The following is a 144,179-nucleotide window of genomic DNA, read 5'->3' on the forward strand; positions in this document are numbered from 1 at the left end:
ATCTTACACAGCAAAAAGACTGGCAGCAGATTTCTCAGCTGCAATAGAAACTAGAAGATAACAGAGTAATATGCTCAATATTCTGAGAGGGAAAATACTTTTAGACCTAGAATTATGTATTCAGTAGAATTATGAAACAACAGGGAAAAATCAAAATATTTTAGGTAGAAAAAAACCCAAGGGTTTACCACATCACACTGTCACACAAGGAAATTATAAGGAATTTGCTACAGGCATAAGGAAAATGATTCAGAAGGCAGATCTGACATATGCAAAGGAATGGTAAGCAAAATGTTATTACATATGTGGATGCGTCTAAAAAACGATGTCTAATTTATATGACGAAACCAGGATAGAGCTAAAATAGTGAATAACATATAAACTGAGAGAGGGGAGGGTGTCTAGAGCTAAAACATCCTGAAAGCCTTTGTATTATTCAAGAGGAGAGTAAAGCTATGTATTAGCTTTATATTTTAAGTTTACATTTTAAAATAGTACAACAGTCACTTAAAAATATAGACTGCATTACTCCAAATAAGTTGAGGAAAAAAACAACGTGAGAAAAAGAAAACAAAAAAAACACACCAAAAAAACGCGTACACACGTGAGCATATTACTGTTATCTTCTAGTTTCTATTGCTACTGAGAAGCTTCTTCTGTAAGTTTTAACTTTCTTGTTTGTATGCCATTCTTATTCAAGGTAAGTAGTGTTCTACAAATTTTTACTGTGAGCGTGTCCTTAAAGGATCACTTTCTTTCAGCCTAGGTTGTAGAAGGATTCATCCAAGTCGGCTTTACGTTTGCTTCTGCCAGGCATTCTAGATGCCCCATGTCTAGGACCTCTTTAGGCAGGAGAGAGGGTGATGGTGTAGGAGGACCCATTTCTTGGCTTGCAGATTCCAATAACACGTTATAGATTTAAACCCCAAACTTTGATGAAATGCAGGTCTAGGGTTTCAAAATTTAATGAGAGTTAAATACGTATTTTCTTCATCCAGAGATGGGGCAGGCTTCCTCATCTGCTCGTTCATGGGTGATGATTTACATTTTCCCCACTCTATCCTTTTCCTAAGGATTTTAGGGACAACGGCTTTTCGCAGAGTACTCAGCTCCAGCTCCCACCTTGAGCCCTTAACCTCCTGCCCCTAAACATCCAGAACTCAAGTTAGAGAGAGTAACATTTTGCCCACACCTAGGAGGACCAATCCTTCTGGTTTCCTTAGGGACGCAGGAATTTCTCAGTGCTAAAACCAGTAAGTCCTGGGCAAACCAGTATGACCGGCTGCCCTACAACCCAGCCCCCATATCCAGGGCAGGAGAAGAATCAGTTGAACAATTCATTGCTCTAGTTTTCAGTTTATTTTTGGTACTTGGAATTTCCCTCCTTTTTTTATGGGTTTATCTGCCTATTGGAAACAAAACGTTATTATTTTTTTTTATCCCGCATTACTAGATGTCAGTAGTGAGACACTTCCCACGTTATAGAAGTCCAGCATTTTGCCAGTTCAAAACGTCACGTTTTAATTCTTTCCGTCAGTACAGAAGTGAAGTTTGAGGATAAAGGTCATAGCCACTTAGCCCTGTGTGTATAACAGGGTGCTGGAGTGGTCCCCAAAGTTATGTGATTGGCTCCACCACCTGCCCCACAGCTTGCTCCCGCTCTAGGCCCTTGCTCTGATCTTGAGAATGTTCTATAAGTCTCTAGGCAGGCCTAGCGTCTTCCTGTAAGTCCTAGAAGGTGAATTCTCCCATCAAAATGTAAAATCCCTGAGCAAAGAGACACTATTTTATTCTGTTCACTCCTGCATCTGCAGTAGCTGGTAATCACAAGCACTCAGTAACTACTTCTTGAAAGAACGAACACCCTGAATGTCAAAACTGGCATTTCCTCCCATCCAATCCCTTGTATCTCAAACTTGACAGAAAGGAGTCCAAGTTTCTGGCCTGTTGATGTCTCCCTCCCTTTTCCACAGACTTGCTACTATTTATTTCTGTAGGTACTTTAAAAGATTTTGGGGTGGGTGTGACGCTAACAGTGATTGTGCTAAACCTGTGCATTCCAGAAGCCATTTTGAAACTACAGCCCAGACACATTCTCGTTTTTTAAAACTACACCATATATTTCAGTATGCATACTTATTTCAAGGGTGTTTTGGAGGCGATGCGTGTGCCTGTCGGTCTACGTGAGGGCGGTGCCTGCCTGGGACCAGCACACACGCACTGCGTACCCTGCGTCCTCTACCCACCCACAGCGTGGGGGACGCCGTCATCCCCCGCAGGCCTCCACCCTCCAGGGGGCGTGAGCGCTGCCACCCATTGGCTGAGGCCGATACCACGCGCCCCGATACCCGGCACAGGAGCCACCTCCCAGAGGCCCCCGGTCCACGCCTCAGTCGGCCTGCGCGCCTCAGCCTGGCGGTTCTACCTCCGAGGGTTCACCCGCCCTTGGTTTTCCTTACACCTTCGCCTTTGGCTCCTTTGACCACTCGAAGCCCCACAGCGGGTTCCAGCGGACTTCACCAGCGGACCCAGAAGTGGTGGGTGAAACACAGCCTCTGTTCCTCCTTGAGCCTGTGGGGAGCTGCTGCCTGCCGCCATCATGGTGAGTTGAAGGAAAGACCTGAGGGGCGAGGCCTGTGGGGTTTTCACCGGTGGGTGAAACCAGGCTGCGCCTTATCCTCGGTTTTCCTGTTTCGGGGCCACCCGCCTGGACGCATTAGGAGCCGTGACCCGCAGGGTGGGGCGAGGCGGCCTGGCAGCAGTGCGGCCCACACACACAGAGAGAGGCAGGCACAGAAGTGGCGGGACAGCGAGCATGGCGTGGGTCCCCAGGACGCGCTGCCTCACAGTTCGCTTGCAAGGGCCACAGCCTTCGTGCAGAACCCATTTCCTGCCCCAGGTTCTCTCCTGGTAGCGATTTGGGGTGTGGGTTCCCCACCCCCACGCGTCCCCACCTCCACTCCTAGGCGCCCTTTCCCCCTCCCCCACTCCCATGCGCCCCCACCCCGCCAACTTCATTTCTGACGCTCTCCCGGTGGCTCTGCAAGATGGCCGCGGGCCTGCTGAGGGACTTGGCTCCCTTCAATTGGGAGGGCCGGAACTTCTTCAGGAAGTGGTTCCCTCCTGGTGCTTGTACTGGGTGGGGTGGGTTGGTGGGGTTTGTGGGGGCCTGAGTGTGCTTGTACTGGGTGGGGTGGGTTGGTGGGGTTTGTGGCGGCCTGAAGGCATGGCCCACTAGCTGAGGGGGCTGGGTGGGAAGTGCCTCTGGTCCTTTCGCGGCTAGCGGCTGCTGGGGACTTGCTGATGGCGGCTCCCTCCTGCGGCGGCGACAGGCACAAAAGCTCACTCGACGCTATCTTTGTGGCAAGAGGTTGGCTTCAGTAGTTACCGTTGAGAATTTTAGAATTTTTAAACTCCAGGCACAATTTTTCCCTTCTAGATAAACCAGGAATCTTTGACAAAATGTCCAATTGGTAGATAATGTTGGGTGTGCATTCCTGCGAGTTTGGTAAATGCCCAGCGTTCGTTGAGCGCCGTCACAGATGTGGCTCTGAATACGCTGACCAAACACTGAGTCAAACACACGTGTTACATGCTCTGTGTGTGTGTGTCTGCATTGATAATTCTGTCTTTTCATTTTTAGAGATAAAAGGAGTTTTACACACGGTTTATATTACCATGTATAAACATTAAGTATATATAAGCAACTATTATGTGTCATAAGTGTGCAACATGTTATCCATGCTAATAAAAAGTCACCTTGATTTATAAGTTACAATTATTTACAATAATACTTTTCATTTTTAGAGGTAAAGGGAAGAAATGCTTACAGTTTCATTAGGTTTTTTTCCTGATTATAAAAGTAGTATATTTACTCATTTGAAAACAATCACAGTAAGAAAATAGCAGTCCATCTTAATACCAACACATAAAACCACAGTTAAATTTTGATGCATGAATGCCCTTCCAGCTTATTTTTGTGCGTGTATTGCGATTGCATATAGATAGGCCAACTTTTACAAAAGTCACATAGTACTGCTTAATACTATTTTACAACTTGCAGCTTTCAGTTAATGTGGGTATTATTCTGAAGATAACTTTCAGTATATCATGTTAAAAATTATGCTGTTGTTTTACTGAATTCCCTTATGATGAATACTTTTTCAGTATTGAAACTATCATGGGCTGGGCGCCGTGGCTCACGCCTGTATTCCCAACACTTTGGGAGACTGAGGTGGGCAGATCACTGGAGGTCAGGATTTCGAAAACAGCCTGACTAACATGGTGAAACCCCATCTGTACTAAAAATACGAAAAATTAGCCAGGCATGGTGGCGTGCACTTGTAATCCCAGCTACTCGGGAGGCTGAGGCAGGAGAATCATTTGAACCTGGGAAGCAGGTTGCAGTGAGCTGAGATGGTGCCACTGCATTCCAGCCTAGGCAAGAAAGGGAGACTCAGTCTCAAAAAAAAAAAAAAAAAAAAAATGCTGTGCATGTCCTTGTGTAAATATCTTGGCACACTTGTACTATTAATTCCTTGAGATGAATTGCTGTAAGTGGCATTGCTGGGTGGAAGTGCTTTGCCATTTCATAACAATTTTAAGTTATGCTCCTCATTAGTATAGTGGTGAGTATCCCCCTATCAAATTATGATACACCTTTTCCAAGGTACTCTTGGTAAAGCATGTGTCAGTATTTTCCCACTGATGGTGGGTAGAGTGATCTCTGTTCCACACCCTTTCTAATGAACGGTATTAGGATTTTTTACATTGTCAACCTAATAGCTGGATAATATTACACTATGTTGATGTGCACTTTTTTAAATCATCAATGAAGTTGATCATTGATCATTAGCTTTTTAAATTTCCTTTTTAATTTTATTTCCCTTATTGACTCATAAAAACTCTGTATTAATATTCGCAGTTGTCATACATAGTGGGAAAATACATATAGTAGTAACGATGAGGAGCCGTGGTGCCCTTACCTTATTCCTATTTTCAGTGGAGATGGCTGTAGTATTTCACTGTAAGCTTAACGATAGGGTAGAATTAGATTGATAGAAAATAAGAATCCTCTATTTCTATTTTACTTAGGTTTTTAAAAAATTGAAAAATGAATGCTGTATTTTATTAAATACTTTTTCAATGATGAATTAAAGTAGCGTATCCTGCGAATGGAGTATTCTTGCATTGCCAATATAAACTGTATTCTTTACTACTGGAGTTTTGCATTTGTGTTGAGGAGAGGGTTGGACCATCTTGATGAGGCTTTGTTGCTTATATGCTGTTGACCTTTGTAAAATGCATTGAGAAGTACTTTTTTCCTCTTTGAAAATTGAAGAAAAGAGTTTAAATTTCTTAATCTCTTCTTCTGTGTCTTCTGTCTTTACTTCAGGTTTCTGGTATCTGTGTGCACCTCTCTCTGAAACACCACATACACCCAAGTTGCCTGTTTCTTCACAAGTTGAAAAAACTCCCAGGGAAACTAAGCCAAATACCATTGGGTGTTCTTTTTCAAGATTGTTTGGGAAAAATTAAAATTTCTGTAGAAGTTGACCATGTCGTTGATTTCAAAATTTATCCCTATAGAGTTTGTGCCTAACATTCTTTAATGACCACGGGCCACAACCCATTTTTCAGGTCTCAATATATATTTTTGCTTTTTCTTGCTTAGTTTTGCAAGGATTGTTTATTGCTTGAATTTCATCCTTCCCACCCAGCACTCCCTGAGAATCTGCTCTTGGATTAACTTCTGATTTTCACGTCGTATTTTCTTAATTTTAGCATTCTCTTTATTTGTTCCTCTTCCTGTTGTTGTGAATGTAACTTTGATGACTGCAAATGATGGGCTTTTTCCTGGCCGGTTTATGTAAATATCAGTTTGCTTACATGTTCACATAGTAATTGCATTAGGTAATACTGGCAAAGGAGCTGACGTCGCAGGAGTTTAATGATAATTTTTTCCAGCTTTTAGCTGTCTTTGTCACTTGATTGTCCGTCCGCATATAACAAGAAATGTGCTTGCTAGAAATTTGCAATGAGAGTTGTGTATATGATGGTCTTGAAGCTTACCCCTGTTTACTATTCCAACATTTCTCATTTCAAAATTCACCAACTCACTTGAAGATATGATTAAGAAAATTACTTCTTTAAAGCAGTTTGTTGGCAGGATGCTATTGACGGTTATGATGGTACTTTCTTTAAAATTAAACTTTAGCTTATCCTAAGCATTCCTTTATATTTTTGACCATAGTTTAGAAATAACCAAAGGCTATCTATTGATTGTGTGTTTTTTTATATATATATATATGTACATTATATAATTATGTATAAATACACACAGAGTCGGAATTGAACAATCCCTGCCAGTCAAGCCATGGTAAAAATGAGGTACATTGCCAAAAATGAAGTACGTGGCTTACTTTGTTATCTTTGAGCGCCACGTGCTCGCTGAGGACTAGGACGTGATGGTGACTTGCTTAATTTAAAGTGTTACCACGCTGTTAAAGAGATTCAGTGAATTTTATATGTACGATTCCAGTTAAGCAGGCAGCCAGTTTGTAAGATCCAAGCTAAAGTCAAACTTCTTATAAAATCAAATGCCTTTTTTCCTCTTTACCAAACTAAGTATCCATTTTACTATTTGTGTATAGAGTATGAGAATCAGAAGAGACACCCGAGGTCTTTTCCGGCCATTTCGTTTTCAAGCAAGGAAACTGAAACTGAGGTCATGAAAAGATTCACTTTCGTGAGCAATGGAAATCAGGTTCTTCCCAAACAAGAATTTTCCTCTTCAATTCTTGTGGCACTGTCACAAGGTTTCTTAACCAGACCCTTTGCAAATTTGGCACCAAATAATTCCTTATTGTAGGAGGCTGTCTTTGCATTGTAGGATGTGCAGTAGTATGCCTGGCCTTCAGCCCACCAGATTCCAGGAATACATCTCAGTTGTGACAGCCAATCTCTGAACGTCGCTGAATGCCCCTGGGGCTCACAAATCTTGCCCAGTTGAGAATCAGTGCATTTCCATAACCCCTCATGATCTGACGCAGGTTTCTGCCAGATGTTACATTTCTAAATTAAAATGCATCCAAACACTGTGGTGCAGAGACAATACCGTAATATAGCTTGCTTATCAAGGAAAAGCATATCCAAAGTTCATCCACAAATCAAGGGGGAGTTGAAAAGGAGAGAAAGAAACTACAAGAATTTCAGAATTTCTTTTGTTTTGTTTTGTTTTATTCTGTTTGGGATTTCTGAATGAAGTGAGAAGGAATCGGTAAATTGTCTATAGGGAAGGGCAATCTAAGCAGGTTCCCAGTAGTTCAAGATAATGCAGCTTAATGTCATTTGGAAAAAACAATAATGGAAGACATTTTTAGAAAGGAAAAACTTTAAAAATAGTGTTGTAAATTTTTCTTCCACATCATTGTCATGAAATAACACTGTTAAAGGAAAGAATTAGGAATTAGCTGCAAACCCAAAATAGCAGGTACAAGCACGAAAGAATAGAGAAATGCAGTAACCTCGGCTTTAGTTGATGTGACAATTTAGATTTCATGTGTAGTAAAGCTGTGTAGACTCAGTAACTTCTAGCATCTAATTAGCAAAGCAGGAACCCACCTTTTTTATTAACTTCTATAACGTTACTGGGTTGTTCAAAAAGATGTACAGTTTCTTTCGTCTTTTGTTTTCTTTCAGACAGGTGTATGTGTAATAGTTTTGTCTTTTGCAGCTTTTTGTACTTACCTTTTAAAGTCAACAGCACTTCATCAATGATTTTTAAGTTATTGATGTGTCATAGTTTCCTGATGTTTCAATTAGTTCTTAATTAAAATTTTTTTCAAAATAAGTCAGCTAAATAGTGAAGCCAAAAAAGAAACTTGAAAACAAATCGGCTGAAAAGAAATTCAAATAACAGGACACTAGCTTACATTGGCATTACCACTTTTACCACTTTATACGTACAAAATGAATTCACAGATGTTATCTCGTTTCATTCTCAAAGCAGTTTGCCCACAGATACGTAGTTGGCAAATGGGTGGCTTATAACCACTTACCTGTAAGGGACATAAACCTGGATCTCCTGACTAAGTTAATTTTTGTTTCACTGTGCTATATTGTTTGTCCAACATATATATTACTTACGAATACTACTTCAGAAAATTTTACCTTAACCTTAGAGTCAACAGTGGAAAGAATAAAGACAGTTCTGATCAGAATCTAGAAAATTAATGAGTTATATGTATGTGTTTTTTTATCTGAAAATAAGGATGGCATGATTTATATCTATCAGCCCACTGTGAAAATTAGAATTATCAGATGGACTGGTTTCGTGTTACTCAGGAAGAAAAATGTTATTTCAAAAGACGCTTTGAACACCCTAGCGTTAGGGAAGAGGATTATAAGAAATTGGTTTAAAACATTGAGGCTTATTTTCTTTCTGGTGGGGCTTTTTGTTTGTTTGTTTGTTTGTTTGTTTTTTTAAGGTTTATCTTTAGTCTACTCAGTAAAGTGAAAAGTTATTTATGAATATAGAACAGGATGATTTTAATAACTTTTACAAATCTAAACTTTCTAGTTTTGGGTGTCTTTTTTAACTACTTCACAGAGTATTTTCACAAATACTGGATGAGTATTCTTCCACAGCATTATACAAGACTCGGTGATGAGCGGCAGTAGGTTTAAGAAAGTACTATATCCTTTGGTTAAAATTCCATGCTGATGTCCTCTGATTAGTTTAAATCCTGAGCCTGAACTGAGCTGCACTGGTGACTAATTTACAATGAAAATAACTTATATAAAATATATTATACTTAAAATACAAAAATGATATTTCACATTGTGTATGGGTTTTGCCTGCATACGTAATTACGATGTCTACTTTCCAAATTACAGTCTGCTGCAAATCCTGAGACTCCCAACGCAACCATCTGCAGAGAGGCCAGCACCCAGTCTTCATCAGCTGCGGCTAGCCAAGGCTGGGTCTTACCAGAAGGCAAAATCATGCCAAACACTGTTTTTGTTGGTGCAATTGATGATAGGGTATTGTATTCATACCTCATTTTTACCTTAAAATACATTATGAACAATGGGATTTGGGCCCTGATACAAACTTAATGTGTTTTTGTACTTCATGGAGGTTTAGAAATGCTTTTAGGTTTGACCCATAGGTACTAAAAATATCTTTGACAAAGAGCTACTGGTCATTTTGGGGATAAATGGGGAAGAAATCTCCCCCTCATGGTAGTAAAATTGTAGTAAAGTTGAAATTTTTGAATGCCGAATTTTTACTCTGACGTTCCATTCTGTTCCATAGACGGATGAAGCTGAGATCAGAAGCTGCTTTGGTAGATACGGTTCAGTGAAAGAAGTGAAGATAATCACAAATCGAAGTGGTGTGTCCAAAGGGTGAGTAATTTTATCAAAAATATCTGAACTCTAGTCCACTGTTCTATAGGTATCAGACAAGACTTCAAAACTGATATTCTGACCCTTGTATAAATGAAATTGTTTGCGATGTTAATTTCTTTCACGTAGGGGATAAAAGGTTATTACCGGTTCTTTTATTTAGTCATTTTTCTAATGTTTGTTTTGAAATGTCTGCAATTTTTATTTCATACAGATGAGTTAATCAGTTTTCTCAAATAATTGTTTTCTTCATACGCTGCACCGCATCTTAAATTTTAACCACCTTGTCTTAGATAGTAAGTTAAATTCAGGTTCACAGATGTGAACCCTTTGTTAATCAATGAAGTTTTCACAGTGCCCTAATCTAGCACATTTTGACATAGTTCTGCTTAAGAAAAAGTAGTATTTGTAGAGGATCTGTCATGTGCATGTTAGCAAATACTTTTCATGGTATATTATTCATCTTTGGTCATGATCACTTCTGTATATAGAATAGTAGAAGTTCTGAACCATGTACTGTATGATGGTGATTTTATGCTTCATTTATCTGCCTTTATAGCTATGGATTTGTTTCATTTGTTGATGATGTGGATGTCCAGAAGATAGTAGAAGTAAGTAGTCTAATAGAAAAATCTCTTATTTATCTTACTGCTACGACGTTGAGTGTTAGTGATATACTCAGACTTGTGTAAAATTTGGAGAAAGCTAGACTTCCTGTTCACAATCCAAACTCAGAGTAACCTCCCATAACTTGATAGATGCTGTTTATTTTTGACTGGACACCTAGGTTCACGAACTACAGACAGGAGGGGTTGGAGTCAGGGTGATGAAAAGTTTTTGATCAACTTTCACTTGATGCCTCTTGACACTGGTTAGAGTGGCAAGGGTAATAAGTAAGGTAGCTTCATGATGACAAATTTTAATTTGGTGCGTAGTTGTCACTGATCGTCTATGATGGTTGGCACTTTAGAAGACTTTAGGTGTTTACCCAAGTCTTGGAAGCTAAGACTTGAAAATGGATTCTAGTTTTGTTACTGTTCTCTTTTCAGTCACAGATACATCTCCAGGGTAAAAAGCTGAAGTTGGGCCCTGCACTCAGGAAACAAAAGTTCTGTGAGTAGGAAAAGAAATTGTTCTTTTTTGACCCGTGTAGCTTTTCAAATAACTAAAAGTAGGCTTTTTTCTTCTTGGTCTTCAAAAAGGTGCTTGTCATGTGCAGCCACGTCCTTTGGTATTTAATCCTCCTCCTCCACCACAGTTTCAGAACGTCTGGAGGAATCCAAACACTGAAACTCGCCTGCAGCCCCTAATCACGCTGAATCCTGTAACTCAGTACGTTCAGGTAAAAACTGCTTACGTTCCTGATCTCTTGTTAATTGTAGTCATCCTTGCGTCTGTGGGATTGTATCTACACTTTTCATAGTAAGTGGCAATGGAGTCCCTGTTTGAACAGTGTGAGTAACGGGACGTTTGTTACTTTTGTTAGAAATTTCTTACTCTTAGTGTTGGTTATTTGAGCTAAAAATCTTCTATATACTTTGCAAGGCTTTCTCTCAGAAATGACCTCTTTAGACACATGAACAAATCTCTTCCTATCTCTTCTTTTTTCACCCCATATAACTAGTTCCTAAAGTATTTGGAAGCAGCTCTCCTTATGTGTCTGCCTAATTTATTGTTCTCTAAGGTTAGCAGTTAACCTAGCTATTCTTTGCTTGCAATGCTTTCCAGATGCCTCGTCATATAAATTGCTGACTTTCTGGATATATTCTGGTTCTGGGATGGGTAGATTTCTGATCTCTTTTACTCTATCCGTAAATCCCGTGAGTTTCTGGCATGTCATTTCTCTGATGCTGGTTGCTTTGATATATAAAGTAGGATTTGACATCCTCTGTCACTTACTGGTGATAAATAAGGTTTATTTTGTTCTTCGTTCCTTTCATTTCTGTGTGTTTAAAAGACCTTTTCTTTGATGGAAAATAAAGTAACAAAATAGTAGTGAAATAGTTCTTCAGTGTCTCTCATTTGTTGACATTTTCCATGTACTTGAAACGTGTAGGGTACACGTCTTCTTCTTTTTCCTTCTCTGAGCAATGGCTAGAAGAAAAGCCCTACTTGTTTCTAGCATTTACGGTGAGCCATTACTGAATGTGGGTGTATTCATGAATGCTGCTACCTGTATATTTTTAATTAGTAAGTATTTATTGAAACGTCGAAGACATTATAGTGTCTCTTTTCCATTTGTGGCGTGTGTACTGCCCTTACTTTTAGGAAATGAAGTACAGAGAAAGCCATAACATCTGTCGAAGAACTACAGTATTACCCTATAATATTGTCAAATACAAAACAGTCTGGAAGTATTTTGCCAAAGAAGTAGCAAATGTATTAACTTAGGTTGAAATCTGTCTTAATAGAGCCTTATCACCAGTGTAAGAAATAACTTCTGGGTGGGCATAAGTACGCAGTATAAATAAAGTAAACTTTGGCTGGTGCAATAGTCACTTTTTTTGTCATTTGTCTCTTCCTCCTCCCCACCCAAAGGGTAGCGCTTGACAGAGAATGTTTGTTTCTTCATGAAGTCAGTCATTCTTTTAGAATTCTACATTGCTGTGTATAGAAAAGTAATTACTATTTCAAAGTTTTTCATATTTTTCTTATATTGGGAATAATTCTTTCTAATTAAAAAAAAATGTTTTACTGTATTAATCCATTCTTTCTGTAAACTTTATTTTCAGGCTTATCCTACTTACCCAAATTCAGCAGGTCAGGTCATCACTGGGTATCAGTTGCTTGTATATAATTATCAGGTAATTGAAGAGGGAGTAAAACGATTTACTTTCAGCTACTATTGAGGCCTTCCACTTGTTTATACAAATTTCCTGAATAGTTTGTCATTTTAAACTAGTGAAATGTACCTAAAATTTAAGAAAACACTTAGAATTAGCGTAATGAAGCCCTCTGTATCGTTTAGAAGTGATGAAAGAGTATTGTGACAGGAGGGTACTTAGCAATAACTTTTCTGTAGAACAATTTCTGAGATTTGTGTTTCCGTCTTTGTTTCAGCATGTATTTTGTTATGTTTGCTGTTGAGGGTACCTAGCGATAACTTTTCTGTAGAACAATTTCTGAGATTTGTGTTTCCGTCTTTGTCTCAGCATGTATTTTGTTCTGTTTGCTGTCTAAGAGCTGAAACATCCAGACTGACTTTGCTGAATTTTATAGAGATACAGAGTGAAATAAAAGCTTTACCCAATTCTTAGAGCACAGAATTCCAGTTGTATTTTTATTTTAGCTTGCTGCTTCATGTTAGTAGTTCTCTGGGTGTCGTTTCAACGACACGACTATATCTGTGACCCGTAATCATATGTGTGGTAACAAATTCAAAGAATTAATATCTTTGGGAGTTCCACAATGCCATTTCCAGAAAATTGGGAAAAAGGTGAGGTTTTGTGTGTGGAAGTAACAACAAGAAACTTCAGGGATTAGAAACCTAAAGTACTTCTTTTTTGTATTCTGTTTCTTTTGTTCTATTATCCAAGGAGCCAGCATGAGAAGTACTTCAATATTGTGTATCTCATGTGTTTTTGAAAATGTACAGGAATATTTGAATAATTTTGGTTTCTTTTTTTTTTTCCAAGATGCCACCACAGTGGCCTGTTGGGGAGCAAAGGAGTTATGCTGTACCTCAGGTAAAGTGAATGCGCCAAACATATACTCCCTGTTCTTCCTTGATTTTTTTCTATGTCATATATGCCTGTAAATTTTTTAAATCATTCTTTGTATTAAAGTGGCACGTTTTGTTGCTTTCTTTTAACCCAATTACAAACTCCTATGGGAGCAACAGTGCCTTTTTCTCCCCCAGGTTTTTGCATGCTTAAGCAGTGGCTGGTCCACATAATAAGAATTCAGTTACTTTTTGATAGACTATACAATCCATGAAAGGTAGTATTAATGTGGCTTTAGAATGAGCATGTATCTGCCTGGAATCTGCCTCTGGCTTTACCCTCCGTAAGAAAAATCTGTTGAAGAGAAACAGAAATGTTTTGCTATTAATTACTCTTAAATAAGAATAGGAAGAGAAAAGAGTATTACCTCTAAAACAGCCGAACTGCTTTCCCCCCATATAACTAGTTCCGAAAATATTTGAAAGCAGCTGTCTTCATGTGTCTGCCTAGTTTATTCTTCTCTAAGGTTAGCAGTTCATCCAGCTATTCTTTACTTGCAATGATATCCAGATGCCTCCTCATGGAGATTGCTGACTTCTGGATATATTCTGGTTCTGGAATGGGTAAATTTCTGATGTGTTTTACTATATTTATAAATCCCGTGAGTGTATGGCATGTAATTTCTCTGATCCTGGTTACCTTGATATGTAAAGTAGGAATTGACATACTCTGTCACTTAATGGTGATAAGTAACGTTTATTTTCTTTTTAGTTTGTTTTATTTATGTCTTAGTTTAAAAGACATTTTCTTTGATGGAAAATAAAGCAAGAAAATAGTGGTGAAATAGTTCTTCAGTGTCTCTCGTTTGTTGACATTTTCCATGTACTTGAAACAGGTAGGGTATATCTCTGCCTCTTTTTCGTCCTCTGAGCGATGGCTAGAAAAAAAGCCCTGTTTCTCACATTTACTGTGAGCCATTCTGTAATCTGGGTGTATTCATGTGTCATGCTACTATGTGTTTTCAATCAGTAAGTATTTATTGAAAGGTAGAAGACATTATACTGTCTCTTTTCCAGTTGCGGACTATATACTCCCCTTAGTTTTTTGAAATGAAGTACAGAAAAAGCCATAACGTTTGTAGGAGAACTTCATAATTCCCTATAATATTGTCAAATACAAAACCCTTTAGAAGTATTTTAACAAAGAAACAGCAAATGCATTAATTTAACTTACACTGAAGTCTGTCTTAATAGAGCCTTATCAGCAGCGTAAAAAATAACTTCTGGGTGGGCATAAGTACACGGTATAAATAAGGTAAACCTGTCTGGGGAAATAGTCACTTGTTTTGTCATTTGTCTGTTCCCCCTCCCCACCCAAAGGGCAGCACTTGACAGACTCTTTCTTTCTTTCATAAAATCAGTCACTCATTTAGAATGCTGCAACGCTGTATGTAGAAAAATAATGTTTTAAAACTTTTTCATAGTTTTTTATATTGGGAATAGTATTTCTAATTAACAAAATGTTTTATCATATTCGTTCATTCTTACTGTAAACTTTATTTTTAGGCACATCCTACTTACCCAAATTCAGCAGTTCACATCATCACTGGATATCATTTGCCTGTATATGATTATCAGGTAATTTAAGAGGGAGCAAAATGATTTACTTTCAGATACTATTGAGCCCTTTTTTTATACAAATTGCTTGAATAGTTTGCCATTTTAAAGTAGTGAAATGTACCTAAAATTTACAACAACACTTAGAATTAGTCTAGAATGAAGGCCTCTGTATTATTTAGAAGTAATTGCGTTACATTTTGACAGGAATGTACTTAGCAAAAACTTTACTGTAGAACAGGTTTTTGAGATGTGGTGTCCCTTTCTTTATTGTAGCATGTTTATTTTCATCCTGCTGTCAAATAGCTGAAACATCCAGACTGACTTTCATCAATTTTTTAGAAAGACAGAGTGAAATAAGATTACTACCCACCTTTTAGAGCACAGAATTTGAATTATATTTGTATTTTAGCTGGCTGCTTCACATTAGTTGTCCTCTGGGTCTCTTTTCATAGCTGTGACTGTATATATGACCCATAATCATATCTATGGTAATAAATTCCAAGAACTAATATCCTTGAGATTTCCACAATACCAACCCCAGAAAATTGGGAAAAAGTTGAGGTTTTACATACAGAGGTAACATCAAAAACGTCAGGGATTAGAAACCTAAAGTAATTCTTTTTTCCATTCTGTTTCTTTTATTAGAAGAACAAATTAAAGGAGCCAGCATATGTTCTTCAATATTGTGTATCTTATGTGTTTTTGAAAATGTGAAGGAATATTTGAATGATTTTTGTTTCCTGTCTCTACTAAAAGTACAAAAAAATTAGCCAGGCGTGGTGGCGCACACTTGTAATCCCAGCTACTCGGGAGGCTGAGGCAGCAGAATCACTTGATCCTGGGATGCAGATTGTTGTGAGGTGGGATTGTGCCACTGCACTCCAGCCTAGGCTGCAAAGAGAGACTCAGTCTCAAAAAAAAAAAAAAAAAAAAAAAAAAAGATGCTATGAATATCTTTGTGTAAATATCTTGGCACGCTTGTACTATTAATTTCTTGAGATGAATTGCTATCAGTGGAATTGCTAGGTGAAAGCACTTTGCCCCTTTTATAACAATTTTATAACTACTTCTCCTTTTTAGTATACTGGTGAGTATCCCCGCTTATCAAATTATGATACACCTTTTCCAAAGTACTCTTGGTAAGTCACGTATTAGTATTTTCTCAGTGACGGTGTATAGAATGCTGTCTTTTCCACACCCATTCCAGTGAAAGTTATTAGTATTTTTTAAATTGTCAGCCTAATAGCCGGAAAATACTACCTTATGTTGATGGGCACTTTTTAAAATCATCGTTGAAGTTGATCATTGATGTTTAGCTTTTTAAATTACCTTCTTAATTTTATTTTTCTTACTGATTCATAAAAAGCTTTTTATTAGTATTCACTATTCTAATACTAATAGTATTCACTATTAGTTATACATAGTGGAAAAAACATACAGGAGTGATAGGAGGTGACCTGGTGCTCTTACCTTATCCCTAATTTCAATTGAGTTGACTCAACTAGTTCACTTGTAAGCTTGATGGTAGGGTAGAATGAGATTGATCGAAAAGAAGATTCCTCTTTCTCTATTTGACTTGGGGTTTTACAAAATTTAAAAATGAGTGCTGTATTTTATCAGTTGATTTTCAGTGATGAATTAAAGTAATGTATCCTGCAAATGGAGTATTCTTGCATTCCCAGTATAAACTTAGACTCTATATACGGCTGGAATTTCCCATTTGTGTTGAGGGCAGGGATGGATCATCTGGATGAGGCTTTGTTACTTACGTGCTTTTAGCTTTGTAAAATGCATTGAGAAATACTTTCTTCCTCTTTGAAAACAGAGTTTCTGCATAGCACTCTTTTATTATCTGTGGCCACAACCCATTTTTCAGGTCTCATATATACTTTTGCTTTCTTGTGTTTTCTTGCTTTGTTTTGCCAGGATTGTTTGTTGCTTGAATTTCATCCTCCCCACGCACCACTCCCCGAGAATCTGCTCTTGGATTTACTTAAGGTTTTCATTCTGAGTTTCACATCATATTTTCTTAATTTTATCGCTCTCTTTATTTGCTCCTCTTCCTATTGCTGTGAATGTAACTTTGCTGACTACAGATGATAGGCTTTTTCCTGATCAGTTTATGTAAATATTTATTCCTATAGAAAAATAGTATATGTAATATAAATTTATTCCTATAGAGATTGCGCGTAGCATTCTATTGTAACCGCTGGCCACGACTCATTTTTCAGGTCTCGTATATATTTTTGCTTTTTCTTGCATAGTTTTGCAAGGATCGCGTATTGCTTGAATTTCATCCTTCCCACGCAGCACTCCCCAAGAATCTGCTGCTGCATTAACTTCTGATTTTCCCATCATATTTTCTTAATTTTAGCATTGTCTTTATTTGCTCCTCTTCCTGTTGCTGTGAATGTAACTTTGATGACTACAAATTCTAGCCTTTTTCCTGGCCAGTTTATGTAAATATCAATTTGCTTACGTGTTCATTTAGTAATTGCATTAGATAATACTGGCAAAGGAGCTGACATCGCTGGAATTTAATGATAGTTTTCTCCAGCTTTTAGCTGTCTTTGTCACTTGATTGTCTGCATATAACAAGGAATACGCTTGCTAGAAATCACAGTGAGAGTTGTGTATATGATGGTCTTGAAGCTCACCCGTTTACTATTCCAACATTTCTCACTTCAAAATTCACCAACTCACTTGAAGGTATGATTAAGAAAATTACTTCTTTAATGCAGTTGGTTTGCGGGATGCTATTGACAGTTACGATGGTATTTTGTTTAAAATTAAACTTTAGCTTATCCTAAGCATTCCTTTATATTTTTGGCCATAGTTTAGAAATAACCAAAGGCTATCTATTGATTGTGGATTTATATATATATATATATGTATTTATATATATATAAAAAAATATATATATAATATATGTTATATATATAGATATATATAATGTTTTTATAGATACATAGATATATTTATATAGATATGTAATATTTATATAGATATATATGTATACATACCTTACATAATTATGTATAAATACACACAGAGTCGGAATTGAACAATCCCTGCTAGTCAAGCCATGGTAAAAATGAGGTACATTGCAAAAAATGAAGTACATGGCTTACTTTGTTAGCTTTGCGCGCCACCTGCTGGCTGAGGACTAGGACGTGATGGTGACTTGCTTAATTTAAAATGTTACCACGCTGTTAAAGAGATTCAGTGAATTTTATATGTACGATTCCAGTTAAGCAGGCAGCCAGTTTGTAAGATCCAAGCTAAAGTCAAACTTCTTATAAAATCAAATGCCTTTTTTCCTCTTTACCAAACTAAGTATCCATTTTACTATTTGTGTATAGAGTATGAGAATCAGAAGAGACACCCGAGGTCTTTTCCGGCCATTCGTTTTCAAGCAAGGAAACTGAAACTGAGGTCATGAAAAGATTCACTTTCGGGAGCAATGGAAATCAGGTTCTTCCCAAACAAGAATTTTCCTCTTCCATTCTTGTGTCACTGTCACAAGGCTTCTTAACCAGACCCTTTGCAAATTTGGCACCAAAATAATTCCTTATTGTAGGAGGCTGTCTTTGCATTGTAGGATGTGCAGTAGTATGCCTGGCCTTCAGCCCACCAGATTCCAGGAATACATCTCGGTTGTGACAGCCAATCTCTAAATGTTGCTGAATGCCCCTGGGGCTCAAAAATCTTGCCCAGTTGAGAATCAGTGCATTTCCATAACCTGTCATGATCTGACGCAGGTTTCTGCCAGATGTTACATTTCTAAATTAAAATACATCCAAACACTGTGGTGCAGAGACAATACCGTAATATAGCTTGCTTATCAAAGAAAAACATATCCAAAGTTCATCCACAAATCAAGGGGGAGTTGAAAAGGAGAGAAACTACAAGAGTTTCAGAATTTCTTTTGTTTTGTTTTGTTTTATTCTGTTTGGGATTTCTGAATGAAGTGAGAAGGAATCGGTAAAATGTCTATAGGGAAGGGCAATCTAAGCAGGTTCCCAGTAGTTGAAGATAATGCAGCTTAATGTCATTTGGAAAAAAAACAATAATGGAAGACATTTTTAGAAAGGAAAAACTTTAAAAATAGTGTTGTAAATTTTTCTTCCACATCATTGTCATGAAATAACGCTGTTAAAGGAAAGAATTAGGAATTAGTTGCAAAGCCAAAATAGCAGGTACAAGCACGAAGGAATAGAGAAATGCAGTAACCTCGGCTTTAGTTGATGTGACGATTTAGATTTCATGTGTAGTAAAGCTGTGTAGAATCAGTAACTTCTAGCATCTAATTAGACTCGGTAACTTCTAGCATCTAATTAGCAAAGCAGGAACCCACCTTTCTTATTAACTTCTATAACATTACTGTGTTGTTCGAAAAGATACACAATTTCTTTCGTCTTTTGTTTTCTTTCAGACAGGTGTATGTGTAATAGTTTTGTCTTTTGCAGCTTTTTGTACTTACCTTTTAAAGTCAACAGCACTTCATCAATGATTTTTAAGTTAATGATGCGTCATAGTTTCCTGATGTTTCAATTAGTTCTTAATTAAAATTTTTTTCAAAATAAGTCAGCTAAATAGTGAAGCCAAAAAAGAAACTTGAAAACAAATCGGCTGAAAATAAATTCAAATAACAGGACACTAACTTACATTGGCATTACCACTTTTACCACTTTATACGTACAAAATGAATTCACAGAGGTTATCTCATTTCATTCTCAAAGCAATTTGCCCACAGATACATAGCTGGTAAGTAAGTAGGTGGCTTATAACCACTTAGCTGTAAGGGACATAAACCTAGATCTCCTGACTAAATTAATTTTTGTTTCACTGTGCTATATTGTTTGTCCAACATATATATTAGTTATGAATACTACTTCAGAAAAATTTACATTAACCTTAGAGTCAACAGTGGAAAGAATAAAGACAGTTCTGATCAGAATCTAGAAAATTAATGAGTTATATGTCTGTGTTTTTTTAATTTGAAAATAAAGATGGTAATTTGAAAATAAAGATGGTATGATTTATATCTATCAGCCCACTTTGAAAACTAGAATTATCAGTCGGACTGATTCCGTGTTACTCAGGAAGAAAAATATTATTTCAAAAGATGCTTTGAACACCCTAGCGTTAGGGAAGAGGATTATAAGAAATTGATGTAACACATTGAGGCTTATTTTGTTTTTGGTGCGGCTTTTTTTTTTTTTTTAAGGTTTATCTTCAGTATACTCAGTAAAGTGAAAAGTTGTTTATGAATGTAGAATAGGATGTTTTTTTTAAATTTATTTATTCATTTACTTATTATTATTATACTTTAGGTTTTAGGGTACATGTGCGCAATGTGCAGGTTAGTTACATATGTATACTTGTGCCATGCTGGTGCGCTGCACCCACTAACTCGTCATCTAGCATTAGGTATATCTCCCAATGCTATCCCTCCCCTCTCCCCCCACCCCACAACAGTCCCCAGAGTGTGATGTTCCCCTTCCTGTTTCCATGTGTTCTCATTGTTCAATTCCCACCTATGAGTGAGAATATGCGGATTTTGGGTTTTTGTTCTGGGCGATAGTTTACTGAGAATGATGATTTCCAATTTTATCCATGTCCCTACAAAGGACATGAACTCATCATTTTTTATGGCTGCATAGTATTCCATGGTGTATATGTGCCACATTTTCTTAATCCAGTCTATCCTTGTTGGACATTTGGGTTGGTTCCAAGTCTTTGCTATTGTGAATAATGCCGCCATAAACATACGTGTGCTTGTGTCTTTATAGCAGCATGATTTATAGTCCTTTGGGTGTATACCCAGTAATGGGATGGCTGGGTCAAATGGAATTTCTAGTTCTAGATCCCTGAGGAATCGCCACACTGACTTCCACAAGGGTTGAACTAGTTTACAGTCCCACCAGCAGTGGAAAAGTGTTCCTATTTCTCCACATCCTCTCCAGCACCTGTTGTTTCCTGACTTCTTAATGATTGCCATTCTAACTGGTGTGAGATGGTATCTCATTGTGGTTTTGATTTGCATTTCTCTGATGGCCAGTGATGGTGAGCATTTTTTCATGTGTTTTTTGGCTGCATAAATGTCTTCTTTTGAGAAGTGTCTGTTCATGTCCTTCGCCCGCTTTTTGATGGGGTGGTTTGTTTTTTTTCTTGTAAATTTGTTTGAGTTCACTGTAGATTCTGGATATTAGCCCTTTGTCAGATGAGTAGGTTGCGAAAATTTTCTCCCATTTTGTAGGTTGTCTGTTCACTCTGATGGTAGTTTCTTTTGCTGTGCAGAAGCTGTTTAGTTTAATTAGATCCCGTTTGTCAATTTTGGCTTTTTTTTTTTTTCTTTTATTATCATTATTATTAGTATTATTATTATACTTTAGGTTTTATGGTACATTATTATTATACTTTAGGTTTTATGGTACATGTGCACAATGTGCAGGTAAGTTACATATGTATACATGTGCCATGCTGGTGCGCTGCACCCACCAACTCGTCATCTAGCATTAGGTATATCTCCCAATGCTATCCCTCCCCTCTCCCCCCACCCCACAACAGTCCCCAGAGTGTAATGTTCCCCTTCCTGTGTCCATGTGTTCTCATTGTTCAATTCCCACCTATGAGTGAGAATATGCGGTGTTTGGTTTTTTGTTCTTGCGATAGTTTACTGAGAATGATGATTTCCAGTTTCATCCATGTCCCTACAAAGGACGTGAACTCATCATTTTTTATGGCTGCATAGTATTCCATGGTGTATATGTGCCACATTTTCTTAATCCAGTCTATCATTGTTGGACATTTGGGTTGGTTCCAAGTCTTTGCTATTGTGAATAATGCCGCAATAAACATACGTGTGCGTGTGTCTTGGGTAGGAAGAATCAATATCATGAAAATGGCCATCCTTCCCAAGGTAATTTACAGATTCAATGCCATCCCCATCAAGCTACCAATGACTTTCTTCTCAGAATTGGAAAAAACTACTTTAAAGTTCATATGGAACCAAAAAAGAGCCCGCATCGCCAAGTCAGTCCTAAGCCAAAAGAACAAAGCTGGAGGCATCACGCTACCTGACTTCAAACTATACTACAAGGCTACAGTAACCAAAACAGCATGGTACTGGTACCAAAACAGAGATATAGATCAATGGAACAGAACAGAGCCGTCAGAAATAATGCCACATATCTACAAGTATCTGATCTTTGACAAACCTGACAAAAACAGGAAATGGGGAAAGGATTCCCTATTTAATAAATGGTGCTGGGAAAACTGGCTAGCCATATGTAGAAAGCTGAAACTGGATCCCTTCCTTACACCTTATACAAAAATCAATTCAAGATGGATTAAAGACTTAAATGTTAGACCTAAAACCATAAAAACCCTAGAAGAAAACCTAGGCATTACCATTCAGGACATAGGCATGGGCAAGGACTTCATGTCTAAAACACCAAAAGCAATGGCAACAAAAGCCAAAATTGACAAATGGGATCTAATTAAACTCAAGAGCTTCTGCACAGCAAAAGAAACCACCATCAGAGTGAACAGGCAACCTACAAAATGGGAGAAAATTTTCGCAACCTACTCATCTGACAAAGGGCTAATATCCAGAATCTACAATGAACTCCAACAAATTTACAAGAAAAAAACAAACAACCCCATCAAAAAGTGGGCGAAGGACATGAACAGACACTTCTCAAAAGAAGACATTTATGCAGTCAAAAAACACATGAAAAAATGCTCACCATCACTGGCCATCAGAGAAATGCAAATCAAAACCACAATGAGATACCATCTCACACCAGTTAGAATGGCAATCATTAAGAAGTCAGGAAACAACAGGTGCTGGAGAGGATGTGGAGAAATAGGAACACTTTTACACTGTTGGTGGGACTGTAAACTAGTTCAACCCTTGTGGAAGTCAGTGTGGCGATTCCTCAGGGATCTAGAACTAGAAATTCCATTCGACCCAGCCATCCCATTACTGGGTATATACCCAAAGGACTATAAATCATGCTGCTATAAAGACACAATTTTGGCTTTTGTTGCCATTGCTTTTGGTGTTTTAGACATGGAGTCCTTGCCCGTGCCTATGTCCTGAATGGTAATGCCTAGGTTTTCTTCTATGGTTTTGATGGTTTTAGGTCTAATGTTTAAGTCTTTAATCCATCTTGAATTGATTTTTGTATAAGGTGTAAGGAAGGGATCCAGTTTCAGCTTTCTACATATGGCTAGCCAGTTTTCCCAGCACCATTTATTAAATAGGGAATCCTTTCCCCATTGCTTGTTTTTCTCAGGTTTGTCAAAGATCAGATAGTTGTAGATATGCGGCGTTATTTCTGAGGGCTCTGTTCTGTTCCATTGATCTATCTCTCTGTTTTGGTACCAGTACCATGCTGTTTTGGTTACTGTAGCCTTGTAGTATAGTTTGAAGTCAGGTAGTGTGATGCCTCCAGCTTTGTTGTTTTGACTTGGCGATGCGGGCTCTTTTTTGGTTCCATATGAACTTTAAAGTAGTTTTTTCCAGTTCTGTGAGGAAAGTCATTGGTAGCTTGATGGGGATGGCATTGAATCTGTAAATTACCTTGGGCAGTATGGCCATTTTCATGATATTGATTCTTCCTACCCATGAGCATGGAATGTTCTTTCATTTGTTTGTATCCTCTTTTATTTCCTTGAACAGTGGTTTGTAGTTCTCCTTGAAGAGGTCCTTCACGTCCCTTGTAAGTTGGATTCCTAGGTATTTTATTCTCTTTGAAGCAATTGTGAATGGGAGTTCACTCATGATTTGGTTCTCTGTTTGTCTGTTGTTGGTGTATAAGAATGCTTGTGATTTTTGTACATTGATTTTGTGTCCTGAGACTTTGCTGAAGTTGCTTATCAGCTTAAGGAGATTTTGGGCTGAGACAATGGGGTTTTCTAGATATACAATCATGTCGTCTGCAGACAGGCACAATTTGGCTTCCTCTTTTCCTAATTGAATATCCTTTATTTCCTTCTCCTGCCTAATTGCCCTGGCCAGAACTTCCAACACTATGTTGAATAGGAGTGGTGAGAGAGGGCATCCCTGTCTTGTGCCAGTTTTCAAAGGGAATGCTTCCAGTTTTTGCCCATTCAGTATGATATTGGCTGTGGGTTTGTCATAGATAGCTCTTATGATTTTGAGATACGTCCCATCAATACCTAATTTACTGGGAGTTTTTAGCATGAAGGGTTGTTGAATTTTGTCAGAGGCCTTTTGTGCATCTGTTGAGATAATCATGTGGTTTTTGTCTTTGGTTCTGTTTGTATGCTGGATTACGTTTATTGATTTGCGTATATTGAACCAGCCTTGCATCCCAGGGATGAAGCCCACTTGATCATGGTGGATAAGCTTTTTGATGTGCTGCTGGATTCGGTTTGCCAGTATTTTATTGAGGATTTTTGCATCAATGTTCATCAAGGGTATTGGTCTAAAATTCTCTTTTTTGGTTGTGTCTCTGCCCGGCTTTGGTATCAGGATGATGCTGGCCTCATAAAATGAGTTAGGGAGGATTCCCTCTTTTTCTATTGATTGGAATAGTTTCAGAAGGAATGGTACCAGTTCCTCCTTGTACCTCTGGTAGAATTCGGCTGTGAATCCGTCTGGTCCTGGACTCTTTTTGGTTGGTAAGGTATTGATTATTGCCACAATTTCAGATCCTGTTATTGGTCTATTCAGAGATTCAACTTCTTCCTGGTTTAGTCTTGGCACAGTGTATGTGTCGAGGAATTTATCCATTTCTTCTAGATTTTCTAGTTTATTTGTGTAGAGCTGTTTGTAGTATTCTCTGATGGTAGTTTGTATTTCTGTGGGATCGGTGGTGATATCCCCTTTATCATTTTTTATTGCATCTATTTGATTCTTCTCTGTCAATTTTGTTGATCCTTTCAAATTTCTTTTGAAATTTCTAGGAATTGAAATACAAATTCCTTTTGTATTGCTGTGGGATCGGTGGTGATATCCCCTTTATCATTTTTTATTGCATCTATTTGATTCTTCTCTGTCAATTTGGTTGATCCTTTCAAAAAACCAGCTCCTGCATTCATTAATTTTTTGAAGGGTTTTTTTGTGTCTCTATTTCCTTCAGTTCTGCTCTGATGTTAGTTATTTCTTGCCTTCTGCTAGCTTTTGAATGTGTTTGCTCTTGCTTTTCTAGTTCTTTTTTAATTGTGATGTTAGGGTGTCAATTTTGGATCTTTCCTGCTTTCTTTTGGGGGCATTTAGTGCTATAAATTTGCCTCTACACACTGCTTTGAATGCATCCCAGAGATTCTGGTATGTTGTGTCTTGGTTCTCGTTGGTTTCAAAGAACATCTTTATTTCTGCCTTCATTTCGTTATGTACCCAGTAGTCATTCAGGAGCAGGTTGTTCAGTTTCCATGTAGTTGAGCGGTTTTGAGTGAGATTCTTAATCCTGAGTTCTAGCTTGATTGCACTGTGATCTGAGAGATAGTTTGTTATAATTTCTGTTCTTTTACATTTACTGAGGTGAGCTTTACTTCCAAGTATGTGGTCAATTTTGGAATAGGTGTGGTGTGGTGCTGAAAAAAAGGTATATGCTGTTGATTTGGGGTGGAGAGTTCTGTAGATGTCTAATAGGTCCGCTTGGTGCAGAGCTGAGTTCAATTCCTGGGTATCCTTGTTGACTTTTCTGTCTCGTTGATCTGTCTAATGTTGACAGTGGGGTGTTAAAGTCTCCCATTATTAATGTGTGGGAGTCTGAGTCTCTTTGTAGGTCACTCAGGACTTGCTTTATGAATCTGGGTGCTCCTGTATTGGGTGCATATATATTTAGGATAGTTAGCTCTTCTTGTTGAATGGATCCCTTTACCATTATGTAATGGCCTTCGTTGTCTCCTTTGATCTTTGTTGGTTTAAAGTCTGTTTTATCAGAGGCTAGGATTGCAACCCCTGCCTTCTTTTGTTTTCCATTTGCTTGGTAGATCTTCCTCCATCCTTTTATTTTGAGCCTATGTGTGTCTCTGCACGTGAGATGGGTTTCCTGAATACAGCACACTGATGGGTCTTGACTCTTTATCCAATTTGCCAGTCTTGTGTCTTTTAATTGGAGCATTTAGTCCATTTACATTTAAAGTTCATATTGTTATGTGTGAATTTGATCCTGTCATTATGATGTTAGCTGGTTATTTTGCTCATTAGTTGATGCAGTCTCTTCCTAGTCTCGATGGTCTTACATTTTGGCATGATTTTGCAGCGGCTGGTACCGGTTGTTCCTTTCCACATTTAGCACTTCCTTCAGGAGCTCTTTTAGGGCAGGCCTGGTGGTGACAAAATCTCTCAGCATTTGCTTGACTGGAAAGTGTTTTATTTCTCCTTCACTTACGAAGCTTAGTTTGGCTGGATATGAAATTCTGCGTTGAAAATTCTTTTCTTTAAGAATGTTGAATATTGGCCCCCACTCTCTTCTGGCTTGTAGAGTTTCTGCCGAGAGATCCGCTGTTAGTCTAATGGGCCTCCCTTTGAGGGTAACCCGACCTTTCTCTCTGGCTGCCCTTAACATTTTTTCCTTCATTTCAACTTTGGTGAATCTGACAATTATGTGTCTTGGAGTTAGTTGCTCTTCTCGAGGAGTATCTTTGTGGCGTTCTCTGTATTTCCTGAATCTGAATGTTGGCCTGCCTTGCTAGATTAGGGAAGTTCTCCTGGATAATATCCTGCAGAGTGTTTTCCAACTTGGTTGCATTCTCCCCGTCACTTTCAGGTACACCAATCAGACGTAGATTTGGTCTTTTCACATAGTCCCATATTTCTTGGAGGCTTTGCTCGTTTCTTTTTATTCTTTTTTCTCTAAACTTCCCTTCTCGCTTCATTTCATTCATTTCATCTTCCATCGCTGATACCCTTTCTTCCATTTGATCGCATCGGCTCCTGAGGCTTCTGCATTCTTCACGTAGTTCTCGAGCCTTGGTTTTCAGCTCCATCATCTCCTTTAAGCACTTCTCTGTATTGGTTATTCTAGTTATACATTCTTCTAAATTTTTTTCAAAGTTTCCAACTTCTTTGCCTTTGGTTTGAATATCCTCCCGTAGCTCAGAGTAATTTGATCGTCTGAAGCCGCCTTCTCTCAGCTCGTCAAAGTCATTCTCCATCCAGCTTTGTTCCGTTGCTGGTGAGCAACTGCGTTCCTTTGGAGGAGGAGGAGGAGAGGCGCTCTGCTTTTTAAGAGTTTCCAGTTTTTCTGCTCTGTTTTTTCCCCATCTTTATGGTTTTATCTACTTTTGGTCTTTGATGATGGTGATGTTCAGATGGGTTTTTGGTGTGGATGTCCTTTCTGTTTGTTAGTTTTCCTTCTAAAAGACAGGACCCTCAGCTGCAGGTCTGTTGGAGTACCCAGCCGTGTGAGGTGTCAGTCTGCCCCTGCTGTGGGGTTCCTCCCAGTTAGGCTGATCAGGGGCCAGGGGTCAGGGACCCACTTGAGGAGGCAGTGTGCCCGTTCTCAGATCTCCAGCTGCATGCTGGGAGGAACCACTGCTCTCTTCAAAGCTGTCAGACAGGGACATTTAGGTCTGCAGAGGTTACTGCTGTCTTTTTGTCTGTCTGTGCCCTGCCCCGCAGAGGTGGAGTCTACAGAGGCAGGCAGGCCTCCTTGAGCTGTGGTGGGCTCCACCCAGTTCGAGCTTCCCAGCTGCTTTGTTTACCTAAGCAAGCCTGGGCAATGGTGGGCGCCCCTCCCCCAGCCTCGCTGCCGCTTTGCAGTTTGATCTCAGACTGCCGTGCTAGCAATCAGCGAGACTCTGTGGGCGTAGGACCCTCTGAGCCAGGCGCAGGATGTAAACTCCTGGTGCGCGGTTTTTTAAGCCCGCCGGAAAAGCGCAGTATTCGGGTGGGAGCGACCCAATTTTCCCGGTGCCGTCTGTCACCCCTTTCTTTGACTAGGAAAGGGAACTCCCTGACCCCTTGCGCTTCCGGAGTGAGGCAATGCCTCGCCCTTCTTCAGCTCGCGCATGGCGTGCGCACCCACTGACCTGCGCCCACTGTCTGGCACTCCCTAGTGAGATGAACCCAGTACCTTAGATGGAAATGCAGAAATCACCCGTCTTCTGCGTCACTCACGCTGGGAGCCGTAGACCAGAGCTCTTCCTATTCGGCCATCTTGGCTCCTCCCCTAAACATTCAACTCAGGATGATTTTAATAACTTTAATTTTTACAAATCGAAACTTTCTAGTTTTGGGTGTCTTTTTTAACTACTTCACAGAGTATTTTCACAAATACTAAATGAGTATTCTTCCACAGCATTATACAAGACTCGGTGATGAGCGGCAGTAGGTTTAAGAAAGTACTATATCCTTTGGTTAAAATTCCATGCTGATGTCCTCTGATTAGTTTAAAATCTTGAGCCTGAACTGAGCTGCACTGGTGACTAATTTACAGTGAAAGTAATTTATATAAAATATACTTAAAATACAAAATGATATTCACATTGTGTATGGATTTTGCCTGCATACGTAATTATGATGTCTACTTCCCAAATTACAGTCTGCTGCAAATCCTGAGACTCCCAACTCAACCATCTGCAGAGAGGCCAGCACCCAGTCTTCATCAGCTGCGGCTAGCCAAGGCTGGGTTTTACCAGAAGGCAAAATCATGCCAAACACTGTTTTTGTTGGTGGAATTGATGATAGGGTATTGTATTCATACCTCATTTTTACCTTAAAGTACATCATGAACAATGGGATTTGGGCCCTGTTACAAACTTAATGTGTTTTTGTACTTCATGGAGGTTTAGAATTGCTTTCAGGTTTGACCCATAGGTACTAAAAATATCTTTGACAAAGAGCTACTGGTCATTTGGGGATAAATGGGGAAAAAATTTCCCCCTCATGGTAGTAAAATTGTAGTAAAGTTGAAATTTTTGAATGCCGAATTTTTACTCTGACGTTCAATTCTGTTCCATAGACGGATGAAACTGAGATGAGAAGCTGCTTTGGTAGATACAGTTCTGTGAAGGAAGTGAAGATAATCACGAATCGAAGTGGTGTGTCCAAAGGGTGAGTAATTTTTTCAAAAATATCTGAACTCTAGTCCCCTGTTCTATAGGTATGAGACAAGACTTCAAAACTGATATTCTGACCCTTGTATAAATGAAATTGTTTGCGGTGTTAATTTCTTTCACGTAGGGGATAAAAGGTTATTACCAGTTCTTTTATTTAGTCACTTTTCTAATGTTTGTTTTGAAATGTCTGCAATTTTTATTTCATACAGATGAGTTAATCAGTTTTCTCAAATAATTGTTTTCTTCGTACACTGCACCGCATCTTAAATTTTAACCACCTTGTCTTAGATAGTAAGTTAAATTCAGGTTCACAGATGTGAATTCTTTGTTAATCAATGAAGTTTTCACAGTGCCCTAATCCTAGCACATTTTGACGTAGTTCTGCTTAAGAAAAAGTAGTGTTTGTAGAGGATCTGTCATGTGCATGTTAGCAAATACTTATCATGGTATATTATCCATCTTTGGTCATGATCACTTCTGTATATAGAACAGTAGAAGTTCTGAACCATGTACTGTATGATGGTGATTTTATGCTTCATTTATCTGCCTTTATAGCTATGGATTTGTTTCATTTGTTGATGATGTGGATGTCCAGAAGATAGTAGAGGTAAGTAATAGAAAAATCTCTTACTTATCTTACTGCTACAACGTTTAGTGTTAGTGAGATACTCAGACCTGTGTAAAATTTGGAGGACGTTAGACTTCCTGTTCAAAATGCAAAGTCAGAGTAACCTCCCATAACTTGATAGATCCTGTTTATTTCTGAGTGGACACCTAGGTTCATGAACTACAGACCGGAAAGGTTGGAGACCGGGTGATGAAAAGTTTTTGATCAACTTTTCACTTGATGCCTCTTGACACTGATTAGAGTGACAAGGGTAAGTAAGGTAGCTTCATGATGACAAATTTTAATTTGGTGCGTAGTTGTCACTGATCGTCTATGATGATAGGCACTTTAGAAGACTTTAGGTGTTTACCCAAGTCTTGGAAGCTAAGACTTGAAAATGGATTCTAGTTTTGTTACTGTTCTCTTTTCAGTCACAGATACATCTCCAGGGTAAAAAGCTGAAGCTGGGCCCTGCAATCAGGAAACAAAAGTTCTGTGAGTAGGAAAAGAAATTGTTCTTTTTTGACCCGTGTAGCTTTTCAAATAACTAAAAGTAGGCTTTTTTCTTCTTGCTTTTCAAAAAGGTGCTTGTCATGTGCAGCCACGTCCTTTGGTATTTAATCCTCCTCCTCCACCACAGTTTCAGAACGTCTGGAGGAATCCAAACACTGAAACTTGCCTGCAGCCCCTAATCACGCTGAATCCTGTAACTCAGTATGTTCAGGTAAGAACTGCTTATGTTCCTATTCTCTTGTTAATTGTAGTCATCCTTGCGTCTGTGGAATTGTATCTACACTTTCCATAGTAAGTGGCAATGGAATCCCTGTTTGAACAGTGTGAGTAATGGGAAATTTGTTACTTCTATTAGAAATTTCTTACTCTTAGTGTTGGTTATTTGAGCTAAAAATCTTCTATATACTTTTTGAGGCTTTCTCTCAGAAATGATCTCTGTAGACATATGAACAAATCTCTTCCTATCTCTTCCTTTTTCACCCCATATAACTAGTTCCTAAAGTATTTGGAAGCAGCTCTCCTTATGTGTCTGCCTAGGTTATTGTTCTCTGAGGTTAGCAGTTAACCTAGCTATTCTTTGCTTGCAGTGATTTCCAGATGCCTCCTCATATAAATTGCTGACCTCTAGATATATTCTGGTTCTTGGATGGGTAGATTTCTGTAGCTCTTCTTTACTTGCAGTGCTTTCCAGATGCTTCCTCATATAAATTACTGACTTCTGGATATATTCTGGTTCTGGGATGGGTAGATTTCTGATCTCTTTTACTCTGTCTATAAATCCCATGAGTTTCTGGCATGTCATTTCTCTGATGCTGGTTGCTTTGATATTTAAAGTAGGATTTGACATCCTCTGTCACTTACTGGTGATAAATAAGGTTTATTTTGTTCTTCGTTCCTTTCATTTCTGTGTGTGTTTAAAAGACCTTTTCTTTGATGGAATATAAAGTAACAAAATAGTAGTGAAATAGTTCTTCAGTGTCTCTCATTTGTTCACATTTTCCGTGTCCTTGAAACGTGTAGGGTACACCTCTTCTTCTTTTTCCTTCTCTGCGCAATGGCTAGAAGAAAAGCCCTGCTTGTTTCTAGCATTTATGGTGAGCCATTACTGAATGTGGGTGTATTCATGAATGCTGCTACCTGTATGTTTTTAATTAGTAAGTATTCATTGAAACGTCGAAGACATTATACTGTCTCTTTTCCATTTGTGGCTTATATACTGCCCTTAATTTGTGGAAATGAAGTACCGAGAAAGCCGTAACATCTGTCGAAGAACTACAGTATTACCCAAAATATTGTCAAGTATAAAACAGTCTGGAAGTGTTTTGCCAAAGAAATAGCAAATGTGTTAATTTAACTTAGGTTGAAATCTGTCTTAATAGAGCCTTATCACCAGTGTCAGAAATTACTTCTGGGTGGGCATAGGTAGACAGTGTAAATAAGGTAAACTTTGGCTGGTGCAATAGGCACTTCTTTTGTCATTTGTCTCTTCCCCTTTCCCACCCAAAGGGTAGCACTTGACAGAGAATATTTGTTTCTTCATAATGTCTGTCATTCATTTAGAAATCTGCATTGCTGTAGGTAGAAAAACAATTACTATTTCAATGTTCTTTCTATTTTTGTCACGTTGGGAATGATACTTCCTTCTAATTAAAAACAATGTTTTGCCGTATTAATCCATTCTTTCTGTCAACTTTATTTTCAGGCTTATTCTACTTATCCAGATTCACCAGGTCAGGTCATCACTCGATATCAGTTGCCTTTATATAATAATCAGGTAATTGAAGAGGGAGTAAAATGATTTACTTTCAGCTACCATTGAGGCCTTCAACTTGTTTATACAAATTGCCTGAATAGGTTGTCATTTTAAACTAGTGAAGTGTACCTAAAATTTTAGAAAACACTTAGAATTAGTGTAATGAAGGCCTCTGTAGTATTTAGAAGTGATGAAATAATATTTTGACAGGAGGGTACTTGGCAATAACTTTTCTGTAGAACAATTTCTGAGATTTGGTGTTCCCATCTTTGATTCAGCATGCATTTTGTTATGTTTGCTGTCAAAGAGCTGAAACATGCAGACTGTCTTTCATGAATTTAGAGATACAGAGTGAAATAAAAGCTTTATCCAATTCTTAGAGCACAGAATTCCAATTGTGTTTTTAGTTTAGCTTGCTGCTTCATGATAGTAGTTCTCTGGGTCTCTTTTCAATGATACAACTATATCTATGACCTATAATCATATGTGTGGTACCAAATTCAAAGAATTAGTATCTTTGAGAGTTTCACAATGCCATTTGCAGAAACTTGGGAAAAAGGTGAGGTTTTCTATGTAGAAGGAAGAGCAAGAAGTTGAGGGATTAGAAACCTAAAGTACTTATTTTTTCTATTCTGTTTCTTTTGTTCTGTTAACCAAGGAGCCAGCATGAGAAGTACTTCGATATTGTGTCTCACGTGTTCTTGAAAATGTGTAGTAATATTTGAATAATTTTGGTTTCCTTTTTTTTTTTTCCCCCCAAGATGCCACCACAGCGGCCTGTTGGGGAGCAAAGGAGTTACGCTGTACCTCAGGTAAAGTGAATGCGCCAAACGTACACTCCCTGTTCTTTCTTGATTTTTTTCTATTTCATACGTGCCTATAAATGTTTTAAATCGTTCTTTGTATTAATGTGGCACATTTTGTTACTTTCTTTTTAACCCAATTTTAAACTCCTGTGGGAGCAACAGTGCCTTTTTCTCTCCCAGGTTTTTGCATGCTTAAGCAATGGCTGGTCCACATAATGATAAGAATTCGGTTACTTTTTGATTGACTATACAGTCCATGAAAGGTAATATTAATGTGGCCTTAGAATGAGCGTGTATCTGCCTGGAATCTGCCTCTGGCCTTACCCTCCGTAAAAAAAAAAAAAAAAAAAAAATGTGTTCAAGAGAAACAGAAATGTTTTGCTATTAATTACTCTTAAATAAGAATGGGAAGAAAAAAGAGTACTACCTCTAAAACACCCGAACTGCTTTCCCGCCACATAACTAGTTCCAAAAATATTTGAAAGCAGCTGTCTTCATGTGTCTGCCTAGTTTATTCTTCTCTAAGGTTAGCAATTCATCCAGCTATTCTTTACTTGCAGTGTTTTCCAGATGCCTCCTTATATAGATTCCTGACTTCTGGGTATATTCTGGTTCTGGAATGGGGAGGTTTCTGATGTGTTTTACTATATTTATAAATCCCGTGAGTGTCTGGCATGTAATTTCTCCGATCCTGGTTACCTTGATATGTAAAGTAGGATTTGACATACTCTGTCACTTACTGGTGATAAGTAACGTTTATTTTCTTTTTAGTTTATTTATGTCTTAGTTTAAAAGACATTTTCTTAGATGGAAAATAAAGCAAGAAAATAGTGGTGAAATAGTTCTTCAGTGTCTCTCATTTGTTGACATTTTCCGTGTACTTGAAACAGGTAGGGTATACCTCTGCTGCTTTTTCGTCCTCCGAGCGATGGCTAGAAAAAAAGCCCTGTTTCTCACATTTACTGTGAGCCATTACGTAATCTGGGTGTATTCATGTGTGATGCTATGTATATGTTTTCAATCACTAAGTATTTATTGAATCGTAGAAGACATTATACTGTCTCTTTTCCAGTTGCGGATTATATACTGCCCTTAGTTTTTTGAAATGAAGTACAGAAAAAGCCGTAACATTTGTAGGAGAACTTCATATTACCCTGTGGTCTTGTCAAATACAAAACCCTTTGGAAGTATTTTAAGAAAGAAAGAAAGCAAATACATTAATTTAACTTACATTGAAGTCTGTCTTAATAGAGCCTTATCACCAGAATAAGAAATAACTTCTGGGTGGGCATAAGTACACAGTATAAATAAGGTCAACTTGTCTGGTGAAATAGTCACTTCTTTTGTCATTAGTCTGTTCCTCTTCCCCAGCCAAAGGGCCTCACTTGACAGAATATTTCTTTCTTCATAAAATCAGTCACTCATTTAGAATCTGCGGTGCTGTATATAGAAAAGTAATGTTTTAAAACTTTTTCATAGTTTTTTATATTGGGAATAGTATTTCTAATTAACAAAATGTTTTACCGTATTCATTCATTCTTGCTGTAAACTTTATTTATAGGCATATCCTACTTATCCAAATTCAGCAGTTCACATCGTCACTGGATGTCATTTGCTTGTATATAATTATCAGGTAATTTAAGAGGGAGTAAAATGATTTACTTTCAGATATTATTGAGCCCTTTGTTATACAAATTGCTTGAATGGTTTGCCATTTTAAAATAGTGAAATGTACCTAAAATTTAAGACAACACTTAGAATTAGTCTAGAATGAAGGCCTCTGTATTATTTAGAAGTAATTGCATAATATTTTGACAGGAATGTACTTAGCAAAAACTTCACTGTAGAACAGTTTTTTGAGACGTGGTGTCCCCTTCTGTATTGTAGCATGTTTTTTTTTTTCATCTTTGCCGTCAAATAGCTGAAACATCCAGACTGGCTTTTATCAATTTTTTAGAAAGACAGAGTGAAATAAAATTACTACCCACCTTTTAGAGCACAGAATTTGAATTATATTTGTATTTTAGCTCGCTGCTTCATAATAGTAGTCCTCTGCGTCTGTTTTCATAGATATGACTGTATATATGACCCATAATCATATCTATGGTAATAAATTCCAAGAACTAATATCCTTGAGATTTCCACAGTACCAACCCCAGAAAATTGGGAAAAAGTTGAGGTTTTACATAATAGAGTTAACAACAAGAATGTCAGAGATTAGAAACCTAAAGTAATTCTTTTTTCTGTTCCGTTTCTTTTATTATAATAACAAATTAAAGGAGCCAGCATATGTACTTCAATATTGTGTTATCTCATGTATTTTTGAAAATGTGAAGGAACATTTGAATGATTTTTGTTTCCTGTCTCTACTAAAAACACAAAAAAATTAGCCAGGCGTGGTGGCGCACACTTGTAATCCCAACTAGTCGGGAGGCTGAGGCAGCAGAATCACTTGATCCTGGGATGCAGGTTGCTGTGAGCTGAGATTGTGCCACTGCACTCCAGCCTAGGCAGCAAAGAGAGACTCAGTCTTTAAAAAAACAATGCCATGAATATCTTTGTGTAAATATCTTGGCACGCGTCTGCTGTTAATTTCTTGAGATGAATTGCTATCAGTGAAATAGCTAGGTGAAAGCACTTTGCCCCTTTTATAACAATTTTATAACTAATTCTCCTTTTTAGTATACTGGTGAGTATCCCCGCTTATCAAATTATGATACACCTTTTCCACAGTACTCTTGGTAAATCACGTATTGGTATTTTCTCATGGACGGTGTGTAGAGTGCTGTCTTTTCCACACCCATTCCAGTGAAAGTTACTAGTATTTTTTAAATTGTCAGCCTAATAGCTGGAAAATATTACATTATGTTGATGCCCACTTTTTAAAATCATCATTGAAGTTGATCATTGGTCTTTAGCTTTTTAAATTAGGTTTTTAATTTTATTTTTCTTACTGATTCATACAAGACTTTGTATTGGTATTCACTTTTGTCATACATCGTGGAAAAAATATATAGGAGTAATAAGGAGGTGCCCTGGTGCCCTAACCTTATTCCTATTTTCAGTTCAGTTGACTCAACTAGTTCACTTGTAAGTTTGATGATAGGGTAGAATGAGATTGATCGAAAATAAGATTCCTCTATCTCTTTTTTACTTGGGTTTTAAAAAAATTTAAAAATGAGTGCTGTATTTTATCAAATGATTTTCAGTGATGAATTAAAGTAATGTGTCCTGCAAATTGAGTATTCTTGCATTCCCCATATAAACTTAGACTCTTTATATACTGCTGGAATTTCCCATTTGTGTTGAGGGCAGGGATGGATCATCTGGGTGAGGCTTTGTTGCTTATATGCTTTTAGCTTTGTAAAATGCGTTGAGAAATACTTTCTTCCTCTTTGAAAACAGAGTTTCGGCATAGCACTCTTTTGTTATCTGTGGCCACAACCAATTTTTCAGGTCTCATATATACTTTTGCTTTCTTGTGTTTTCTTGCTTTGTTTTGCCAGGATTGTTTATTGCTCGAATTTCATCCTCCCCACGTACCACTCCCCGAGAATCTGCGCTTTGATTTACTTAAGTTTTCATTCTGATTTTCACGTCCTATTTTCTAAATTTTATCACTCTCTTTATTTGCTTCTCCTCTTTTGCTGCGAATGTAACTTTGCTGACTACAAATGATAGGCTTTTTCCTGGTCAGTTTATATAAATACCAGTTTGCTTACATGTTGACACAGTAATTGAATTAGATAATACTGGCAAAGGAGCTGACCTCCCAGGAGTCTAAATAACGATAATTTTTTTGCAGCTTTTAGCTGTCGTCGTCACTTGGTTGTCCACATGTAACAAGGAATGTATTTGCTCTATGTGGCAATGAGAGTTGTGTATATGATGGTCTTGAAGCTCACTCCTGTTTACTATTCCAACATTTCTCATTTCAAAATTCAACAACTCACTTGAAGATATGGTTAAGAAAATTACTTCTTTAATGCAGTTTGTTTGCAGGATGCCATTGACGGTTACGTTGGTACTTTCTTTAAACTTAAACTCTTCTTATCCTAAGCATTCATTTATATTTTTGGCCATAGTTTAGAAGTAACCAAAGGTTGTCTGTTGATTGTGGATTTTTATATATACATTATATAATTATGTATAAATACACACACAGTGGGAATTGAACAATCCCTGCTAATCGAGCCATGGCAAAAATGAAGTACATTGCAAAAAATGAAGTACATTGCTTACTGCAAAGTACAAAAAAAAGCTTACAAAAGCTTTGATCGCCACCTGCTGGCCGAGGACTAGGACATGATCATTACTTCCTTAATTTAAAATATGATGAGTCCATTAAAGAGATTCGGTGAATTTTATATGTACGATTCCAGTTAAGCAGGCAGCCAGTTTGTAAGATCCAAGGTAAAGTCAAACTTCTTACAAAACCAAATGCCTTTTTTTTCTTCTTTACCAAACTACGGTTGTTTCGGGTATCCAAATGAGTACGAGAATCAGAAGAGACAACCAGAGATCTTTTCCAGCCATTTGTTTTGAAGCAAGGAAACTGAAACTGAGGTCATGAAAAGATTCACTTTCGTGAGCAATGGAAATCAGGTTCTTCCCAAACAAGAATTTTCCTCTTCAATTCTTGTGGCACTGTCACAAGGCTTCTTAACCAGACCCTTTGCAAATTTGGCACCAAATAATTCCTTATTGTAGGAGGCTGTCTTTGCATTGTAGGATGTGCAGTAGCATGCCTGGCCTTCAGCCCATCAGATTCCAGGAATACATCTCAGTTGTGACAGCCAATCTCTGAACGTCGCTAAATGCCCCTGGGGCTCAAAAATCTTGCCCAGTTGAGAATCAGTGCATTTCCATAACCTCTCATAATCTGACACAGGTTTCTGCCAGATGTTAGATTTCTAAATTAAAATGCATCCAAACACTATGGTGCAGAGACAATACTGTAGTGTAGCTTGTTTATCAAAGAAAAACATAGCCAAAGTTCATCCACAAATCAAGGGGGAATTGAAAAAGAAGGACTACAAGAATTTCAGAATTTCTTATGTTTTATTCTGTTTGGGATTTCTGAATGAACTGAGAAGGAATTGGTGAATTGTGTATAGGGAAGGGAAATCTAATCAGGTTCCTAATAGTTCAAGATAATGCAGCTTAATGTCATTTGGAAAAAACAATAATGGAAGACATTTTTAGAAAGGAAAAACTTAAAAATAGTGTTTTAAATTTTTCTTCCACAACACTGTCATGAAATAAAGCTGTTAAAGGAAAGAATTAGGCATTACTTACAAACCCCAAATAGCAAGTACAGGCAGGAAAGAAAAGAGAAGTGCAGTAACCTCAGCTTCAGTTGATTTCACAATTTAGATTTCATGTGTAGTAAAGCTGTGTAGAATAAGTAACTTCTAGCATCTAATTAACAAAGTAGGAACTCCTTTCTTACTACTATAACATTGTGTTGTTCAAAAAGATACACAGTTTCTTTCGTCTTTTGTTTTCTTTCAGACAGCTGTATGTGTAATAGCTTTCTCTTAGGCAGCTTTTTGTGCTTTCCTAGTCAACAGCACTTCACCAGTGATTTTTAAATTAATGATGTGTCATCGTTTCCTGATGTTTTGATTAGTTCTTAATTAAATTTTTTTTCAAAATAAGTCAGCTAAATAGTGGAGCCAAAAAAGAAACTTGAAAACAAATCTGCTGAAAATAAATTCAAATAACAGGACACTAACTTACATTAGCATACCACTTTTCCACTTTTACCACTTTATACGTGCAAAATGAATTCACTCATTTATATCTATCAGGCCACTGTGAAAATTAGAATTATCAGTTGGACTGATTTCATGTTACTCAGGAAGAAAAATGTTATTTCAGAAGATGCTTTGAACACCCTAGCGTTAAGGAAGAAGATTATAAGAAATTGGTTTAAAACATTGAGGTTTATTTTGTTTTTGGTGCGGCTTTTTCTTTTTTTTTTTTTTTTTAAGGTTTATCTTTAGTCTACTCAGTAAAGTGAAAAGTTGTTTATGAATGTAGAACAGGATGATTTTAAAACTTTAATTTTTCCAAATCTAAACCTTCTAGTTTTGGGTGTCTTTTATAACTACTTCACAGAGTATTTTCACAATTACTGAATGAGTATTCTTCCACAGCATTATACAAGACTCGGTGATGAGCGACATTAGGTTTAAGAAAGTACTATATCCTTTGGTTAAAATTCCATGCTGATGTCCTCTGATTAGTTTAAATCCTGAGCCTGAACTGAGCTGCACTGGTGACTAATTTACAATGAATATAACTTATATAGAATATATTATACTTAAAATACAAAAATTATATTTCACATTGTGTATGGGTTTTGCCTGCATACATAATTATCATGTCTGCTTTCCAAATTACAGTCTGCTGCAAATCCTGAGACTCCCAACTCAACCACCTGCAGAGAGGCCAGCACCCAGTCTTCATCAGCTGCGGCTAGCCAAGGCTGGGTCTTACCAGAAGGCAAAATCATGCCAAACACTGTTTTCGTTGGTGGAATTGATGATAGGGTATTGTATTCATACCTCATTTTTACCTTAAAGTACATCATGAACAATGGGATTTGGGCCCTGTTACAAACTTAATGTGTTTTTGTACTTCATGGAGGTTTAGATTTGCTTTCAGGTTTGACCCATAGGTACTAAAAATATCTTTGACAAAGAGCTGCTGGTCATTTGGGGATAAATGGGGAAGAAATTTCCCTCTCATGGTAGTAAAATTGTAGTAAAGTTGAAATTTTTGAATGCTGAATTTTTACTCTGACGTTCCATTCTCTTCCATAGACGGATGAAACTGAGTTTAGAAGCTGCTTTGGTAGATACGGTTCAGTGAAAGAAGTGAAGATAATCACAAATCGAAGTGGTGTGTCCAAAGGGTGAGTAATTTTATCAAAAATATCTGAACTCTAGTCCCCTGTTCTATAGGTATGAGACAAGACTTCAAAACTGATATTCTGACCCTTGTATAAATGAAATTGTTTGCGGTGTTAATTTCTTTCACGTAGGGGATAAAAGGTTATTACCAGTTCTTTTATTTAATCATTTTTCTAATGTTTGTTTTGAAATGTCTGCAATTTTTATTTCATACAGATGAGTTAATCAGTTTTCTCAAATAGTTGTTTTCTTCATACACTGCACAGCATCTTTAATTTTAACCACCTTGTCTTAGATAGTAAGTTAAATTCAGGTTCACAGATGTGAACCCTTTGTTAATCAATGAAGTTTTCACAGTGCCCTAATCTAGCACATTTTGACATAGTTCTGCTTAAGAAAAAGTAGTGTTTGTAGAGGATCTGTCATGTGCATGTTAGCAAATACTTATCATGGTATATTATTCATCTTTGGTCATGATCACGTCTGTATATAGGATAGTAGAAGTTCTGAACCATGTACTGTATGATGGTGATTTTATGCTTCATTTGTCTGCCTTTATAGCTATGGATTTGTTTCATTTGTTGATGATGTGGATGTCCAGAAGATAGTAGAGGTAAGTAATCCAATAGAAAAGTCTCTTATTTATCTTACTGCTACGACGTTTAGTGTTAGTGATATACTCAGACTTGTGTAAAATTTGGAGAAAGTTAGACTTCCTTTTGAAAATCCAAACTCAGAGTAACCTCCCATAACTTGATAGATCCTGTTTATTTTTGAGTGGACACCTAGGTTCATGAACTACAGACAGGAAAGGTTGGAGACCGGGTGAGGAAAAGTTTTTGATCAACTTTCACTTGATGCCTCTTGACACTGATTAGAGTGGCAAGGGTAAATAAGGTAGCTTCATGATGACAAAATTTAATTTGGTGCGTAGTTGTCACTGATCGTCTATGATGATAGGAACCTTAGAAAGCTTTAGGTGTTTACCCAAGTCTTGGAAGCTAAGACTTGAAAATGGATTCTAGTTTTGTTACTGTTCTCTTTTCAGGCACAGATACATCTCCAGGGTAAAAAGCTGAAGCTGGGCCCTGCAATCAGGAAACAAAAGTTCTGTGAGTAGGAAAAGAAATTGTTCTTTTTTGACCCGGGTAGCTTTTCAAATAACTAAAAATAGGCTTTTTTCTTCTTGCTTTTCAAAAAGGCGCTCGTCTTGTGCAGCCACGTCCTTTGGTATTAAATCCTCCTCCTCCACCACAGTTTCAGAACATCTGGAGGAATCCGAACACTGAAACTTGCCTGCGGCCCCTAATCACGCTGAATCCTATAACTCAGTACGTTCAGGTAAGAAGTGCTTATGTTCCTGTTCTCTTGTTTATTGTAGTCATCCTTGGGTCTGTGGAATTGTATCTACACTTTCCATAGTAAGTGGCAATGGAATCCCTGTTTGAACAGTGAGAGTAATGGGAAATTTGTTACTTTTGTTAGAAATTTCTTACTCTTAGTGTTGGTTATTTGAGCTAAAAATCTTCTATATACTTTTTGAGACTTTCTCTCAGAAATGACCTCTTTAGACACATGAACAAATCTCTTCCTGTCTCTTCCTTTTTCACCCTATGTAACTAGTTCCTAAAGTATTTGGAAGCAGCTCTCCTTATGTGTCTGCCTAGTTTATTGTTCTCTAAGGTTAGCGGTTAACCTAGCTATTCTTTACTTGCAGTGCTTTCCAGATGCCTCGTCATATAAATTGCTGACTTCTGGATATATTCTGGTTCTGGGATGGGTAGATTTCTGATCTCCTTTACTCTATCTATAAATCCCGTGAGTTTCTGGCATGTCATTTCTCTGATGCTGGTTGCTTTGATATTTAAAGTGAGATTTGACATCCTCTGTCACTTACTGGTGATAAATAACATTTATTTTGTTCTTCATTCCTCTTATTTCAGTGTGTGTTTAAAACACTTTTCTTTGATGGAAAATAAAGTAACAAAATAGTAGTGAAATAGTTCTTCAGTGTCTCTCATATGTTGACATTTTCCATGTACTTGAAACGTGTAGGGTACACCTCTTCTTCTTTTTTCCTTCTCTGAGCAATGACTAGAAGAAAAGCCCTACGTGTTTCTAGCATTTACGGTGAGCCATTACTGAATCTGGGTATATTCATGAATGCTGCTACCTGTATGTTTTTAATCAGCAAGAATTTACTGAAACGTAGAAGACGTTATACTGTCTCTTTTCCAGTTATGGCTATATACTGCCCTTAATTTGTGGAAATGAAGTACCGAGAAAGCCGTAACATCTGTCGAAGAACTACAGTATTACCCTATAATGTTGTCAAATACCAAACAATCTAGAAGTATTTTGCCAAAGAAACAGCAAGTGTATGAATTTAATTTACGTTGAAATCTATCCTAATGGAGCCTTATCACCAGTGTAAGAAATAACTTCTGGGTGGGCATAAGTACCCGGTATATATAAGGTAAACTTTGGCTGGTGAAATAGTCACTTCTTTTGTCATTTGTCTCTTCCCCCTCCCCACCCAAAGGGTAGCACTTGACAGAGAATTTTTATTTCTTCATAAAGTCAGTCATTTAGAAATCTGCATTGCTGTACGTAGAAAAACAATTACTGTTTCAAAGCTTTTCATATTTTTGTTATATTGAGTATGATATTTCTTTCTATTTAAAAAAAATGTTTTACTGTATTAATCCATTCTTTCTGTCAACTTTATTTTCAGGCTTATTCTACTTATCCAGATTCACCAGGTCAATTTATATCTATAAATTCCGTCATCCCTGGATATCAGTTGCCTGTATATAATTATCAGGTAATTGAAGAGGGAGTAAAATGTTTTACCTTCAGCTACTATTGAGGCCTTCAACTTGTTTATACAAATTGCTTGAATAGTTTGTCATTTTAAAGTAGTGAAATGTACCTAAAATTTAAGAAATCACTTAGAATTCGTGTAATGAGGACCTCTGTGTTACTTAGAAGTGATGAAATAAGATTTTGACAGGAGTGTACTCAGCAATAACTTTTGTGTAGAACAATTTCTGAGATTTGTGTTTCCGTCTTTGTTTCAGCATGTATTTTGTTATCTTTGCTGTCAAAGAGCTGAAATATCCAGGCTGACTTTCATGAATCTTGCAGAGATATAAAGTGAAATAAAAGCTTTACCCAATTCTTAGAGCACAGAATTCCAATTGTATTTTTATTTTAGCTTACTGCTTCATGGTAGTAGTTCTCTGGGTCTGTTTTCAACGATACAGCTATTATCTATGACCCGTAGTCATATGTGTGGTAAAAAATTCAAAGAATTAATATCTTTGAGGATGCTACAATTCTATTTCCAGAAAATTGGGAAGATTGAGGTTTTCCATGTAGAAGTAACAACAAGAACTTCAGGGATTAGAAACCTAAAGTACTTCTTTTTTTCTATTCTGTTTCTTTCATTATAACAAAGGAGCCATCATGATAAATACTTCAATATTATGTAACTCACGGGTTTTTGAAAATGTGTAGGAGTATTTACATAATTTTGGTTACTTTTTTTTTTTAAAAAAAAAAAAAAAAAGATTCCACTGCACTGGTCTGTTCGGGCGCAAAGGAGTTAGGTTGTTCCTGTGGTAAAGCGAATTAGTGAAACATATACTTCCTCTTCTTTCTTGATTTTTTGTGTGTCATATATGCCTATAAATATTTTAAATCATCCTTCATATTAATGTGTTACGTTTTGTTACTTTCTTTTTAACCTCTCATGGCAGCAACAGTGCCTTTTTCTCTCTCAGGTTTTGTATGCTTAAGCAATGGCTTATCCACGTAATGACAAGTGTTCAGTTACTTGTTGGTAGATTATTTAATGTAAGAAAGGTAGTCCTAATGTGGCTTTACCTAAGAACGGTAGTATTAATTTGGCTTTAGAAGAGCATGTATCTGATTAGAATCTGCGTCTGGATTTACCAAGCATAAAAAATTTGATAAAGAGAAACAGAAATGTTTTTCTGTTAATTACTCTTAAATAAGAATAGGATTAAAAAGAGCATTACCTCTATAACACCTGAGCTGCTTTCCCCCATGTAACTAAAATATTTGAAAGCAGTTCTTCTCATGTGTCTGCCTACTTTATTCTTCTCTAAGTTTAGCAATTAATCCAGCTATTCTTTATTTGAAATGATTTCCAGATGCCTCTGCATATAAATTGCTGACTTCTGGATATATTCTGATTCTGGAATGGGTAGATTTCTGATAGTTTTAAATATCTGTAAATCCCATCAGTTTCTAGCGTGTAGTGTCTCCGACCCTTGTTACTTTGCTATTTAAAGTAGATTTGACATATTCTGTCACTTATTGGTGATAAATAACGTTTATTTCCTTCTTAGTTCATTTTATTTATATCTTAGTTGAAAAGACATTTTCTTTGATGGAAAATAAAGTAACAGAATAGTAGTGAAATAGTTATTCAGTGTTTCTCATTTGTTGACGTTTTCCCTGTGCTTGAAACACGTACAGTATACCTCATCAATGGCTAAAATAAAAGCCCTATTTCTAACATTTACTGTGAGCCATTACCGAATCTGGGTGTATTCATGCCTGCTGTGTACCTATATGTGTTCAAAGAATAAGTATTTATTGAAACATATGAGACTTTATACTGTCTCTTTTCCAGTATTGGATTATATATTGCACTTAGGTTTTCAACGTAAAGTACAGAAAATGCCATAAATTCTGTAGAACTACATATTACCTTATAATATTGTCAAATACAAATCAGTCCGGAAGCATTTTTACAGGGAAATAGCAAATGTATTAATTTAACTTACATTGAACTCTGTCTTAATGTAGCCTTATCACCAGTGTAAGAAATAACTTCTGGGTGGGCATAAGTACACAATATAAGTAAGGTTAACTTTGCCTGGTGAAATAGCCAATTCTTTTGTCATTTGTCTGTTCCCCCTCCACGCCCAACCGTAGGACTCGACCGAGAATAATACATTCTTCGTAAATCAGTCAGTCATTTACAATTCTGCATTGTTGTATATAGAAAAATAATTAGTATTTCAATGTTTTTCATATTTTTGTTCTACTGTGAATATTTCTTTCTAATTAAAAAAAAGTTTTACCTTATTAATTCATTCTTTCTGTATAATTTATTTTCAGGCATATCGTACTTATCCAAATGCACCAGTTCAGGTCATCACTAGATATCAGTTGCCTGTATATAATTATCAGGTAATGTAAGAGGAAGTAAAATGATTTGCTTTCCAATATTATAGAGGCCTTTAACTTGTTTATACAAATTTCCTGAATAGTTTGTCATTTTAAACTAGTGAAGTGTACCTAAAATTTAAGGCAACACTTAGAGTTAGTGTAGAATGAAGACCTCTGTCTTATTTAGAAGTAATGAAGTAATATTTTGACGGGAATATACTTGGCAATAACTTTTCTGTAGAACAGATTTCTGAGATTTGGTGTCCCCTTCTTCATTTCTGGATTGTAGTTTTCATCTTTGCTGTCAAATAACTGAATGAAACATCCAAACTTGACTTTGCTGAATTTTGTTAGGGAGATAGAGTGAAGTAAAATTATGATCCACTTTTTTTATGGATCATAAATTATGATCCATTTTTTTTAGAGCACAGAATTCCAATTATATTTTCATTTTAGCTGGCTGTTTCACGGTAGTAATTCTCTGGATCTCTCTTCATAGATACGACTATGTCTGTGACCCATAATTATATCTATGGTGATAAACTGAAAGAGCTACTATCTTTGAGGTTTCCACATTGCCAACTCCAGAAAATTTGGAGAAAGGTGAAGTTTCATATATAAAAGTAACAAGAATGTCATGGACTAAAAACATAAAGTACTTAAGTTTTCCATTCTGTTACTTTTATTATAATGACAAAGGAGACAGCAGGATAAGTACTTCAATATTGTGTTTCTCATGTGTTTTTGAAAATGTGTAGGAATATTTTAATAGTTTTGGTGTCCGTTTTTTCTTTTTTTTTCTTTTTTTTTTTTAAAGGTGCCACCATAGTGGCCTGTTGGAGAGCAAAGGGATTATGTTGTACTTGACGTTAAGTGAATTAGCCAAACGTACACTTCCTGTTCATTCTTGATTTTTTTCCATGTCGTATGTGCCTATAAATATGTTTAAATGATTCTTTATAGTAATGTTTTATTTATTTATTTATTTACTTTCTTGTTAACCCGATTATAAACTCCAATGAGAGCAACAGTGCCTTTTTTGCTCTCAGGTTTTTATGTGCTTAAGCAATGGCAGGTCCACATAATGATAGACTATATAATCAAAGAAAGGTAGTATTCACGTGGCTTTAGAATTAGTATGTATCTGCGTAGAATCTGCCTCTGGCTTTACCAGCAATAGAACGTTTGTAGAAGAGAAACAGAAATGCTTTGCTGTTAATTACTCTTAAATAAGAATAGGAATAAACAAGAGTATTACCTCTAAACCACCTGAGCTGCTTTCCCCCCTTATAACCAGTTCCTAAAGTGCATGAAAGCAGCTCTCCTTACGTGTCTGCCCACTTTATTCTTCTGTAAGTTTAGCAGTTCATCTAGCTACTCTTTATTTGAAATGATTTCCAGATGCCTCCTCATGTAAATTGCTGACTTCTGGATATATTCTGGTTCTGGAATGGGTAGATTTCCGATGTGGTTTGGTATATATATATATAAATCGCGTGAGCTTCTGGCATCTGATTTCTCTGATCCTGCTTACATTGATATTTAAAGTAGGATTTGACATACTCTATCACTTACTGTTGATAAATAACGTTTGTATTCTTCTTAGTCTATTTTATTTATGTGTTAGTTTAAAAGACATATTCTTTGATGGAAAATAAAGTAACAAAATAATAGTGAACCAGTTGTGCAGTGTCTCTAATTTGTTGACATTTTCCACGTGCTTGAAACATGTATGGTATACCTCTTCTTTTTCCTTCTCTGAACAGTGGCTAGAAAAAAAAAACCTACTTGTTTGTGTCATTTACTGTGAGCCATTACTGAATCTGGGTGTATTCATGTATGCTGCTGCCTGTATGTTTTCAAACAATAAGAATTTATTGAAACATACGAGACATGCTTTCTCTTCTCCACTATTGGATTATAGACTGCACTTAGTTTTTCAGAACGAAGTACAGAAAAAGCCATAACATCTATAGAACTGCATGTTACCCTATATTATTGTCTAATACAAAACAGTCTAGAAATATTTTTACAGGGAGATAGCAAATGTGTTAATTTAACTTACATTGCAATCTGTCTTAATGGAGCCTTATCACCAGTGTAAGAAATAACTTCTGGGTGGGCATAAGTACCCGATATATATAAGGTAAACTTTGGCTGGTGAAATAGTCACTTCTTTTGTCATTTGTCTCTTCCCCCTCCCCACCCAAAGGGTAGCACTTGACGAGAATTTTTATTTCTTCATAAAGTCAGTCATTTAGAAATCTGCATTGCTGTACGTAGAAAAACAATTACTGTTTCAAAGTTTTTCGTATTTTTGTTATATTGGGAATTGTATTTCTTTCTATTTAAAAAAACGTTTTACCGTATTAATTCATTCTTTCTGTCAACTTTATTTTCAGGCTTATTCTACTTATCCAGATTCACCAGGTCAATTTACATCTATAAATTCTGTCATCCCTGGATATCAGTTGCCTGTATATAATTATCAGGTAATTGAAGAGGGAGTAAAATGTTTTACTTTCAGCTACTATTGAGGCCTTCAACTTGTTTATACAAATTGCTTGAATAGTTTGTCATTTTAAAGTAGTGAAATGTACCTAAAATTTAAGAAATCACTTAGAATTCGTGTAATGAGGACCTCTGTGTTACTTAGAAGTGATGAAATAAGATTTTGACAGGAGTGTACTCAGCAATAACTTTTCTGTAGAACAATTTCTGAGATTTGTGTTTCCGTCTTTGTTTCAGCATGTATTTTGTTATCTTTGCTGTCAAAGAGCTGAAACATCCCGGCTGACTTTCATGAATCTTGCAGAGATATAAAGTGAAATAAAAGCTTAACCCAATTCTTAGAGCACAGAATTCCGATTGTATTTTTATTTTAGCTTGCTGCTTCATGGTAGTAGTTCTCTGGGTCTGTTTTCAACGATACAACTATTATCTATGACCCGTAATCATATGTGTGGTTACAAATTCAAAGAATTAATATCTTTGAGGATGCTACAATTCTATTTCCAGAAAATTGGGAAGATTGAGGTTTTCCATGTAGAAGTAACAACAAGAACTTCAGGGATTAGAAACCTAAAGTACTTCTTTTTTTCTATTCTGTTTCTTTCATTATAACAAAGGAGCCATCATGATAAATACTTCAATATTATGTAACTCACGGGTTTTTGAAAATATGTAGGAATATTTACATAATTGTGGTTACTTTTTTTTTTTTTTTTTAAATAAAAAGATTCCACTGCACTGGTCTGTTGGGGCGCAAAGGAGTTAGGTTGTTCCTGTGGTAAAGCGAATTAGTGAAACATATACTTCCTCTTCTTCCTTGATTTTTTGTGTGTCATATGTGCCTATAAATACTTTAAATCATCCTTTATATTAATGTGTTACGTTTTGTTACTTTCTTTTTAACCTCTCATGGCAGCAACAGTGCCTTTTTCTCTCTCAGGTTTTGTATGCTTAAGCAATGGCTTATCCACGTAATGACAAGTGTTCAGTTACTTGTTGGTAGATTATTTAATGTAAGAAAGGTAGTCCTAATGTGGCTTTACCTAAGAACGGTAGTATTAATTTGGCTTTAGAAGAGCATGTATCTGATTAGAATCTGCGTCTGGATTTACCAAGCATAAAAAATTTGATAAAGAGAAACAGAAATGTTTTTCTGTTAATTACTCTTAAATAAGAATAGGATTAAAAAGAGCATTACCTCTATAACACCTGAGCTGCTTTCCCCCATGTAACTAAAATATTTGAAAGCAGTTCTTCTCATGTGTCTGCCTACTTTATTCTTCTCTAAGTTTAGCAATTAATCCAGCTATTCTTTATTTGAAATGATTTCCAGATGCCTCTGCGTGTAAATTGCTGACTTCTGGATATATTCTGATTCTGGAATGGGTAGATTTCTGATAGTTTTAGATATCTGTAAATCCCATCAGTTTCTAGCGTGTAGTGTCTCCGACCCTTGTTACTTTGCTATTTAAAGTAGATTTGACATATTCTGTCACTTATTGGTGATAAATAACGTTTATTTCCTTCTTAGTTCATTTTATTTATATCTTAGTTGAAAAGACATTTTCTTTGATGGAAAATAAAGTAACAGAATAGTAGTGAAATAGTTATTCAGTGTTTCTCATTTGTTGACGTTTTCCCTGTGCTTGAAACACGTACAGTATACCTCATCAATGGCTAAAATAAAAGCCCTATTTCTAACATTTACTGTGAGCCATTACCGAATCTGGGTGTATTCATGCCTGCTGCGTACCTATATGTGTTCAAAGAATAAGTATTTATTGAAACATATGAGACTTTATACTGTCTCTTTTCCAGTATTGGATTATATATTGCACTTAGGTTTTCAACGTAAAGTACAGAAAATGCCATAAATTCTGTAGAACTACATATTACCTTATAATATTGTCAAATACAAATCAGTCCGGAAGCATTTTTACAGGGAAATAGCAAATGTATTAATTTAACTTACATTGAACTCTGTCTTAATGTAGCCTTATCACCAGTGTAAGAAATAACTTCTGGGTGGGCATAAGTACACAATATAAGTAAGGTTAACTTTGCCTGGTGAAATAGCCAATTCTTTTGTCATTTGTCTGTTCCCCCTCCACGCCCAACCGTAGGACTCGACCGAGAATAATACATTCTTCGTAAATCAGTCAGTCATTTACAATTCTGCATTGTTGTATATAGAAAAATAATTAGTATTTCAATGTTTTTCATATTTTTGTTCTACTGTGAATATTTCTTTCTAATTAAAAAAAAGTTTTACCTTATTAATTCATTCTTTCTGTATAATTTATTTTCAGGCATATCGTACTTATCCAAATGCACCAGTTCAGGTCATCACTAGATATCAGTTGCCTGTATATAATTATCAGGTAATGTAAGAGGAAGTAAAATGATTTGCTTTCCAATATTATAGAGGCCTTTAACTTGTTTATACAAATTTCCTGAATAGTTTGTCATTTTAAACTAGTGAAGTGTACCTAAAATTTAAGGCAACACTTAGAGTTAGTGTAGAATGAAGACCTCTGTCTTATTTAGAAGTAATGAAGTAATATTTTGACGGGAATATACTTGGCAATAACTTTTCTGTAGAACAGATTTCTGAGATTTGGTGTCCCCTTCTTCATTTCTGGATTGTAGTTTTCATCTTTGCTGTCAAATAACTGAATGAAACATCCAAACTTGACTTTGCTGAATTTTGTTAGGGAGATAGAGTGAAGTAAAATTATGATCCACTTTTTTTATGGATCATAAATTATGATCCATTTTTTTTAGAGCACAGAATTCCAATTATATTTTCATTTTAGCTGGCTGTTTCACGGTAGTAATTCTCTGGATCTCTCTTCATAGATACGACTATGTCTGTGACCCATAATTATATCTATGGTGATAAACTGAAAGAGCTACTATCTTTGAGGTTTCCACATTGCCAACTCCAGAAAATTTGGAGAAAGGTGAAGTTTCATATATAAAAGTAACAAGAATGTCATGGACTAAAAACATAAAGTACTTAAGTTTTCCATTCTGTTACTTTTATTATAATGACAAAGGAGACAGCAGGATAAGTACTTCAATATTGTGTTTCTCATGTGTTTTTGAAAATGTGTAGGAATATTTTAATAGTTTTGGTGTCCGTTTTTTCTTTTTTTTTCTTTTTTTTTTTTTTTTTTTTTTTAAAGGTGCCACCATAGTGGCCTGTTGGAGAGCAAAGGGATTATGTTGTACTTGACGTTAAGTGAATTAGCCAAACGTACACTTCCTGTTCATTCTTGATTTTTTTCCATGTCGTATGTGCCTATAAATATGTTTAAATGATTCTTTATAGTAATGTTTTATTTATTTATTTATTTACTTTCTTGTTAACCCGATTATAAACTCCAATGAGAGCAACAGTGCCTTTTTTGCTCTCAGGTTTTTATGTGCTTAAGCAATGGCAGGTCCACATAATGATAGACTATATAATCAAAGAAAGGTAGTATTCACGTGGCTTTAGAATTAGTATGTATCTGCGTAGAATCTGCCTCTGGCTTTACCAGCAATAGAACGTTTGTAGAAGAGAAACAGAAATGCTTTGCTGTTAATTACTCTTAAATAAGAATAGGAATAAACAAGAGTATTACCTCTAAACCACCTGAGCTGCTTTCCCCCCTTATAACCAGTTCCTAAAGTGCATGAAAGCAGCTCTCCTTACGTGTCTGCCCACTTTATTCTTCTGTAAGTTTAGCAGTTCATCTAGCTACTCTTTATTTGAAATGATTTCCAGATGCCTCCTCATGTAAATTGCTGACTTCTGGATATATTCTGGTTCTGGAATGGGTAGATTTCCGATGTGGTTTGGTATATATATATATAAATCGCGTGAGCTTCTGGCATCTGATTTCTCTGATCCTGCTTACATTGATATTTAAAGTAGGATTTGACATACTCTATCACTTACTGTTGATAAATAACGTTTGTATTCTTCTTAGTCTATTTTATTTATGTGTTAGTTTAAAAGACATATTCTTTGATGGAAAATAAAGTAACAAAATAATAGTGAACCAGTTGTGCAGTGTCTCTAATTTGTTGACATTTTCCACGTGCTTGAAACATGTATGGTATACCTCTTCTTTTTCCTTCTCTGAACAGTGGCTAGAAAAAAAAAACCTACTTGTTTGTGTCATTTACTGTGAGCCATTACTGAATCTGGGTGTATTCATGTATGCTGCTGCCTGTATGTTTTCAAACAATAAGAATTTATTGAAACATACGAGACATGCTTTCTCTTCTCCACTATTGGATTATAGACTGCACTTAGTTTTTCAGAACGAAGTACAGAAAAAGCCATAACATCTATAGAACTGCATGTTACCCTATATTATTGTCTAATACAAAACAGTCTAGAAATATTTTTACAGGGAGATAGCAAATGTGTTAATTTAACTTACATTGCAATCTGTCTTAATGGAGCCTTATCACCAGTGTAAGAAATAACTTCTGGGTGGGCATAAGTACCCGATATATATAAGGTAAACTTTGGCTGGTGAAATAGTCACTTCTTTTGTCATTTGTCTCTTCCCCCTCCCCACCCAAAGGGTAGCACTTGACAAGAGAATTTTTATTTCTTCATAAAGTCAGTCATTTAGAAATCTGCATTGCTGTACGTAGAAAAACAATTACTGTTTCAAAGTTTTTCGTATTTTTGTTATATTGGGAATTGTATTTCTTTCTATTTAAAAAAACGTTTTACCGTATTAATTCATTCTTTCTGTCAACTTTATTTTCAGGCTTATTCTACTTATCCAGATTCACCAGGTCAATTTACATCTATAAATTCTGTCATCCCTGGATATCAGTTGCCTGTATATAATTATCAGGTAATTGAAGAGGGAGTAAAATGTTTTACTTTCAGCTACTATTGAGGCCTTCAACTTGTTTATACAAATTGCTTGAATAGTTTGTCATTTTAAAGTAGTGAAATGTACCTAAAATTTAAGAAATCACTTAGAATTCGTGTAATGAGGACCTCTGTGTTACTTAGAAGTGATGAAATAAGATTTTGACAGGAGTGTACTCAGCAATAACTTTTCTGTAGAACAATTTCTGAGATTTGTGTTTCCGTCTTTGTTTCAGCATGTATTTTGTTATCTTTGCTGTCAAAGAGCTGAAACATCCCGGCTGACTTTCATGAATCTTGCAGAGATATAAAGTGAAATAAAAGCTTAACCCAATTCTTAGAGCACAGAATTCCGATTGTATTTTTATTTTAGCTTGCTGCTTCATGGTAGTAGTTCTCTGGGTCTGTTTTCAACGATACAACTATTATCTATGACCCGTAATCATATGTGTGGTTACAAATTCAAAGAATTAATATCTTTGAGGATGCTACAATTCTATTTCCAGAAAATTGGGAAGATTGAGGTTTTCCATGTAGAAGTAACAACAAGAACTTCAGGGATTAGAAACCTAAAGTACTTCTTTTTTCCTATTCTGTTTCTTTCATTATAACAAAGGAGCCATCATGATAAATACTTCAATATTATGTAACTCACGGGTTTTTGAAAATATGTAGGAATATTTACATAATTGTGGTTACTTTTTTTTTTTTTTTTTTTAAATAAAAAGATTCCACTGCACTGGTCTGTTGGGGCGCAAAGGAGTTAGGTTGTTCCTGTGGTAAAGCGAATTAGTGAAACATATACTTCCTCTTCTTCCTTGATTTTTTGTGTGTCATATGTGCCTATAAATACTTTAAATCATCCTTTATATTAATGTGTTACGTTTTGTTACTTTCTTTTTAACCTCTCATGGCAGCAACAGTGCCTTTTTCTCTCTCAGGTTTTGTATGCTTAAGCAATGGCTTATCCACGTAATGACAAGTGTTCAGTTACTTGTTGGTAGATTATTTAATGTAAGAAAGGTAGTCCTAATGTGGCTTTACCTAAGAACGGTAGTATTAATTTGGCTTTAGAAGAGCATGTATCTGATTAGAATCTGCGTCTGGATTTACCAAGCATAAAAAATTTGATAAAGAGAAACAGAAATGTTTTTCTGTTAATTACTCTTAAATAAGAATAGGATTAAAAAGAGCATTACCTCTATAACACCTGAGCTGCTTTCCCCCATGTAACTAAAATATTTGAAAGCAGTTCTTCTCATGTGTCTGCCTACTTTATTCTTCTCTAAGTTTAGCAATTAATCCAGCTATTCTTTATTTGAAATGATTTCCAGATGCCTCTGCGTGTAAATTGCTGACTTCTGGATATATTCTGATTCTGGAATGGGTAGATTTCTGATAGTTTTAGATATCTGTAAATCCCATCAGTTTCTAGCGTGTAGTGTCTCCGACCCTTGTTACTTTGCTATTTAAAGTAGATTTGACATATTCTGTCACTTATTGGTGATAAATAACGTTTATTTCCTTCTTAGTTCATTTTATTTATATCTTAGTTGAAAAGACATTTTCTTTGATGGAAAATAAAGTAACAGAATAGTAGTGAAATAGTTATTCAGTGTTTCTCATTTGTTGACGTTTTCCCTGTGCTTGAAACACGTACAGTATACCTCATCAATGGCTAAAATAAAAGCCCTATTTCTAACATTTACTGTGAGCCATTACCGAATCTGGGTGTATTCATGCCTGCTGCGTACCTATATGTGTTCAAAGAATAAGTATTTATTGAAACATATGAGACTTTATACTGTCTCTTTTCCAGTATTGGATTATATATTGCACTTAGGTTTTCAACGTAAAGTACAGAAAATGCCATAAATTCTGTAGAACTACATATTACCTTATAATATTGTCAAATACAAATCAGTCCGGAAGCATTTTTACAGGGAAATAGCAAATGTATTAATTTAACTTACATTGAACTCTGTCTTAATGTAGCCTTATCACCAGTGTAAGAAATAACTTCTGGGTGGGCATAAGTACACAATATAAGTAAGGTTAACTTTGCCTGGTGAAATAGCCAATTCTTTTGTCATTTGTCTGTTCCCCCTCCACGCCCAACCGTAGGACTCGACCGAGAATAATACATTCTTCGTAAATCAGTCAGTCATTTACAATTCTGCATTGTTGTATATAGAAAAATAATTAGTATTTCAATGTTTTTCATATTTTTGTTCTACTGTGAATATTTCTTTCTAATTAAAAAAAAGTTTTACCTTATTAATTCATTCTTTCTGTATAATTTATTTTCAGGCATATCGTACTTATCCAAATGCACCAGTTCAGGTCATCACTAGATATCAGTTGCCTGTATATAATTATCAGGTAATGTAAGAGGAAGTAAAATGATTTGCTTTCCAATATTATAGAGGCCTTTAACTTGTTTATACAAATTTCCTGAATAGTTTGTCATTTTAAACTAGTGAAGTGTACCTAAAATTTAAGGCAACACTTAGAGTTAGTGTAGAATGAAGACCTCTGTCTTATTTAGAAGTAATGAAGTAATATTTTGACGGGAATATACTTGGCAATAACTTTTCTGTAGAACAGATTTCTGAGATTTGGTGTCCCCTTCTTCATTTCTGGATTGTAGTTTTCATCTTTGCTGTCAAATAACTGAATGAAACATCCAAACTTGACTTTGCTGAATTTTGTTAGGGAGATAGAGTGAAGTAAAATTATGATCCACTTTTTTTATGGATCATAAATTATGATCCATTTTTTTTAGAGCACAGAATTCCAATTATATTTTCATTTTAGCTGGCTGTTTCACGGTAGTAATTCTCTGGATCTCTCTTCATAGATACGACTATGTCTGTGACCCATAATTATATCTATGGTGATAAACTGAAAGAGCTACTATCTTTGAGGTTTCCACATTGCCAACTCCAGAAAATTTGGAGAAAGGTGAAGTTTCATATATAAAAGTAACAAGAATGTCATGGACTAAAAACATAAAGTACTTAAGTTTTCCATTCTGTTACTTTTATTATAATGACAAAGGAGACAGCAGGATAAGTACTTCAATATTGTGTTTCTCATGTGTTTTTGAAAATGTGTAGGAATATTTTAATAGTTTTGGTGTCCGTTTTTTCTTTTTTTTTCTTTTTTTTTTTTAAAGGTGCCACCATAGTGGCCTGTTGGAGAGCAAAGGGATTATGTTGTACTTGACGTTAAGTGAATTAGCCAAACGTACACTTCCTGTTCATTCTTGATTTTTTTCCATGTCGTATGTGCCTATAAATATGTTTAAATGATTCTTTATAGTAATGTTTTATTTATTTATTTATTTACTTTCTTGTTAACCCGATTATAAACTCCAATGAGAGCAACAGTGCCTTTTTTGCTCTCAGGTTTTTATGTGCTTAAGCAATGGCAGGTCCACATAATGATAGACTATATAATCAAAGAAAGGTAGTATTCACGTGGCTTTAGAATTAGTATGTATCTGCGTAGAATCTGCCTCTGGCTTTACCAGCAATAGAACGTTTGTAGAAGAGAAACAGAAATGCTTTGCTGTTAATTACTCTTAAATAAGAATAGGAATAAACAAGAGTATTACCTCTAAACCACCTGAGCTGCTTTCCCCCCTTATAACCAGTTCCTAAAGTGCATGAAAGCAGCTCTCCTTACGTGTCTGCCCACTTTATTCTTCTGTAAGTTTAGCAGTTCATCTAGCTACTCTTTATTTGAAATGATTTCCAGATGCCTCCTCATGTAAATTGCTGACTTCTGGATATATTCTGGTTCTGGAATGGGTAGATTTCCGATGTGGTTTGGTATATATATATATAAATCGCGTGAGCTTCTGGCATCTGATTTCTCTGATCCTGCTTACATTGATATTTAAAGTAGGATTTGACATACTCTATCACTTACTGTTGATAAATAACGTTTGTATTCTTCTTAGTCTATTTTATTTATGTGTTAGTTTAAAAGACATATTCTTTGATGGAAAATAAAGTAACAAAATAATAGTGAACCAGTTGTGCAGTGTCTCTAATTTGTTGACATTTTCCACGTGCTTGAAACATGTATGGTATACCTCTTCTTTTTCCTTCTCTGAACAGTGGCTAGAAAAAAAAAACCTACTTGTTTGTGTCATTTACTGTGAGCCATTACTGAATCTGGGTGTATTCATGTATGCTGCTGCCTGTATGTTTTCAAACAATAAGAATTTATTGAAACATACGAGACATGCTTTCTCTTCTCCACTATTGGATTATAGACTGCACTTAGTTTTTCAGAACGAAGTACAGAAAAAGCCATAACATCTATAGAACTGCATGTTACCCTATATTATTGTCTAATACAAAACAGTCTAGAAATATTTTTACAGGGAGATAGCAAATGTGTTAATTTAACTTACATTGCAATCTGTCTTAATGGAGCCTTATCACCAGTGTAAGAAATAACTTCTGGGTGGGCATAAGTACCCGATATATATAAGGTAAACTTTGGCTGGTGAAATAGTCACTTCTTTTGTCATTTGTCTCTTCCCCCTCCCCACCCAAAGGGTAGCACTTGACAAGAGAATTTTTATTTCTTCATAAAGTCAGTCATTTAGAAATCTGCATTGCTGTACGTAGAAAAACAATTACTGTTTCAAAGTTTTTCGTATTTTTGTTATATTGGGAATTGTATTTCTTTCTATTTAAAAAAACGTTTTACCGTATTAATTCATTCTTTCTGTCAACTTTATTTTCAGGCTTATTCTACTTATCCAGATTCACCAGGTCAATTTACATCTATAAATTCTGTCATCCCTGGATATCAGTTGCCTGTATATAATTATCAGGTAATTGAAGAGGGAGTAAAATGTTTTACTTTCAGCTACTATTGAGGCCTTCAACTTGTTTATACAAATTGCTTGAATAGTTTGTCATTTTAAAGTAGTGAAATGTACCTAAAATTTAAGAAATCACTTAGAATTCGTGTAATGAGGACCTCTGTGTTACTTAGAAGTGATGAAATAAGATTTTGACAGGAGTGTACTCAGCAATAACTTTTCTGTAGAACAATTTCTGAGATTTGTGTTTCCGTCTTTGTTTCAGCATGTATTTTGTTATCTTTGCTGTCAAAGAGCTGAAACATCCCGGCTGACTTTCATGAATCTTGCAGAGATATAAAGTGAAATAAAAGCTTAACCCAATTCTTAGAGCACAGAATTCCGATTGTATTTTTATTTTAGCTTGCTGCTTCATGGTAGTAGTTCTCTGGGTCTGTTTTCAACGATACAACTATTATCTATGACCCGTAATCATATGTGTGGTTACAAATTCAAAGAATTAATATCTTTGAGGATGCTACAATTCTATTTCCAGAAAATTGGGAAGATTGAGGTTTTCCATGTAGAAGTAACAACAAGAACTTCAGGGATTAGAAACCTAAAGTACTTCTTTTTTCCTATTCTGTTTCTTTCATTATAACAAAGGAGCCATCATGATAAATACTTCAATATTATGTAACTCACGGGTTTTTGAAAATATGTAGGAATATTTACATAATTGTGGTTACTTTTTTTTTTTTTTTTTTTAAATAAAAAGATTCCACTGCACTGGTCTGTTGGGGCGCAAAGGAGTTAGGTTGTTCCTGTGGTAAAGCGAATTAGTGAAACATATACTTCCTCTTCTTCCTTGATTTTTTGTGTGTCATATGTGCCTATAAATACTTTAAATCATCCTTTATATTAATGTGTTACGTTTTGTTACTTTCTTTTTAACCTCTCATGGCAGCAACAGTGCCTTTTTCTCTCTCAGGTTTTGTATGCTTAAGCAATGGCTTATCCACGTAATGACAAGTGTTCAGTTACTTGTTGGTAGATTATTTAATGTAAGAAAGGTAGTCCTAATGTGGCTTTACCTAAGAACGGTAGTATTAATTTGGCTTTAGAAGAGCATGTATCTGATTAGAATCTGCGTCTGGATTTACCAAGCATAAAAAATTTGATAAAGAGAAACAGAAATGTTTTTCTGTTAATTACTCTTAAATAAGAATAGGATTAAAAAGAGCATTACCTCTATAACACCTGAGCTGCTTTCCCCCATGTAACTAAAATATTTGAAAGCAGTTCTTCTCATGTGTCTGCCTACTTTATTCTTCTCTAAGTTTAGCAATTAATCCAGCTATTCTTTATTTGAAATGATTTCCAGATGCCTCTGCGTGTAAATTGCTGACTTCTGGATATATTCTGATTCTGGAATGGGTAGATTTCTGATAGTTTTAGATATCTGTAAATCCCATCAGTTTCTAGCGTGTAGTGTCTCCGACCCTTGTTACTTTGCTATTTAAAGTAGATTTGACATATTCTGTCACTTATTGGTGATAAATAACGTTTATTTCCTTCTTAGTTCATTTTATTTATATCTTAGTTGAAAAGACATTTTCTTTGATGGAAAATAAAGTAACAGAATAGTAGTGAAATAGTTATTCAGTGTTTCTCATTTGTTGACGTTTTCCCTGTGCTTGAAACACGTACAGTATACCTCATCAATGGCTAAAATAAAAGCCCTATTTCTAACATTTACTGTGAGCCATTACCGAATCTGGGTGTATTCATGCCTGCTGCGTACCTATATGTGTTCAAAGAATAAGTATTTATTGAAACATATGAGACTTTATACTGTCTCTTTTCCAGTATTGGATTATATATTGCACTTAGGTTTTCAACGTAAAGTACAGAAAATGCCATAAATTCTGTAGAACTACATATTACCTTATAATATTGTCAAATACAAATCAGTCCGGAAGCATTTTTACAGGGAAATAGCAAATGTATTAATTTAACTTACATTGAACTCTGTCTTAATGTAGCCTTATCACCAGTGTAAGAAATAACTTCTGGGTGGGCATAAGTACACAATATAAGTAAGGTTAACTTTGCCTGGTGAAATAGCCAATTCTTTTGTCATTTGTCTGTTCCCCCTCCACGCCCAACCGTAGGACTCGACCGAGAATAATACATTCTTCGTAAATCAGTCAGTCATTTACAATTCTGCATTGTTGTATATAGAAAAATAATTAGTATTTCAATGTTTTTCATATTTTTGTTCTACTGTGAATATTTCTTTCTAATTAAAAAAAAGTTTTACCTTATTAATTCATTCTTTCTGTATAATTTATTTTCAGGCATATCGTACTTATCCAAATGCACCAGTTCAGGTCATCACTAGATATCAGTTGCCTGTATATAATTATCAGGTAATGTAAGAGGAAGTAAAATGATTTGCTTTCCAATATTATAGAGGCCTTTAACTTGTTTATACAAATTTCCTGAATAGTTTGTCATTTTAAACTAGTGAAGTGTACCTAAAATTTAAGGCAACACTTAGAGTTAGTGTAGAATGAAGACCTCTGTCTTATTTAGAAGTAATGAAGTAATATTTTGACGGGAATATACTTGGCAATAACTTTTCTGTAGAACAGATTTCTGAGATTTGGTGTCCCCTTCTTCATTTCTGGATTGTAGTTTTCATCTTTGCTGTCAAATAACTGAATGAAACATCCAAACTTGACTTTGCTGAATTTTGTTAGGGAGATAGAGTGAAGTAAAATTATGATCCACTTTTTTTATGGATCATAAATTATGATCCATTTTTTTTAGAGCACAGAATTCCAATTATATTTTCATTTTAGCTGGCTGTTTCACGGTAGTAATTCTCTGGATCTCTCTTCATAGATACGACTATGTCTGTGACCCATAATTATATCTATGGTGATAAACTGAAAGAGCTACTATCTTTGAGGTTTCCACATTGCCAACTCCAGAAAATTTGGAGAAAGGTGAAGTTTCATATATAAAAGTAACAAGAATGTCATGGACTAAAAACATAAAGTACTTAAGTTTTCCATTCTGTTACTTTTATTATAATGACAAAGGAGACAGCAGGATAAGTACTTCAATATTGTGTTTCTCATGTGTTTTTGAAAATGTGTAGGAATATTTTAATAGTTTTGGTGTCCGTTTTTTCTTTTTTTTTCTTTTTTTTTTTTAAAGGTGCCACCATAGTGGCCTGTTGGAGAGCAAAGGGATTATGTTGTACTTGACGTTAAGTGAATTAGCCAAACGTACACTTCCTGTTCATTCTTGATTTTTTTCCATGTCGTATGTGCCTATAAATATGTTTAAATGATTCTTTATAGTAATGTTTTATTTATTTATTTATTTACTTTCTTGTTAACCCGATTATAAACTCCAATGAGAGCAACAGTGCCTTTTTTGCTCTCAGGTTTTTATGTGCTTAAGCAATGGCAGGTCCACATAATGATAGACTATATAATCAAAGAAAGGTAGTATTCACGTGGCTTTAGAATTAGTATGTATCTGCGTAGAATCTGCCTCTGGCTTTACCAGCAATAGAACGTTTGTAGAAGAGAAACAGAAATGCTTTGCTGTTAATTACTCTTAAATAAGAATAGGAATAAACAAGAGTATTACCTCTAAACCACCTGAGCTGCTTTCCCCCCTTATAACCAGTTCCTAAAGTGCATGAAAGCAGCTCTCCTTACGTGTCTGCCCACTTTATTCTTCTGTAAGTTTAGCAGTTCATCTAGCTACTCTTTATTTGAAATGATTTCCAGATGCCTCCTCATGTAAATTGCTGACTTCTGGATATATTCTGGTTCTGGAATGGGTAGATTTCCGATGTGGTTTGGTATATATATATATAAATCGCGTGAGCTTCTGGCATCTGATTTCTCTGATCCTGCTTACATTGATATTTAAAGTAGGATTTGACATACTCTATCACTTACTGTTGATAAATAACGTTTGTATTCTTCTTAGTCTATTTTATTTATGTGTTAGTTTAAAAGACATATTCTTTGATGGAAAATAAAGTAACAAAATAATAGTGAACCAGTTGTGCAGTGTCTCTAATTTGTTGACATTTTCCACGTGCTTGAAACATGTATGGTATACCTCTTCTTTTTCCTTCTCTGAACAGTGGCTAGAAAAAAAAAACCTACTTGTTTGTGTCATTTACTGTGAGCCATTACTGAATCTGGGTGTATTCATGTATGCTGCTGCCTGTATGTTTTCAAACAATAAGAATTTATTGAAACATACGAGACATGCTTTCTCTTCTCCACTATTGGATTATAGACTGCACTTAGTTTTTCAGAACGAAGTACAGAAAAAGCCATAACATCTATAGAACTGCATGTTACCCTATATTATTGTCTAATACAAAACAGTCTAGAAATATTTTTACAGGGAGATAGCAAATGTGTTAATTTAACTTACATTGCAATCTGTCTTAATGGAGCCTTATCACCAGTGTAAGAAATAACTTCTGGGTGGGCATAAGTACCCGATATATATAAGGTAAACTTTGGCTGGTGAAATAGTCACTTCTTTTGTCATTTGTCTCTTCCCCCTCCCCACCCAAAGGGTAGCACTTGACAAGAGAATTTTTATTTCTTCATAAAGTCAGTCATTTAGAAATCTGCATTGCTGTACGTAGAAAAACAATTACTGTTTCAAAGTTTTTCGTATTTTTGTTATATTGGGAATTGTATTTCTTTCTATTTAAAAAAACGTTTTACCGTATTAATTCATTCTTTCTGTCAACTTTATTTTCAGGCTTATTCTACTTATCCAGATTCACCAGGTCAATTTACATCTATAAATTCTGTCATCCCTGGATATCAGTTGCCTGTATATAATTATCAGGTAATTGAAGAGGGAGTAAAATGTTTTACTTTCAGCTACTATTGAGGCCTTCAACTTGTTTATACAAATTGCTTGAATAGTTTGTCATTTTAAAGTAGTGAAATGTACCTAAAATTTAAGAAATCACTTAGAATTCGTGTAATGAGGACCTCTGTGTTACTTAGAAGTGATGAAATAAGATTTTGACAGGAGTGTACTCAGCAATAACTTTTCTGTAGAACAATTTCTGAGATTTGTGTTTCCGTCTTTGTTTCAGCATGTATTTTGTTATCTTTGCTGTCAAAGAGCTGAAACATCCCGGCTGACTTTCATGAATCTTGCAGAGATATAAAGTGAAATAAAAGCTTAACCCAATTCTTAGAGCACAGAATTCCGATTGTATTTTTATTTTAGCTTGCTGCTTCATGGTAGTAGTTCTCTGGGTCTGTTTTCAACGATACAACTATTATCTATGACCCGTAATCATATGTGTGGTTACAAATTCAAAGAATTAATATCTTTGAGGATGCTACAATTCTATTTCCAGAAAATTGGGAAGATTGAGGTTTTCCATGTAGAAGTAACAACAAGAACTTCAGGGATTAGAAACCTAAAGTACTTCTTTTTTCCTATTCTGTTTCTTTCATTATAACAAAGGAGCCATCATGATAAATACTTCAATATTATGTAACTCACGGGTTTTTGAAAATATGTAGGAATATTTACATAATTGTGGTTACTTTTTTTTTTTTTTTTTTTAAATAAAAAGATTCCACTGCACTGGTCTGTTGGGGCGCAAAGGAGTTAGGTTGTTCCTGTGGTAAAGCGAATTAGTGAAACATATACTTCCTCTTCTTCCTTGATTTTTTGTGTGTCATATGTGCCTATAAATACTTTAAATCATCCTTTATATTAATGTGTTACGTTTTGTTACTTTCTTTTTAACCTCTCATGGCAGCAACAGTGCCTTTTTCTCTCTCAGGTTTTGTATGCTTAAGCAATGGCTTATCCACGTAATGACAAGTGTTCAGTTACTTGTTGGTAGATTATTTAATGTAAGAAAGGTAGTCCTAATGTGGCTTTACCTAAGAACGGTAGTATTAATTTGGCTTTAGAAGAGCATGTATCTGATTAGAATCTGCGTCTGGATTTACCAAGCATAAAAAATTTGATAAAGAGAAACAGAAATGTTTTTCTGTTAATTACTCTTAAATAAGAATAGGATTAAAAAGAGCATTACCTCTATAACACCTGAGCTGCTTTCCCCCATGTAACTAAAATATTTGAAAGCAGTTCTTCTCATGTGTCTGCCTACTTTATTCTTCTCTAAGTTTAGCAATTAATCCAGCTATTCTTTATTTGAAATGATTTCCAGATGCCTCTGCGTGTAAATTGCTGACTTCTGGATATATTCTGATTCTGGAATGGGTAGATTTCTGATAGTTTTAGATATCTGTAAATCCCATCAGTTTCTAGCGTGTAGTGTCTCCGACCCTTGTTACTTTGCTATTTAAAGTAGATTTGACATATTCTGTCACTTATTGGTGATAAATAACGTTTATTTCCTTCTTAGTTCATTTTATTTATATCTTAGTTGAAAAGACATTTTCTTTGATGGAAAATAAAGTAACAGAATAGTAGTGAAATAGTTATTCAGTGTTTCTCATTTGTTGACGTTTTCCCTGTGCTTGAAACACGTACAGTATACCTCATCAATGGCTAAAATAAAAGCCCTATTTCTAACATTTACTGTGAGCCATTACCGAATCTGGGTGTATTCATGCCTGCTGCGTACCTATATGTGTTCAAAGAATAAGTATTTATTGAAACATATGAGACTTTATACTGTCTCTTTTCCAGTATTGGATTATATATTGCACTTAGGTTTTCAACGTAAAGTACAGAAAATGCCATAAATTCTGTAGAACTACATATTACCTTATAATATTGTCAAATACAAATCAGTCCGGAAGCATTTTTACAGGGAAATAGCAAATGTATTAATTTAACTTACATTGAACTCTGTCTTAATGTAGCCTTATCACCAGTGTAAGAAATAACTTCTGGGTGGGCATAAGTACACAATATAAGTAAGGTTAACTTTGCCTGGTGAAATAGCCAATTCTTTTGTCATTTGTCTGTTCCCCCTCCACGCCCAACCGTAGGACTCGACCGAGAATAATACATTCTTCGTAAATCAGTCAGTCATTTACAATTCTGCATTGTTGTATATAGAAAAATAATTAGTATTTCAATGTTTTTCATATTTTTGTTCTACTGTGAATATTTCTTTCTAATTAAAAAAAAGTTTTACCTTATTAATTCATTCTTTCTGTATAATTTATTTTCAGGCATATCGTACTTATCCAAATGCACCAGTTCAGGTCATCACTAGATATCAGTTGCCTGTATATAATTATCAGGTAATGTAAGAGGAAGTAAAATGATTTGCTTTCCAATATTATAGAGGCCTTTAACTTGTTTATACAAATTTCCTGAATAGTTTGTCATTTTAAACTAGTGAAGTGTACCTAAAATTTAAGGCAACACTTAGAGTTAGTGTAGAATGAAGACCTCTGTCTTATTTAGAAGTAATGAAGTAATATTTTGACGGGAATATACTTGGCAATAACTTTTCTGTAGAACAGATTTCTGAGATTTGGTGTCCCCTTCTTCATTTCTGGATTGTAGTTTTCATCTTTGCTGTCAAATAACTGAATGAAACATCCAAACTTGACTTTGCTGAATTTTGTTAGGGAGATAGAGTGAAGTAAAATTATGATCCACTTTTTTTATGGATCATAAATTATGATCCATTTTTTTTAGAGCACAGAATTCCAATTATATTTTCATTTTAGCTGGCTGTTTCACGGTAGTAATTCTCTGGATCTCTCTTCATAGATACGACTATGTCTGTGACCCATAATTATATCTATGGTGATAAACTGAAAGAGCTACTATCTTTGAGGTTTCCACATTGCCAACTCCAGAAAATTTGGAGAAAGGTGAAGTTTCATATATAAAAGTAACAAGAATGTCATGGACTAAAAACATAAAGTACTTAAGTTTTCCATTCTGTTACTTTTATTATAATGACAAAGGAGACAGCAGGATAAGTACTTCAATATTGTGTTTCTCATGTGTTTTTGAAAATGTGTAGGAATATTTTAATAGTTTTGGTGTCCGTTTTTTCTTTTTTTTTCTTTTTTTTTTTTAAAGGTGCCACCATAGTGGCCTGTTGGAGAGCAAAGGGATTATGTTGTACTTGACGTTAAGTGAATTAGCCAAACGTACACTTCCTGTTCATTCTTGATTTTTTTCCATGTCGTATGTGCCTATAAATATGTTTAAATGATTCTTTATAGTAATGTTTTATTTATTTATTTATTTACTTTCTTGTTAACCCGATTATAAACTCCAATGAGAGCAACAGTGCCTTTTTTGCTCTCAGGTTTTTATGTGCTTAAGCAATGGCAGGTCCACATAATGATAGACTATATAATCAAAGAAAGGTAGTATTCACGTGGCTTTAGAATTAGTATGTATCTGCGTAGAATCTGCCTCTGGCTTTACCAGCAATAGAACGTTTGTAGAAGAGAAACAGAAATGCTTTGCTGTTAATTACTCTTAAATAAGAATAGGAATAAACAAGAGTATTACCTCTAAACCACCTGAGCTGCTTTCCCCCCTTATAACCAGTTCCTAAAGTGCATGAAAGCAGCTCTCCTTACGTGTCTGCCCACTTTATTCTTCTGTAAGTTTAGCAGTTCATCTAGCTACTCTTTATTTGAAATGATTTCCAGATGCCTCCTCATGTAAATTGCTGACTTCTGGATATATTCTGGTTCTGGAATGGGTAGATTTCCGATGTGGTTTGGTATATATATATATAAATCGCGTGAGCTTCTGGCATCTGATTTCTCTGATCCTGCTTACATTGATATTTAAAGTAGGATTTGACATACTCTATCACTTACTGTTGATAAATAACGTTTGTATTCTTCTTAGTCTATTTTATTTATGTGTTAGTTTAAAAGACATATTCTTTGATGGAAAATAAAGTAACAAAATAATAGTGAACCAGTTGTGCAGTGTCTCTAATTTGTTGACATTTTCCACGTGCTTGAAACATGTATGGTATACCTCTTCTTTTTCCTTCTCTGAACAGTGGCTAGAAAAAAAAAACCTACTTGTTTGTGTCATTTACTGTGAGCCATTACTGAATCTGGGTGTATTCATGTATGCTGCTGCCTGTATGTTTTCAAACAATAAGAATTTATTGAAACATACGAGACATGCTTTCTCTTCTCCACTATTGGATTATAGACTGCACTTAGTTTTTCAGAACGAAGTACAGAAAAAGCCATAACATCTATAGAACTGCATGTTACCCTATATTATTGTCTAATACAAAACAGTCTAGAAATATTTTTACAGGGAGATAGCAAATGTGTTAATTTAACTTACATTGCAATCTGTCTTAATGGAGCCTTATCACCAGTGTAAGAAATAACTTCTGGGTGGGCATAAGTACCCGATATATATAAGGTAAACTTTGGCTGGTGAAATAGTCACTTCTTTTGTCATTTGTCTCTTCCCCCTCCCCACCCAAAGGGTAGCACTTGACAAGAGAATTTTTATTTCTTCATAAAGTCAGTCATTTAGAAATCTGCATTGCTGTACGTAGAAAAACAATTACTGTTTCAAAGTTTTTCGTATTTTTGTTATATTGGGAATTGTATTTCTTTCTATTTAAAAAAACGTTTTACCGTATTAATTCATTCTTTCTGTCAACTTTATTTTCAGGCTTATTCTACTTATCCAGATTCACCAGGTCAATTTACATCTATAAATTCTGTCATCCCTGGATATCAGTTGCCTGTATATAATTATCAGGTAATTGAAGAGGGAGTAAAATGTTTTACTTTCAGCTACTATTGAGGCCTTCAACTTGTTTATACAAATTGCTTGAATAGTTTGTCATTTTAAAGTAGTGAAATGTACCTAAAATTTAAGAAATCACTTAGAATTCGTGTAATGAGGACCTCTGTGTTACTTAGAAGTGATGAAATAAGATTTTGACAGGAGTGTACTCAGCAATAACTTTTCTGTAGAACAATTTCTGAGATTTGTGTTTCCGTCTTTGTTTCAGCATGTATTTTGTTATCTTTGCTGTCAAAGAGCTGAAACATCCCGGCTGACTTTCATGAATCTTGCAGAGATATAAAGTGAAATAAAAGCTTAACCCAATTCTTAGAGCACAGAATTCCGATTGTATTTTTATTTTAGCTTGCTGCTTCATGGTAGTAGTTCTCTGGGTCTGTTTTCAACGATACAACTATTATCTATGACCCGTAATCATATGTGTGGTTACAAATTCAAAGAATTAATATCTTTGAGGATGCTACAATTCTATTTCCAGAAAATTGGGAAGATTGAGGTTTTCCATGTAGAAGTAACAACAAGAACTTCAGGGATTAGAAACCTAAAGTACTTCTTTTTTCCTATTCTGTTTCTTTCATTATAACAAAGGAGCCATCATGATAAATACTTCAATATTATGTAACTCACGGGTTTTTGAAAATATGTAGGAATATTTACATAATTGTGGTTACTTTTTTTTTTTTTTTTTTTAAATAAAAAGATTCCACTGCACTGGTCTGTTGGGGCGCAAAGGAGTTAGGTTGTTCCTGTGGTAAAGCGAATTAGTGAAACATATACTTCCTCTTCTTCCTTGATTTTTTGTGTGTCATATGTGCCTATAAATACTTTAAATCATCCTTTATATTAATGTGTTACGTTTTGTTACTTTCTTTTTAACCTCTCATGGCAGCAACAGTGCCTTTTTCTCTCTCAGGTTTTGTATGCTTAAGCAATGGCTTATCCACGTAATGACAAGTGTTCAGTTACTTGTTGGTAGATTATTTAATGTAAGAAAGGTAGTCCTAATGTGGCTTTACCTAAGAACGGTAGTATTAATTTGGCTTTAGAAGAGCATGTATCTGATTAGAATCTGCGTCTGGATTTACCAAGCATAAAAAATTTGATAAAGAGAAACAGAAATGTTTTTCTGTTAATTACTCTTAAATAAGAATAGGATTAAAAAGAGCATTACCTCTATAACACCTGAGCTGCTTTCCCCCATGTAACTAAAATATTTGAAAGCAGTTCTTCTCATGTGTCTGCCTACTTTATTCTTCTCTAAGTTTAGCAATTAATCCAGCTATTCTTTATTTGAAATGATTTCCAGATGCCTCTGCGTGTAAATTGCTGACTTCTGGATATATTCTGATTCTGGAATGGGTAGATTTCTGATAGTTTTAGATATCTGTAAATCCCATCAGTTTCTAGCGTGTAGTGTCTCCGACCCTTGTTACTTTGCTATTTAAAGTAGATTTGACATATTCTGTCACTTATTGGTGATAAATAACGTTTATTTCCTTCTTAGTTCATTTTATTTATATCTTAGTTGAAAAGACATTTTCTTTGATGGAAAATAAAGTAACAGAATAGTAGTGAAATAGTTATTCAGTGTTTCTCATTTGTTGACGTTTTCCCTGTGCTTGAAACACGTACAGTATACCTCATCAATGGCTAAAATAAAAGCCCTATTTCTAACATTTACTGTGAGCCATTACCGAATCTGGGTGTATTCATGCCTGCTGCGTACCTATATGTGTTCAAAGAATAAGTATTTATTGAAACATATGAGACTTTATACTGTCTCTTTTCCAGTATTGGATTATATATTGCACTTAGGTTTTCAACGTAAAGTACAGAAAATGCCATAAATTCTGTAGAACTACATATTACCTTATAATATTGTCAAATACAAATCAGTCCGGAAGCATTTTTACAGGGAAATAGCAAATGTATTAATTTAACTTACATTGAACTCTGTCTTAATGTAGCCTTATCACCAGTGTAAGAAATAACTTCTGGGTGGGCATAAGTACACAATATAAGTAAGGTTAACTTTGCCTGGTGAAATAGCCAATTCTTTTGTCATTTGTCTGTTCCCCCTCCACGCCCAACCGTAGGACTCGACCGAGAATAATACATTCTTCGTAAATCAGTCAGTCATTTACAATTCTGCATTGTTGTATATAGAAAAATAATTAGTATTTCAATGTTTTTCATATTTTTGTTCTACTGTGAATATTTCTTTCTAATTAAAAAAAAGTTTTACCTTATTAATTCATTCTTTCTGTATAATTTATTTTCAGGCATATCGTACTTATCCAAATGCACCAGTTCAGGTCATCACTAGATATCAGTTGCCTGTATATAATTATCAGGTAATGTAAGAGGAAGTAAAATGATTTGCTTTCCAATATTATAGAGGCCTTTAACTTGTTTATACAAATTTCCTGAATAGTTTGTCATTTTAAACTAGTGAAGTGTACCTAAAATTTAAGGCAACACTTAGAGTTAGTGTAGAATGAAGACCTCTGTCTTATTTAGAAGTAATGAAGTAATATTTTGACGGGAATATACTTGGCAATAACTTTTCTGTAGAACAGATTTCTGAGATTTGGTGTCCCCTTCTTCATTTCTGGATTGTAGTTTTCATCTTTGCTGTCAAATAACTGAATGAAACATCCAAACTTGACTTTGCTGAATTTTGTTAGGGAGATAGAGTGAAGTAAAATTATGATCCACTTTTTTTATGGATCATAAATTATGATCCATTTTTTTTAGAGCACAGAATTCCAATTATATTTTCATTTTAGCTGGCTGTTTCACGGTAGTAATTCTCTGGATCTCTCTTCATAGATACGACTATGTCTGTGACCCATAATTATATCTATGGTGATAAACTGAAAGAGCTACTATCTTTGAGGTTTCCACATTGCCAACTCCAGAAAATTTGGAGAAAGGTGAAGTTTCATATATAAAAGTAACAAGAATGTCATGGACTAAAAACATAAAGTACTTAAGTTTTCCATTCTGTTACTTTTATTATAATGACAAAGGAGACAGCAGGATAAGTACTTCAATATTGTGTTTCTCATGTGTTTTTGAAAATGTGTAGGAATATTTTAATAGTTTTGGTGTCCGTTTTTTCTTTTTTTTTCTTTTTTTTTTTTAAAGGTGCCACCATAGTGGCCTGTTGGAGAGCAAAGGGATTATGTTGTACTTGACGTTAAGTGAATTAGCCAAACGTACACTTCCTGTTCATTCTTGATTTTTTTCCATGTCGTATGTGCCTATAAATATGTTTAAATGATTCTTTATAGTAATGTTTTATTTATTTATTTATTTACTTTCTTGTTAACCCGATTATAAACTCCAATGAGAGCAACAGTGCCTTTTTTGCTCTCAGGTTTTTATGTGCTTAAGCAATGGCAGGTCCACATAATGATAGACTATATAATCAAAGAAAGGTAGTATTCACGTGGCTTTAGAATTAGTATGTATCTGCGTAGAATCTGCCTCTGGCTTTACCAGCAATAGAACGTTTGTAGAAGAGAAACAGAAATGCTTTGCTGTTAATTACTCTTAAATAAGAATAGGAATAAACAAGAGTATTACCTCTAAACCACCTGAGCTGCTTTCCCCCCTTATAACCAGTTCCTAAAGTGCATGAAAGCAGCTCTCCTTACGTGTCTGCCCACTTTATTCTTCTGTAAGTTTAGCAGTTCATCTAGCTACTCTTTATTTGAAATGATTTCCAGATGCCTCCTCATGTAAATTGCTGACTTCTGGATATATTCTGGTTCTGGAATGGGTAGATTTCCGATGTGGTTTGGTATATATATATATAAATCGCGTGAGCTTCTGGCATCTGATTTCTCTGATCCTGCTTACATTGATATTTAAAGTAGGATTTGACATACTCTATCACTTACTGTTGATAAATAACGTTTGTATTCTTCTTAGTCTATTTTATTTATGTGTTAGTTTAAAAGACATATTCTTTGATGGAAAATAAAGTAACAAAATAATAGTGAACCAGTTGTGCAGTGTCTCTAATTTGTTGACATTTTCCACGTGCTTGAAACATGTATGGTATACCTCTTCTTTTTCCTTCTCTGAACAGTGGCTAGAAAAAAAAAACCTACTTGTTTGTGTCATTTACTGTGAGCCATTACTGAATCTGGGTGTATTCATGTATGCTGCTGCCTGTATGTTTTCAAACAATAAGAATTTATTGAAACATACGAGACATGCTTTCTCTTCTCCACTATTGGATTATAGACTGCACTTAGTTTTTCAGAACGAAGTACAGAAAAAGCCATAACATCTATAGAACTGCATGTTACCCTATATTATTGTCTAATACAAAACAGTCTAGAAATATTTTTACAGGGAGATAGCAAATGTGTTAATTTAACTTACATTGCAATCTGTCTTAATGGAGCCTTATCACCAGTGTAAGAAATAACTTCTGGGTGGGCATAAGTACCCGATATATATAAGGTAAACTTTGGCTGGTGAAATAGTCACTTCTTTTGTCATTTGTCTCTTCCCCCTCCCCACCCAAAGGGTAGCACTTGACAAGAGAATTTTTATTTCTTCATAAAGTCAGTCATTTAGAAATCTGCATTGCTGTACGTAGAAAAACAATTACTGTTTCAAAGTTTTTCGTATTTTTGTTATATTGGGAATTGTATTTCTTTCTATTTAAAAAAACGTTTTACCGTATTAATTCATTCTTTCTGTCAACTTTATTTTCAGGCTTATTCTACTTATCCAGATTCACCAGGTCAATTTACATCTATAAATTCTGTCATCCCTGGATATCAGTTGCCTGTATATAATTATCAGGTAATTGAAGAGGGAGTAAAATGTTTTACTTTCAGCTACTATTGAGGCCTTCAACTTGTTTATACAAATTGCTTGAATAGTTTGTCATTTTAAAGTAGTGAAATGTACCTAAAATTTAAGAAATCACTTAGAATTCGTGTAATGAGGACCTCTGTGTTACTTAGAAGTGATGAAATAAGATTTTGACAGGAGTGTACTCAGCAATAACTTTTCTGTAGAACAATTTCTGAGATTTGTGTTTCCGTCTTTGTTTCAGCATGTATTTTGTTATCTTTGCTGTCAAAGAGCTGAAACATCCCGGCTGACTTTCATGAATCTTGCAGAGATATAAAGTGAAATAAAAGCTTAACCCAATTCTTAGAGCACAGAATTCCGATTGTATTTTTATTTTAGCTTGCTGCTTCATGGTAGTAGTTCTCTGGGTCTGTTTTCAACGATACAACTATTATCTATGACCCGTAATCATATGTGTGGTTACAAATTCAAAGAATTAATATCTTTGAGGATGCTACAATTCTATTTCCAGAAAATTGGGAAGATTGAGGTTTTCCATGTAGAAGTAACAACAAGAACTTCAGGGATTAGAAACCTAAAGTACTTCTTTTTTCCTATTCTGTTTCTTTCATTATAACAAAGGAGCCATCATGATAAATACTTCAATATTATGTAACTCACGGGTTTTTGAAAATATGTAGGAATATTTACATAATTGTGGTTACTTTTTTTTTTTTTTTTTTTAAATAAAAAGATTCCACTGCACTGGTCTGTTGGGGCGCAAAGGAGTTAGGTTGTTCCTGTGGTAAAGCGAATTAGTGAAACATATACTTCCTCTTCTTCCTTGATTTTTTGTGTGTCATATGTGCCTATAAATACTTTAAATCATCCTTTATATTAATGTGTTACGTTTTGTTACTTTCTTTTTAACCTCTCATGGCAGCAACAGTGCCTTTTTCTCTCTCAGGTTTTGTATGCTTAAGCAATGGCTTATCCACGTAATGACAAGTGTTCAGTTACTTGTTGGTAGATTATTTAATGTAAGAAAGGTAGTCCTAATGTGGCTTTACCTAAGAACGGTAGTATTAATTTGGCTTTAGAAGAGCATGTATCTGATTAGAATCTGCGTCTGGATTTACCAAGCATAAAAAATTTGATAAAGAGAAACAGAAATGTTTTTCTGTTAATTACTCTTAAATAAGAATAGGATTAAAAAGAGCATTACCTCTATAACACCTGAGCTGCTTTCCCCCATGTAACTAAAATATTTGAAAGCAGTTCTTCTCATGTGTCTGCCTACTTTATTCTTCTCTAAGTTTAGCAATTAATCCAGCTATTCTTTATTTGAAATGATTTCCAGATGCCTCTGCGTGTAAATTGCTGACTTCTGGATATATTCTGATTCTGGAATGGGTAGATTTCTGATAGTTTTAGATATCTGTAAATCCCATCAGTTTCTAGCGTGTAGTGTCTCCGACCCTTGTTACTTTGCTATTTAAAGTAGATTTGACATATTCTGTCACTTATTGGTGATAAATAACGTTTATTTCCTTCTTAGTTCATTTTATTTATATCTTAGTTGAAAAGACATTTTCTTTGATGGAAAATAAAGTAACAGAATAGTAGTGAAATAGTTATTCAGTGTTTCTCATTTGTTGACGTTTTCCCTGTGCTTGAAACACGTACAGTATACCTCATCAATGGCTAAAATAAAAGCCCTATTTCTAACATTTACTGTGAGCCATTACCGAATCTGGGTGTATTCATGCCTGCTGCGTACCTATATGTGTTCAAAGAATAAGTATTTATTGAAACATATGAGACTTTATACTGTCTCTTTTCCAGTATTGGATTATATATTGCACTTAGGTTTTCAACGTAAAGTACAGAAAATGCCATAAATTCTGTAGAACTACATATTACCTTATAATATTGTCAAATACAAATCAGTCCGGAAGCATTTTTACAGGGAAATAGCAAATGTATTAATTTAACTTACATTGAACTCTGTCTTAATGTAGCCTTATCACCAGTGTAAGAAATAACTTCTGGGTGGGCATAAGTACACAATATAAGTAAGGTTAACTTTGCCTGGTGAAATAGCCAATTCTTTTGTCATTTGTCTGTTCCCCCTCCACGCCCAACCGTAGGACTCGACCGAGAATAATACATTCTTCGTAAATCAGTCAGTCATTTACAATTCTGCATTGTTGTATATAGAAAAATAATTAGTATTTCAATGTTTTTCATATTTTTGTTCTACTGTGAATATTTCTTTCTAATTAAAAAAAAGTTTTACCTTATTAATTCATTCTTTCTGTATAATTTATTTTCAGGCATATCGTACTTATCCAAATGCACCAGTTCAGGTCATCACTAGATATCAGTTGCCTGTATATAATTATCAGGTAATGTAAGAGGAAGTAAAATGATTTGCTTTCCAATATTATAGAGGCCTTTAACTTGTTTATACAAATTTCCTGAATAGTTTGTCATTTTAAACTAGTGAAGTGTACCTAAAATTTAAGGCAACACTTAGAGTTAGTGTAGAATGAAGACCTCTGTCTTATTTAGAAGTAATGAAGTAATATTTTGACGGGAATATACTTGGCAATAACTTTTCTGTAGAACAGATTTCTGAGATTTGGTGTCCCCTTCTTCATTTCTGGATTGTAGTTTTCATCTTTGCTGTCAAATAACTGAATGAAACATCCAAACTTGACTTTGCTGAATTTTGTTAGGGAGATAGAGTGAAGTAAAATTATGATCCACTTTTTTTATGGATCATAAATTATGATCCATTTTTTTTAGAGCACAGAATTCCAATTATATTTTCATTTTAGCTGGCTGTTTCACGGTAGTAATTCTCTGGATCTCTCTTCATAGATACGACTATGTCTGTGACCCATAATTATATCTATGGTGATAAACTGAAAGAGCTACTATCTTTGAGGTTTCCACATTGCCAACTCCAGAAAATTTGGAGAAAGGTGAAGTTTCATATATAAAAGTAACAAGAATGTCATGGACTAAAAACATAAAGTACTTAAGTTTTCCATTCTGTTACTTTTATTATAATGACAAAGGAGACAGCAGGATAAGTACTTCAATATTGTGTTTCTCATGTGTTTTTGAAAATGTGTAGGAATATTTTAATAGTTTTGGTGTCCGTTTTTTCTTTTTTTTTCTTTTTTTTTTTTTTTTTTTTTTTAAAGGTGCCACCATAGTGGCCTGTTGGAGAGCAAAGGGATTATGTTGTACTTGACGTTAAGTGAATTAGCCAAACGTACACTTCCTGTTCATTCTTGATTTTTTTCCATGTCGTATGTGCCTATAAATATGTTTAAATGATTCTTTATAGTAATGTTTTATTTATTTATTTATTTACTTTCTTGTTAACCCGATTATAAACTCCAATGAGAGCAACAGTGCCTTTTTTGCTCTCAGGTTTTTATGTGCTTAAGCAATGGCAGGTCCACATAATGATAGACTATATAATCAAAGAAAGGTAGTATTCACGTGGCTTTAGAATTAGTATGTATCTGCGTAGAATCTGCCTCTGGCTTTACCAGCAATAGAACGTTTGTAGAAGAGAAACAGAAATGCTTTGCTGTTAATTACTCTTAAATAAGAATAGGAATAAACAAGAGTATTACCTCTAAACCACCTGAGCTGCTTTCCCCCCTTATAACCAGTTCCTAAAGTGCATGAAAGCAGCTCTCCTTACGTGTCTGCCCACTTTATTCTTCTGTAAGTTTAGCAGTTCATCTAGCTACTCTTTATTTGAAATGATTTCCAGATGCCTCCTCATGTAAATTGCTGACTTCTGGATATATTCTGGTTCTGGAATGGGTAGATTTCCGATGTGGTTTGGTATATATATATATAAATCGCGTGAGCTTCTGGCATCTGATTTCTCTGATCCTGCTTACATTGATATTTAAAGTAGGATTTGACATACTCTATCACTTACTGTTGATAAATAACGTTTGTATTCTTCTTAGTCTATTTTATTTATGTGTTAGTTTAAAAGACATATTCTTTGATGGAAAATAAAGTAACAAAATAATAGTGAACCAGTTGTGCAGTGTCTCTAATTTGTTGACATTTTCCACGTGCTTGAAACATGTATGGTATACCTCTTCTTTTTCCTTCTCTGAACAGTGGCTAGAAAAAAAAAACCTACTTGTTTGTGTCATTTACTGTGAGCCATTACTGAATCTGGGTGTATTCATGTATGCTGCTGCCTGTATGTTTTCAAACAATAAGAATTTATTGAAACATACGAGACATGCTTTCTCTTCTCCACTATTGGATTATAGACTGCACTTAGTTTTTCAGAACGAAGTACAGAAAAAGCCATAACATCTATAGAACTGCATGTTACCCTATATTATTGTCTAATACAAAACAGTCTAGAAATATTTTTACAGGGAGATAGCAAATGTGTTAATTTAACTTACATTGCAATCTGTCTTAATGGAGCCTTATCACCAGTGTAAGAAATAACTTCTGGGTGGGCATAAGTACCCGATATATATAAGGTAAACTTTGGCTGGTGAAATAGTCACTTCTTTTGTCATTTGTCTCTTCCCCCTCCCCACCCAAAGGGTAGCACTTGACAAGAGAATTTTTATTTCTTCATAAAGTCAGTCATTTAGAAATCTGCATTGCTGTACGTAGAAAAACAATTACTGTTTCAAAGTTTTTCGTATTTTTGTTATATTGGGAATTGTATTTCTTTCTATTTAAAAAAACGTTTTACCGTATTAATTCATTCTTTCTGTCAACTTTATTTTCAGGCTTATTCTACTTATCCAGATTCACCAGGTCAATTTACATCTATAAATTCTGTCATCCCTGGATATCAGTTGCCTGTATATAATTATCAGGTAATTGAAGAGGGAGTAAAATGTTTTACTTTCAGCTACTATTGAGGCCTTCAACTTGTTTATACAAATTGCTTGAATAGTTTGTCATTTTAAAGTAGTGAAATGTACCTAAAATTTAAGAAATCACTTAGAATTCGTGTAATGAGGACCTCTGTGTTACTTAGAAGTGATGAAATAAGATTTTGACAGGAGTGTACTCAGCAATAACTTTTCTGTAGAACAATTTCTGAGATTTGTGTTTCCGTCTTTGTTTCAGCATGTATTTTGTTATCTTTGCTGTCAAAGAGCTGAAACATCCCGGCTGACTTTCATGAATCTTGCAGAGATATAAAGTGAAATAAAAGCTTAACCCAATTCTTAGAGCACAGAATTCCGATTGTATTTTTATTTTAGCTTGCTGCTTCATGGTAGTAGTTCTCTGGGTCTGTTTTCAACGATACAACTATTATCTATGACCCGTAATCATATGTGTGGTTACAAATTCAAAGAATTAATATCTTTGAGGATGCTACAATTCTATTTCCAGAAAATTGGGAAGATTGAGGTTTTCCATGTAGAAGTAACAACAAGAACTTCAGGGATTAGAAACCTAAAGTACTTCTTTTTTCCTATTCTGTTTCTTTCATTATAACAAAGGAGCCATCATGATAAATACTTCAATATTATGTAACTCACGGGTTTTTGAAAATATGTAGGAATATTTACATAATTGTGGTTACTTTTTTTTTTTTTTTTTTTAAATAAAAAGATTCCACTGCACTGGTCTGTTGGGGCGCAAAGGAGTTAGGTTGTTCCTGTGGTAAAGCGAATTAGTGAAACATATACTTCCTCTTCTTCCTTGATTTTTTGTGTGTCATATGTGCCTATAAATACTTTAAATCATCCTTTATATTAATGTGTTACGTTTTGTTACTTTCTTTTTAACCTCTCATGGCAGCAACAGTGCCTTTTTCTCTCTCAGGTTTTGTATGCTTAAGCAATGGCTTATCCACGTAATGACAAGTGTTCAGTTACTTGTTGGTAGATTATTTAATGTAAGAAAGGTAGTCCTAATGTGGCTTTACCTAAGAACGGTAGTATTAATTTGGCTTTAGAAGAGCATGTATCTGATTAGAATCTGCGTCTGGATTTACCAAGCATAAAAAATTTGATAAAGAGAAACAGAAATGTTTTTCTGTTAATTACTCTTAAATAAGAATAGGATTAAAAAGAGCATTACCTCTATAACACCTGAGCTGCTTTCCCCCATGTAACTAAAATATTTGAAAGCAGTTCTTCTCATGTGTCTGCCTACTTTATTCTTCTCTAAGTTTAGCAATTAATCCAGCTATTCTTTATTTGAAATGATTTCCAGATGCCTCTGCGTGTAAATTGCTGACTTCTGGATATATTCTGATTCTGGAATGGGTAGATTTCTGATAGTTTTAGATATCTGTAAATCCCATCAGTTTCTAGCGTGTAGTGTCTCCGACCCTTGTTACTTTGCTATTTAAAGTAGATTTGACATATTCTGTCACTTATTGGTGATAAATAACGTTTATTTCCTTCTTAGTTCATTTTATTTATATCTTAGTTGAAAAGACATTTTCTTTGATGGAAAATAAAGTAACAGAATAGTAGTGAAATAGTTATTCAGTGTTTCTCATTTGTTGACGTTTTCCCTGTGCTTGAAACACGTACAGTATACCTCATCAATGGCTAAAATAAAAGCCCTATTTCTAACATTTACTGTGAGCCATTACCGAATCTGGGTGTATTCATGCCTGCTGCGTACCTATATGTGTTCAAAGAATAAGTATTTATTGAAACATATGAGACTTTATACTGTCTCTTTTCCAGTATTGGATTATATATTGCACTTAGGTTTTCAACGTAAAGTACAGAAAATGCCATAAATTCTGTAGAACTACATATTACCTTATAATATTGTCAAATACAAATCAGTCCGGAAGCATTTTTACAGGGAAATAGCAAATGTATTAATTTAACTTACATTGAACTCTGTCTTAATGTAGCCTTATCACCAGTGTAAGAAATAACTTCTGGGTGGGCATAAGTACACAATATAAGTAAGGTTAACTTTGCCTGGTGAAATAGCCAATTCTTTTGTCATTTGTCTGTTCCCCCTCCACGCCCAACCGTAGGACTCGACCGAGAATAATACATTCTTCGTAAATCAGTCAGTCATTTACAATTCTGCATTGTTGTATATAGAAAAATAATTAGTATTTCAATGTTTTTCATATTTTTGTTCTACTGTGAATATTTCTTTCTAATTAAAAAAAAGTTTTACCTTATTAATTCATTCTTTCTGTATAATTTATTTTCAGGCATATCGTACTTATCCAAATGCACCAGTTCAGGTCATCACTAGATATCAGTTGCCTGTATATAATTATCAGGTAATGTAAGAGGAAGTAAAATGATTTGCTTTCCAATATTATAGAGGCCTTTAACTTGTTTATACAAATTTCCTGAATAGTTTGTCATTTTAAACTAGTGAAGTGTACCTAAAATTTAAGGCAACACTTAGAGTTAGTGTAGAATGAAGACCTCTGTCTTATTTAGAAGTAATGAAGTAATATTTTGACGGGAATATACTTGGCAATAACTTTTCTGTAGAACAGATTTCTGAGATTTGGTGTCCCCTTCTTCATTTCTGGATTGTAGTTTTCATCTTTGCTGTCAAATAACTGAATGAAACATCCAAACTTGACTTTGCTGAATTTTGTTAGGGAGATAGAGTGAAGTAAAATTATGATCCACTTTTTTTATGGATCATAAATTATGATCCATTTTTTTTAGAGCACAGAATTCCAATTATATTTTCATTTTAGCTGGCTGTTTCACGGTAGTAATTCTCTGGATCTCTCTTCATAGATACGACTATGTCTGTGACCCATAATTATATCTATGGTGATAAACTGAAAGAGCTACTATCTTTGAGGTTTCCACATTGCCAACTCCAGAAAATTTGGAGAAAGGTGAAGTTTCATATATAAAAGTAACAAGAATGTCATGGACTAAAAACATAAAGTACTTAAGTTTTCCATTCTGTTACTTTTATTATAATGACAAAGGAGACAGCAGGATAAGTACTTCAATATTGTGTTTCTCATGTGTTTTTGAAAATGTGTAGGAATATTTTAATAGTTTTGGTGTCCGTTTTTTCTTTTTTTTTCTTTTTTTTTTTTTTTTTTTTTTTTAAAGGTGCCACCATAGTGGCCTGTTGGAGAGCAAAGGGATTATGTTGTACTTGACGTTAAGTGAATTAGCCAAACGTACACTTCCTGTTCATTCTTGATTTTTTTCCATGTCGTATGTGCCTATAAATATGTTTAAATGATTCTTTATAGTAATGTTTTATTTATTTATTTATTTACTTTCTTGTTAACCCGATTATAAACTCCAATGAGAGCAACAGTGCCTTTTTTGCTCTCAGGTTTTTATGTGCTTAAGCAATGGCAGGTCCACATAATGATAGACTATATAATCAAAGAAAGGTAGTATTCACGTGGCTTTAGAATTAGTATGTATCTGCGTAGAATCTGCCTCTGGCTTTACCAGCAATAGAACGTTTGTAGAAGAGAAACAGAAATGCTTTGCTGTTAATTACTCTTAAATAAGAATAGGAATAAACAAGAGTATTACCTCTAAACCACCTGAGCTGCTTTCCCCCCTTATAACCAGTTCCTAAAGTGCATGAAAGCAGCTCTCCTTACGTGTCTGCCCACTTTATTCTTCTGTAAGTTTAGCAGTTCATCTAGCTACTCTTTATTTGAAATGATTTCCAGATGCCTCCTCATGTAAATTGCTGACTTCTGGATATATTCTGGTTCTGGAATGGGTAGATTTCCGATGTGGTTTGGTATATATATATATAAATCGCGTGAGCTTCTGGCATCTGATTTCTCTGATCCTGCTTACATTGATATTTAAAGTAGGATTTGACATACTCTATCACTTACTGTTGATAAATAACGTTTGTATTCTTCTTAGTCTATTTTATTTATGTGTTAGTTTAAAAGACATATTCTTTGATGGAAAATAAAGTAACAAAATAATAGTGAACCAGTTGTGCAGTGTCTCTAATTTGTTGACATTTTCCACGTGCTTGAAACATGTATGGTATACCTCTTCTTTTTCCTTCTCTGAACAGTGGCTAGAAAAAAAAAACCTACTTGTTTGTGTCATTTACTGTGAGCCATTACTGAATCTGGGTGTATTCATGTATGCTGCTGCCTGTATGTTTTCAAACAATAAGAATTTATTGAAACATACGAGACATGCTTTCTCTTCTCCACTATTGGATTATAGACTGCACTTAGTTTTTCAGAACGAAGTACAGAAAAAGCCATAACATCTATAGAACTGCATGTTACCCTATATTATTGTCTAATACAAAACAGTCTAGAAATATTTTTACAGGGAGATAGCAAATGTGTTAATTTAACTTACATTGCAATCTGTCTTAATGGAGCCTTATCACCAGTGTAAGAAATAACTTCTGGGTGGGCATAAGTACCCGATATATATAAGGTAAACTTTGGCTGGTGAAATAGTCACTTCTTTTGTCATTTGTCTCTTCCCCCTCCCCACCCAAAGGGTAGCACTTGACAAGAGAATTTTTATTTCTTCATAAAGTCAGTCATTTAGAAATCTGCATTGCTGTACGTAGAAAAACAATTACTGTTTCAAAGTTTTTCGTATTTTTGTTATATTGGGAATTGTATTTCTTTCTATTTAAAAAAACGTTTTACCGTATTAATTCATTCTTTCTGTCAACTTTATTTTCAGGCTTATTCTACTTATCCAGATTCACCAGGTCAATTTACATCTATAAATTCTGTCATCCCTGGATATCAGTTGCCTGTATATAATTATCAGGTAATTGAAGAGGGAGTAAAATGTTTTACTTTCAGCTACTATTGAGGCCTTCAACTTGTTTATACAAATTGCTTGAATAGTTTGTCATTTTAAAGTAGTGAAATGTACCTAAAATTTAAGAAATCACTTAGAATTCGTGTAATGAGGACCTCTGTGTTACTTAGAAGTGATGAAATAAGATTTTGACAGGAGTGTACTCAGCAATAACTTTTCTGTAGAACAATTTCTGAGATTTGTGTTTCCGTCTTTGTTTCAGCATGTATTTTGTTATCTTTGCTGTCAAAGAGCTGAAACATCCCGGCTGACTTTCATGAATCTTGCAGAGATATAAAGTGAAATAAAAGCTTAACCCAATTCTTAGAGCACAGAATTCCGATTGTATTTTTATTTTAGCTTGCTGCTTCATGGTAGTAGTTCTCTGGGTCTGTTTTCAACGATACAACTATTATCTATGACCCGTAATCATATGTGTGGTTACAAATTCAAAGAATTAATATCTTTGAGGATGCTACAATTCTATTTCCAGAAAATTGGGAAGATTGAGGTTTTCCATGTAGAAGTAACAACAAGAACTTCAGGGATTAGAAACCTAAAGTACTTCTTTTTTTCTATTCTGTTTCTTTCATTATAACAAAGGAGCCATCATGATAAATACTTCAATATTATGTAACTCACGGGTTTTTGAAAATATGTAGGAATATTTACATAATTGTGGTTACTTTTTTTTTTTTTTTTTTTAAATAAAAAGATTCCACTGCACTGGTCTGTTGGGGCGCAAAGGAGTTAGGTTGTTCCTGTGGTAAAGCGAATTAGTGAAACATATACTTCCTCTTCTTCCTTGATTTTTTGTGTGTCATATGTGCCTATAAATACTTTAAATCATCCTTTATATTAATGTGTTACGTTTTGTTACTTTCTTTTTAACCTCTCATGGCAGCAACAGTGCCTTTTTCTCTCTCAGGTTTTGTATGCTTAAGCAATGGCTTATCCACGTAATGACAAGTGTTCAGTTACTTGTTGGTAGATTATTTAATGTAAGAAAGGTAGTCCTAATGTGGCTTTACCTAAGAACGGTAGTATTAATTTGGCTTTAGAAGAGCATGTATCTGATTAGAATCTGCGTCTGGATTTACCAAGCATAAAAAATTTGATAAAGAGAAACAGAAATGTTTTTCTGTTAATTACTCTTAAATAAGAATAGGATTAAAAAGAGCATTACCTCTATAACACCTGAGCTGCTTTCCCCCATGTAACTAAAATATTTGAAAGCAGTTCTTCTCATGTGTCTGCCTACTTTATTCTTCTCTAAGTTTAGCAATTAATCCAGCTATTCTTTATTTGAAATGATTTCCAGATGCCTCTGCGTGTAAATTGCTGACTTCTGGATATATTCTGATTCTGGAATGGGTAGATTTCTGATAGTTTTAGATATCTGTAAATCCCATCAGTTTCTAGCGTGTAGTGTCTCCGACCCTTGTTACTTTGCTATTTAAAGTAGATTTGACATATTCTGTCACTTATTGGTGATAAATAACGTTTATTTCCTTCTTAGTTCATTTTATTTATATCTTAGTTGAAAAGACATTTTCTTTGATGGAAAATAAAGTAACAGAATAGTAGTGAAATAGTTATTCAGTGTTTCTCATTTGTTGACGTTTTCCCTGTGCTTGAAACACGTACAGTATACCTCATCAATGGCTAAAATAAAAGCCCTATTTCTAACATTTACTGTGAGCCATTACCGAATCTGGGTGTATTCATGCCTGCTGCGTACCTATATGTGTTCAAAGAATAAGTATTTATTGAAACATATGAGACTTTATACTGTCTCTTTTCCAGTATTGGATTATATATTGCACTTAGGTTTTCAACGTAAAGTACAGAAAATGCCATAAATTCTGTAGAACTACATATTACCTTATAATATTGTCAAATACAAATCAGTCCGGAAGCATTTTTACAGGGAAATAGCAAATGTATTAATTTAACTTACATTGAACTCTGTCTTAATGTAGCCTTATCACCAGTGTAAGAAATAACTTCTGGGTGGGCATAAGTACACAATATAAGTAAGGTTAACTTTGCCTGGTGAAATAGCCAATTCTTTTGTCATTTGTCTGTTCCCCCTCCACGCCCAACCGTAGGACTCGACCGAGAATAATACATTCTTCGTAAATCAGTCAGTCATTTACAATTCTGCATTGTTGTATATAGAAAAATAATTAGTATTTCAATGTTTTTCATATTTTTGTTCTACTGTGAATATTTCTTTCTAATTAAAAAAAAGTTTTACCTTATTAATTCATTCTTTCTGTATAATTTATTTTCAGGCATATCGTACTTATCCAAATGCACCAGTTCAGGTCATCACTAGATATCAGTTGCCTGTATATAATTATCAGGTAATGTAAGAGGAAGTAAAATGATTTGCTTTCCAATATTATAGAGGCCTTTAACTTGTTTATACAAATTTCCTGAATAGTTTGTCATTTTAAACTAGTGAAGTGTACCTAAAATTTAAGGCAACACTTAGAGTTAGTGTAGAATGAAGACCTCTGTCTTATTTAGAAGTAATGAAGTAATATTTTGACGGGAATATACTTGGCAATAACTTTTCTGTAGAACAGATTTCTGAGATTTGGTGTCCCCTTCTTCATTTCTGGATTGTAGTTTTCATCTTTGCTGTCAAATAACTGAATGAAACATCCAAACTTGACTTTGCTGAATTTTGTTAGGGAGATAGAGTGAAGTAAAATTATGATCCACTTTTTTTATGGATCATAAATTATGATCCATTTTTTTTAGAGCACAGAATTCCAATTATATTTTCATTTTAGCTGGCTGTTTCACGGTAGTAATTCTCTGGATCTCTCTTCATAGATACGACTATGTCTGTGACCCATAATTATATCTATGGTGATAAACTGAAAGAGCTACTATCTTTGAGGTTTCCACATTGCCAACTCCAGAAAATTTGGAGAAAGGTGAAGTTTCATATATAAAAGTAACAAGAATGTCATGGACTAAAAACATAAAGTACTTAAGTTTTCCATTCTGTTACTTTTATTATAATGACAAAGGAGACAGCAGGATAAGTACTTCAATATTGTGTTTCTCATGTGTTTTTGAAAATGTGTAGGAATATTTTAATAGTTTTGGTGTCCGTTTTTTCTTTTTTTTTCTTTTTTTTTTTTTTTTTTTTTTTAAAGGTGCCACCATAGTGGCCTGTTGGAGAGCAAAGGGATTATGTTGTACTTGACGTTAAGTGAATTAGCCAAACGTACACTTCCTGTTCATTCTTGATTTTTTTCCATGTCGTATGTGCCTATAAATATGTTTAAATGATTCTTTATAGTAATGTTTTATTTATTTATTTATTTACTTTCTTGTTAACCCGATTATAAACTCCAATGAGAGCAACAGTGCCTTTTTTGCTCTCAGGTTTTTATGTGCTTAAGCAATGGCAGGTCCACATAATGATAGACTATATAATCAAAGAAAGGTAGTATTCACGTGGCTTTAGAATTAGTATGTATCTGCGTAGAATCTGCCTCTGGCTTTACCAGCAATAGAACGTTTGTAGAAGAGAAACAGAAATGCTTTGCTGTTAATTACTCTTAAATAAGAATAGGAATAAACAAGAGTATTACCTCTAAACCACCTGAGCTGCTTTCCCCCCTTATAACCAGTTCCTAAAGTGCATGAAAGCAGCTCTCCTTACGTGTCTGCCCACTTTATTCTTCTGTAAGTTTAGCAGTTCATCTAGCTACTCTTTATTTGAAATGATTTCCAGATGCCTCCTCATGTAAATTGCTGACTTCTGGATATATTCTGGTTCTGGAATGGGTAGATTTCCGATGTGGTTTGTTATATATATATATAAATCGCGTGAGCTTCTGGCATCTGATTTCTCTGATCCTGCTTACATTGATATTTAAAGTAGGATTTGACATACTCTATCACTTACTGTTGATAAATAACGTTTGTATTCTTCTTAGTCTATTTTATTTATGTGTTAGTTTAAAAGACATATTCTTTGATGGAAAATAAAGTAACAAAATAATAGTGAACCAGTTGTGCAGTGTCTCTAATTTGTTGACATTTTCCACGTGCTTGAAACATGTATGGTATACCTCTTCTTTTTCCTTCTCTGAACAGTGGCTAGAAAAAAAAAACCTACTTGTTTGTGTCATTTACTGTGAGCCATTACTGAATCTGGGTGTATTCATGTATGCTGCTGCCTGTATGTTTTCAAACAATAAGAATTTATTGAAACATACGAGACATGCTTTCTCTTCTCCACTATTGGATTATAGACTGCACTTAGTTTTTCAGAACGAAGTACAGAAAAAGCCATAACATCTATAGAACTGCATGTTACCCTATATTATTGTCTAATACAAAACAGTCTAGAAATATTTTTACAGGGAGATAGCAAATGTGTTAATTTAACTTACATTGCAATCTGTCTTAATGGAGCCTTATCACCAGTGTAAGAAATAACTTCTGGGTGGGCATAAGTACCCGATATATATAAGGTAAACTTTGGCTGGTGAAATAGTCACTTCTTTTGTCATTTGTCTCTTCCCCCTCCCCACCCAAAGGGTAGCACTTGACAAGAGAATTTTTATTTCTTCATAAAGTCAGTCATTTAGAAATCTGCATTGCTGTACGTAGAAAAACAATTACTGTTTCAAAGTTTTTCGTGTTTTTGTTATATTGGGAATTGTATTTCTTTCTATTTAAAAAAACGTTTTACCGTATTAATTCATTCTTTCTGTCAACTTTATTTTCAGGCTTATTCTACTTATCCAGATTCACCAGGTCAATTTACATCTATAAATTCTGTCATCCCTGGATATCAGTTGCCTGTATATAATTATCAGGTAATTGAAGAGGGAGTAAAATGTTTTACTTTCAGCTACTATTGAGGCCTTCAACTTGTTTATACAAATTGCTTGAATAGTTTGTCATTTTAAAGTAGTGAAATGTACCTAAAATTTAAGAAATCACTTAGAATTCGTGTAATGAGGACCTCTGTGTTACTTAGAAGTGATGAAATAAGATTTTGACAGGAGTGTACTCAGCAATAACTTTTCTGTAGAACAATTTCTGAGATTTGTGTTTCCGTCTTTGTTTCAGCATGTATTTTGTTATCTTTGCTGTCAAAGAGCTGAAACATCCCGGCTGACTTTCATGAATCTTGCAGAGATATAAAGTGAAATAAAAGCTTAACCCAATTCTTAGAGCACAGAATTCCGATTGTATTTTTATTTTAGCTTGCTGCTTCATGGTAGTAGTTCTCTGGGTCTGTTTTCAACGATACAACTATTATCTATGACCCGTAATCATATGTGTGGTTACAAATTCAAAGAATTAATATCTTTGAGGATGCTACAATTCTATTTCCAGAAAATTGGGAAGATTGAGGTTTTCCATGTAGAAGTAACAACAAGAACTTCAGGGATTAGAAACCTAAAGTACTTCTTTTTTTCTATTCTGTTTCTTTCATTATAACAAAGGAGCCATCATGATAAATACTTCAATATTATGTAACTCACGGGTTTTTGAAAATATGTAGGAATATTTACATAATTGTGGTTACTTTTTTTTTTTTTTTTTTAAATAAAAAGATTCCACTGCACTGGTCTGTTGGGGCGCAAAGGAGTTAGGTTGTTCCTGTGGTAAAGCGAATTAGTGAAACATATACTTCCTCTTCTTCCTTGATTTTTTGTGTGTCATATGTGCCTATAAATACTTTAAATCATCCTTTATATTAATGTGTTACGTTTTGTTACTTTCTTTTTAACCTCTCATGGCAGCAACAGTGCCTTTTTCTCTCTCAGGTTTTGTATGCTTAAGCAATGGCTTATCCACGTAATGACAAGTGTTCAGTTACTTGTTGGTAGATTATTTAATGTAAGAAAGGTAGTCCTAATGTGGCTTTACCTAAGAACGGTAGTATTAATTTGGCTTTAGAAGAGCATGTATCTGATTAGAATCTGCGTCTGGATTTACCAAGCATAAAAAATTTGATAAAGAGAAACAGAAATGTTTTTCTGTTAATTACTCTTAAATAAGAATAGGATTAAAAAGAGCATTACCTCTATAACACCTGAGCTGCTTTCCCCCATGTAACTAAAATATTTGAAAGCAGTTCTTCTCATGTGTCTGCCTACTTTATTCTTCTCTAAGTTTAGCAATTAATCCAGCTATTCTTTATTTGAAATGATTTCCAGATGCCTCTGCGTGTAAATTGCTGACTTCTGGATATATTCTGATTCTGGAATGGGTAGATTTCTGATAGTTTTAGATATCTGTAAATCCCATCAGTTTCTAGCGTGTAGTGTCTCCGACCCTTGTTACTTTGCTATTTAAAGTAGATTTGACATATTCTGTCACTTATTGGTGATAAATAACGTTTATTTCCTTCTTAGTTCATTTTATTTATATCTTAGTTGAAAAGACATTTTCTTTGATGGAAAATAAAGTAACAGAATAGTAGTGAAATAGTTATTCAGTGTTTCTCATTTGTTGACGTTTTCCCTGTGCTTGAAACACGTACAGTATACCTCATCAATGGCTAAAATAAAAGCCCTATTTCTAACATTTACTGTGAGCCATTACCGAATCTGGGTGTATTCATGCCTGCTGCGTACCTATATGTGTTCAAAGAATAAGTATTTATTGAAACATATGAGACTTTATACTGTCTCTTTTCCAGTATTGGATTATATATTGCACTTAGGTTTTCAACGTAAAGTACAGAAAATGCCATAAATTCTGTAGAACTACATATTACCTTATAATATTGTCAAATACAAATCAGTCCGGAAGCATTTTTACAGGGAAATAGCAAATGTATTAATTTAACTTACATTGAACTCTGTCTTAATGTAGCCTTATCACCAGTGTAAGAAATAACTTCTGGGTGGGCATAAGTACACAATATAAGTAAGGTTAACTTTGCCTGGTGAAATAGCCAATTCTTTTGTCATTTGTCTGTTCCCCCTCCACGCCCAACCGTAGGACTCGACCGAGAATAATACATTCTTCGTAAATCAGTCAGTCATTTACAATTCTGCATTGTTGTATATAGAAAAATAATTAGTATTTCAATGTTTTTCATATTTTTGTTCTACTGTGAATATTTCTTTCTAATTAAAAAAAAGTTTTACCTTATTAATTCATTCTTTCTGTATAATTTATTTTCAGGCATATCGTACTTATCCAAATGCACCAGTTCAGGTCATCACTAGATATCAGTTGCCTGTATATAATTATCAGGTAATGTAAGAGGAAGTAAAATGATTTGCTTTCCAATATTATAGAGGCCTTTAACTTGTTTATACAAATTTCCTGAATAGTTTGTCATTTTAAACTAGTGAAGTGTACCTAAAATTTAAGGCAACACTTAGAGTTAGTGTAGAATGAAGACCTCTGTCTTATTTAGAAGTAATGAAGTAATATTTTGACGGGAATATACTTGGCAATAACTTTTCTGTAGAACAGATTTCTGAGATTTGGTGTCCCCTTCTTCATTTCTGGATTGTAGTTTTCATCTTTGCTGTCAAATAACTGAATGAAACATCCAAACTTGACTTTGCTGAATTTTGTTAGGGAGATAGAGTGAAGTAAAATTATGATCCACTTTTTTTATGGATCATAAATTATGATCCATTTTTTTTAGAGCACAGAATTCCAATTATATTTTCATTTTAGCTGGCTGTTTCACGGTAGTAATTCTCTGGATCTCTCTTCATAGATACGACTATGTCTGTGACCCATAATTATATCTATGGTGATAAACTGAAAGAGCTACTATCTTTGAGGTTTCCACATTGCCAACTCCAGAAAATTTGGAGAAAGGTGAAGTTTCATATATAAAAGTAACAAGAATGTCATGGACTAAAAACATAAAGTACTTAAGTTTTCCATTCTGTTACTTTTATTATAATGACAAAGGAGACAGCAGGATAAGTACTTCAATATTGTGTTTCTCATGTGTTTTTGAAAATGTGTAGGAATATTTTAATAGTTTTGGTGTCCGTTTTTTCTTTTTTTTTCTTTTTTTTTTTTTTTTTTTTTTTAAAGGTGCCACCATAGTGGCCTGTTGGAGAGCAAAGGGATTATGTTGTACTTGACGTTAAGTGAATTAGCCAAACGTACACTTCCTGTTCATTCTTGATTTTTTTCCATGTCGTATGTGCCTATAAATATGTTTAAATGATTCTTTATAGTAATGTTTTATTTATTTATTTATTTACTTTCTTGTTAACCCGATTATAAACTCCAATGAGAGCAACAGTGCCTTTTTTGCTCTCAGGTTTTTATGTGCTTAAGCAATGGCAGGTCCACATAATGATAGACTATATAATCAAAGAAAGGTAGTATTCACGTGGCTTTAGAATTAGTATGTATCTGCGTAGAATCTGCCTCTGGCTTTACCAGCAATAGAACGTTTGTAGAAGAGAAACAGAAATGCTTTGCTGTTAATTACTCTTAAATAAGAATAGGAATAAACAAGAGTATTACCTCTAAACCACCTGAGCTGCTTTCCCCCCTTATAACCAGTTCCTAAAGTGCATGAAAGCAGCTCTCCTTACGTGTCTGCCCACTTTATTCTTCTGTAAGTTTAGCAGTTCATCTAGCTACTCTTTATTTGAAATGATTTCCAGATGCCTCCTCATGTAAATTGCTGACTTCTGGATATATTCTGATTCTGGAATGGGTAGATTTCCGATGTGGTTTGGTATATATATATATAAATCGCGTGAGCTTCTGGCATCTGATTTCTCTGATCCTGCTTACATTGATATTTAAAGTAGGATTTGACATACTCTATCACTTACTGTTGATAAATAACGTTTGTATTCTTCTTAGTCTATTTTATTTATGTGTTAGTTTAAAAGACATATTCTTTGATGGAAAATAAAGTAACAAAATAATAGTGAACCAGTTGTGCAGTGTCTCTAATTTGTTGACATTTTCCACGTGCTTGAAACATGTATGGTATACCTCTTCTTTTTCCTTCTCTGAACAGTGGCTAGAAAAAAAAAACCTACTTGTTTGTGTCATTTACTGTGAGCCATTACTGAATCTGGGTGTATTCATGTATGCTGCTGCCTGTATGTTTTCAAACAATAAGAATTTATTGAAACATACGAGACATGCTTTCTCTTCTCCACTATTGGATTATAGACTGCACTTAGTTTTTCAGAACGAAGTACAGAAAAAGCCATAACATCTATAGAACTGCATGTTACCCTATATTATTGTCTAATACAAAACAGTCTAGAAATATTTTTACAGGGAGATAGCAAATGTGTTAATTTAACTTACATTGCAATCTGTCTTAATGGAGCCTTATCACCAGTGTAAGAAATAACTTCTGGGTGGGCATAAGTACCCGATATATATAAGGTAAACTTTGGCTGGTGAAATAGTCACTTCTTTTGTCATTTGTCTCTTCCCCCTCCCCACCCAAAGGGTAGCACTTGACAAGAGAATTTTTATTTCTTCATAAAGTCAGTCATTTAGAAATCTGCATTGCTGTACGTAGAAAAACAATTACTGTTTCAAAGTTTTTCGTATTTTTGTTATATTGGGAATTGTATTTCTTTCTATTTAAAAAAACGTTTTACCGTATTAATTCATTCTTTCTGTCAACTTTATTTTCAGGCTTATTCTACTTATCCAGATTCACCAGGTCAATTTACATCTATAAATTCTGTCATCCCTGGATATCAGTTGCCTGTATATAATTATCAGGTAATTGAAGAGGGAGTAAAATGTTTTACTTTCAGCTACTATTGAGGCCTTCAACTTGTTTATACAAATTGCTTGAATAGTTTGTCATTTTAAAGTAGTGAAATGTACCTAAAATTTAAGAAATCACTTAGAATTCGTGTAATGAGGACCTCTGTGTTACTTAGAAGTGATGAAATAAGATTTTGACAGGAGTGTACTCAGCAATAACTTTTCTGTAGAACAATTTCTGAGATTTGTGTTTCCGTCTTTGTTTCAGCATGTATTTTGTTATCTTTGCTGTCAAAGAGCTGAAACATCCCGGCTGACTTTCATGAATCTTGCAGAGATATAAAGTGAAATAAAAGCTTAACCCAATTCTTAGAGCACAGAATTCCGATTGTATTTTTATTTTAGCTTGCTGCTTCATGGTAGTAGTTCTCTGGGTCTGTTTTCAACGATACAACTATTATCTATGACCCGTAATCATATGTGTGGTTACAAATTCAAAGAATTAATATCTTTGAGGATGCTACAATTCTATTTCCAGAAAATTGGGAAGATTGAGGTTTTCCATGTAGAAGTAACAACAAGAACTTCAGGGATTAGAAACCTAAAGTACTTCTTTTTTTCTATTCTGTTTCTTTCATTATAACAAAGGAGCCATCATGATAAATACTTCAATATTATGTAACTCACGGGTTTTTGAAAATATGTAGGAATATTTACATAATTGTGGTTACTTTTTTTTTTTTTTTTTTTAAATAAAAAGATTCCACTGCACTGGTCTGTTGGGGCGCAAAGGAGTTAGGTTGTTCCTGTGGTAAAGCGAATTAGTGAAACATATACTTCCTCTTCTTCCTTGATTTTTTGTGTGTCATATGTGCCTATAAATACTTTAAATCATCCTTTATATTAATGTGTTACGTTTTGTTACTTTCTTTTTAACCTCTCATGGCAGCAACAGTGCCTTTTTCTCTCTCAGGTTTTGTATGCTTAAGCAATGGCTTATCCACGTAATGACAAGTGTTCAGTTACTTGTTGGTAGATTATTTAATGTAAGAAAGGTAGTCCTAATGTGGCTTTACCTAAGAACGGTAGTATTAATTTGGCTTTAGAAGAGCATGTATCTGATTAGAATCTGCGTCTGGATTTACCAAGCATAAAAAATTTGATAAAGAGAAACAGAAATGTTTTTCTGTTAATTACTCTTAAATAAGAATAGGATTAAAAAGAGCATTACCTCTATAACACCTGAGCTGCTTTCCCCCATGTAACTAAAATATTTGAAAGCAGTTCTTCTCATGTGTCTGCCTACTTTATTCTTCTCTAAGTTTAGCAATTAATCCAGCTATTCTTTATTTGAAATGATTTCCAGATGCCTCTGCGTGTAAATTGCTGACTTCTGGATATATTCTGATTCTGGAATGGGTAGATTTCTGATAGTTTTAGATATCTGTAAATCCCATCAGTTTCTAGCGTGTAGTGTCTCCGACCCTTGTTACTTTGCTATTTAAAGTAGATTTGACATATTCTGTCACTTATTGGTGATAAATAACGTTTATTTCCTTCTTAGTTCATTTTATTTATATCTTAGTTGAAAAGACATTTTCTTTGATGGAAAATAAAGTAACAGAATAGTAGTGAAATAGTTATTCAGTGTTTCTCATTTGTTGACGTTTTCCCTGTGCTTGAAACACGTACAGTATACCTCATCAATGGCTAAAATAAAAGCCCTATTTCTAACATTTACTGTGAGCCATTACCGAATCTGGGTGTATTCATGCCTGCTGCGTACCTATATGTGTTCAAAGAATAAGTATTTATTGAAACATATGAGACTTTATACTGTCTCTTTTCCAGTATTGGATTATATATTGCACTTAGGTTTTCAACGTAAAGTACAGAAAATGCCATAAATTCTGTAGAACTACATATTACCTTATAATATTGTCAAATACAAATCAGTCCGGAAGCATTTTTACAGGGAAATAGCAAATGTATTAATTTAACTTACATTGAACTCTGTCTTAATGTAGCCTTATCACCAGTGTAAGAAATAACTTCTGGGTGGGCATAAGTACACAATATAAGTAAGGTTAACTTTGCCTGGTGAAATAGCCAATTCTTTTGTCATTTGTCTGTTCCCCCTCCACGCCCAACCGTAGGACTCGACCGAGAATAATACATTCTTCGTAAATCAGTCAGTCATTTACAATTCTGCATTGTTGTATATAGAAAAATAATTAGTATTTCAATGTTTTTCATATTTTTGTTCTACTGTGAATATTTCTTTCTAATTAAAAAAAAGTTTTACCTTATTAATTCATTCTTTCTGTATAATTTATTTTCAGGCATATCGTACTTATCCAAATGCACCAGTTCAGGTCATCACTAGATATCAGTTGCCTGTATATAATTATCAGGTAATGTAAGAGGAAGTAAAATGATTTGCTTTCCAATATTATAGAGGCCTTTAACTTGTTTATACAAATTTCCTGAATAGTTTGTCATTTTAAACTAGTGAAGTGTACCTAAAATTTAAGGCAACACTTAGAGTTAGTGTAGAATGAAGACCTCTGTCTTATTTAGAAGTAATGAAGTAATATTTTGACGGGAATATACTTGGCAATAACTTTTCTGTAGAACAGATTTCTGAGATTTGGTGTCCCCTTCTTCATTTCTGGATTGTAGTTTTCATCTTTGCTGTCAAATAACTGAATGAAACATCCAAACTTGACTTTGCTGAATTTTGTTAGGGAGATAGAGTGAAGTAAAATTATGATCCACTTTTTTTATGGATCATAAATTATGATCCATTTTTTTTAGAGCACAGAATTCCAATTATATTTTCATTTTAGCTGGCTGTTTCACGGTAGTAATTCTCTGGATCTCTCTTCATAGATACGACTATGTCTGTGACCCATAATTATATCTATGGTGATAAACTGAAAGAGCTACTATCTTTGAGGTTTCCACATTGCCAACTCCAGAAAATTTGGAGAAAGGTGAAGTTTCATATATAAAAGTAACAAGAATGTCATGGACTAAAAACATAAAGTACTTAAGTTTTCCATTCTGTTACTTTTATTATAATGACAAAGGAGACAGCAGGATAAGTACTTCAATATTGTGTTTCTCATGTGTTTTTGAAAATGTGTAGGAATATTTTAATAGTTTTGGTGTCCGTTTTTTCTTTTTTTTTTTTTTTTTTTTTTTTAAAGGTGCCACCATAGTGGCCTGTTGGAGAGGAAAGGGATTATGTTGTACTTGACGTTAAGTGAATTAGCCAAACGTACACTTCCTGTTCATTCTTGATTTTTTTCCATGTCGTATGTGCCTATAAATATGTTTAAATGATTCTTTATAGTAATGTTTTATTTATTTATTTATTTACTTTCTTGTTAACCCGATTATAAACTCCAATGAGAGCAACAGTGCCTTTTTTGCTCTCAGGTTTTTATGTGCTTAAGCAATGGCAGGTCCACATAATGATAGACTATATAATCAAAGAAAGGTAGTATTCACGTGGCTTTAGAATTAGTATGTATCTGCGTAGAATCTGCCTCTGGCTTTACCAGCAATAGAACGTTTGTAGAAGAGAAACAGAAATGCTTTGCTGTTAATTACTCTTAAATAAGAATAGGAATAAACAAGAGTATTACCTCTAAACCACCTGAGCTGCTTTCCCCCCTTATAACCAGTTCCTAAAGTGCATGAAAGCAGCTCTCCTTACGTGTCTGCCCACTTTATTCTTCTGTAAGTTTAGCAGTTCATCTAGCTACTCTTTATTTGAAATGCTTTCCAGATGCCTCCTCATGTAAATTGCTGACTTCTGGATATATTCTGGTTCTGGAATGGGTAGATTTCCGATGTGGTTTGATATATATATATATAAATCGCGTGAGCTTCTGGCATCTGATTTCTCTGATCCTGCTTACATTGATATTTAAAGTAGGATTTGACATACTCTATCACTTACTGTTGATAAATAACGTTTGTATTCTTCTTAGTCTATTTTATTTATGTGTTAGTTTAAAAGACATATTCTTTGATGGAAAATAAAGTAACAAAATAATAGTGAACCAGTTGTGCAGTGTCTCTAATTTGTTGACATTTTCCACGTGCTTGAAACATGTATGGTATACCTCTTCTTTTTCCTTCTCTGAACAGTGGCTAGAAAAAAAACCCTACTTGTTTGTGTCATTTACTGTGAGCCATTACTGAATCTGGGTGTATTCATGTATGCTGCTGCCTGTATGTTTTCAAACAATAAGAATTTATTGAAACATACGAGACATGCTTTCTCTTCTCCACTATTGGATTATAGACTGCACTTAGTTTTTCAGAACGAAGTACAGAAAAAGCCATAACATCTATAGAAGTACATGTTACCCTATATTATTGTCTAATGCAAAACAGTCTAGAAATATTTTTACAGGGAGATAGCAAATGTGTTAATTTAACTTACATTTCAATCTGTCTTAATGGAGCCTTACCACCAGTGTAAGAAATAACTTCTGGGTGGGCATAAGTACCCGATATATATAAGGTAAACTTTGGCTGGTGAAATAGTCACTTCTTTTGTCATTTGTCTCTTCCCCCTCCCCACCCAAAGGGTAGCACTTGACAAGAGAATTTTTATTTCTTCATAAAGTCAGTCATTTAGAAATCTGCATTGCTGTACGTAGAAAAACAATTACTGTTTCAAAGTTTTTCGTGTTTTTGTTATATTGGGAATTGTATTTCTTTCTAATTTTAAAAAACCGTTTACCGTATTCATTTTTTTCTGTAACCTTTATTTTCAGGCATTTCCTGCTTATCCAAATTCACCAGTTCAGGTCACCACTGGTTATCAGTTGCCTGTATATAATTATCAGGTAATGTAAGGAGTAAAATGTTTGCTTTCAGATATTATTGAGGCCTTAAAGTTGTTGATACAAGTTTCATGAATAGTTTGTCATTTTAAGCTAGTGAAGTATAGGTAAAATTTAAGAAAACACTTAGAGTAAGTCTAGAATGAAGACCTCTGTATTACTTAGAAGTAATGGAATAATATTTTGACAGGACTATACTTGGCAATAACTTTTCTGTAGAAGAGTTTTCTGAGATTTGGCCCTTCTATATTTCAGGGTATAGTTTTCATCTTTGCTCTCAAATAGCTGAATGAAACATCCAGAATGACTTTCATGAATTTTTTACGGATATAGAGTGAATAAAATTATTACCCAATTCTTAGAGCACGTAATTCAAATTATAGTTTCATTTTAGCAGGCTGCTTCACCACAGTTGTTGTCTGGTTCTCTTTTCATAGTAGATAGGACTCTTATCTATGACCAATTATTATATCTGTCATAATAAATTGAAAGTAGTAACATCTTTGAGATTTCCACAATGCCAAATCCAAAAAATTGGGGAAAAGGTGAGGTTTTATATTTATATGTGGAAGTAACAAGAATGTCAGGCATTAGAACCATAAAGCACTTCTTTTTTCCATTCCGTTTCTTTTATTATAATAACAAAGGAGCCAGTATGAGTACTTCAATATTATATATATCATGTGTTTTTGAAAATGTTTAGGAATATTTGAGTAATTTTGGTTTCCTGTTTTTCTTTGTTTTTTTTTTTTTTTTTTTTTTTTTTTTTAAGATACCACTGCAGTGGCCTGTTGGGGAGCAAAGAAGGTAGGTTGTACCTCTGGTAAAGTGAATTAGCCTACCATGCACTTCCTGTTCTTTCTGGATTACTTTTCATATCATATATGCCTATAAATATTTTTAAATGGTTCTTTATATTAATGTGTTACATTTTGTTACTTTCTTTTTAACCCAGTTGCAATCTCCCATGGGCACAACAGTGCCTTTTTCTCTCTCAGGTTTTTGTGTGCTTAAGCAGTGGCTGGTCCACATAATAAGTGTTCAGTTACTTGTTGATAGACTGTGTAATCTAAGAAAGATAGTATTAATGTTACTTTAGAATTAGCATGTATCTGCCTAGGGTCTGCCTCTGGCTTTACCAGCCACAAAAAACTTGTTGAAGAGAAACAGAAATGTTTTGCTGTTAATTACTCTTAAATAAGAATAGGAATAAAAAAGAGTATTACCTCTAAAACACCTGAGCTTCTTTCCCCCCTTATACCTAGTTCCGAAAATATTTGAAAGCAGCTGTTCTGATGTTTCTGCCTAGTTTATTCTTTAAGGATAGCGATTAATCTAGCTCTTCTTTACTTGCAATGATTTCCAGATGCCACCTCATATAAACTGCTGACTTCTGGATATATTCTGGTTCTGGAATGTATAGATTTCTGATGTCGTTTACTATACCTATAAATCCTGTGAATTTCTGGCATGTAATTTCTCTGATCCTGATTACTTTGATATTTAAAGTAGGATTTGACATACTCTATCACTTATTGGTGATAAATAACGTTTATTTTCTTCTTAGTCCATTCTCTTTATGTGTTAGTTGAAAAGACATTTTCTTTGATGGAAAATAAAGTAACAAAATAGTAGTGAAATAGTTCTTCAGTGTCTCTCATTTATTGACATTCTCCATGTACTTGAAATGTGTAGGATTATACCTCTTCTTCTTTTTTCTTCTCTGAACAATGGCTAGAGAAAAAGCCCTACTTGTTTCTAACATTTACAGTGAGCCGTTACTGAATCTGGGTGTATTCATGTATGCTGCTTCCTATATGTTTTCAAACAATAAGTATTTATTGAAACATATAAGACATTGTACTGTCCTTCTCCAGTTTTGGATTGTATACTGCCCTTAGTTTTTCGAAATGAAGTACAGAAAAAAACATAACATCTGTAGGAGAACTACATATTACCGTGTAGTATTGTCAAACACAAAACTATCTGGAAGTATATTGACAAAGAAATAGCAAATGTATTAACTTAACTTACATTGACATCTGTCTTAATGGAGCCTTATCAGCAGTGTAAGAAATAACTTCTGGGTGGGCGTAAGTAGACAGTGTAAGTTAGGTAAACTTTGCTTGGTGAAATAGTCACTACTTTTGTCATTTGTGTGTTCCCCTGCCCCACCCAAAGGGGCTTAGCACTTGATAGAGAATATTTCTTTCTTTCTAAAGTCATTCATTCATTTAGAATTCCGCTTTGTTGTATTTAGAAAAGTAACAAATATTTTAAAGTTTTTCATTTTTTTTTAAATTTTGGGAATAATATTTCTTTCTAATTTAAAAAGATGTTTTACCGTATTCATTCTTTCTGTAAACTTACTTTCAGACATATCTTACCCAGGTTCACCAGGTCAGGTCACCACTGGGTATCAGTTGCCTGTATATAATTATCAGGTAATTGAAGAGGGAGTAAAATGACTTATTTTCAGATACTGTTGAGCCTTTTAAGTTGTTTGTACAAATTTCCTGAATAGTGTGTCATTTTAAACTAGTGAAGTGTACCTAAAATTTAGGAAAACACTTGCAATTGGTCTACAATGAAGCCCTCTGTATTATTTAGAAGTAGTGTATTAACATTGTGACAGGAATATAGTTAGCAATAACTTTTCTGTAAAACAGTTTTCTGAGATTCTCTGTAAAACAGTTTTCTGAGATTCGTTGTCCCCTTCTGTATTTCAGCATGTAGTTTTTCATCTTCACTGTCAAATAGCTGAAACATCCAGACTGACTTTCATCAATTGTTTAGGGAGATAGAGTGAAATAAAATTATCATCCCATTCTTAGAACACAGAATTTCAATTATATTTCTATTTTAGCTTGCTGCTTCATGATAGTAGTTCTCTGGGCCTCTTTTCATAGATGTGACTATATCTGTGACCCATAATCATATCTATGGTGATAAGTAATAAATTGAAAGAACTCGTATCCTTGAGATTTCCACAATGCCAACTCCAGAAAATTGGGAAAATGGCGAGGTTTTACATACAAAAGTAACAAGAACGTCAGGGGTTAGAAACATAAAGTACTTCTTTTTTCTACTCTGTTTCTTTCATTTTAGTAACAAAGGAGCCAGCATGATAAGTGCTTCAATATTGTGTATCTCATGAGTTTTTGAAAATGTGTAGGAATATTTTAATAGTTTTGGTTTCCTTCCTTTTTTTTTTTTTTTTTTTTTTTAAGATGCCACCATAGTGGCCTGTTGGGGAGCAAAAGGGGTTATGGAGTAAAGTGAAATTAATGAAACATACACTTCCTCATCTTTCTTGACTTTTTTTTCTATGCCATATATGCCTATAGATATTTTTAAATGGTTCTTTATATTAATGTTTTATGTTTTGTTACTTCAACCCAATTGTAAACTCCCATGGGAGCAACAGTGCCTTTTTGTCTCTCAGGTTTTTGTGTGCTGAAACAGTAGCTGGTCCACATAATGATAAGTGTTCAGTTACTTGTTGATAGACGATATAATCCAGGAATGGTAGTATTAACTTGGCTTTAGAATTAGCATGTATCTGCCTAGAATATGCCTCTGGCTTTACTAGCCATAAAAAATTTGTTGAAGAGAAACCGAAATGTTTTGCTATTAATTTCTCTTAAAGAGGAATTGGAATAAAATGTTTTGCTATTAATTCCTCTTAAAGAGGAATTAGAGTATTACCTCTAATACACCAGAGCTGCTGTCTTACATCACGACTGCATATTTGAAGGATATAATAAGTGTTAAAATTCTCAAACACTCCCGTACTACATTTGTTTCTTAGAATCCTTCTACCTCTGATTATGTTGATGCCTGGAAGAGATTTTAAAACCAAAGGCTGCCTTAATGTATTTCGACTTTTCGTTTAAAACAAGGTTTCTGAAGTAACACAATTGAATTTCAACACAACCTACGTTGAAACTTTTGATACCAGCTCACCTTTTTGAGGAATAAATAAGTAGCTTTTAAACGTATCTGTGTATCTGTTTAATTACACTTTCATTATTTTAAATATAGGCTTTATTCAGCTCTTAACTGTCACTGTGGAGAAGTTGATACAGGAAGTGATGTTGTGCCAAATGAATGCTCAATTCATGAAGCTACCCCACCCTCTGGAAATGGCCCACAGAAGGCAAACGTCTAACTTTGAATTTTTTAAAAATATGTATTTTGTGTTTTTTTCTAATTTTAATAACTTTTTTTGAGAAGCAAACATTTTTGCCCAAATTTTAAGATGTTAGCCATAAATCATGGAGCTTAAATAATGGACCGATACTCAGAAGTTAATGTAAAGGTTGCTGAAATTTCAGATACCTCAAATATTCAGTATATACATAAAGTTTCTGATTCAGCAGTCGTTTCCTGTATTTCAGTTCCACTAATTTTAAAAAGCCATTCTTTAATAAATACTGTATTAATATGATTTGGAAGAATGCTATGGGAGGGTTTCCTCTAGAATTCTACTCAAAAGAAGAATTCGTATGAATTATATGTCCCTTTTCTTTTACCACAGTTTTGATCTTAAGCAGTGAAAAATATTATTTAAATAAGCATTCTCTCCATAACATTATATGTGGCAGAAGTTTCCAACAGTGGTGAAGTCAGGAGTAATTATTCAAATACTGAAATAGACAGCGTTGTTTCTGTTTTTTATCATTACTGCAAATTTCTGTAATAACAATACTGTCACTCTTGCATCACATATGTTCTGTTAAATAGGTGGGAGTGTGGAAGTAGTTGATGTGCTGGTAATAGGTATAATACCCAAGAAATCCCATTGGAGTGTAAATTCCTTGATTTGATATTGGATTTTAAATAGTGAATAAATATTAAAACATACTCTTACAGTATAATTGGCAGGTTTTGTCCTGAGTTTTTTTTTTTTTTTTTTTTTCTTGAAACATTGGAGTTCACTTAGGGATTTAACAAACTGAGCTTTTTAAACCATTATTGTATCGCTAAGGTTCTAAAATAATTCTTTGATTTGTCAGAAAACTTACATACTGAGGATATGTGGTAGGAATTACAAATTCCGGTGTCACCCAGGCTGGGAGTGCAGTGGTGTGATCTCGGCTCACTGCAACTTCCGTCTCCTAGGTTCCAGTAATTCTCCCTGCCTCAGCCTCCTGAATAGGTGGAATTACAGGCGCCCGCCACCCAGCTAATTTTTGTATTTTTTAGTGGAGAAGGGGTTTCGCCGTGTTGGCCAGGATGGTCTTGAACTCCTGATCTCAGGTGATCTGTCTGCCTCGGACTCCCAAAATGCTGGCATTACAGGTGTGAGCCACTGTTGCCAGCCTCATTTAGCATTTTTTGCGTTTCTTTAGAAATAAACTAATATGTTCAGTAAACCATCAACATAAAAGAAACACACACCCTTATTAAGAGCGAGTGAAAGAACGAGTTGTCTTTACATTACTGAAAACTTATGTGTTTCAGAAATCTGTGGACTGAAGCATACAGATGGTGGTATCTTGTCTGTTTAATCCAGAGAGCAGACTGATAAATTCTGTTGTTACTCAAGATGACTAGTTCAAGATATGAAAGGAATGGTATGCATAATTAAAAAGCCCACTTGTTCCCTCTCAAGTTAGCTGTTTTCCTTGTGGTACATGTATTTTGAAATTTCTTAGAGGAATTTCTTTTTTTTTTTTTTTTTTTGAGACGGAGTCTCGTTCTGTCGCCCAGGCTGGAGTGCGGTGGCACCATCTAGGCTCACTGCAAGCTCCACCTCCTGGGTTTACTTAATGCCATTCTCCTGCCTCAGCCTTCCAAGTAGCTGGGGCTACAGGCACCCACCACCACGCCCAGCTAATTTTTTTCTATTTTTAGTAGAGACGGGGTTTCACCGTGTTAGCCAGGATGTTCTGTGTCTCCTGACCTCGTGATCTGCCCGCCTCAGCCTCCCAAAGTGCTGGGATTACAGGCGTGAGCCACCGCGCTCGGCCTAGAGCATTTAATTGAACTGTTGGCATTTGACTGTAACCCAGTAAACCAGTGTGGGTTTTACTTGGCAGTATATTTTCTGCTGCCAAACCTTGATATATATATGTAGTCAAATTTAGGGAAGAACCCTGCAGCAGAAATTTGTAATTGAAAGGGTTTACTAGAGAAGAGAGTTAGTTGACTACCATGACCAAATAGTAAAAGAAAATTTTAGATACAGAAAGCAGATCTTGGCCGGGTACAGTGGCTCACGCCTGTAATCCCAACACTTGGGGGCTGAGGTGGGTGGATTGCTTGAGCTCAGGAGTTTGAGACCACCCTGGGTAACATGGCAAAACACCATCTCTACAAAAAAATACAAAAATCATCCAGTTGTGATAGTACATGCCTGTAGTCCCAACTACTCCAGAGGAGTCTGAGGCAGGAGGATTGCTTGAGCCTGGAAAGTTGAGGCTGCACCGAGCCGTGATCGTGCCATTGTAGTCCAGCCTGGGCAACAGAGTGAGAGACCTTTCTCTCAAAAAAAAATAAAAATAAAAAAAAGGAAAAGAAAAGTAGAACTTAATACATGCGTATTGGACTAAAGAGAAGAAAAGAAATGGTTTATTCAGATGATACACCTGAACAGTGTGAAGGGAGAAAAGGGGTAAAATGAAGCAGTAAAAAGTTCAGTAGAAAGAAAGAAAGGTTGATTCAGAGTTGGTGAAGTGGAAGAGAATGTGGCTAGTTGAATTCCAGAAAGATCTGATTTCTGATCCCACTTTCTATCCATGTTGGATAGATAAATCTTTTATTAAGGTTCTAGTTTTTACAAGTCTAGAATGAGAAGGTACAGGACTAAAGGTTTCTGGGTTCTTGTGGTTTTAAGTCTATAAATATGAAAAAGAACTAACCTGGTCAGCCCAGTGGGAGAAAAATACTATGGTTAATAAACGGAAGGTGTTTTTTAAGTAACAATTTTATTGAAATAATAGCAGTAATACAATTTATGTATTTAAAGTGTGCACTTCACTGTTTTTTCGTATATTCAAGGTTTTGCAACCATGTCCACAATCAATTTTAGAATATTTAAATCACCCCAAAAATCACCCCCCTACCTTAGCAGTCTCCTGCTATTTTCCCAGAACTTGTGTATCCCCAGGCAACCACTAATTTACTTTTTTCCTCTAAGGATTTTCCTGTGGCGGACATTTCTTGTATATGGAATCACACATAATGATGTGGCATTTTGTGACTGGATGTTTTCACTCAGCATAATGTTTGTAAGGTTCATCAGTATTCTAGCACGTATCAGAACTTCATCATTTCTTTTCATTTGTCGATATTTATTCTGTTTATGCATTCATCTGTTAAAGACATTTGGATTATTTCCATTTTTTAGCTGTTATAAATAATGCTGTGAATATTCACGTACAAGTTATTGTGTGGACATACGTGCTTACTTCTCTTGCGTATATACTTGGGAATGGAATTGCTAAGTCATATTCAACCTTTAGTGGAACTGCCAGATTTGTCAAAACTGGCTACACACTTTACATTAGACAGAAAATGTTTAACCATCGCTTTGTGTCTTAAAACACAACCAGCTTTTTTTCATCTGTGAATGGATATGGGATGAAGCTTAAGACTTTTTAAAAGGTTGTATTATGGATCATCTGTATAATGTAGAAGAGTAGAGCCACATAGCAGAATTAAGTTCTTAATATCTTTGCAACAGGGAGTAAACATATTTAAATTTGACATTTGTTCTCTTGTTGCTTCATTCTACATAGATAGTATAATTTAGAAAAGAAAGAACTGGAATTGTACATCAGCTTACCTTGCCCAAAGTTCTGATTACTTTGGTGTCTGCAGTAGTACTTAAATGATGTTCAAAGCAGAAGACAGTCTTTCGTGTGTTTTTTTTTGTTTTGTTTTGAGTTGACCTCATTTGGTCATCCAGGCTGGAGTGCAGTGTCGCAATCACAGCTTACTACAACCTCAAACTCCTGCACTCAAGGGATCCTTCTGCCTCAGCGTCCCAAATAGTTAGGACTGCAGACTTGCACCACCACACTTAGCTGGTTAAAAAGATTGTGTTTTTTTGTTTGTTTTTTTTTTTGAGGTGACCTCATTTGGTCATCCAGGCTGGAGTGCAGTGTCGCAATCACAGCTTACTACAACCTCAAACTCCTGCACTCAAGGGATCCTTCTGCCTCAGCGTCCCGAATAGTTAGGACTACAGACATGCACCACCACACTTAGCTAGTTAAAAAGTTTTTTTTGTTTGTTTGTTTTTGTTTTTGAGATAGAGTCCCACTCTGTCACCCAGGCTGGAGTGCAGTGGTGCGATCTTGGCTCACAGCAAGCTCTGCTGCCTTCCGGGTTCATGCCGTTCTCCTGCCTCAGCCTCCCGAGTAGCTGGGACTACAGGTACCCGCCACCACGCCCAACTAATTTTTTGTGTTTTTAGTAAAGATGGGGTTCCATCCTGTTAGCCAGGATGGTCTCGATCTTCTGACCTTGTGACATGCCTGCCTCGGCCTCCCAAAGTGCTGGGACTACAGGCGTGAGCCACCGTGCCCAGCCAAAAGATTTTTTTTTTAAGAGAGAATCTTACTATATTGTCCTGGCTCGTCTTGAACTCCTGGGCTCAAGTGATCCTCCTGCCTCAGCCTCCCGAAGTGCTGGGATTACAGGCGTGTGCCACCATGTCTGGCCCAGAAAATATTTTTTTAAACTTGAGTTCTCACCTGGTGTTAGACAAAAGACTCCCTTTGAAACTTGCAGAGTTTTCTGCTTATTTGGGAGAGGAATCAGAAGTTGGCATCCTGCAGTTGTCTAACATCTAGACCTATTTTGATTGACTGCATGTTGTTATATTGAATTAGAATGCCTGAGATATTTTTGAATGTATTTACAATTTCCATAGCTGATTTCACTCTTCATTGTCTTAATTATCCAGCCCTTTTACAATCTTGCTTCCTACATGACCTCTGAAGATACATGTTGGTGTCCAGTTTTCTAGATTTTAACCTAAATAGATTATCACTCTTTTGACAGATGAGGTAACTTCCAGAAGCCACTTTTATGGCTTGAAATGAAACTGAAGCCTTAAAAATGAAGGCTGAAAATGAAACTGAAGTCTTAAAAAAAGGGCACAGCTTTGTAGAAAAGGAAATGTTGTTACTCGTTTACTCATTCCCATTCCTCCTTGTAAGGCCTCTCACTTCTCTTTGCATGTCTGTAGGCAACCTAGAGTGAAAATAAAGTTTTGCATGTATTTTAAAGTTTTATCTTCCTTTCTAAAGTATGGCACGTCTACACAGGTTAATGATACGTCTTTAAATGCCAAAACTTACATATTTTAATCTAAAAACATTAACTTTCAGATTGGAGAGCTGTTCGGAAGCTGTAGTTGCTATTAAATGCAGTTCAATTAGTGAAAAAAAGTATTTTTTACAATTACATTTTCTACCAGTTGTCTTTGGGACATCACTGCAAAATTATTAACTAAGAAGTACGTAAAATGATACTGAGTTTAAGTCCTGTTATTTCTGAGTTTACTGGAATTTGTTTTCTTTAATTATTGATTTCTTTTATAACTGTTTAATAAAACTAGCCATCTTGGTACATTTATCATCCCAGTGTTGAAATATGCTTCCTGAAAAGAATCATCTTTTTTTTCTCATTATTTGTAATGTTTAAACTCAAAACAAACAGTTTAAGTTTTGACAACTTTCAGACCCATAGTAGTCATCAGAAATTTTCGGTAAAATAAAAGGACTATTTCTGTCTTTTCCAGGATAAAAGAGTGCATCGCTTCAGAAGAAGTTTGACAGTATTTAAATCTGTTTGATCATCTCAGCTGTCCAGTTTTGTGGGAAGTTGCTGGTTTTGAATATTAAGCTAAAAGTTTTCCACTATTACAGAAATTCTGAATTTTGGTAAATCACACTGAAACTTTCTGTATAAGTTGTATTATTAGAGTCTCTAGTTTTATCTTACATTGAAACTGTTCCTCCTTAGATGTTTATTTAGAACCTGGTTCTGTGTTTAATATATAGTTTAAAGTAACAAATAATTGAGACTGAAAGAATGTTAAGATTTATCTGCAAGGATTTTTAAAAGAAATTTGCATTTTAAGTGTTTAAAAGCAAATACTGATTTTCAAAAACAAGTTTTTAAAACCTGATTTGAAAGCTAAGAATTTTGATAGTCCGAACACAAGCATTTCACTTCTCCAAGAAGTACCTGTGAACAGTACAGTATTTCAGTATTGAGCTTTGCATTTATGATTTATCTAGAAATTTGCCTGAAAACCAGAATTTTTAAAACTGCATTTTTAATCAGTGGAACTCAATGTATAATTAGCTTTATTGAAGTCTTCTTATCCAAACCTAGTAAAACAGATTCTAAGCAAACAGTCCAGTCAGTGAATCATCATGTTTGTTCAAAGTATGTTATCTTTTATCTAGAATCCACATATATATATATATATGTATCCAATTCGATTGGGATAGTAATTAGGTAACTAAAATTCTGGGCCTAATTTTTTAAAGAATCCAAGGCAAACTAAACTTTACTAGGTATATAACCTTCTCAATGAGTTACCATTCTTCGTTTTTATTTAAAAAAAATTGTTCCTTGAAATGCTAAACTTAATGGCTGTATGTGAAATTTGCAAAATAACTGGTATTAAAGAACGCTGCAACTTTTTTATGTCACTCAAAGATTAATCAGGAATTGCTTTTATAAAAACATTGAAGTATTAGTTACTTGCTATAAATAGATTTTTATTTTTGTTTTTTAGCCTGTTATATTTCATTTTGTAAAATAAAATATGTCCAGAGGAGACAAAATAGGTAGTTTTGATATTTCTAAATCACGAAAGTTGTTTAGTAAGTATATCTTAAGAATCTGCTAGAGTTAAAGTTAACGTTGTTTCTAGATTAGGTAGTGTCCTCATTTTATATTGTGACCACACAGCTAGAGCACCAGAGCCCTTTTGCTATACTCACAGTCTTTTTTTCCCAGCCTCTTTTACTAGTCTTTCAGGAGGTTTGCTCTTAGGACTGGTGATGTAAAGAATGGAAGTAGCTGTATGAGCAGTTCAAGGGCCAAGCCGTGGAATGGTAGCAATGGGATATAATACCTTTCTGAGGGAAACATTTGTATCAGTATCATTTGATCTGCCATGGACATGAGTTTAAAGTGGCTTTCTGGCCCTTCTTTCAATGGCTTCTTCCCTAAAACATGGAGACTCTTAAGTTAATGTAGTTACTCTGGGCCATATTAGTAATGCCCACTGGGGTCTATGATTTCTCAAAATTTTCATTCTGAATCTGAAGGAGAGAGTATTTTAACTTTAGAATTCTCAAGAGGGCTTTATTACACCTCAGAAATCAAAAGCACCATGAATTTGTCCATTAAAAATCACCCATAGTTTTTTTAGTGCTTTAACATTCTGATGTACATCATTCTGTGATTAAATCTCCAGATTTCTATAAATGATACCTATATTCTAAAGAGCTAATTCGGATTATTCCGATATGACCTTAAGGAAAAGTAAGGGAATAAATTTTTGTCTTTGTTGGAGTGAAGTATTTAAAAGCGTAAGGTAAAAGAGATACTAAGTCCTAAACCTTTCAAAATGGAAAATTAATTCTGAACTTAGAAAAATGTTTCTGCTACCTGTTGCTGATACTGTCTTTGCATAAATGAATAAAAATAAACTTTTTTTCTTCAAAAGTGTTTCTGGCTTTCTGATGTAATAATCTAAAATGGTGGGGAGTTGTGTGGGAACTGTGTAACAAGGTTTAAATTCGTATAACAAGCTTAAATTCTTAAAATGCAGAAGTATAAAGTTCAATTTACTAATCTGTCTGTGTTAGCCCATAAAATCAAATGTAGGTACAAAGATAAATTTAAGAGGTGCATCCACAGCAGTGCGGAATAGGAATGCTGATGAACACATCCAACTCTGCTATCTCACGGCTAAGGTCCCTCACATTTTGGATGCTATGAAGCATTTTGTCTACTGTACACTTTGGGCCTAGTCTCTAGATCATTTATTTCGGGGTATTGCAGTTGCCTAATGGAGCTTAAATTTTTTATATTGCATGTACTTCATGTGGATACAATCAAAAAAATCAGTACCACTTCTTCTAGCTCTAGTGTTGGTACTCAGTTCTATAAGCTGAGTCCAATGGAGAGGAAACTCTCCTCAGACACTCTCGTATTTCATTACTTAGTAAGCTTGCTGATTCATAACCATAAAGTTGACTCCAAGGATCTGCAGGATAGCAAACAGTGCTTTGTGCATCACCAAAGATTAAATTGTGATGTTTAGTGTCCAATAATAGGCTAAAAATTGGTAATTCTTTTATGTGCATATGTGTCTATATGTATACATGTGTCTATATATGCATATATCTATGATTGCATATATCTGTGGTTACATACATACTACCGATTATCCAGAATATTTGGTTCTAGCTGATGAAGCTAGTAAGTTTTCAGTATTTTCAGACCCCAAAACTAGATTACATATGCGTTAAGATAGTTGCTTTACACCAGCTTGTTTCTAGTTTCGTATTAAATTATTAACACAAAAATCTTTGGAATTGAAAAATAACAGTTGAGCACTTTTTTGTAAAAAGTTCAAGTTATGGCGAAATCAAGCAGCTCTAAAAAGGTTGGTCACCTCCAAGAGTGTATTCTGCGTGTTGGTTTTTTCTTCATGTAAAATCAGATTACCTTTAATTCAAAATAACTTCAAAATTGATAGTACCTGTCTTGCAGGGAAGTCATTGACTCTTAAAAATAAATACTCCACAGCACTTCCCTCGTTATAAAGCACCTCTAGCCCTTCTTCACGAAATTTTTCTTGGCTTTTTTTAAAGGTAAACTGATAAAAATGGGCTGCCACATTGCTTAATCGCCTTGCCTACTTACCTTGCTGTCAGTTGAGGGTAATAAGGAGCAGCAACGATAAGGCAGCATGCCACCCTGCTTTCACAAAGATGCCAATAGAGAAAGTGGGGAAACATAAGGGAGAGAAAAGTAGCATGTACATATTTTGATAACTGTAATCTATCCCTTCCCAACATGGGTAGTATGTCTCTGTATGTAACTGGTTGTTGTGAGCAATTCCTTACCACTCATTAAAGACAGGACTTTCCATCTTTAGACAGTACATTTTGTAGAAAACAATAGACATAAGTTCAAACTATGAACAGATGTTTTTGAATGCTCAAGCAAAATATTCAATCTGCATAGCAAATAAATAATAGGTAATTCAACATTGCATTTAGAGTTAAGAACATCTGTCCAATATGGCTGTAGCTGTGGGCCAATCCCAAGAAAATGCAAAAAAAAAAAAAAAAAAAAATTGTCTCTTGGTACAGAAGTTGAAACTACCACTGTACAATTAAACTCTATGGTCGCTATATTTTACATTTTTAACTGATCTGAAACAGTTTTCTAGTTAAAGTCTCTAGTTCGTTTTCCCAAGACAAGGCTTTGTATCTTATGTGCACCTTCATTAATGCTGTATGCCAGGAATGTGCCTTTTTCCACATGAAACTTCAAGATACCAACCAGTTCACTAGGTCTTTAACAATAGAAGAAATACTTGCATGACTGGGATATTCAGGTCATGAACACTCCTTATAAATTTGAAGCAATAGTATAACATTTTAAGCACTTTGGAAAACTGGAGGTTTCATAATCCTCAATCAGATCTTTTTATAGAAAAATCTAGCAAAAATACACTAAGGTTCTAATCACATCTATTATCTTTGCCCAAAATAAAATGGATAGAGACACACTCCGTTCTGGCTCAATCTTAGATGAAACTTCAGAAGAAAGGCAGTTGATAATGATACAACCAGGCCAGCTGTTTAAGTGGACATGTCCCCTCTGCCCTTCTACATTTGTTTAAAAATTTTGTTATGACTCTCCCCGCCTCCTTCACACCCTCCATAAATCTGACTAGGCCAATAAGAATGGAGAGAGGTAATTTAAAAGGCAGAGGACATTTTCTCTTCGTTTTTACCTATGCTGATCCCCTACCTAGTGTTGGAGCAGCTTCACTGTGAGTAAAATCTGAACAGTGTTTAAGCAGTAAAATGGCTATATTGAGAAAAGCGTGACCTGCACTTTTTTTTCCCCCCTGAACATGACTTGGTGGTTGCTCATCATTTTGGTTGGTGATGTGTCTTTCACAAACCCATATGCTCACCATCCAAAGTTGTGTCCATGTTTAGATCAGTTCAATATTTGATAGGGCAGGTTTCCTCAAGATACCAATTTTACAGGGAAGTCAAAGAGCATCAGAGCTATCATAAGGGGTGTTTTTCAGAGGCCAAATCCTGGGCCCCATTCTCAGATGCTCCTGTGCTAATGCTCTGGATGGGCCCAGTAATCTGCATTTTTAACATGTGCCCCAGGTGATTCTGACCAGTGTAACATACTTTGAGAAATATGGCCTCAGTTGTGGAACTCTCATTATATCATCTCAAGCTACTCCTGGATTTAGGATAGAAACGGCCCTGTCAGGTCAATTATGACTTTCAGAAAGGATTCCGTTGGCTTAATTCACCGAATTCATCTTTCCCTGCCAAGCCCGTGCCTGGGAATGCCATCTGTCCACAGGCAAGAGTAATTCATGAGTGGGCTGAAATAGATGGAACAAAAAGTTTGAAAACCAAGACTTGTGGCCAGAAATCAGTGACAGGAGGGAGTGACTACAGAGGTAAAGCTGGGTTCCAAGGCCAAGAGCAGGCAAGCCAAGGGTGGGGGACTAGGCTCCAGTGGGAGGGGGCAGAGTGGATATCGTGAGGACAGAAACACTGTTTGCCTCCTGGAGTGAAGAACTATGCCTTTGACTCACTTGACAAACTTTACAAATAGTATTACCCATGGTTCTTAGAAAAGTATGGCCTGTCATTGCTCCTTTTCCTGCTGTGGAATTAACTACTATCTTTTACATCTTTAAGCAAGAATGATAATAACAAATCAATATCAAAAAATATGTTGAGATCAAGTTCCAGAGACAGCCTTAGGCATTTGATACCCATATTCTTTTTGTATGTGTCTTTGTGTTTTAAAATTTCACATTAAATTCACTCAAAAGTATAAAAATATTTATTTAAAGAATAATAAATACCCAAGTTGGCTTGAGAAATAGAAAATTTCATTAATTAAAAAAAGTGCCCTCCCTGATCACACCCTCTTCCTCCCCAAGAAGAAGAAACCACTAAATTGAATTTTGGTTTAATCATCTACTGAATAAAATGTTTCTTTTCACAAGATTTTGAACTTTAAGAGAACATATACTGAATTTTTTTTTTTTTTGGCACATTGTTAGACTCATCCGTGTTGACTTGGAGGTTGTATTTATTTTCACTGCTTTTTAGTTGTATCAGTTGAATATTTTATGGCTTATTATTTCCCTTGCTGGGGGACAATTGAATTTTATTCTTCATTTTAAAATTTTAAATGTAAATTGTGTTGATTCGTTGACTGCTGTTACAAACTATGCTCCTACGAACATTGTTAAATGCCTCTGATCACTTAGGTACTTGAATGTCACAATAAAGAGTGAACTTTAAATCCCAGCCCCAAATACTTCCTGAGTAAGCTTGGATGAGCTTCTCCCTGAGTCTTGGTTTCCTCCTTTTTAAAACAACGATACTAATATCTACTTTATAGTGTTACTATGAGATTATATTGGGCAACGCATCAATGTGGTTAGCTTCCCATCCACAAATCTACCCACCTGCCTCCCACTCAAACCCACCTAAGTTTTCTGTAGCCTTTACATTTCAGTAACTAGAACTTCACAAGTGGTCTATGTACAGAGTAGCCATGGTTTGGTGAATGACTGTGTCCTGAAATGTAGTCTTTTGTGTATCTTCTTTGGTGGTAGGAAGCAGCTCATTATGCTAGGCTCTTCAGGATATTTTCTAGAATAGTTCCCTTTTTCTGAGAGGGCCTTGAATGAGTAGAACACTAACAAATGAGTGAAATAACGGTACATAGGCCAGCATTCCCTAAGCACAATTTCTGTTTTTCCTTCATGGAATGCTGGAGGTGGCAGGCAGGATTTCATATCCCAGTCTTCTCATCACATGCATACTCCCTGATATTTGTATAGGATTTTAGGGTTTTCAGAGCTGCTTCATATATATGATTTTGTTCAGTCTTCATCAACTCCTTTGAAGTGCTTGACATGTCTAGGTTTTAGGTGTGATTTTCTTAAATTTACACACCCTGGGATTCAGATAAATAAGAAACTGAGACTTTACATCTGGGCCATTGCTTTTTATACAATAAGAAACTGAGACTTTACATCTGGGCCATTGCTTTTTATACTATCTCATAGATAGCAGACTCTCCAAATCAAAATACAGAAATATTTTCACTAATACATAATAATTATACACATTTATGGGATATCTCTGACAATTTCATACTTCCATACAATGTGTGGTGATCAAAACAGGGTAATTGGGATATCCATCACCTCAAACATTTATCATTTCTTTGTGTGGGGAGCATTTTCTACCTATTTGGAACTACACAATAAATTATTGTTAACTATAGTCACCCTCCTGTGCTGTCAAACACTAGAACTTATTCCTTCTAACTGTATTTTTGTATCCAGTAAACAACCTCTCTTAATTCCCCTCCCCCAACCCCAACACTCCCTCTCTATAGGCTCTGTTAACTACTGTTCTACACTTTACCTCCATGAGATCAATTATTTTGGCTCCCACATATGGGTGAGAATAACGACATTTGTCTTTCTGTGCCTGGTTTATTTCTCTTAAAATAATGTCCTCGGTTCCATCCATGTTGCTGCAAATGACAGGATCTCATCCTTTTTAATGGTTCAGTCGTACTCCATTGTGTAGATGTACCACATTTTCTTTATCCATTCATCTGTTGATGGATACTTAGGTTGGTTCCAAATCTTGGATATTGTGAATAGTACTGCAATGAACATGAGAGTGCAGAGATCCCTTCAACACGCCATGCTGTTTTGGTTACTCCTACAGTTTTGCAGTACATTTTGAAATTTGCTAGTGTGATGCCTTCAGCTTTATTCTTTTGACTCAGGATCGCTTTTACTTCTTGGAGTCTTTTGTGGTTCCATAGAATTTTATGAGTTTTTTTTTGTTCTAATTTCTATGAAGAAGTATTCGGTATTTTCATGGGAATTGCATGAAATCTGTAGATCACTTTTGGCAGAATTGGTTATTTTAACAATATTAATTCTTCCAACCTGTGAACATGAGGTTGGGGTGTCTTTCTACTTTTTTGTGTAATCTTTAATTTATTTCATAAGTTTTTTTAATAGTTTTCCTTGTAGAGGTTTTTATCTCATTGGTTAAATTTATTCCCAGATACTTTATTTTATTTTTTGTACCTATTGTAAATGGGATCGCTTTCTTGATTATTTTTTCCTGCTGGCTTGTTGTTGGTACACAGAAATTCTACTGGTTTTGTATATTAATTTTGTGTACTGCAAATTTACAGAATTCATGTATCACCTCTGAAAGTTTTTTGGTAGAGTTTTAAGGGTTTTGTGTGTATAAGATAATGTCATCTGCAAACAGGGACAATTTGACTTCTTCCTTTCCAATTTGGATGCTCTTTTTTTTTTTTTTTTCCCTTGCCTAATTGCTGTGGCTAGAACTTCTGGTACTATGCTGAATAAAAGTTGTGAAAGTGGATATTTTTGTCTGTTCCATATGTTAGAGGAAAACCTTTGAATTTTTCCCTGTTCAGTGTGATGTTGGTTGTGGGTTTGTTATATATGGCCTTTATTGTGTTCAGATATATTCCTTTTACCTCTGATCTGTGGAGAGTTTTTATCATGAAGTCCTGTTGAATTTTATCAAATGCATTTTCTGCATCTACTGAGATGATCAAATGGTTTTTGTTCTTCACTCTGTCAATGTGATGTATCATATTTAAGGTGGCTTGCATATGTTGAAATATCCTGTCATTTTGTTAATTCTTTTCTGGTTGTTTTGTATAATGTTTGTTGATTTCTTTCTTATTGTTTATCATTGCAGTTTAGTATTTTCCTGTGGTGACAAAGTTTGATTCTTTTTCCTTTCTCCCTTGTATGTCTGCTCTATTGGGATGAATCCCTTGCATCTCTGGGATAAATCCCACTTGAGGTCATGGGGAATGATCTTTTTAATGTGCTTAGTATTTGGTTTCAGTTTCTTAGTATTTGGTTGAGGTTTTTTGCATTTATGTTAATCAGAGATACTGGTCTATAGTTTTGTTTTTTTGTTGTGTCCTTGTCTGGATTTGGTATTAGAGTAATGCTGACCTGAAATAATGAACTTTGAAGAATTCTCTCCTCTTCAACTTTCTGGAAGGGTTTGAGAAGAATTGCTATTATTTATTTAAATTTGTGGTGTAATTCAGCATTGAAGCCCTCAGCTCCTCAGTTATTTGATGAGAGGCTGTTTATTACAGATTCAATCTTGTTACTCATAATTGGTCTGTTCAGGTTTTCTATTTCTTTCTTTGAGACGGAGTCTCTCTCTGTCACCCAGGCTGGAGTGCAGTGGTGCGATCTTGGCTCACTGCAAACTCCTCCTCCCAGGTTCATGCCATTCTCCTGCCTCAGCCTCCTGAGCAGCTGGGACTACAGGCACCTGTCACGATGCCCAGCTAATTTTATGTATTTTTAGTAGAGATGCGGTTTCACCATGTTAGCCAGGAAGGTCTCGATTTTGTGACCTCATTATCCGCCCACCTCGGCCTCTCCAAGTGCTGGGATTACAGCCATGAGCCACCGCGCCCGGCCCAGGTTTTCTATTTCTTACTGGTTCAATCTTGGTAGGTTTTATGTGTCCAGGAATTTGTCTATTTCTTTCTGCTAGGTTTTCTAATTTTTTGGTGTATAGTTGTTCAGAATAGTCTCTAATGATCCTTTATATTTCTCTGGTAGTCTCCTATTTCATTTCTGATTTTATTTATTTGGGTCTTTGTCTCTTTTATTCTTGGTTTGTGTAGCTAACCATTTGCAGATTTTATCTTTTCACAAAACCAACTTTTTCTTTTGTTGATCTTTTGTATTTTTGTAGCTCCCATTTTATTTCTGCTCTGATCTTCATTATTTTTTTCTTCTACTAATTTTGGTCATGGTTTGCTCTTACTTTTCCAGTTCCTTGATATACATTGTTAGGTTTTTAATTTTATTTCCACTTTTCAGATATAGGTATTTATTGCTGTAAGTTTCCCTCCTAAAATGGCTTTGTTGTATTGCATAGGTTTTCAGATGTTGCTATTTTCATCTGTTTCCAGAAATTTTTAAATTATCTTTTTAATTTTTTCATTGACTTACTTCTCATTCAGGAGCATGCTGTTTAATTTCCATGTATTTGTATAATTTCAAAAGTTACTCTTGTTATCGATTTCTAGTTTTATTCCATTGTGGTAAGAGAAGATACTTACCATGTTTTCAGTTTATTTAAATTTGTTGAAACTTCATTTTGTGGATGAACATGTGGTCTTTCCTCAAGAACATTCCATGTTCAGAATTTACTGATGAAAAGAATGTGTATTCTGCAACTATAGGATGAAATGTTCTAGAAATGTCTGTTAGGTCTGACTGGTCTGAGATTCATTTCCTGTTCAACGTTTCTTTGTTGGTTTCTGTATATATATATATCTGTCTATTGCAGAGAGTGAGTGTTGAAGTCCCCAACAATTACTGTATTGAAGTCTGTCTCACCCTTTAGATTTAATAATATTTGGTTTTTATATATCTGGGTGCTCTGATGTTGGGTGAATATATATTCACAATTGTTATATCTTCTGGTTCAATTGGACCCTTTATCATTACATAATGACCTTTTTGGTCTCTTTTTACAATTTTTGACTTTAAGTCTGTTTCATCTGATATGCATAGCTACTCTAATTCACTTTTGGTTTTTGTTCACATGGAATATCTTTTTCTGTTCCTTCACTTTCAGTCTATGTAATCACACAAGTGTCTTTACAGATGAAGTCAGTTACTTGTAGGCAGCATCCGGTTGGGTCATTTTTTTTTTTTTCTCAGTCCATTCTGCTAGCCTAAGTCTTTTATGTGAGGAATTTAATCTGCTTACATTCAAGGTATTACTGACAGGTGAGGACTTACTCCTGTCATTTTGTTAATTATTTTCTGGTTGTTTTGTATATCCTTTGTTCATTTATTTCTGTCTCATTGTTTATCATTGCAGTTTGGTCATTTCCATAGTGATAAGATTTGATTATTATTCCTTTTTTTGTATATCTGCTCTACCAATGATCTTTACACTTGTCTATGTCTCTATAATAATAATAATAATAATAACAATAATAATAATAATAATAATAAACAAAACAAACAAAAAAAAACAGAAAAAAAAATAGTGACACATCTTTTTACTTCCAGATGTAGGACTTCCTTAACCATTTCTTGTAAGGCCAATCTAGCAGTGATGGACTCCCTCAGTTTTTGCTTGCCTTAGGCAGACTTTATTTCTCCCTCATTTATGAAGGATTGCTTTGCTGGGAATAGCATTCTTGACTGATTTTTTTTTTTTTTTTAGCACTTTGAATTATATCATCTCATTTTCTCCTGGCCTGTAAGATTTCTGCAGAGAAATCCACTGCTAGTCTAATGGAGATTCCCTTAAATGTGACTTGATGTTTTCTCTTGCCTTTGTAGAGAAAGACTTTCATGTGCATCTGAGTTTTAGTGTGCCAGTTGAGAAGGGTGTAGTGACTCTTTTTCAAGATAGGTGAAATGGTATGGCCTCATGCAGCTTCTTTGGCTTCATTCAATATCAGCAGTAGCTGTGGGTACCTCAGTTGCCTAGACCATAAAAATTTGTGGTAGTGATGGTGGCATAAGTTGTTAATATCCTCCGTATCAAAGGCTTTGGGGGTTTTCTTCATTCTCATTTTCCACACACTGGGTAGATTTAGACTAGAGTATCCTTTCTGGATTCAGGTCTGACATGGCCTATAAGTAGCTATAGCAGTGTTGGGTTCCAGGTTTAGGTGTTCCAAATGGCTATGGTGCTAGGTTCCTAGGCTCAAGGTCTCATGAACTGTTTGTGGCACTTGGATCTTGGGGTGCTTGTTTATTCTCTGTGGTGAGGTTGAATGCAGGTTGCCCAAAGATGTGTGACTCTGAGGTACCCCCTAGCAGCTTGTTTACAGGGATTTGGGTTGCAGCTGTGATTCTATCCCTAGTGGCCAGGGAGCAGCACTGGACGAACTCTGGTGAAGAAGGGGTGCTCTGGATGTTTGGACCTAGGGATGGCAGGGTAGTGCTGCAATTCGGGAACCTAAGCCAATAGGTATCAGTGGCAATGTGGGTCCCATTGTAGTAGTAGTAGTAGTAGTAGTAGTAGTGGTAGTAGTTGTAGCTGTCGTAGAAGTAGTTGTAGTAGTAGTTGTAGTTGTAGTTGTTGTAGTTGTAGTAGTAGTAGTAGTTGTTGTAGTGGCAGTAGTAGTGACTCTAGACATTGTGATGGTGGAGTCAGCAGTATTCCAGATTCTCTGAGGCCAGGTGTAGCAGTAGCAAGTACCCTGAGGCCAGGTGTAGCAGTGGCAAGTAGCAAGTGGAGAACAGCTGTCCTTTGGGCCGTGTTAGGCAGGAAACAGCACCGTGATGATTTTACTTTCCAGGGAGAGGGGTGTCTCAGCAGCTCCAGCTCTAGGTGGCTAGTCCAGCTCTCCAGGGAGTTAGGATACTAGAGTTGTCTGGCCTGTAGGGCTGACTGTCTCAGTTCAGCCACGGTTTTGCTTCTCTGGGATGCAAGGTACTACAGCAGTTTAGTTCAGCTTGGCCAGGGCACTGATTCCCCAGGTGGCCCAGACACCATTTTCTGGGACACAGGGCACTGCTAAAACTTAAGCACAGGGAGACATGACTGCTCAAAGCGACTAAGGTATTGTTTTCTTGGAGACAGAGTACTGTTTCAGATCTGGCCTGAGGAGTCAGGGGAAGAGTAGGTGGATCAGCTCCACCTCCACTTGGCCCCAAGAGAAGTGTGTAACAGCTGCTTATAGCTCACCTTGGGGATGTTCAGTCACTAGGCTGGGGGTGTTGTGGTGGCAGTTTAGCCTCAGGGGTGAAGGGGCCCTGTGCCTACTTGAACCCTGAGCACAACACACTCCAGCCGTAGGTCTAGCTGCAAGATGGTATATAGCACAGTAGACATGTGGGCCACAGAGGAGAACATAGTTTTAGCTACTTCTCTGAAGGGAGCACAGCTTTGTGAACTCTAGACAGCTCCTTCAGGTGGGCTTAGGTAGTGCCTGTGAGGACCGTAGGGCACCTCTGCCATGGTGAGGTCTGTGGATGTCCAAGGTGTTGATCGGGGTTGCTGGTGTTCTCTTGCTTACCTCCTCACTGTATGAAGAAGTTCCTCTTTGTTCCTAGCTTACCTCAATTTGGGGATGGAGTGGTGAAGGCCTGGCATTTCCTTCCATTCTCTTTGTGGCTGTTCTCTTTCTGTGCTCATCAGGGTTCCTGCTATTCCTCTGAGTTTCTCTGGAACTCTCCTTCAGTTACTCTCATTAAAATGTCGTGTTTTTTTAGTCTTTCTGGCATCTGTGGTGGAGACAAGCTCTAGGGGCTTCTAGTCAGCCTTGCTCTTAATTAATCCAAGAGACAGAAATATTTTTGACTGGGCTTTATAAAAGCTATAACCAGGACTATAATGTGAAATGGACAACTTAAAATTTGAGGGAGAAAAAAATTTACTTGGAATAGGTTGAGCTAAAATTTACCATGTGTCAGCAGGCTCTGTACAAAATTGCGTTCAGTAACTCCCCTCATTTAATCCTTACAACACCCTAGTGAAGTTAGATATTATTCTTATTTTTTGTATGTGAGAACACAAATACTTATACTATAAAATATCTTAGCTGATGTCACAGAGGTAGTTAGCTACAGAGTCAGGGGTCTGACTGCAGAGCCCCCCAGTTTACCACCCTAAATTCCTCTGTCAGTTAAACTTCAATCCTTTCTCACTCCATGCCCTTTTCTTAGAAGGCAGTGGTTTACATAGAACAGATCTGATTTCTTTAGAATATGGAGAATCTTTTTAAAAATTAATTTGTTGAGGTGAAATTAAAATAATTAAATTAACCATTTTAAAGTAGCACTAAGTAGATTCATAATGTCATACAAACAGCACCTCTATCTTAGTTCTAAAATGTTTTCATCATGCCAAAGTAAAAATACCTTTAAGCAATTTTTCCCCATCCCACTACAACTGCAATCATTGGAAACCACCAATGTGCACTCTTACCTTTTCTGGATATGTTGTATAAATTGAATCATGCAGTATGTGACCTTTTATCTGCTTTCACTTAGTATGTTTTGTTCACTTAGCATACATTGTAGCAGGTATCAAATACTTCATTCCTTTTCATGGTTGAATAACATTCCTTTCTATGAATATATCACATTATGTTTATCCATTCCCCCTGCTGGACTTTTGGGCTGTTTCTACTTTTTGATTATTGTAAATAGTGCTGCTATAAACATGTGTGCACATGTACTTATTTATGAGTCCCTATTTTCTTCTTTTTTAATACTTTTATTTTAGGCTTGGTGGCACATGTGAAGGTGTGTTACATAGATAAACTCGTGTCATGGGAGTGTTTGTTGTACAGATTATTTCGTCACCCAGGAGTTAAACCCAGTAGCCAACAGTTACCTTTTCTGCTCCTCTCTCTCCTCCCACCCTCCTGCCTCAAGTGCCCCTCAGTGCCTGTTGTTTCCTTCTTTGTATTCATAAGTCCTCATCATTTAGCTCCCACTTATAAGTGAGAATATGCAGTATTTGGTTTTCTGTTCCTGCACTAGTTTGCTGAGGATAATGGCTTCCAGCTCCATCCACGTTCCTGCAAAAGACATGATCTTGTTCTTTTTGTATGGCTACATAGTATTTGATAGTGTATGTGTACCGCATTTGCTTTATCCAATTTGTCATTGATGGGCATTTAGGTTGATTCCTTGTTGTTGCTATTGTGAATAGTGCTGCAATGAACATTTGTGTGCATTTGTCTTTAAGGCAGAATGATTTGTATTCCTCTGGGTATATACCCAGTAATAGGATTGTTGGGTGGAATGGTAGTTCCGCTTTTAGCTGTTTGAGGAATTGCCATACCGCTTTTCATAAGGGTTGAATGAATTTACGCTCCACCAATGGTGTATAAGGGTTCCCTTTTCTCTGCAACCTCACTAGCATCTATTATTTTTTGTTGAGTTCTGATTTTTAATTCTCCTGGGTGTATACACAGAAATGAACTTGGGGGGTCACATGGTAATTCTGTGTTTAATCCTTTGAGAGATTGCCAAACTGCTTTCCACAGCAGCCGAACCATATTGCATTATAACCAGCAATGTACAAGTTCTAATTTCTCACCAGCACTTGTTAATTTTCCATTTAAAAAAAGTATGGCTATCCTAGAGGCTGTGAAATGATACTTTGTTGTGGCTTTTATTTGCATTTCCCTAATGACTAATGATATTGAACATTTGTAAATCATGTTTGTTTGCCATTTGTATATATTCTTTATAGAAATACCTATTCAGTCCTTTGCTCATTTTTAAATTGGATTGTTAGGTATTTTTGTAGTTGAGTTGTTAAAAGTTGTTTATATGTATGTTCTCAATACCAGATCTTTATCAAAAATGTGATTCGCAATTATTTTCACCCATTTTGTAGGCTGGATTTTTACTTTCTTGGTAATGTCCTTGCTTTGATGCATAAAATTTTAAAATTTTGACAAAATATAATTTATCTATTTTTGTTTTCATGCTTTTGGTGTCATATGTAATAATCTATTGCTAAATCCACTTTCAAGAAGATTTACACCTATGGTTTCTTCTAAGGGGTATAGTTTTAGCTTTTATATTTAGGTTATTGATTCATCTTGAGTTAACGTTTTATATAGTATGAAGTAGGGTCTTGTCTTCCTTCTTTTGCATTTGGATATTCAGTGGTCCCAGCATCATTAAAAACAATTCTTTCCCCCACTAAAAGGTCTTGATACCTTTTTGTTTGTTGAATAGTGATTGAAATCACTTTAGCTTAATCCAAAGAATCAATGAGACAAGGAAGGGCTGGGACTCTGCCCCATGTTTTCTTGATATGTCTGTCATCCATGCAGGTTCTTCTCAAGGTTCAAAGAAGGCCTATCCCAAGTGTCCTCCTCTCCACTGGCTGCTTCTCCTATTAGTAACAGACTCTAAAGTTTAGGAAGTCACCAGATTCTTCTCCCTAGTCCAGACCCACGAAATGGTTCTTTGTTGTTAGCAAGGATACAAATTGGATGCCATGGGTCTCATTCAGGCCCATTCACAGCCTTGTTGGTTTCACTTTTTCTTCCTTCCTCCTTTTAATTTTAACAGCTTCATTGCTGTTATTTAATATGTGCAGTACATAAACTGCACATATTAAAATTGTACACCTTGCTGAGTTTTGACATATGTATACAACTGTGAAACCATCACAACAGTGAAGATAAGAAACATTCCCATCATCTCATTGTAATTCATTCTCCAACCCACCCTCAACTAATAATCTGTTTTCTGTCACTGTGAATTACTTCAAGCTTTCTAGAAGTTTATATAAATGGAATCATACAGTATATACCCTTTGATCTGTGACTTCTTTCATTTCTCATAATGATTTTTAGATTTGTCTGTGTTGTTGCATGTATCAATAGTTTCTTCATTTTTATTGCTGAGTAGTATTTCATAATAAGGATTTTACACAACTTGTGCTTCCATTCTTATGCTGATGGGCATTTGGGCTATTTCAAGTTTGGGGCTATTGCAAATAAAGTTGCTACTAACATTAGTGTGTAAGTCTTTGTGTAGATGTATGCTTTTATTTCTTCTGGGCAAACACCCAGGAATTGAACAGCAAGGTCCTATGTTAGGTGCATTTTAAGTTTTTAAAGAAATTTCCACACTGTTTTCTGGAAACACACAAGAATAAATTAACATAATCTTATCTCTTGTCATCTTTGTGCTACTGTAATATTTGGAGGTTCTTTTAAAAATAAATGTGTACATCTTTGTCGCCCATGCGTTTGATTGCCTGGAGTAGATTTATTTGTTCTTTTTTGCACCTTCAATTCCTAAAACAGTCCTTTGCATAAAAGGATGGCTAATCAGCTTTGGATGAACGAATGTCAGATAATGGCTTATCTGAACCAAAATGAATGAGAGGGCAAAATTGGAGAGGATGAAAGGAGTAGAATAGGTAAATAAATAAAATAACACTGTCTTTGAAAATTATGCACATAATTCATGATGGAAACAAATCCAAAAATAAAGAGTAGCTTAAAGAAGAAAATAAAAATCATCCATGATCCTTCATGTCACTCTTTAAAAAATTATTTTGTTGTTTTATTTTCTCTCCAGTATTCTCTTAAAGTTAAGGCCACTAGTTCTCAACTCTTCCTACACATCAGACTACTCAGGAAGCTCTTTTAAATAGGTCTAATGTCTGGATTCCATTAGAGATTCTAATTTAATTGGTCTGAGGTGGAGTCTGGGTGTCAATAGTTTTTTTTTGTTTTTTTTTTTTTAAATCAATCTTTCAAAGGTAGTGATTTACATACAACAAAATGCATTTATTTTAAGTGTACAGTTCAATGAGTTTTGACAAGTATATATCCTCTGTATAAACACCACTCTAATCAAGTATACAATATTTCCATCATCTTCAAATACCCCACATTTCACCTCAGGCAACCCCGATCTGGCTTGTTACTATAGATTAATGGTGATTATTTGAGAATTTTGTATACACAGAATCTAACAGTCTGGCTCAGAGTCATCATATAGTTACATATGTCCATAGTTTATTCTTTTTCACTACTGATTAGTATTTCATTGTATGGAGGTACCACATTTTGTTTATCCATTCACCTGTTGATGGATATCTGGGCTGTTTCCACATGTTGACTGTCATGAATAGAGCTTCTGTGTACGTTCATATAAGTCTTTGTGTGGAGATATGTTTTCATTTCTCTTGGGTAAATGTGTAGGAGTAGAATTGCTGAGTCTTATGGTAAGTGTCTGTTTAACTTTATAAGAAACTTACAAATCATTTTTCTTTTTTTCCAAGACAGAGTCTTGCTCTGTCTCCCAGACTAGAGTGCAATGGCGTGATCTCGGTTCACTGCAACCTTGGCCTCCCAGGTTCAAGCAATTCTCCTGCCTCAGTCTTCTGAATAGCTGGGATTACAGGCACATGCCACCATGCCCAGGTAATGTTTGTGTTTTTAGTAGAGGCGTTGGTTTCACCATGTTGGCCAGGCTGGTCTCCAACTCCTAACCTCATAATCTACCCTCTCCGGCCTACCACAGTGCTGGGATTACAGCCACGAGCCACTGTGCCTAACCTCCAAACCATTTTTCAAAGTAGTTGTACTGTTTCGCACATCCACCAGTGATTTGTGAGTGTTCAGTTGTCCTACATTTTTGCCACAACACCAATATTGTCAGTATTTTAAAATTAAACCATTATAGGGGTCATTAGCGGTTTCTAAAAGCTCCCCTAGAAATGTGTACTTCTCTGTATATAATACATAGTACAAAGTGAAGAAAAAATAACTCTCTAAATGATTGTAATGTGCAGTCAATGTTGAGAACCACCGAGAACCACTGAGCAAGACTAGACAGACAAGTCCCAGGTATTTAAATAATGACATATTTTCATTTGTGCATCATTTTTTTCTTACCCATTCATTTATTCAAAAAGAACTATACTAGCTCTTTACTAAGTGTCGGCAACATAGAGATCTACAACAATATTTCTGCCCTCAAGAAGCTGACAAATTTCTTTTTTCTATTAAGAAAACAAAATTTCACCTGTGTGACCACAGTCATTTCAGACAGTTTAGTTTTTAATTGGTCTTTCTCAGTATTTTGCAGCCCTGGCCTTGAGTCAGTCCTGATGAGGGGGAAAAAGTAACGGGATCATTCATGGTATTTGAGATGTTGCTTTCTTGATTTTACTCTTTTCCTTCCCTGCTTCCTGTCTCCCGTATTTGCTTTCATACATAATTCAGCTTTGGGAACAGTGTCTTTAAATGAAGTCACCACATGAGCCATAACAATATAAATAAAACAAAAATACTTTGCCTCCGGAATTGGCATATTGGTGACTGCACTCCATAGAGGCTATGGCTGATTTCTAATTTTTGTATTTTATTTTTCTCCTTTGTTTCTTTGATATAGGAAATCTTCAATAAAAAGCGTATTCTAATAAAAATAAGACAAATTAGTGTAACATTATAAAATCCTCTCCAGAAGCCTATTAAATAAGTATAGTAGATGGGTAAAAAATAATATGGCCTATAAACCCTACAAAACTCACATGTAAAATTATGTAATCAAACTGTAAAATATTCTCTTATTTGCTATTAAATGTGCACTTTTAAGACTTTGAAATTGTACAATAATGTTTACCTCCTTGGAATTATTAGAAATAAGTACATAATACTTAATTTCTGTGCAGAATTTTTTTAATATTCTAAGAATTGTTAAGGTCAGTGTGAGAAGTGTTAACATTGGCTGCCACTTGCTTACAAAAGAGGTTCTACATACAGCAACTGATAGGAGATTCCATTTTCCTTTTTACTGGGGCTTTAGTGATTTCAGAGACCCCAACATTCTTGTGAAAAAATGACTAAAGAAGTCCAATAATGTGTAGAAAGTTATTTGTCTAGCTGTTGGTTTAAAGAAATTTCATCCCCAACATAGGTGGCTTTTCATCAAGAAAATATTTTCCAGCACAATCTCAAGCCAATTTAATCCCTTGATTGTATTCTGTACCGTGCAGCAAAGACAGTTTCCATGTTTGCTGTGTTCATTTTTATTTCGTTGAACTTTCTTTTCACTGCAATTCTTTCCTTATTTCCATTGGTTTTATACAAATTAGATTCATTGATCAGTTTTCTGTATCACATTAATTTTTCCTTATTTAGTTTCAACCACTGCAATTTTTGCTTTTGTTTTCCAAATCCAAATCTCCCTGACATCAAATGTTGCAAGTCTAAATGTCTTTCTAAAAGAAAATGTCTTTTGCAGCAACTTGGATGTAACTGGAGGCCATTATTCTAAATGAAGTAACTTAAGAATGGAGATCCAGAAACCATGTGTTCTCAGTTACAAGTGAGAGCTAAGCTATAAAGACACAAAGACATTCAGAGTTCTACAATGGACATCAGAGACTCAAAAAGGGGGAGAAGGTGGTGAGGCATGAGGGCTAAAAACTACATTTTGGGTACGATATACACTACTCAGGTGATGGGTGCACTAAAATTTCACATTTCGCCACTACACAATTCATCCATGTAACAAAAAACCACGTGTACCCCTAAAGCTATCAAAATAAAAAGTAAAAACAAAACAAAAAATAAAATTTGAATGAATTTTATTGAAAGGATGTGAGCCTTCTTTCCATTTTTAATCAATAGCACTGTTGCCATGTATGGTACCACCTGTTGTCAGTTTTATTTTATGCTGATTATTTCTACCAGCTGCAACAATTGGGAAATAGGCAAAAAGTTGGTTGTATTTATTTCCTAGATAATCAGTAACAAAATTCAGAGCAACCTAATGAGACAGAGTTATAGGTGCTCAGAAGAAGAAGAAAAGCTACAGTTGTGTGGAGCATGGATGGCTAAACTCTTGGTTAACTTGATGGGGTCAAAAGGACAAATGTGGGCCAGAGTTCAGATCTTTTGACAGGGTCAAAGGATCTGGCATCAGTCCCTGGCTGCTGTCTTCTAAGTTTTCAGTCTTGCTCTTCTCCATTCCTCACTGGGCCCTGGGCCTCTTTGGAGCTGCCTGGACAGGAGCTCTCCTGGCCTCTGGCAAACTCCTGGCTGGGTTGTGGATGGAAATTCCTGGTACCCTTAGTTGAGTTCATACAAGCTGAATGAAAGGAACTAATTTTACTTGAGCCAACTAAACAAAACTGATATACGCACAGAAAATACAAAAGCACAGAAATAGATGAGGGTTCCATGCCATGGACATTTTAATCATGTGTATCAAGAACCTTTATAGAGTTCATGTCTGGCCCAGCCAATCCACTTCTGGGAAGTTATCTTAAGGTGATATACTGGACATGAGTTGAAAGATGTGTATACAACGTATTCATCAACAAAAATTGGAAGAAGCTAAATATGTTCTAATAGAGGAATAATTCAAATAGAGTATTTTCATACCATTTAATAGTCAGCTATGAAGCAGGGCTGGCAAACTTTTCTGGAAAAGAATAGATAGTAAGTATTGTAGATTTGTGGGCCATGTGGTTTCTGTCAGAAATAATCAATTCTGCTATTGTAGCCCAGAAATGGTGATAGATAGTACATAAAGGAATCAGCACATTCATGTTCTGATAAAACTTTGTTTATTTACAAAAAAAAAAAAAAAAAAACCCAGGTGGAATTGGCTTGTGAGCCTTAATTTGCAGACCCCTGGTTTATAGAGAGGATATGGATTTGTATTTACTGACAAAGAGAGCTGATTGTAACATACTATTGGGTAAAAACAAAAGTAGATATCAGTATAGCATTTATGGTACGATGTCACTTATGCAAAATGAAGATTGTTACGTATATATATCAGTACAGAAGTGTCCAAAGGATGTTCAGCAAATATTAATGAAGATATTATCACTAGGTTGAAGAATTTGAGATGATTTTTTTTCCTTTTTTTGTTTTCACATTTTTTCATTACTAGAAAAAATATTTTTATTTAATAATTCATACTCTTTGACAAAGTACTTCCATGGTTGTTGTTGGGGTTGCCGCACAGCTGTGAAGCCTGTGTAGTTGCACAATTCAAGGAGATGCCATCACGTGGACTACAATGTGAAGGATGCCTCCAGAGTTGTGTGATGAGGCAGTCTTCCCACCTCCCGTTCTCTGTTCAGCTCTATCCAGTTAATTCAACAAGCATTTGTTTGGCATCTACTACACTAGACATTGTTCTAGACAGAAATATCAGGAAACAAAGCATATAAAAATGTTTGCCCTTATAGCGCGTATGTTCTAGTGAAGGAGAAAGATGATAAGGAGAATAAGCAGTGACACATATGCAAGGTTAACAAGTAGTAATAGAGCAAGGTGGCAAGGGAGATCCACATGGCTTCAGCAGAGTGAGATTTCCATTTTAAATAGAATGGTGGCAGCAGGCCTTACTCAGAAAGTTACAAATGAGCAAATACTTGAAAGAGGTCAAGTAGGAAATCATACTGATATCTTGGGGAAGAGCATTGCAGACAGTGGGGACAGCTAGTGCATAGGGTCTGAGGGAAAAGCATGCCTAGTGATCTTAAGGAACAGCAAGTCTGTTGATTTTTTGGTGTGGCTGAAGTGGAGTGAGGGAAGAACACAGTGGCAGGAGTGAGGACAGATTGGTAATGGGTGGCCAGATCACAAAGGCCCTCAGAGATCATAGTGAGGACATTGTTTTTAACTCCGAATGAGTTCTTAGCCACTGAAATATTTTTGAATAGAGCAGTATTGATATTGTTTGGCTGTGTCTCCACCTAAATCTCATCTTGAAATGTAGCTTCCGTAATCCCCACATGTCATGAGAGGGATCTGGTGGGAGGTAATTGAATCATGGTGGGGGTGGGTGGTGGTTGCCATGCTGTTCTCGTGATAGTGAATGAGTCTCATGGGATATGATGGTTTTATAAAGGGAAGTTCCCCGGCACACAATGTCTTGCCTGCCACCATGTAAGAAATGCCTTTGCTCCTCCTTTGCCTTCCACCATGATTGTGAGGCCTCCCCAGCCAGGTGGAACTGTGAGTCCATTAAACCTCTGTTTCTTTATAAATCATCCAGTCTTTATTAGCAGCATGAGAACACACTAATACAAGTGGCAAGATTTGATTTATGTATTTAAGGAGTCACTCTAGATACTGAGTTGAGAACAAACTGTTAGGGTATTAGGGTAGAGGTAGCCCTTGACAGTGTTTTGCAATTTTGTTTTTTCTTACCTGTATCCCCCACTGGCCTGTAGATTCCTGGAGGTCAAGTAGCCCAGTTTTTGGTAGAGGGAATAGCCGGTAGGAAGAAGGCAGGCAGGGCAAATATTTACAACCCTCATTTTACGGAAGAGAACATTGGAATTTAGGGAGGTTTAAGGGATGGCCGAGAGTCAGAACATGGTCAGCACCAGAAGAAAGGCCTTTCAATTGCAAGGTCAGGGTTCCTTCCACACTGGGACAAGAGGCAGCACCTACAAGATAAGGTAGAGGTGAATGAACGTAGGTTGCCTGAGTTAGATTCTGCAGAATTTTATGTCAGGCCAATGCATATAAATGATAATAGCTGACATCACGTTAAAAAAAAGATGCAACATCTCATGAGATCTACTGCATGCTCCTGATTAGGAAAAGGAATGTTGAAACATAGCACTGAGTTTATAAAAATAGCATTTAGAGTATAATTCTCATTTTTTTAATACATGAATGCTTAAGAAAGATACTCATCAAATGTTAGCAATGCTTATTACTTGATGGTAGGATTTCAAAGAGTCTTAAATTTTCTTCTTTATTCTTTTCTGAATTATTTGAGTTTTTTGCAATGAGAGTGTGAAAACAGAAGACATAAAAAAGTTTGATGTTAGAAAGATACCATTAAGCTAACACTTACATACTCTTTGCTGTTCCACAGCACCTGTAGTACCACTATTTCTTTGTAAATTCTTCCAGGGCAGAGACTGTGTTATATTCATTCTTCTTTGCCCAGCATGTGGAACCTCCTACAAAACGGGTGTTCAGCAGGGTTTGTGGAACAAATGCAAAGTGCATTTGTCAACTGTAGCTTATATAATCTACATTAGACACCTAGGGGGGCTCAGGAATGACATGAACAGAGTTTCCAGCTGAGGGGAATTTCTTTTTTTTTTTTTTTTTTTTCCTAGTTGGAGTTGCCATGGCACCCGGAAGACCAGGGATCCTGGTAAGAAAGTTTTAAAACGCTGAAGTGGTAAGTTTGTAAATTTGTGATACCTAGTGTCAAGTCCTACTTCAGGAATCTACAAAAATTGGGCCTTTTGAATAGAACTGTTTTAGTGAATAATCAGTGATGTGGCAACTTATTCTGATAATATTTCAATCTAGCTTTTTGATTTTAATGGCAGTTGCCTTTTCTATTGGGCTGCATCATTCCCAGGAAAGCCTTCTTTTAAAATCAGTACAGGATGTGCATCCTAATACAAAAATCCCAAATCCAAAAATGCCCCTGAATCTGAAAGTTTTTCAGTGCTAACATGAGATAGTGAAACCTTTGCTTTCAGATGGTTCAGTGTACAAAAACATTGTTTCATACACAAAATTATTTAAAGTGCTGTATAAAATTACTTTCAGACTGTGTGCCTAATGTATATATGAAACATAAATGAATTCCATGTTTAGATTTGGGTCTCACTCCCAGATATCTCATTATATATATATGCAAATATTCCAAAACCAAAATCAAAATCAAAAACAAACAAACAAAAAAACCCCGCCAAATCCAAAACACTTCTGGTTTCAAGCATTTTGGAGAAGGGATTTTCAACCTCTCCCTAGAGATTAATTTGTTTGATTCGGTCAATTGCCTGATTATTCAAACTCCTCAAAAAGTGCAGGGCTTTCCTCCATACCACCTGTTTAGGTTTTGAATCATTTAGAAAAAAAAAAAAAAAAAAAAGTGACTGTCTTTAAGTCATTGATTAAAAATTAACAGCCTTAAAATGTTTCCATTCCTATTTTATTACAAATTATTGCTGGAAACAAGTTTTAATAGTGAGAAGGAAAGTTGTCACCCATAGGTTCAGGCATAATTTTTCAGTCTCCTTTACTCACTTAGCATGAGACTATAAACATTTTCACAATAATTTTTTGAATACTTGTGTAGCATTTGAACTTGCAGATTACCATACTGTACAAAACCATTGCACAATTAGCATACATTCATATTAGTGTTAGTTTTTCAGTGATTTTTAATTGAACAAGGAAATTTCACATATTTGGCTCTATTCTGTAACTACAAGCAAAATTTTAACTGACTTTTTCCTCTTTCAGATCCTTAATTATTAAACTCATCTGACCATTTTTATTTTTATTTATTTAATGGATGAAGATTGTATATACTCAAGGTGTACAATGTAATTATTTGATATACCTAAATTAGGTTGGTGCAATTAGTTGTGCACATGCAATTAGGTTGCACCAACCTAATACATTGTATAATTACTACAATCAAATTAATTAATACATACATTATCACCCATGCTATACATCAGATTCTCAGCAATTGCTCATCTTATAACTGAAAGTTTGTGCCCTTTGGTCAAAATCTACCCATTTCCCCCACCCCCATTCCCTGGCAACTGCCATTGTACTGTATGTTTTGATGAGTTCAACTCTCTTATATTCTGCATATAATATACTGTTGACCCTTGAACAGCATGGAATTTGAGCACTGACCCCTGCATAGTCACAAATCAGCATGTAACTTTTTCTTAAGACATGGGGTCTCACTATGTTGCCCAGATTGGCCTTGAATTACTGGGTTTTAGGGATCCTTCTGCCTGAGGCTCCTGAGTAGCTAGGACTACAGGCGTGTTCCACTTTGACCAGCTCTTGCATAAAACTTGATTCTCCAAAAACTTAACTACTAATAGTCTACTATTGACCGGTAGCCTTACCAATAACATAAACAGTTAATTAACATGTATGTTGTATATGTATTATATACTGTATTCTTACGCTAAAGTAAACTATAGAAAAGACAGGTTTATTAAGAAAATCATAAGGAAAAGAAAATATATTTACTATTCCTTAAGTCAAAGCAGAGAGGTCTTCATGATCCTTGTCTTCCTATTGGGCAGAACTGAGGAAGAAAAGGAAGAGGAGGATTGGCCTTGCTGTCTCAGATGTGGCAGAAACAGAAGAAAATTCACATAAAGTAGACCTGTACCATTCAAACACATGATGTTCTAATAGTCTATGTGTTTGTTTTTATGCCAGTACCATAATCTTAGGTTAATATAGCTTTGTAACGTAGTTTGAAATCAGGAAATGTGATGCCTCCAGCTTTGCTCTTCTTTGTCAAGATTGCTGTGTTCAGGTTTTTTTGTGGTTCCCTATGAATCTTAGAATTATTTTTTCTCTATCTGTGAAGAATGCTGCCATTGGAATTTTGATAGTGTTTGCAGTGAACCTATAGATCACCTTGGGTAGTATGGACATTTTAAAATATTAATTCTGATACATGAACATGTGATATCTTTCTTTTTATTTATGTCATCTTCACTTTATTTTCTCAGTGTTTTATATACTGATATTTAAACTTCTTGATTAAATGTATTCCTAAGTATTTTTATTGTGCTTGATGCTATTGTAAGTAGGATTGTTTTCTTTCTTTCTTTTTCAGATGTGGTGTTGGGGTTTTTGTCCTTGTGATAGTTTGCTGAGAATGATGGTTTCCAGCTTCATCCATGTCTCTACAAAGGACATGAACTCATCATTTTTTATGGCTGCATACTATTCCATGGTGTATATGTGCCACATTTTCTTAACCCAGTCTATCATTGTTGGAGTTAATGGGTGCAGCACACCAACATGGCACATGCATACATATGTAACAAACCTGCACGTTGTGCACATGTACCCTAAAACTTAAAGTATAATAATAATAATAATAATAATAATAATAAAAGAAGTGCAATTCATTTTTAATGTTGATTTTGGTATTCTGAAACTTTACTGAATTATTTTTTTAGGTCTAACAGTTTTTTGGTGGAGTTTCTATATACAAGGTCATGTCATCTACAGAGACAATTTTGCTTCTTCCTTTCTGATTTGGACTTTTTAAATTTCTTTTTCTTGCCTAACTGCTCTAGGTAGCACTTGTAGTACTATGCACAATAGAAGTGGTGAGTGTGGGCACCCTTGTTCCTGATCACAGAAGGAAAGCTTTCTGCTTTTTACCATCGGGTATGATGTTGGCTGTGGGCTTGTCAAATATTCTGTTTTTTCTGTTGAGGAACATTCCTTCCATACCTAATTTGGTGACGGTTTTAACAGCATTTTGAAGTATAAGTGACATAAAATAAGCAGCATATATATCTAGTGTACAATTGGATAAATTTTGACGTATGTATATACCCATGAAGCCAATCAATACAGTGAACATAAACATCACCCCAAAAGGTATCTTTGTGCTCCTTTGTAATCTCTCCTTCCTGTCTCTCTCTATGTACCCTCTTCTCAGGCAACCACTGATCTCTTTTCTGTCACACAGATTGGTTTTAATTTTCTAGAGGGATACGCAAATGTAATAATACAATAAGTAGTTTGTTTTGGTGTGGCTTCTTTTATTCAGCATAATTACTTTAACATTCATTCATGTTGTTATATGTATCCATAGACCCTTCTTTTTTTTGTATGAATACACCAACGTTTGTATGAATACACCAACGTTTCTTTACCTAGTTACCTGTTATGGACATTTGGGTTGTTTTCAGTGTGGGACTTTTACAAATAAAGCTGCTATAAACATTTATATATGAGTCATTTTATGATACGCTTTTAGTTCTCTTGGATGTGCAAGTGCTGGATCATGTAGCAGAAATACGTCTGACTTTTTTTTTTTTGGAATTGAGTTACTATTTTATTCGTTTCCCACCCCCTCAATAGCCATTTTTATCTAAAGACAATATAGATGTTGAACTAGCTTGATTCTTTTTCATCTCCAACATATTAACCTTTTAGGACTATTTTCTTTATTTGTAGCATAACTCACTCAACACACTTTGCCACTTTTATGAGAAGGCTGCTTAACTTCTGGGGGTTTAACATCTGATCTCTGTGCCCAATACTGTGATGAGAACCTAAGGATACTGCCAAACAGTTTTCCATTTTTTGTTTCCAACAGTATATCAGTTCCAATTCCTCCACCTCCTTGACAACATTTGGTATTGTCAATCTTTTTAAATTTAGCTATTCTAGCAGGCACATAATGCTTTTAATTTGTATTTTCCTAACTACTAATGATTTTGAACATCTTTTCATATGCTTATTTCGCATCCCTGTATCTTCTTTGTGGAAGTGTCTGTTCAAGTATTTTGCCCATTGTTTTACTGTTTTTCTAACTCAGTTTTGAGAGTACTTAAACATTCTGGATGAAGGCTGTTATCAGACACAGTCTGTGCAAATATTTTCTCCCAGTTTGGCTTGTTTTCTCGTTCTCTTAATAGCATCATCTGAAGAACAGAAGTTTTAAATTTTGATGAAATCCAATTTATCAGTTTCTTCTTTTATGGATCATGCTTTTGGTGTTATAGCTAAGAAATCTTTGCCCAATGCAAAGTCACAAAGATTTTCTTTTAGAAATGTTATCGTTTTTGGTTTCTAACTTAGGCCTGTGACCCATTTTTCAGTTCATTTCTAGGTATAGTGTGAAGTATGGACTTTGCATATGGTAACCAATTATTCTAGCACCATTTGTTGAAAAGACTGTCCTTTCTCCACTTAATTACATTTGCACTTTGTAAACACACACACACACATGCACACACAGACACACACACACTCCATATATATGTAGGTCTCTTTCTGGGCTCTCTATATTTTTTAATGATATCCCTTGTCTATTGTGATGTCAATACCCACTATTTTGGTTACCATAGCTTAGTAATAAGTCTTGAAGTGAGATAGTGTTAATCTGCTTAGTTCTTCTTTTCCCAAATTGTTTATTCTTTTGTCTAGTATAGGTCCTTTTCGTTTCCACATAAATCATAGAGTCAGCTTGTCAATTTCTATAAAATGTCTGCTAGGGTTTTGATTGTGAGTCCATCAAAACCATAATTTGGAGATAATTGGCATATTCATAATAATGAGTCTTTTAATACATAAACATGGTCTATCTATCCATTTATATAGGTCTTTAATTTCTCTTGGCAATGTATTATAATTTATAGTGTACAGGTCTTTCACATTTTATGTCAGATTTATCCCTATGTATTTCATAGTTTTACGTTATTCAAAGTATTTTTAAAATTTCAACTTGTGATTGTTCTTTGCTAGTCTATAGAAATACAATTGATTTTTTATTGATATTTTATCCTAAAACCTTAGCTAAAACCAATTGTTACTTCTAACTTTTTTGTGTTTCTGTTAGATTTTCTACATAGATGGTCATGTTGGCTATATATAAAGATAGTTTTATTTCTTCCATTCTGGATGCATTTTTTTCATGTCTGATTATATGTTCCAGTATCTCCAGCACAAGGTTGAATACAAGTGGTGAGAGCAGACATCCTTGTCTTAGTCCTGATCACAGACGAAATGCATTCAGTCTTTTATCATGAAGTATGTTTTTAGCTATAGATTTTTCATAGATGCTGTATTATTCAAGAGTCTCCAGAGGGGCAGAACTAATAGGAGAGATGTGTGTATGAAAGGGAGTTTATTAAGGAGTACTGACTCACCTGATCACAAGGTGAAGTCCCATGATAGGCCGTCTACAAGCTGATGAGCAAGAAAGCCAGTCCAAGCCCCAAAACCTCAAAAGTAGGGAAGCCAACAGTGCCACCTTCAGTCTGTGGCCGAAGGCCTCAGAGCCCTTAGCAAACCACTGGCATTAAGCCTGAGACTCCCAAAGCTGAAAAACATGCACTCCGATGCTTGAGGGCAGGAAGCATCCAGCACAGGAGAAAGATGAAAGCCGGAAGACTCAGCAAGTCTAGTTCTTCCATGTTCTTCTGCCTGCTTTATACTAGCTGTGCTGGCCGCTGATTCGATTGTGCCCACCCAGAATGAGGGTGGGTCTGCCTCTCCCAGTCTACTGACTCCAATGTTAATCTCCTTTGGCAACACTCTCACAGACACACCCAGGAACAATACTTTGCATCCTTCAAGCTAGTCAAGTTAACACTCAGTATTAACCATCACAGATGCCCTTTATCAGTTTGACGAAGTGCTTTTCTATGCTTAGTTTGCTGAAAGTTTTTATTTAATAATACATGTTAGATTTTCATCACCTGCTTTTTCTGTGTCTTTTGAGATGATCATGTGATTTATCTCTTTGCTAACATGGAGAATTGTATTGATTTATTTTCAGTGTAAAATCATTCTGAATTCCTGGGAAGTAAAATCCCAATTTATCATGATATTGTATCCTTTTTACATATTTTGAACTCAGCTTGCTAAAATTTTAATTTTTTTCTTCTATATTCATGAAGGATCTTGGCCTATAGTTTGCTTTTTTGTTACATCTTAGTAAGGTTTTTGTGTCATGGTAATTCTGGTCTCTTACAAGTATTCCCCATCTCATAAATTCTCTGGGATAGTTTGTATAGAATTGGTATTATTTCTTCGTTAAATATTTGGGAGAATTCGCTGGCAAAGCTATCTGGGTCTCGAATTTCCTTTGTGGGAAGATTTCTAACTACAAATTGAAAATTTTTAAATTTATTTTTATTTGTACATTTATTTATGTTCTGAGGTGGAATCTCTCTCTGTCACCTAGGCTGGAGCCCAGTGGTGCGATCTCAGCTCACTGCAACCTCTGTCTCCTGGGTTCAAGCAATTCTCCTGCCTCAGTCTCCCTTGCAGCTGGGATTATAGGTGTGTGCCACCATGCCCAGCTAATTGTTTTTGAATTTTTAGTAGAGACAGGGTTTTGCCATGTTACTCAGGCTGGTCTCGAACTTCTGACCTCAGATGATCCGCCTATCTCAGCCTCCCAGTGTGTTGGGATTACAGGCATGAGCCACTGTGCACACCCTATATTGATTTTTTTTTTTAATATAAGGCTATTATCTGTTTCTTTGTGACTGAGCTTTGATATTTTATGTGTTTTAGGAAATTTGTTAATTTCATTTCCATTGTAAAATTTATGGGCATAAAATTTTAAAAGTGATATTCCCTTTTTATACTTTTTAATATCTTAGAAACTAGTGGTACCTATTCTCTCATTCCTAATATGAAAAATTTTGATCTCTCCTTTTTCCTAATCAGTCTGTCTTGAGACTTATCCATTTTCTTTTGCTTTGTTTTTGTTTTTCCTTTCTGAGATGGAGATTCAGTCTTGTTGCCCAGGCTGCAGTACAATGGGTCGATCTCGGCTCAATGGGGCAACTTCTGCCTCCTGGGTTCAGGCGATTCTCCTGCGTCAACATCCTGAGTAGCTGGGATTACAGGTGTGCACCACCAAGCCCAGCTAATTTTTGCATTTTTCAGTAGAGATGGTGTTTCACCATATTGGTAAGGCTCATCTAGATCTCCTGACCTCAGGTGATCCACCTGCCCTGGCCTTCCAAAGCGTTGGGATTTCAGACATGAGCCACTGTGCCCAGCTCCATTTTATTTTTCTTGTCAAGAAACCAACTTTGTTTTTGTTGATTTTCTCTATTTTTGTCTTCTATTTTATTGATTTCTCTTTTGATCTTTATTATTTCTTACTGTCTGCTTCCTTTGAGTTTAATGTGAACTCTTGTTTTTATTATTTATTTCTTGATGTGGATCCTGAGGTCATTGTCTGGAATCATTTTTTTTTTTTTTTGGTAAAATAGGTATTTGGTGTTATACAGTTCCATTAGTATTAGTATTAGTATTAGGTGCCAAATATTAGTGGCATCCTATGCATTCTGATATACTGTATTGTCATTTTCATTCACTTCAGAATATTGTGTAATTTCCCTTTTGATTTCTTCTTTGAACTATGAGTTATTTAGAAGCATGTTATTTAGTTTCCAGATATTTGGGTATTTTTCAGTTATCCCTCTTCTATTGATTTCTAATTTAATTTCACTGTAGTCAAAGAACATATTTGTATGACTTGAATCTTTTTACGTATATTGAGAATGGTTTTATGGCTCAGAATGTAGTTGGTCTTTGTAAATGGCCCATGTGTACTTGAAAATAATATGTATTCTGCCTCCATTGGATGGAGTGTTGTAAAAATGTCAATTAGGAGTTGTTTGATAGTATTGTTCAAATCTATTATACCCTTGCTGATTTTCTGTCTACTTGTTCTATTAATTATCGAGAAAGGATTATTGAAATTCCCAACTACAATTATGGATGTGTTTATTTCTCCTTGCAGTCTATTAGTTTTTGCCTCACGAATTTTGAAGCATTGTTATGAAGTACATAAACACTTAGGATTGTCACATTTTCATTAACTGACCAATTTGTCATGATGAAATGACTACAGTAACATTTTTCACTCTAAGATTGACTTCTTTTAGTATATTAATATAGCCTCTGTCAAGGGCTGAGCTGGAGAGAGAGCTGAGCTGCCAGGTTTTAACGTGGTCAGTTAAGAAAACGGCCAAACTTAAAAGAAAAAGAAAAAAAAAAAAAAGAGACCATCAAGACTTTATTCACTTGTGCAGTAGTATAAGCAAGAAGCAAAAAAGGAATAAGTGGCAGCTCCCAGAATGTTCCATGTTTTCCCCCATGGAGCAGCTCAGAGGAGGGGAGTTTGGGGTATGGGGGTGATCATCTCCTGGCTTAGGGAGAGGGGCTGCCAAACATGAGCCTCCTGCTATTTCGTTCTTGCTGGGAATTTATGCACCCTGTGGTGAAGGGTGGGAGTTTGGGGACGGCTAGCAGTGGAAGATAATTAACACTGAGAACCACGGAGGTGGAGGTTGTTGCAGTGAGCCGAGATCGCGCCACTTCACTCCATCCTAAGCGACAGCATGAGACTCCGTCTCCAGAAGAAGAAGAGGAAGAGGAAGAATGGGAGGGGGAGGGGAGGGGAGTGGGGGGTGGGGGAGGGGGAGGCGTGGGGGAGGGAAGAAGAGAAGAGGAAGACGAAGAAGAAGAAGAAGAACAACAACAACAACAAGAACAACAAGAAGAAGAAGAACAGAGAAAAGCATGTTGTTCAGGTTACCCTCAAAAAGTTGGTCTCCAGTAGAGGCAGCCAAGAAAGACCTCTGCCAGGACCCCCCTGATCCAGGGACCTCTGCAAGGAAGTATCTGGGCTGGGAATGCAGGTATGTGTAAGAACATAAGTGCGGGGGGAACTGAGTCTTGGATACAACTCCCTTAGGATACTGTGTGCTCTGTGCACCGAGGCTGGGTGGGGAGCACCCATGGAACAAACCCTATGATAAGGCCTTTGTAATGGCTGAAAACTCACACACAGCGTTGGGTTTTGTCTCTCAGAAAACTGCTCAGCCCCTCCAGCTTCCTCTTGACCAGTGTCAGCAATAGCATACCCTTGTCAAAACATAAGACTATTTGGCCAGGCCCCGTGGCTCATGCCTGTAATCCCAGTACTTTGGGAGGCTGAGGCAGGTGGATCCTGAGTGCAGGAGTTTAACAGACTGGCCTCAAGAAAAAAAAATGTTTTTTTTCACTTTTAACCCATTTGTGTCTTTATATTTTAAAGTGCATCTCTTGCAGGCAGCACAAAGTTTTCTTGCATTTTTATCCAGTCTGACAGTCTGCCTTTTAATGGGGCTATTTGGACTATTTTTATTTAAACTTTTCATCTGTAATGGCTAACTTTCACTCTATCACATTGGCATTTGTTTCTTATTTGTTCCACCTGTTCTTTGTTCCTTTTTTCCTCCCTCTCTGTCTTATTTTAGATTAATTGGATTAATTTAGATTAACTGGATTGATTTGAATTAGTTGAGTATTTTTATGATCTATTTTATCTCCTTTATAGAGTTATTAGCTATAACTCTTTGTTTTGTTATTTTAGTGGTAGCATACATCTTTTCTTATCACAATATACTTTTGAGTGATATTATACCTCTTCATATGTGGTATGACATCCTTAGATGAGTATACTTCTATTTCTCCCCCACCAGCCTTTATGTTATTGTGTTTGTTTTCCAATTTATATAAGTCATAACCCCAATAATACATGGTTATTATTTATGTTTAAATAGCCAATTATCTCTTATTTGGTAATTTTTATTGTGATAAAATATACACAACATAAAATTTACCATTTTAACTGTTAGCAGTGGTGAATCCATACAAGACTGCAGCAACCTCAATTCTTACCTTCTTCAGAAGAAATAATTCAACCAAAGGGAATAAGGCATAGGGAGAAACTGAGGCAAGTTTAAGGGAAGGAGTGAAAGTTTATTAAGAAGTTTTAGAGCAAGAATGAAAGGAAGTGAAGTAGACTTGGAAGAGGGGCAAGCGGGTGACTTGAGAGATCAAGTGCAAGGTTTGACCTTTGACTTGGGTTTTTATGCTTCTGGGGTGATTGTGCCCTTCTCCCCTGATACTTCCCTTTGAGTGGCCTGCCAGCACTTAGTAGGGGCCACATGTGCAGTGTGTTTACTAAAGTTGTATGCAGGCTGCCTTGAAACATTTTTCCCTTACCGGTTGAGTATTCCCTAAGGAAGGTCATATACCAGTTCATTCCACCATTTTGCCTCTTAGTGTGCGTGCTTGAGTTCACTCACCCAACTCCTGAGCTCTAATCAGGAAGCTGCTGATCATCAGTTTCAGGTGTTTTCTATCTATTGGGAGACTGACTTTCCCTGGTGCCAGCTGCAACTAATTATTATTTTAGAGACAGTTTAACAATCACCTCACTATCACCTTATGGTCGCCTGACATTCCTGGTGAAGAGGGCCATCTCCTTCCCTGCTCATGTCTGCCTAACTACCTATGGTAACAAAAGCTTTTTTTTTTTTTTTCTTTTGAGTCAAGGTCTTACTCAGTCACCCCAGATGTCGTGCAGTGGGGCAATCATGGTTCACTGCAACCTCAACCTCCAGGGCTCAATTGATCCTCCCACCTTAGCCTCCTGAGTAGCCAGGACTACAGGTGTGTGCTGCCACACCTGGCTAATTTCTGTATTTTTTGTAGCGACAGGATTTGCCTTGTTGCTTAGGCTGGCCTTGAATTCCTGGGGTCAAGCTCTCTGTTGGTCTCCACCTCCCAAAATGTTGGGATTATAGGTGTGAACCGCCATGCCTAGACCCCCAAAGTATCTTTTTTTCAGAAACAGTGTGATAGCTCTCAAACCATCACCTAACATTCCTAGTAGGAGGGGGAAGATCTCTCTCTTGCCCCAGTCATGCCTCTCTAACTACGTGTAACTAGTTAGCTCAGCTTACTGTTATAATTTTTCTCACGGATACAATTTTTGCAAAGGCACTTTCAGTACTACCAAAATAAATAGTAATCAACCATTTGGAAAGCATTTGGAAGTAATTGAAGTCCCTACTTACACCAAATGAGGAAAAGCCAAACTACACTGAGGGACACACAGTAAGACCCTGCATCATTCAGCTGTTGCTGTGCAAACACCTCCTCAAGACTCCGCAGGATAAAGCAATGATCATTTATAATTGCTCACGTGTCTGCAGGTCAGCTTCTTTTTGGCTGACCTAGGCATGGCTTAGCTAGGCTGGCTCTGGAGTGTGTGTCTCTCATTCTCCTCTGGTGGCAAACAATGGCAGATGACTATGGCAAATGTGGAAAGCCTTTAAAACAGAAATCTCATAACGAGTTCCCTGTCACTCCCATTCATCTCAGTCTTTCAGCCAAAGCAACTGATATGGACAAACCCCACATCAAGGGGTGGGGAAATATATTTTGCTTATTTATTAGTAGCAAAGCCACATGGTGGTCAGTGCAGAACGGGTTGAATGACACAACCTATCATCAGCCCTGAAGAAACTGGGTTTTTCAATGTTAGTAGTATAAATACTCATCATGGCCAATTTTAAGCTGCCTTCTTTCCTTCACTCCATCCCTCCCTCTTCCCCTTCTGCCCTCCTTCCTGTGTTTCCTCCCCCCTCCCTCATTTCTTCTGTCCTTCCCTCCTTTTCTTCCTTTCCTTCTCACATCCTCCTTTCCTTTCTTCCTCCTTCCCTCCTTTCTTCCGTATTCTCTGCTTCCTACTCTAGAATTGACATTTCACGACAGGCAATTCATGTCTGTCTTAGTCATTGCTTAGAAGTACCTGGCACATAATGAAGGCTCAGTACATATTTCTGGAACAAATAGTTGACTAATTGAATAGATGATCCTTTCTTAATTCTGTACCAGGATTTAAGAATTATTCAAAGAAGTCATTGTTTTAAAATGACCAAGTACTGCTCAGCACTTTCAAGTTCACAAAGCATGCCTCATGCATCATCTCTATGATCTCTACCCAGGTGCCATCCTGACAAAGCTGGGAAAGGCTTTTCTCTTCCCCCTCACTTTACAAATGAGGAAACAAAGACTCAGAGGGATGGAGGTTCATGCTCAAGGCCAAACAGCAAGTGTGTATCCACAAGTCTGACTCTCATTCTGGCAGTCTTCTCAGTGGTCTCCAGGAACTGTTTAGCTCTTGGGGGGATCTCACAAGGGACACCTGGAGGCTTCAGGGAGAGCTGTCCCAAGGAAGAGGAGAGAAAGACATGGTGGCGAGGAAGGAGGACGGACGACCAGGGAAGGCCTTACATAGACCTCTACCAGGCTGAGCCTCTGGCGTCAGGCCAGTAACATAGTAATTCAGGTCCCCAATCCTGATTCTGTCTCTAGATTCCCACTAACCTCCCCACAGACATGGAGCATTGAGCCCCCCTTCCCCACATATAGAGTATCCCAGATAGAGTAGGCTCCACACCTAACACCCACCTACTTGCAAGACTATAGCAATGAACAGCAGAGTGCAAGCTGAGATCCACAAGCTGAACTTGGTCCCCAGGGATGATTTGTTTAGCCCCTGTAGTGTTTAAAAAATTTACAAGCAGGATAAAAACCATTTACAAGCAGTATATCCCAAGTGGTTGGTCGATTTTGATAAACAGAAAAATCTTGCCACACATCCTGGCCATTGTGGGCTGGCAGTAGTCATCCACCTGAGATCAGATAAGTGTTGTCCAGTTCAATGCAGCCTATCAATGCAGCCAGTCAAACCAGTTCAATGCAGTCCAGTTCAATGCAGTTTCCTATCACCTCTCCGACTTTCCGGGGAGCCATTGACTGCAGTTTATTTCCATGCTGGAAGTTTTACTTGTGTCAAAAAACATACCTCTGAAACCGAAGCTTATACCAAAAGAAGAAAAACAAAATATGTAGAGCTTCATGATTTTATTACATCGACTCACAGGACCCTGAGTTGACAAGCCCTGGGCTATGCCTCAGTTTAAAATATATTCCTTCCTTCCTTCCTTCTTTCCTTCCTTCTTCCCTTCCCTTCCCTTCCCTTCCCTCCCTCCCTCCCTCCCTTCCTTTCTCTACTTCCTTCCCCCTCCTCTCTTCTCTTTTTTCTTTTCTTTTCTTTCCTGACAGAGTCCCTCTGTTATCCAGGTATGGCATATAATACATGCTCACACCACCACACCCAGCTAATTTTTTAATTTTTATTTTGAAGAAATGAGATATTGCCATCTTGCCCAGGCTGGTCTCTAACTCCTGGCCCCAAGTGATCCTCCTGCTTCAGCCTCCTAAAGCATTGGGTTTGCAGGCATGAGCCACCTAGCCCAGTTAAGTACACCTTTTCCTAGTTCTGTCAACAATCTCACAAAGCTGGCATCCAGAACCCTCCTTTAGGTGAGGATCCTTGAGTTAAGAGGTGTTGAGAGACTTGCCCAAGGTTAAATAACTAGAAGTAGACACAGAATGTGAAGATAACATCTCATCCGGCACAAGCATCCCCATAAATTGCATTCCCACCCACACACCACCAGTGTGTTCATTGTGACAGGGTGTGTGACCTGACACAACAGCCCTTGTGTAATCTGACACATTCCCATTAGGTAGCGACATAAACCAACAAAGCTTTCCAGGACAATGCCTTTGTGGAAATTGGTTTTCTTGCGTTATTAGGGATTTTAAGGCAGAACGGTTTTTCCCCTCTTTCTGTCTCTCTCTCAAAAAAAAGCCCTTTCAATACCCAATATTGCATGGCTTTCATGCCAGGCATAAAATGAAATTTGCCATAATCCATTGCCTAGGGAGAAAGTCGTATGTGTGTGTCACAACTGACATCTGTTAAATTAAGTAAGCAAGCAATAAGAAGGTCTGAAATATATTCTTTGTTCAAGAAGTCTTGCAGACACTGATCAGCTGCCCTGTACAACTGAGAAGAGAACAAGCGCCTTTCTTTTCCCCCAATGTGTGCCACTGAAAGCCTCCAAGGAGGACAAAAGCAGAGGATGGATGAACTTGCACACCATGAATTTAGCACTTCTGTTTCAAGTTCAAGCAAAATGGCTGAGCACAGCAGGAATGACCACACTGCCAGCTCCACCATACCTGCTTCCTCCCCAGGGCTGAACAGGAGCTCAGGCTAGTCCTTCCTTACCTGCTACTTCTTTTGCAAAGTTTAGGAAGATGTGAAGCTTCATCCAGACCACCTGATCAGTTTTGACCATCAGCATGTTATTATGGTGGATCTATTCTTAAAATACATTTGTTCTTTTGTTTTCCTCACTAGCAAGGAATTTTGAACCAATAGCTCCAGAGTTAGCCATTGCAATTTATTAATTAAGCTTCATTATGAATATGAGAATGAGAACAGATGTAATTCCAATATGCAGCTGGAGTATCAGCTAAGATGTGGTCCTTATAGAGATATATTAGGATCATCAAACGAGAAAGAGAAGCTTTGCCTATGCAACCAATTATAACTGTGGGTTGGTGTATTTTGGGTATTGGAATTTTTTGATAAACATAAGGATAGGCAGAAAGCCCTTCAGTTTCAATCCTTTGTTTTGTCCTTTCCCTCATCCCTAGAAATAGGTTATGTATCTATGACAATAACAGTGAGTGCCTCCCAAAAAACCACACACGTTTCCAAACCTCCCCTGCAGTTGAATTGAACCATGTGGATGAGTTCCGGTAAACGGGAAAATATTTTCTTATATTTTCTTTGAGTTCTATTGTGGTTTTATTTTTGTATTTAATCCACATGGAGTTTCTTTTAGTGTATTAGTTTCAAGGCAGTTGTTCCCAGACTATTTAATTAATCTTTCCTTTTCCTGCCGATTGCAAATACCAATCAGTATATGATAAATTCTGATTTATGGTTCAGTAATCAATTTTCTCATTCCTATGTTGGTATCAAATTCCTAAATTAGAGTAATTTAAAAATATGTCTTACTATCTAGTAAGAGCTATCCCCTTTAATTTTTTAAATGGGGTCTCACTCTGTTGTCCAGGCTGGTCTTAAACTTCTGGGCTCAAGCAACCCTTCTATCTCAGCTCAGGCTCCAGAGTAGCTGGGACTACAGGCTCACACCACCACACCTGACTCCTTTAAAAAAATTAATTTAGTTACTTTTACAAATGTATTCTTTGAGTAGAATTTAAAAATCAGTTTTCTAAGTTAAAAAATCAAAGATTGACTAAATTCACAGGGTGACTGGGA

The 144,179-nt window shown here is 35.6% G+C and overlaps 1 protein-coding gene across 1 annotated transcript; it reads left to right on the top strand.

The window, feature by feature from the left end:
• Positions 1-8,964: 8,964 nt before the first annotated feature.
• Positions 8,965-101,345, top strand: LOC129025923 (deleted in azoospermia protein 4-like). The gene is made up of 35 exons (XM_063660931.1): positions 8,965-9,045; positions 9,320-9,411; positions 9,971-10,022; positions 10,461-10,524; positions 10,614-10,753; positions 13,047-13,097; positions 14,639-14,710; positions 28,222-28,368; positions 28,642-28,733; positions 29,294-29,345; positions 29,777-29,840; positions 29,930-30,069; positions 31,561-31,632; positions 32,373-32,423; positions 38,828-38,974; positions 39,248-39,339; positions 39,899-39,950; positions 40,386-40,449; positions 40,539-40,678; positions 42,072-42,161; positions 44,492-44,563; positions 49,363-49,434; positions 54,249-54,320; positions 56,704-56,793; positions 59,124-59,195; positions 63,999-64,070; positions 68,874-68,945; positions 73,749-73,820; positions 78,635-78,706; positions 83,522-83,593; positions 88,407-88,478; positions 93,293-93,364; positions 95,747-95,818; positions 96,588-96,622; positions 101,282-101,345. Exons 1-35 carry the CDS (start codon positions 9,007-9,009, stop codon positions 101,343-101,345), a joined length of 2,766 nt encoding a protein of 921 aa, XP_063517001.1. The 5' UTR covers positions 8,965-9,006.
• Positions 101,346-144,179: the final 42,834 nt, after the last annotated feature.

This window comes from Pongo pygmaeus, chromosome Y, assembly GCF_028885625.2.
Source record: "Pongo pygmaeus isolate AG05252 chromosome Y, NHGRI_mPonPyg2-v2.0_pri, whole genome shotgun sequence".
Taxonomy (NCBI): Eukaryota; Metazoa; Chordata; class Mammalia; order Primates; family Hominidae; genus Pongo; species Pongo pygmaeus.

Bases quoted from the DNA above. Each gene is read 5' to 3' on its own strand.
- LOC129025923 (XM_063660931.1), top strand. From the start codon at position 9,007: ATGCCAAACACTGTTTTTGTTGGTGCAATTGATGATAGG. The intron at 31,633-32,372 runs GTAATTGAAGAG...TTTCCCCCCAAG, and splicing joins TGCCTTTATATAATAATCAG to ATGCCACCACAGCGGCCTGT. The intron at 42,162-44,491 runs GTAATTGAAGAG...ATTTATTTTCAG, and splicing joins TGCCTGTATATAATTATCAG to GCATATCGTACTTATCCAAA.